The 120000-nt window shown below is 44.1% G+C and overlaps 5 protein-coding genes across 6 annotated transcripts; 2 read left to right on the top strand and 3 right to left on the bottom strand.

The window, feature by feature from the left end:
• Window positions 1-18694: 18694 nt before the first annotated feature.
• On the bottom strand, window positions 18695-62035 carry bckdhb (branched chain keto acid dehydrogenase E1 subunit beta). The gene is made up of 11 exons (XM_084472221.1): window positions 61833-62035; window positions 61359-61436; window positions 60838-60906; window positions 57889-58022; window positions 56297-56452; window positions 55037-55145; window positions 49470-49567; window positions 47705-47815; window positions 30950-31036; window positions 19553-19700; window positions 18695-19131 (listed from the first exon to the last, which is right to left on the bottom strand). Exons 1-10 carry the CDS (start codon window positions 62020-62022, stop codon window positions 19560-19562), a joined length of 1173 nt encoding a protein of 390 aa, XP_084328347.1. The 5' UTR covers window positions 62023-62035; the 3' UTR covers window positions 18695-19131; window positions 19553-19559.
• A 451-nt stretch (window positions 62036-62486) lies between these two features.
• ttk (ttk protein kinase) lies at window positions 62487-71389 on the bottom strand. Of its 2 annotated transcripts, none has more exons than XM_084472306.1 (23): window positions 71340-71389; window positions 70849-70936; window positions 70240-70462; window positions 69996-70102; window positions 69769-69894; window positions 69531-69636; window positions 69359-69440; window positions 69129-69238; window positions 68958-69039; window positions 68632-68737; window positions 68152-68374; window positions 67937-68043; window positions 66801-67161; window positions 66539-66662; window positions 66108-66200; window positions 65565-65722; window positions 65206-65357; window positions 64988-65112; window positions 63887-63961; window positions 63619-63795; window positions 63291-63387; window positions 63090-63172; window positions 62487-62874 (listed from the first exon to the last, which is right to left on the bottom strand). In XM_084472306.1, the coding sequence occupies exons 2-23, from the start codon at window positions 70934-70936 to the stop codon at window positions 62788-62790; spliced, it is 2892 nt and encodes a 963-aa protein (XP_084328432.1). In that variant the 5' UTR covers window positions 71340-71389; the 3' UTR covers window positions 62487-62787. The 2 variants fall into 2 exon arrangements, with proteins under 2 accessions (XP_084328432.1, XP_084328433.1); XM_084472307.1 differs by having other exon boundaries at window positions 68985-69039.
• Window positions 71390-72345: 956 nt separating this feature from the next.
• Window positions 72346-76174, top strand: ebag9 (estrogen receptor binding site associated antigen 9). The gene is made up of 7 exons (XM_084471283.1): window positions 72346-72660; window positions 72910-73004; window positions 73094-73175; window positions 73415-73570; window positions 73806-73916; window positions 74337-74428; window positions 74605-76174. The coding sequence occupies exons 1-7, from the start codon at window positions 72658-72660 to the stop codon at window positions 74720-74722; spliced, it is 657 nt and encodes a 218-aa protein (XP_084327409.1). The 5' UTR covers window positions 72346-72657; the 3' UTR covers window positions 74723-76174.
• Window positions 76175-77958: 1784 nt separating this feature from the next.
• sybu (syntabulin (syntaxin-interacting)) lies at window positions 77959-81788 on the bottom strand (the record flags this gene model as incomplete). The annotated part of the gene is made up of 5 exons (XM_084472403.1): window positions 77959-79126; window positions 79615-79770; window positions 81034-81203; window positions 81292-81389; window positions 81755-81788. The coding sequence occupies 5 exons, from the start codon at window positions 81786-81788 to the stop codon at window positions 77959-77961; spliced, it is 1626 nt and encodes a 541-aa protein (XP_084328529.1).
• Window positions 81789-87564: 5776 nt separating this feature from the next.
• gdf6a (growth differentiation factor 6a) lies at window positions 87565-93297 on the top strand. Its single transcript, XM_084471556.1, has 2 exons — window positions 87565-87971; window positions 91636-93297. Exons 1-2 carry the CDS (start codon window positions 87617-87619, stop codon window positions 92547-92549), a joined length of 1269 nt encoding a protein of 422 aa, XP_084327682.1. The 5' UTR covers window positions 87565-87616; the 3' UTR covers window positions 92550-93297.
• Window positions 93298-120000: the final 26703 nt, after the last annotated feature.

The following is a 120000-nucleotide window of genomic DNA, read 5'->3' as shown; positions in this document are numbered from 1 at the left end:
AATTTCTCCATTGTTCGGCGAAGAGTTTATTTTAGTACTTGCTTTTTTTCCCTTGACATCTCGTCAGGTCGAAGCCTATGACTAAGAGCTACGGTACTGTCTTGGCTTGTTAGGCAGGGCCATGTTTGTTTCGTGATAGTAATTGAGCTTGACGCAGTACGATGAGTAGTGAGTGGTAGTACTAGTAGCTGGTAGAGGTACTGATAGTTGAACTCCTATTGAAGTAGTTTGGTCTGTTGATTTGTCACAAGCATCAATAGTGCACGCATGTACGTACGCCCGCACACACATAAACACGCACGTACGTACGCACACACACACATTGAGGTAGTCGTTGCAGAAGCAGCAGTCGTTACGGTTGCACTCAGCCAACCGCAACGTCAGCACGTTCAAAAGCATTTGAATGTTCCTGATGCTGGACACGGATGTCAGAATGAACTAATAGGAACAACCGGTACAACATCCAACATCATCCTAAAACATCGGGATGTGTGTCTGAAGTTGGACACGGTTGTCAGCGATAAACAAGACGCTGCCGCTACAAAGACAGCCTAATTGTGCGATGAGTCCTCGCCTGTACGGGAGGAAGTGCTCGTGGGCAGGGAGGGAGATGCTGGCCAGCTCAACGCTTTGTGATGCAGCTCCAGGGGCCCCAACACAAGCAGATGGCCAGGGGCCAGGATTGGCAGTACGAAGTCTCATTGCAGACAAGATTAAATCTGGGTAAACAGTGTGTTTCACTTGCTTTCGCTTCATGTTTGGTCCGATCAATCATATTGCTGGAGGTGTCGATCTGTAAGCCATTAATTGGCAAACACAAACCTGGCAAGCAGTTGTAAGCGATAAAGGAGGCATCTTTCAAGGTTTCAAATCAACTGGCTACCTTAGAAATACACTTATTATAACCCTCTTCTGAAAGTGTAATTGACTCAAATATGTTCTCTCCGGTAGAACATCTCAACAAAACAAAAAACAACAAAATTGGAAACAGTGCGTAACCCCGCCCCTAGCCCTGTCTGGTTTTCGACCCAGGCTCTATGAAGGATAGCAGGATTGCTGGATCAGGAGTTGGGCCATGACATAGAAACACTGCTGGATCCCAGATGAATGGTGATGGAGTTGTGCCAGTGAGGGTCCAGAGGCCGAGCTTGACTCCCTGGTACCTGGACCCCTGCCACACAACCACACATCCGTGTTTCATGCTGGGGTTTTTTTCACCACACCATAAAAAAAACAAGGGCCTGCCGGGCCAACGCGCCTCAAGTGACATGGAAGCAGATTCAAATGATCGTATTATTACGGCGGAATGCCGACCGCAGTGCTGAGAGGTTTGGACATGTGCGGTCTCCCGCTGGCTGGGCGTGTTGTTGATAAGAGCGCTGAGCGGTGTTCCCCACGGCGCCGTACCCACAGCCTTCGCCGCCCCCGCCGCCGTTTGATGAATACATATAGATGGACGCTCTCTCACACACACACACACACACACACACACAGACACACACACATATGGGCCCTAAGAGCAGCCGTGGCAAACCTTGGTTCTGATTTACAGAATAAGGTTTGAGCGGTTGGTGGGATTCAGTTGGGGGTCCCAGGCCGTAAGTGGGTTGCAGAATGAGAGCTGAGGGGGTTGTGGGAGGGCCCACAAGGGACTTAAATACATTTTAGTTACGTTTAATTGATTTGATCTTTTTTTTGAGGCATTTCCGATGCAGTTCCGATGCAGCAAAGCTTAAAAAAAATACAAATTATATACAATAAAAAAAAATAATATATATGTATAAGTATTATGGTCTGAAGAGGGTGTGGCTTGCTGTCAGTTGCCAAAAGGGGGATGGGCAGCTATCGCGGGGCACTCTATAAAGGTTTCAAGCCTATATTCCTTTCCGGTATGTTTAATTTGATAATTAGTATGTTTGAAGACTGAAAATGTTCAAATACTGTTTTGAGGAACCAAATACATACAGGGAGTGTTCCTTATCTGTTTTGATATGGTTATGGTCGTGAGAATATTTTTGGTCGGCCTGGGCCGAGGTCATGGCGTGAACAATAACGCTGAACCTTTGTGCACACTCTATGTCCTCTAGGTACTGCTATTGCTATAGGGAAGACAGAAATTCTATGTATTGCATAATGTCTGGCACATTATTGAACATACTTTGAGAGAGTTGTCTTATCTTAATGCGATGTGAACAGAATATGGACCGAGCCGAGAGCAGGAAAGGGCGAGGCTCTCTGGGATGAAGGGGCTGAAGGAAGGGTCGGGCTTGGGAGGGGCGGTGAATGGGACGAAATCAGCTCATCGGCAGACATGGAAATCAATGGAGGGCCACCTGGAGGGTAGGGAGGGAGAGAGGGCGAGGGAGAGAGGAAGAGAGGGAGAGAGAGTGAACGAGAGAGCGAGAGAGGGAGTGGGGAGTGAGAGTGAGAATATTGAACCACATACAGCTGAGTGCACCAGACACTGCCCCTTCAGATCACCCCCCTTCTGTCTGCGGACGCATTGCTCACCGCACCACACACCATACGCATGCATGTACGCACGCACGCCACTCACACACACACATGGGGCCAGACTAATTACACATTACTAGTACAATGTGTGTGCGTGTGTGTGAGAAATAGGAACAGGCTTGTGGTTTACAGATGGCACCCACATCTCTCATGAGAATGTGTCTACAAAAAGCCAACATAAAGGGAGCCAACAAACAAATGGATTTGGTGGGTGGTGCGAGGAGTCGCCCAGAGTACAGTCCTAATAACACAACACTCGTGTTGATTCACCTAACCCCTACATAGGACTACAAATCCCATACGTCTTCATGATACCACACAATGGTGGAGAGACTTGCGTGCAGTCCATTTAAGAGGGCGATGGGCAACAATGCTACAATTGTGGAAATTGTTTTCCAGTCTAGAGTGTCTCCCTGCTCGGCCCAGCTCTGCTCTAGCCCACCTGGCACCAGGAACAGGAATGAGTGGTTTGGATAAGAAAAATGGTTTTGAATAGATGAATGTCTGTTGAAAAATACCACAAATGAGCACAAATGAGCACGACACGTCTGAGTTTCCAGTTTTAGTTTTAAGGACTATTATGGTGATTAATGATGAAGCGTGAGCAGCAGTAGAATGGTGCTACGCGCAACCATTCCTACAACCTCCCCGTGCCAAACACCGTTCAGAGAGGACCCTGGGTTTTAAAGACAAGGTCAGTTTTTTAACGATCGCCACCATTTATCAATTCCATCTCTCACTGCAGCCTGGCTCGGAGAACGCCCCATGACCCGACAAACTGCTTTTAATTTCTGTTGGGAGAACAAAGGCCAAAAGATGGCAAAAAATGAAGAGCAAATGCAGGCAAGCTACTCAGTCCCTCCCAGCACATAAAACCAAAGTGATTCATTTTGCGGTTGATGGGCCAAAAGGAAGCCCCCTCTCTTTCTCTCTCTCACTCTGTGTGACTCTTCCTTTGGTGTCCCAGCTAATCCAACGTGAGAGATCCAGCAAAGGCCTATAACACACCTGAACTGCCAAATGTAATGACCTTGTGTGTCATGTGGGCTGACTGTCTGTGTGCATGCAAGCATTGTCATGCAAGCATTGCACGCATTGCTTGCATTGTGAGATAAGATACTCTTCAGTCTCACTCATACTCACAGTGATAGCAACACCAACAAAATACAAATCAACCCTTGAACAGCATCTGTGTGCATGCATGTCTGTGTGTGGATGCTTGCATGTGGGTGTGTGTGTATGTATGTGGGTTTGCATGCATGTGTGTGTGCGTGTGTGTGTGCATGCATGTGTGTGTGTTTGTGTGTGTGTGTTTGCGCATCCGTGCTTACATGAATGTTTGTGTGCATTTGCGTGTGTACATGCATGTGTACATTGTATGTATGTATGTATGTGTGTGTGTGTGTGTACGTGTACATGCATGTGTATGTATGTACGTGTGTGTGCACGTGTGTGTGTGTGTGTGTGTGTGTGTATAGGGAGATAGACAGCAGGTGGGAGGCATGTGTTCACAACTCAACATTGTGAACTTTGACCTTTGTCCCGGTGTAAATCTGTCTAAAACCATCCACCTTCATGCACAAACAATGAGGGTTAAAGTCGGGTGCATAATCAGTGTGGACATTGGAGTGAAGCAGGCATGTCTGTTTTACGGCATCCAGCCCAGGTGGAACTCATTTCATCCCAAACATATCAGTGTGGAGGAAAGGAAGCAGTGGTCATTTGTCAGCCCAGAATCAATGTGGTTCCAGAGATTTGATCACATCCGCCCAATCAATAGAATATGCAGACCTTGGAGAAAATGTAAAAGCGGAAGCCATCTGAATTGTTTAAGAGAGACAATGTTTTCAGTAAAACATGTTGAAAGATTGTGAAGTTACATGGTCAAATATATCATACAATATATATAGTAAAATATGTTTTCTATAAAAATCTTGGAGCAGGAATGGTGTTCTCTTCTGATTTCATTCACATGCTATCCATATGTTGGATAGCATGTTAGTTCACATTTTGTAAAAACACAGGCTGAAGCAGTTTTACAATCTGCACACAAACCACCAAACCTGCTTATCTTTCTACGTCACATCATTCAGAAAACCAGTCCCCCATTCTCGTTGACCGATGACTCGATGACCGTCTCGAATGGTCATCGAGTTTATAGACGACAAACAAACGAGTTGGCTCTCAATAAACAGCCTTCTCATTCATATTTTCCCTCCATTCAGTATTATGTTAGCCGGCTATTGTGTTCCCTCCATCACTCTCTCTCTCCCTTTCTTTATTTGTTACCGTGGATACATTTTCTTTTTCTTCACGGCTGGCCCTCTGACTTTGATTAGCGCTGTGGAGATCAGGCAGAGGCGACGGATAATCAGCCCAGAGTATTATGACTCTGCTGAGCTTGGCTTAACCACTCACCAGGGCTCTGGACACATCAGGGGACATGTGGCGACCACACACTCTGACCGGGCGGCTCCCAGAGGACTTCTGGTGCTTTCCGCTGGACACAACCTCTTCAGATGTGCTCCCTTAAGCCGGAAGCGCACAGAGTGTGATATTTGGCTCGTATTTGTAGGGTGACCCAAAAAATAAACAGAATCATAACTTGTTTAAAGGAGTGTAGCGCACAGAGAGCAAATGTTGAGGGGATGTATATTTGTTCGCTCGGTGTAGAACTACAGTCTACTAACGATTTTTGGACGCGGAAATTGAACGTTATTTGTGTCTGTCGCGACAGGCTTAACACCTGTAAAAAAAGGATAAAGGATAAAGGATTATCAAAGATTGCCTACCAACCTCAAAGAAGTCTGGACACCTTGAATAACCCCCCCCCCCCCCCCCCCCCTTATTTTTGGGGTAATTTTCCTTGAATGGAATCCATGGCCACACCCCTGTGATCTCATAGCATACAGACCTGCGTCAACCTCTCAGTTCCTGTTATCGCGCTATAGCTCGGAACGTGTCACACACATGTCTGTCCACACACAGTGACTCATCTTTCCGGGGCTCTTTATCTCTAATAGACTGTAAAGCAGGCTCCGGGCAGCCAAGACCCGCTCTCTCTTTTTCCTACACTTCTTTTCCCGTGAGGTAAGTGCTTCCATTAGTGGATCCATTGGATCACTGATCAAAAGCCCCCTCACCCCCTCCCTGAATCCAGTGTGTACAAATCATCTGCAAAACTGGGGTGGGAAAAAAAACAAGTTGACGTGTCACAGTGTCTCGTATCCCTTCCTTCCCTCAAGGATGAGGGAGTGAGGGGAGGGAGGGGAGAGGGGGTTCTGATTGTTGTGGTTCAGCAATCTTATCTGGATCGGCCAGATACCACGCTAGGCCAGTCCATCATGGTCCCCTGACATCAGTGGAATGGAGATTGAAAGTACTGGCAGTAATAACGCAGTAACGGTAATAATAGCCCTTAGCAACTCCTCGAAGGATGGAAAAGAGGCAAGAATTTCTGCGCATCTTCAGCTGGATGTGGGCTTTTGTTAAAAACAACCTAATAGTCCCATTCTGAGGTCCCTCTAAAAATGGCCCATTCGTTTCAATGCAATCAAAATACATACAAAACAATGTGGTAGGGGTTCTATTAGGGTGCTTTGCTGCTTCATCGGATTGCCATCGGTGAGCTGGTGCAGAATAGGGTTTATATGTATTGGGTTTTGTGTGGAGGTGGAGTGGAAGGGAGGACACGACAGCTGGGAGAGAGAAAGGAAAAGTTTGACGGATCATTTGAGAAATGTCTTTTTATCTGGGTTCATTTTATGTCTTTTTATCTGGGTTCATCAATTCAGAACGAGCCAGATAATTAGAATCGTGCATCAACCGAATATGGTGGTAGTTCATTTGATCAATGTGTGATCCTGAATCATCCTCATCGCTGCACATTGACGCCATAAATACGTTTTATATCCCATATGGGTAAATAACTTCCTCTATTTACCGTCTGCGCTTAAACACATAAAGGGGGGCACTTGTCACTCGTCTTTCGTGACGTCATCGGTAAACACCGCACCCCCACTGGCAACGCTGCAGGGTCAAAGGTTGTACGGCCCGGCCGGAGATGGCCACCTATGACGTCTGTTTATCCACATGAGTCACCGCCAGAGGACTTATTATCATGGGAAGAGGAAGAGCCACCGGCCCTTCCCCACCCTCCCCTCTCCCTGTGCACCAGGAAAACATTGTGACGGCAGGTTGAACATAATAACTGTCCTGCCTGCCTTACCTAGGTCCCAGGTTTATTTTTATTCCAATATTGACAATAACACACACTCGGGATAATGCCACGTTTATACCCCGGCTTGACGTATCAAGGGCCAAACACACACACACACAACGATGTATTGGTTCACATACATAAAGCTAAGATCATAGGGTAACATTCTTTGGATCGGATTCCCATAGGGAGAGAAAACCACCGGGTTGTAATTAACGGTCGCGTCCTCATTGACAAATATGTATTCCTTTGCCGCAGCCTCGACCGATGCCGTGGGCCGACCTATGTGTTTAAACGTGAACCCCAAACCCCGTCGCTGCTGTGTTGAACTATAAGTTGTGCTGTTGGCTTTTGTCACGTGTGTGTGAGTGTGTCTTTGTGTGTACAATGCTCTCCATCTGAACCGGGCCCGTTCTGCCTGCTCCACATCTGTTCCCACAAATCCCGCTGTCTGCTTCTCCGGCCTGAGCCTGCCTTTGATGCGGCGCCGATTATCATCTGACCGGAGTAAATATTTTACATAGCAGCTTGGACGACGGATAAACCCTTCCCCCCCCCCCCCCCCGAAAGGCTGAAGTATGTAATTATGTCAATGCCCTTTTGAAGACATATGGCTGTGCGATTCCAAATGCCAGGGAAAGGCTGCTGCAGGTGCTGCAACTAGGGAGCCACACGGTGAGGTGCACACCCGGTGTGGGATGGGGGTGAGACGCCGAGGCGGAGAGAGAGAACACCAAACAGGTTGGTCTTCATGGTGGTGACGGTGAGCGTTATTAGAGCATTGATCTTCGCGGTAGACGTGGAGACGACCGGCAACCAACGCAGAGAGATAGAGCCCTGAGATAAAAAGGTGATGTAGTGGCTTCATTTCTTTGGACCTCTGGGGAGGGGTGGTGCAGAGTGGAGGAGTAGCATCTGAGGGCGGAATGGTATGCGATCTGCCAGGAAGACAGGCCGGTGAATAATAGGCATACAAGATATGAGCGAGTGAGTCAGAATACTCTCAAACTATAATTGGAGGCGGCAATGCCATAGGTCACTTACTTCAACCTTCTTGGAGTGATTAACTACGGACGGCTGATTTGAAGTAGAAGGAGTGCATAAGACGCAACAAACATTAGGATTCAAGCGTATTTTTATGAATCGCTTTTTAATCATACCATACCTTTGAATCACTGTAAACATTCAGATCTATAAATGAGCTTTGCTAGTTTGCTCGTATTGCAGGGATGTTGAAGTCTAAAGATTTTTCTATTTGTTGTTATTGCCCTATCTAACCTTCCTGGAAATATGATTCAGTGTTGCCTGTAGCTGCAATGACAGCGCAATCAGATTGTACTAAAAAGCATCCAAGAATCCAAAACTTAAATTGAATCTCTCCCAATCAATCTGTGTGCTTTACTGCTGGTTTGTTATTCTTCCTTCTCTGGCGTAGTTTCTCCAGATTTTAGAAAATACATAGATTGGATAAACACATTGATTCATTTCTGTGTGGATTGCCAACCCCTTAGAGGCTAACTAAGAAAGGTGTAATTTATTATTTAGAATATTTGCAGTTTGCCAACATTTTCACAGTGTCATCTTCAGTGGCAATGGAGTTCTGGAAGTGTCAGATTATGACCTATCACCTTTTAATTTTCTCCTTATTCTAATAAATGCAAAGCCCCTAGCATCATGCAGGTCGTTCTGTATTCCTTAACAATGATTACACAAGATACAATACTTTACTTGGGTAAGCTTTGAGGCCACCTTAATGCGCTCTTCGTTACTAAGGGTCCATATTCATAATATTGCGTTGATGGTAGTGGTGTGTTTAACAAGCGAATGTGCTTCTCCCCCATGCAATCATCATATCTCGGTTCGGTTGTATTAAGTTGTGTTTACATTACTTCAGGGAGTGCGAATGGGATTACGTAAGGCAAGCCATGAAAAGATACATAACCAGGTGTAGAAGAGATGGAGAGGAAGAGAAGGAGAAGGACTGGAGGGGGAGATGAAGAGGAGGAAGAGGAGAAGGACTGGAGGAGGAGAGGAAGAGGAGGAGAAGGACTGGAGGGGGAGAGGAAGAGGAGGAAGAGGAGAAGGACTGGAGGGGGAGAGGAAGAGGAGGAGAGAAGATAAAGGAATGGAGGAGGAGAGGAAGAGGAGGAGAGGAGATAAATTAATGGAGGAGGAGATGAAGAGGAGGAGAGGAGAAGGACCGGAGGAGGAGAGGAGGAGAATGAGAAGGACTGGAGGAGGAGAGGAAGAGGAGGAGTGGAGAAGGACCGGAGGAGGAGAGGAAGAGGAGGAGAGAAGATAAAGGAATGGAGAAAGGCTTCAGGCGGGGCTGCAGCATTTTGCTCAGCTGTATTTGGGACATGTGTTCAACAGGTTCTGCGTAGATGAGAAAGAGCCTTCAAAGAAGGCAACTCACAGGCGTGAGTGTGAATGTGTGTTTGTTTAATGAGTGTGGTACAAAGACAAATAGGTAAATTCAGCAAAAATCCTGTAAAGGTCACGTAAAATTAGTCCAAAAGATTGCCCTTTGTGATGAAATAGAGTCTGCATGTTGACTTTGACTCACTTTTTAATCAATACCTACTTATTGGTTTAAATGAGTCAACTTTAAGGTGGACTCTGAAATATCTACATTGGCTCTTTATTACACATCCACACATTTTCTCTCTGTTGGAATGATCAATATGTACATTCTTTAATTCCATAAATGTAATATGAGTGGACACTGCACTGGGAATGAGTCAACTCATTCACAGTGATATGGAAATATCTAATATATTTTATCATTGTATTGTTTTACTGATAGTTTCTGTTTGTGTCAATTTGTTTCTGTAACGCCTGAATTTCCTAGCCGGGATAAGCAAAGCCTTATGTTGATTGGTCAATACTGGAGAACCAAGGATTCAAGAAAAGAAGATGGCTGGTCAATACCAAACGGACCGTGTAGTGGTTATGCCCCGTCAGCATCAGCTCCACTATCCACAAATGAAGGGTTGCTTTTGTTGTGTTGAAATGCCATTGTCCTTATATCTTCCTTGATTGCAGAGTATTTACTTTGGCCACTGAATAAGAGCCTGCTTCCCATTCATGGGCCTACAATTTCCAATTGTAATTGTGTAAACTGGGGTATGTTGCTGTTTTACCGTGTGCATCTAAAGATGATATATCTTTTGAAAGACAATAAAGACATGGCAACTCTGAACAATAGTGCCGCACATCTGCCTCACTGTCTTTTTATTGTGGATGATAAAAGGCTATTTTTTACTTTGAAAGAGCACAAAACAGTTCCTTTTGGACACCAGAGCATATGGACAGTGGGGCCTCGGCCATCCCAATATGACCAATTTCCCTCGTTCCACAGAGACTTCCAAACAGACTGTTATCATTGGAGCATTGGAAGTTGGACTACCAAAACGTCCAACTGGCAAACCGTTTTCCACGGAAGAGAATTGGCGGATCGGCTTGCTTAGAAAAACACCTTCTCCAGCCCTTATGGAGCCAGCTCTTTAGTTTTTCGCCGACGCACCGTTGAACTCCTGTTGGACCGCTCTCCATCGATAGGCTCGAAGGGGATGCTGGAGGGAAGTGAAGGCCTGGTAGTGTGTCATGTACGGTATACTGTAAAGGCTTCATTGCCCTTCCCCTAAATATTTGCCTTGAGAATGAGACTGGCCCGGGAATGGCTGCCTGGCCCTGGAGAGTTTGAGGCCGGAGAGAAAGAGAGCGTCCTGCAGGAGTAAATACCAGGAGGGAAGGAGATCAGAGAGGCTGTTCAAGGACCTAATGGCCTGCTTGTTCACACCTATACACCTTGGTAGTGTCAAGGAACGGCTCGGTTGAGGGGCTTCCATAGGAAGGACTCCATGGGACAGACTCCTTTCGAAGAACTCCATGGGAAGGACTCCATGGGAAGGACTCTATGGGAAGGACTCCATGGGAAGGACTCTATGGGAAGGACTGGACTCCATGGGAAGGACTCCATGGGAAGGACTCCATGGGAAGGACTCCATGGGACGGACTCCATGGGAAGGACTCCATGGGAAGGACTGTATGGGAAGGACTCTATGGAGTAAACGTGGGAGAGTAGGAAAAGCGGAAAGCAGGGTCCCCCCACTGTAGCCCCCATCCAGGGATCAGGGCTGAAGTTTTCGAAACAAATAACTGACCTGACCTTTCCTATAGTACCTAGAAAATTATCTAACTCAGAATAACTACCTATATATAGGCAGAATAACTGTCTATCTATATCTATATCCATATCTATATATCTATATCTACATCTACATCTATATATCTATCTATATCTATCAATATACATATAACACTTCTAACTATATATGTGCAGAGATCATTTTCAGTAGCCTAAGTTTATGCAGAGGGAAAATGTCTAAAGCCTTCCCTTACAGTCATGTCCCTAAAATAAATCTTCATCACATAAAAACATGATCAAATCTAAAACTACACCCAATATTATTTTTCAACATAACCACCAATGAGCTCAATCTTCTAAAATGACACATAAATCAGCCTTGTCACAGAAGATTATGAGGAACAAACACTTGTTTGAGCAGCTGTAATTACACACAGTAGACTTCCTTCTCCCCTAAAGCCATGTTTTATGCTCTTGTGAAACCAAGCAAATGCTAACTAGCTACGGTAGCGCGTCTAAGCCAATGGTCCATAAACCTTCTATTAAATTCATTAGCTATATCTGGTGAGAAAAACAAAGCCAATTAAAAGCACAAAAAAATAAAACTGCTCAGGAGAGGCTAAGATGCGAAGCCAATAGGTGACGTCCATCTTCCCAGTAGATTTTATCGCTTGCTACATTCGTCACACAGAAAGTCAGCCTGTGTGTGTGTGTGTGTGTGTCAAGGAGCGTAAAAAGTTCCTTACACTACAATCATTGATTCCTCTATTGTTCTCTCTTGCAGAGTCTCCCAAGCCACACGGCTCTAAGTATGTATTCTGCTGTGCAAATTACAGACTGGATGTCAGTTGGCCTCTGACTGAGGAAAGAATGGCTAAATATACCAAAACAAAAACAAAACTCGGACTGAAATTTAAAATTATAAACATTTAGACATGCTGTCATAGACAACATTTAGCACAGGTGATTGTACAAATGTTAGAGAAAAACATGATTTGATCATGGTTTGTGTCTTACAGGGTAAAACAATGAAATGGCATTGGAAGCAGTGACAGCAGTTCCTGGTTTAGGTCAAGGTTATATTATGTTGTGTTTTGTTTCAAAGCTAAGGTAGGAGGTTTATTATAGTGGCATTTTTTTTTACCATATTTGTTTAAATTCTTTTTGCATCTTGCCATCAATCTATAAATAAAAAAGATCCTGTATCTGTGGCTGTCTGAAGTCTACCCATTTCGTTCAGCACAAATGAAATGGTTGACCTATTGCTAAAGCTGTCACGTGTTCTGGGGAGGGAGGCCTGAAGGGAGGGGATTTTTTCAGTTGGATACGTAAAAAAAATCAAGCTTACTCTGGATGTTCTTCAATTTGCCTACCCTAACTATAGAGGAATAAAAGCATTATTATTCCCACTGTGCTGAACGTGCCCTTTCTACTTCTGCCTGTTAAGCCTGCTTTTGATTTGAAGCGCAGAGGAAGGAAAGTTATGTTTAACAATTTCCACCTCTCAAGCACACACCTTTACAGACAAAAGTCCCTCACTCACTCCCTTTCTTCTACTCTCTCTGTCTCTCTCTCTCTCACACACACACACACACACACACACACACACACACACACACACACACACACACACACACACACACACACACACACACACACACACACACACACACACACACACACACACACACACACAGGATCCTCCCTCCTTGCAGAACTCTGTTCCTTGTGATCCTTTGGCACCACCCATTCAGTCTATGAAATTGAGGGTGTGTTAAGCTTTCACAACTACCTAATTTATTCTAGTTTCTTTAAATAAGATAATAAATGTAGTGAGAAGAACAAAATACGAATAAGGTACAAAATAAGTATAGTATTATTATTATTATAATATATAGTATTATATATAGTAATATATATTATATTATCACTGAAATTACACTTTTTTTTCAGCCAGCTTTGTGGTCACATTTGCATGCAAATTCAGATGGAAACTATGCATAGTTAATCCAAGTAATCTAGAGGAAGTTGTCTTGCTAAAGAACACCTAACTCAAACCAGCAACCCTCCCGGTGCATGCTATTCTACAGAGACTGCCCTCCCAAGTTCAAACGTTTCTCTGCATAATCATTAAATTAATAAATATGATAATAATAACTTGTCACAAAGAGCAAGTAATCCTTGCGTCTGTTCTGAAAAAACTACGTAAGAAAAAGCTTGAATCTACTTGCCCTAAAGCTTGTCTGATCTGGGAGCAATTCACTCAACTGCTGGAATGAAAACGACTAAATGTGCGTTCACAACAAACTCAAAGCGTATGTTTTACTTGCGCTACTTTGTCAAGGTCGCTCGCGTTCGTGCCATTTCAAGCCATCCACGCTGTCTACTTGGCCAGGAGAAAATTTGGATCAAGTCGCATCTTTGCATTGACTTTGTATGTCATCGCGTCGTGCCTTCGCTCAAGGTGTGAACGCAGGGAAAGGCTTTACCTTCTTATGGTAAATGGATGAGCCTCACACTCTGCCTGGATGAGGTGTACTGGGAGGTTTACTTCAAGTTTAGGTTCGAGATCATTCTACGACATAGCTGTTCGACTTTGCTACAGCCAAATGTATTGTGGGAGATATACAGGACCTGGGCCGGAAACAAGAAGGTGTGAGGGGGCGGAGTAACGCAGCGTTCCCTGTTTTGCTAGGGAGATAATCTTCTGCAGAGAAACTCATTCACGCTTGGCAGGAGGTTTCAGAAGACGATTTTAACAAATACATTTCTACAGTGGCCAGTCTACTACACAGGTTTGATTTTAAACCTTGACAGATAGTTTGTCTTCCGACATTGGTGTCCGGAAAATACGATTTAGCTTGTATTATCAGCTTCAGGAAACACTTAGTTGACCAGTGCTGGTCCAGTGTGTGTTTGCTGTTGGCCAAGGCAGGATACGACAATGGGAAGATGATGCTGTCATTTTAGTTATCAGTCCTCTTCTGGATCAGATTAATGTTCAGCCATATCACATTTGTTGTGGTTCTGTTGTCATTGTGTCGTGGCCAGACCGATTCTGTGTAATGCATGGCTACAGATCCCCTCCCAAAGCAAAATGATTGGTCTACACAAATTTGGAGAAAATGTAAATGTAATGTAAATCTAACCTCCAGGAACAGGCCAAACATGAAATGGTGAAGTTCCAACTCATCCTCCCCGATAGGAAACCCATTATCCCTTGGAAGTCTTCAGGGAGCGTGACATTTATCCTATCCATTTGGATTGGCAACACCAAATGGACAGAGATGGAAAATGTTGGACAGAGATGAAGAGCCAACATTTGAACATTGGATGTGCGGTGTTCATACCTTACCGAAAAACCCTCCAACCCACTGACCATCTGCACAGCAGTCCGCAGCACTCACAAACACACGCACACCACACTTATAGTACAATAACTCTGGAAATAACTGGCCTAGTTTTTCAGTATTTTCTAAATAGTGCAGTGAAATGAAAGACTTGTGAAGAAAAAAAACAATATTTGGATAGAAATAACCGCCAGTCTGCTCCAATCCAAACACTTCTGGTAATTAGTAGCTGATGCTCATTAAGGGCTTTTTCTTTGGATGTACACAAGCTAGTGCTGCGGCCACTCAGTCATCCCTAATTGTTAACTCCCTAGTGGAACCTTGTCCAAATATAGCCTGCGATTTGTTTGCCTTGACATTAATATTACTATGATATGCAACTGCAAAATGTTTTTTCTTGTGTGTTTCTGGTGTCAAAGAGCTTTTGGGCCAAAGGCTTTGTAAACACTTGTTCTGAGCCGGGTCCAGTGGAACAGATGGTAAGCATTTGCGTGGTATCCACTTTCACAGAGGCCTTAAGCGCTCGCTCACTCTGAGCCGCGGGACTGATACACTGCCTTTTTTTCGGCGAGAGGAGGCACGACACAGGTGTCAGAGACCGCTGCCCCAGTGGTTCCCCACGGGCCTCACGTGGAGCGCGTTGAGAGGGAGGGGGGGGGGGCTGACAATTAGAGGCAAGAAAACGATTCACGTGCCACACAAATAAGCGCCATGTAGTGTACGTCACGTCACGAGCGAAGTGCCTCTCTGTTTCCGATACGATGTCTTCTCTACAACAAACATTCCCCGTCGTGGTGCCGGCTAATTACCTCCGGTAGCCCACAGGTTTTTTTCCCCTTTTCTTTTTTTATGCCACTTGCCGCACAGCCGACAGTCCCTAGCAACCCCTTTTTTTTCATTGCCAATATCAACCGTCATCGCGAGGTCTAGACCAATTTATATTAAAAAAGCCCAACGATGACAAGGGAAGACAAATGTATAGGCCTATGATCTTTTACTTCTATTTCTGCAATACACACTCGACACCAGAGCCAGAAATAGTCTCTCATTTACCCTGGACTGTTTTCTTTGCTCTTGAACTACAACCCATTAAGTTATCAGAAATGTGAAAATAATAATATTCAACAAAATATATATATCACACACATTTTCACTTGTGGCTTTCTTCAGCAACATTATACTTTTAAAATACTTAAAAAATACAGTGCCTTTCAATTATGCTTGGAGTTTGACTCATGCTGTACTTGGTTTCTGAAAACGCTCAAACGTTAATACGCCTCATGCACTTTTTAAAGACATGTTTCTGTGAAATAAAATCTGAAGAAGTGACCACAAGAAAAGGTCCCAAAGTTCCAGTGTGCTTTTTCAATTGCCAAAAATCGCTTTAACATATTTATTTTTCAGAAGCAGTTATTAAAAAGCGTGCAACTGTTTTCTATTAGTTTTCCCTATTGAATTCTGTCAAACCCCTGGTGCGATAATTTGTGTGGTTTGAGTTGGTATGGGACCAGGAGTATCAATTACTGAATCAAATGGCTTACTGTCTCTCAATGAGACGGAAAGACATTGTGATGTCAAATAAGCGTGTGCTGTCCCACAATCCTATATCAAAATAAGTACAGTTCCTGTGCTTGACCAATAAATCACGCTTTAGGGCCCGAGGTCAGATGATTGGTGTCATTATGATGAGAGCAGTGATTAAAAGTTATCACATTGTGTCTGAGGAACACTTCTGGTCAGGCAAGAGAGTTTAGAGTCCTCCATCAGGCTGCTGCCAATTTTAATGTGGAAATGACTGAAAGAGGCGATTACTGCTAATGAGTAGAGACAAATGAACACAATCAAAAATAAAGAGCTTAGAAAGGATTGGATTCTGAAGAAATGTTTTATTTGAGTCCATACATTTCTTTGCTTTTCCTCCAAACAAACCCATTTTTTATGATTGCAACAAATGCAATTGCAAATTTGAACCTGCAATCTAAAATTGTACCCACCAGAGTAAGGATTATATAGCACCCTAATGGTGAACATAAGGGAAAGTAAAAAAGTTGCCCAAAAGCAAGACGACTAGCCATCTTTATATTATTCCATATTCTTAGGCAGCGTCCAATTCCCAGCTAAATCTAAATGAATTTAATTGCATAAAAAAGGAAAAATACCACTGTCTGCACTGATTTCAGACACACATCTAAACAGCTGCTATCCAGCTCTAATTATGGCTGTGACACATGTGTCAAACAGAAAAACAGACTCAAAAAATAACAAATTAGACCTTTGTGAAAAAGACTGCTGTAGCCCATGGGAAACACATCCTTATTTCCAAAAACATGCTTTAGATTTATTTCTAGAAGTGATTACATCCTTAACAATGTGATTAAGAGTGCAACGCTGCTAGAAACACTACAGCATCCATTCAAATGTGCAGGAAAAACCCATTAGACACAAGCAGTGGTGGAATTCTTGCTAATCTCCGGTGGGCGTTTGACACCCCTCGCCAGACGCCTTACCTTTAGCTCTAACCTACCACCCTGGCTTTCCAGTATCCCCATGTAAATATAGTGTCTAATGACACACTGTCAAGAGCATGGATGCCATTATAGCCTTTCAACCAAACAGAGGTCATCCCTACCACCCCACCCAAAGGAGTGGCTGCCTCACCATCGCGGTCAGAAGGCCCTGCTTTCACTGTGACCAAAATGACAGACAGGGTTTTATCTTTACATTTGGACTGGGGTTTCTGCGGCACGGTACAAGAGAAGCCCATTCGGATGCTTACAATGGATTAGAAGTCGCTCATTGATCGGTGTGGCACTGAGTGCCCGGGGCTATCGGTTTGTTTATCCGCCACCTCTGCCCGGAACACCACCGCCGCAGCCACAAAAGTCGGTCCAAAAAACTGCCCGCCGCCTGCCGACATTGCTGGGAAAACTTCACGAGGTGTTGCACCACCAAAGAGGAAGAGCAGCGTTTCAGCGTTTGATGATTAGCAGACATGACATGGAATGTTTGGCAATGAGATAAGCCACTTTTTTAATATTCCAAGTAAGTTAATCCAGATCATCATTACGAACCAGTTCATTACAAGCCTTCTCCCTGTTGTCAGTTCATACGTTTAATGAAGTGTATTTCTCTGAGTTACAACTGACAGTCAGTAACACAGCAGTTCGACCCGGACACATCCAGATCTACTTATGTTTTGGCTGCCACTCACCAAATTCGATCAGCGATCATTCTCTTTGACTAATGGAGGCTTCATATGAAACTCTGATGAGGTCAAATAGTTTGGATCAGCACTCGGCAGATGACTTTGCAACAAATGCAACAAATTATTTGGAGCAGTTGCTCCAAATAACTCACAAGTAGATTTGACCAGCAATCTTGATCTGTAAACCATATGATTCGTCCAAATAACAAATTATAAGCGCCAAATTTACTCCAGCAATCTCCTCAGAAGATCGTCCAGAAGCTGCCTCAGATAAAGCCCATGGGACATTCCCTGGAGTTCAGACCACGTTCGCCATTTAAGACACACTTTACCCCTCCCTCTTCTCCTCCCACCTCAATCCTTCTTTCACCTCCATTTGTTCTGTACATACGTTGCGGTCCCAATAATATTACATTCCCTGTGATGTTTTGAAAGTCACCCTCACCTTTCTCTTAGGTCTGCTGATTAGGGCCAATCTATAAGAGAAACAATATGATCGTCACAAAAACAACATCAAAAGGGTTATGCTGCCATTGATGGATACATACACCAATGAAAGAAAATGTGTAGTTCAAAAAGGCTCAGGATCCCCACAGAATTAAATGATTAGTTGGGCGCGGTGACTCAAAGCAATCTTCAGATCAATGAGATCCAAAACAAATACATAGTATAATTATACTTTGTATTCATTATAGTCAACGGAGCCGAGAGTGTAACTAAACATAATACTGCAACGTTTAATTATTGCAGAGAGATTCATTTTGTCCTCACAGAGCAACGGACAGCCGATAGGTTGACAACGGCCTGACTTTGGTGGTAGTTCCCAAATACGTTTTTGGCAACATACCAGCCAAATTTCCAGTGAAATGCGAGCTACCCTGTGTGGTGTCCGGTTTGATCCCCATTTTGACAGTTAAATGGAAAGAAAATAAATGGTAATACTTTGTTACATTGCGCAAGACTTAAGATATAGCAAGAAAGCATTTCCGGAAGGGTCGAGGTGGGTAGAGATGCTAAGCAATTTTCTACACAAAAAAAAAAATGAATAGATAAATGTTGAGTAATGGGAAACAAATTACAATTTTCTACATAAAAAAAATATGAATAGATAAATGTTGAGTAATGGGAAACAAATTACCTCCATTAAAGTCATTAATTATCAGTTTAATCTTTGGTAGCAGGAGTGTTTTGGATGCAGAGTCATCAGTTGTGCCAATAAATGGGAGTAATGAAAATAAATTCTGTAGTCAATCCACATTGTTTTATCATGTCCTTTATTATTTCCTAAAAACCATAGTCCCATTGTTTTAGTATGATAGGGTCCACTTCATGTCAAAAGAGTGATTATAAATGTGAAAACAAATAGCAGGAGGAGTAACAGCAAAATAGACCATCTAATCCACACACAAAACCGACATCCAAACATAGTATATAGTGTCCAGAGTTAGTGTAATTATAGGAATTACGGGCAATCATGACGGGACAAAGAAAAATTGGGTCAAGTGTGTTCCCCAAAAGCAAAGGTGCTTTCAGAGAGCCACGGTAACAGTTAACAGGAGGCGCGAGTGCAGGGTTTGGAATCCATCCGCATACGGCTCCTGATTGGATGGTCGACAAAGTGACATTTCCATTGATTGGATAAATGACGAGGGAGGGGTGCTGGTGAGTCCAACTCCTCCAGAAACTTGGAACCCTGGAAGGGGATAGAGGATGAGCGAGTAAAAAAAAAAAAAGTGAATGCTTTGGCGCAGGAGAAAGCAGATGGGGAAGAGAAAGACGTCATGGGTTTTGGTGGAGAAAGATGTTGAGACGGAGAGCAAGGAGAGACGGGGAGCAGGGGGGATGGAGGAGAAGGATGCAGAGTTTAAGAAAGCATCGTTCTTCCTTCACCCTGAATTTCCAATGTGGGGTTTGTAAAAATGCAGTAAGCCCTTTTAAAGGAGATTAAAAACAACAGTGCACTGCTGTGGAGGACGCACAACAGGATATTGTGCTTGCGTCTGTTAACAATAAACACTAGCGTGTGTGACCTCTTTTGAAGCGTCACAGAAAAAATAAAAGGGCACCAACTAAGTTGGCCGTTCTCATGATATGATTCAAAATGTCCTCCTTACCTGCCACTCAGAAGTTGATCATCTTCTTGATGGCTTCAAAGCACTTCCACTTATCCGGAATGTAGAAGGGTTCGAATATATGCGGGAAGGGCGTGTCATAACCACACACCCTGGCGATGGGAGCCTCCAAGTTCAAGAAGCACTCCTCCTACACACACGACATGGACAAAATATGTACACCGTTAGACATTGGCCTATCAGCACAACTACGTTATCAACCTTAAAGGATGAGGACACTGGCACACAGGTACACGCACGCACAAAGAACAAAAAAAATGTATACAAAATTGATTTGGCTGTTAGACAGTGTGCCACTTTCTGGTGTCACATTTCACACCTAGATGAATGACAGCGGTCGAACAATCAACACAGATTCTCCACAGGCCATTAGAAATGCACTTTGCTGACCTTACAGGGAATCCTTTTCTGCATGACCTGTTCATCACCACATTTAGTACATGCACCTCAAAATACATTATCTCAGGCTGCTAGTGCGGAATCAATTTGCCCGGGATGCAAAACAAGCTGTAATGTGTCCACCCCCCACTGACTTTTGCCCTGCTCCCCTGAAACCAAATCAGGACAGAGTGGGAAAACATTCCACATGGGAACCACCCCCGACAGAGTAATCTGAACACCTCTCTCTCTCTCTCTCTCTCTCTCTCTCTCTCTCTCTCTCTCTCTCTCTCTCTCTCTCTCTCTCTCTCTCTCTCTCTCTCTCTCTCTCTCTCTCTCTCTCTCTCTCTCTCTCTCTCTCTCTCTCTCTCTCTCTCTCTCTCTCTCTCTCTCTCTCTCTCTCTCTCTCTCTCTCTCTCTCTCTCTCTCTCATTGTTCTTACTAGCCCGTCTAGCGGGATGATATTCAACCTCTTCCTTTGCATGGCCTAATAAATATGGAAAGCCATATAGATGCCTAGATTCATGAATAGCTATGAGACTTCCCCAGTGTACTGTATGGGCGGGACTTTTTTATTTCTCGGTATGGTTTTTATCACCTAGAATACATCTGCCATGACAAACGGGAAACAGGCGGCTTGATGAGGAGCCTTTTGTGCAGTGATAATTTCATTGCCTGTTAAAAACACAAAAGGCTGGGGGGAGAAAGTGCACGTGCGCGGTGGAGAGAGGGCCTGCAGACGCCTCGTGCCCCTGAACCCTTCCAGAGATGACAGCATGGCAAAGATGGGCTGCAAACGAGAATGACCTTTCCAAAGTTTGACACCCAGTCCTTGGGTCGTTTGCTTGATTAACGATATGAGAAACCAAGATCAACAAAGATATTCTTGATCTGTAAATAGTTTGTGGTTTTGCTTTTTTTAATAACACCCTTGTAAAATGTCGCAAACACTTGTTAATAATGTGGTGGGAGTAATTCAGTCCAACGGTAATGGGTAGAGGCTATCTCCTGCATCTCCAGGGGTGATAATGAAGCAGAAGTACATCACGTTGGAGCCCCAGCGTCCAGACTTATGCAGAGGGGTTGGTTCTTGGAGTGTGCTTTGGGTCAGAGATGCTACCTTCTTGGCAGCAAGGCTCCCAGTTCCTTTGCCAGGGGCCATGGGGCATCTTGATACAGCGAGCTAATGAGGGATGAACCGGGTTAAATAAACATATCGGAAGGTTGGGCCAATGTCTTCATCTCTAAATCTTTGACTTTTCCTCACGGGCCAAATTACCACAGCACAATATACAAGAACAAAAAAAAAATCCCCTGGCAAACTGTGGCAGATCTGGGCATGCACACAGTTTTGAATATATTGAAAAATTGATTTTAAATAGTCTTTTAGTTGAACATGTGCCTAATGTATGTATTAGAATTGTTAAGATTGTTAATATGCATACATGAACTGTGAGAACTCTCAAGCTTTAGTGATATGTGGATGAACATGGTAACATGTCTTATTTGGTCGGAATTCATGCCACTTTGTCACTGTTGCTTAAATAAGACATCATTAAGACGTCATTAAGAAAGCAACACAAGAGGTTTTTGCTATTCCCCGCCAAGTTTATGAACGTTCCACTCTGCTCTAAATGAGGTGCGATCCTTTGTGACACTGAAGTGCCTCTTGTTGATGGCTGCATCCGAGAGAGGATTAAGCTTCTCGGCCACTTCTAGTACAACGCCATGGTGGATGGATCATTTCATATATAGCATTACCCTTTATAACGCTCCTACACAATGGTGGCTCACAACGCTTTTTTTTTTTTACTTGCACTTCAAGGGTGAATGAGCAGCAGGGCAACACTGCAGCCTATAGGCAGCATTACCTACAGATTTGGACATTCCATTTCTTTACATCGCCTAGACATCAAAGTAGGGTAAGACCGTCTCAGTTCCTTAGGACTATGAAGAGTCTTGTGTAGAAGTTAAAAAACAAGAACGTGGTATTTTTTAATCCATGTCTCTACCGGGGGGTACCTGGCGGCATGTTCTGGGAAACCAGATCTCACAAGATACCTAAAACCTTTGAAAATGGACCTAGAGTGAACGTGAACTTTGTGGCCCTGGACCAAGCTGGCTATTGATGTCCCTCAGAGTAGTGAGACGGACAGTAACCCGCACAGCTTCACACCGCAGGAGGGGATGGGCCTGCTCAGGCCTGTGCAGCCAGGATGAAAACAACCCACCTAATCAGGACACAATAAGTAATCCTGCAGAAACAGTTTAGAGTAATATGCATTTGAGAAACAACTAAACAAGTTCATCCTGCAAAAGGCAGCCAACTGGTTTTACGAGAAATATTTAACATTTTAACTAATAAGCAACAACCCAGGACAGGTTCCATCTCCAAGATGTTAATACAGTCTTTCCTTGAATGTGAAGCGCTATTCTCTGCACATTAAGTAAACACTGGACCAGACAGACAGTACTATGGAGTTTGCCCCTTTTGTCTGGATAAGAGCTGTAATCTCCTCTAAATACACTTACTGGAAGTTTGAGAACAGTCTGGTAGACTGCCATCACAGCTGGACAAAGAACCACCACACAACTCAGATTTCATTCAAATCAATGTTTATCGTCTGTAAAGTGCATCATTATATGTAATATACTTGAACGTCTGAATAAAAATATGACAACATGGCTGTTCCAAAAGACCAGCATCCTGCAATGAGGCTGGGTGTATTTAAACACAACCTTGCGGGGGCTTAGAGTGGCAGTGGTAATGTTGTGTCTCCTGTCACGTGTAAATAAGAGTCTGTAAGAGACAGCAACAGATTGGGCGGTGCAACCACAAGCAATGGTAGACATGCGACAATATTGCCTGTTCTACTAGCCAAGAAGGACAATCACAGGTCTACTCAATGAGCTCTCCAAAATGTTGATTCAAGACAGATGGGGTACAAAAAAAGATTATAATTGTGTTTCAGCTTAGATAACGTCACTAAAAATGTACAAAGTATAGTAAAATTGCGAATTGTACATAAAATAACAACCAACTAACAGTCAACTTAATTTAGAGAATACCAGCATGGTGTGGAAGCTAGTTTTGGTCTTTAACTGATTTAGGAACATAACTGCTTTGAGGTACAAAGTTCAACATCTAAGCACCATTGCTACCCACGAGTCAACCATTTGGAGAGAAACTACAGAGTTACTCAAACTAAAAGATATCTCCACCAAGTTAAGCACATCCAATCTAATGGGGACAAGTCACGGGGTATCTGTATACCAGGACGCAGTCTCACAAATCAAACTTAAAATTCATATCTAAAAACTGGCAGACGAGCTGAAACATTTCACTGTCTTTGGCTTTATATCTGTTTCGACCAATCATGTGGCACGTGGGAACTGTAAGTGCACAATTGACACAAACACAAACACAAACTTGGCCAGCACAATTAAACAAAAAAAAGTTGTCTGTAAATGTTTAAAATCAGTTGGCCACTGTAGAATGTATTAAAACTTATTCAACTCCCCTTTGCTCATCCGCGTTGTTTTGTTTCCCTGCAGAAGCTCTGCTATAAACATAGGGCTGGATACTGCTGGATCCCAGATCAACCAGGATCTTAAGATAATAAATTGATATTATAAAAAGATATGCTTCCCAGTACTTATCCAAGGCCGGTTCTACTCTAGGTTGTTTCTAGCTTTTAAGCAAATGCCAGAATGGACCATCTCCAATTGTTAGACATATCAAAAGCCAGCCACCCTGAAACAAATACAATGGAACACTGATTTGTTGTTTAGAAGTACCTCAAGGATCAGTTAATTCTACAGAGGTTCTTATCCTGAAACAACATGGCCTCCATTTGTTTCCTATGAGCAACTCAAATGCTGAATAAGATCAAGTTTTGCCTTCAAAGACATTTTAACAAAAGTTATATATATTTTTATTAAATTATTTTCAATACGGCCATTAAAATAATTCCATGTGGAAATTTATAAGAGAACAATTCAGAATCATTGATACACAAAGGGCAAACTGCTATTGATTTATCCACAACAAAAGACCAGGCGACTCTACGGTTTTATTAAAGGCAGTAGACAATAATGAGTGAATTTGGCCTGGAGCTTCTCAACGATCAACAGGAATGAGGAGGCATAAACCGCAGAATGCTGTTGCTATATAACCCAAAAGACTTATCCCATGTGGAATTGGATACAGGTAGCAGCAGGCTGCAGTATAAACGTGAAGCAGCTTTTAATGAACATGGCCCCTATAAAGGAAGCAACCCCTCGGGGGAAACGGGATATAGCTCTACAGCAGCAGGGCACCAAACCCGCTTGAAACTTTGTTTCTTGGCTCCTCTGCCCTGAGCGAGAGGGCCTTCGTGATGGAAGGGCCAAACGAACAAGCCTTCCTTCTCTGTGGACACCGACAAAGGGACTCCAAGGGAGATTTATGCCTGTTGCCTTTTAAGCGTTTCCAAGAACAGCACCACAGCTCAGTGGTAGGAAGCCGGGTGGTAGTTAGACGGAGCCCGCTTGATTTACATTACACACAAATAAAAAGGAAAGGACCAGGAGAATTCACTGTTCCAGGAGACTCCCGGCAATCTGTGGTAGGTCTACAGCGAATGCCATACTGCATGACTGATTGTAGTATGTAATCTAGGCTGTGGGACTTCAGTGGGAAGATGGCCCACGTACTGCACATCGGCACACATCACAAGGGTATGCTGCCTCTGTGGTTTGTGGCGTGTGTGTGTGCATGCGTGCGTTTAGTGACTGTGTGCACATTAGTAGGCAAATGTGTCTAATGTATGTGTAATGGGAGGGTCCATTACAAGCTCTGATAGGCTTTTAGCTACTTTGCAATTAAAGGAGGCATGGACATAGTCATCACACATTGGCCCGGCACTGCAGGAGCTTCTGTGGACCACACACGATTCCAATGCAACTGTTGGGCTGTTGGGCAACTGTTGTGTTTTCATACACAAGGCAGACTCCAAGTGCTTCACATATAAACATTGTCATAGAATAAAAGAAAATAATAGATAAGTAAAAAAGTAAAATAGGTAGAAAATAAGGGCAAAGTAAAAAAAGAAGAAGCATTTTAGAAAGTGCAATGTATTTAAGATCAACAGTCTCTGATACCCACGTCATACAATTTTCGGGACTTGGCCCGACCAAAAGGAACTTGGTCCTTATCCTGGGAGTCTGACCCAGACACACGTTGTCTCTCCACGACCTAAAGGAACTTGGTCCTTACCCATGTCGGGTCTCCGACCCGGCCTAAAAGAACTTGGTCCTTACCCACGTCGGGACTCCAGCCCGACCTAACGGAACTTGGTCCTTACCCACATCGGGTCTCCGACCCGGCCTAAAGGAACTTGGCCCTTACCCACGTCGGGACTCCGGCCCGACCTAAAGGAACTTGGTCCTTACTCTTTCACATTTGTCAGGACTCCGACCCGACCTAAAGGAACTTGGTCCTTACTCTTTCACATTCGTCGGGACTCCGGCCCGACCTAAAGGAACTTTGTCCTTACTCTTTCACATTCGTCGGGACTCCGACCCGACCTAAAGGAACTTGGTCCTTACTCTTTCACATTTGTCAGGACTCCGACCCGACCTAAAGGAACTTGGTCCTTACCCACGTCGGGACTCCAGCCCGACCTAAAGGAACTTGGTCCTTACTCACGTCGGGACTCCGACCCGACCTAAAGGAACTTGGTCCTTACCCACGTCGGGACTCCGACCCGACTTAAAGGAACTTGGTCCTTACTCACGTCGGGACTCCGACCCGACCTAAAGGAACTTGGTCCTTACCCACGTCGGGACTCCGACCCGACCTAAAGGAACTTGGTCCTTACCCACGTCGGGACTCCGACCCGACCTAAAGGAACACAGATCATGTATCTCTCTGGTAAAAATAGGCAAAGTTAGTAATAAAATAAAAGATAGAAAATAAAGGCAAAGTTAAAAAAGCATTGTAGATTTAAGATTTAGCAGAAAGCTAAAGCAAACAAAAGTCTTCAGTCTCGTTTTAAAAGCTGTCAGAGTTGGGGCAAGTCTTAAATCCTCAGGGAGTTTATTCCAGCTATTTGTTGCATAGTAACTAAATCCTGCTTCCCCATGTTTCGTGTTGACTCTGGGGATAATTAACAGATTGGTCTCAGAAGATCTTAGTGGCCTATAAGGTTTATGTAGTGGAAGCATATCATTTAAATATTTTGGCCCTAAACCATGTAGGGATTTATAGGTTAGCAACATGATTTTAAAATCAATTCTCTGACATACAGGGAGCCAATGTAACGATTTAAGAATTGGTGTAATATGTTGAAATTTGTTGGTCTTTGTTAGAACTCTAGCAGCAGCATTCTGAACAAGCTGTAGTTGCCTTTTTTTTGAGAGACCTGTAAGGAGACCATTGCAGTAATCAAGCTTGCTAGTGATAAAGGCATGTACAAGTTTTTGTAAATCTTTGGTAGACAAGCACTATACCATTCCAAAAGAAACCATGGACGAAGATGGCGGCAGGTAGAGCAGGGTGACTTTTTAACATCCGTCTGGGGACTACAGATGAAAAATAGCCTCTTGGCTAATTCTGGCGCATTTACAGTAATGTTATTAATGTGCACTGTCCCTGTTTTCAAATAAACTTATAAAAAATAAAAATAAAAAAAAACATGAGCCCTTTAAGTCTTGCTACGTTTTTAAGGTGATAATATGCAGATTTTGTAACTGATTTGATGTGACAGTCTAAATGTAAATCTGAATCCATGATAACCCCTAGATTTCTGGCTTTGATCGAGTTTTTCAGGGACAGAGAATGAAGGTGTTGGGTTACTTTAAGCCTTTTGGTTTTAGCACCAAATACAATTATCTCGGTTTTGTCCTCATTTAGTTGAAGGAAATTTCGGCACATCCAGTCTTTGACTTGCTCAATGCACTGGCACAACAGATCTATGGGCTGATAGTCATTTGGTGATAGCGATACATAGATTTACGTGTCATCAGCATAGCAATGATGGTCAATATTGTTATTTTGCATGATTTGCCCTAATGGGAGCATGTAGATAGATAGAATAGAGAGGGTTCTAAGATCAAACCTTGTGGGACTCCACATGTCACGTTTGTTGATTCTGAAACAAAGTTGCCAATGGAAACAAAGTAGTTCCTATTTTGTAGGTAGGACCTAAACCAATTTAAGACTGTGCCTGAAAGCCCCACCTAGTTTTCTAATCTGTCCAAAAGTATTGTATGGTCTACAGTGTCGAATGCAGCACTGAGGTCTAGTAGCATTAGTATTGAGATTTTGCCAGAGTCTGTTAAGACAGATGTTGTTTACAACTTTAATAAGGGCGGTCTCGGTGCTGTGAAGGGGTCGAAATCCAGATTGGAAGGTGTCATAGCAACCAGTTGATGCCAGGAGGTCACTAAGTTGCTGGAGGACAACTTTCTCAATGATTTTACTTATGAAGGGTAGATTTGATATTGGTCTGTAGTTAAGAATAGAGGCATCTCGGCTCCGCTTTTTTAAAAGAGGTTTAATAACTGCAGTTTTTAAGGCTTTTGGGAAATTGCCTGATTGGAGAGAGTTGCTAACTATTTGCAATATGTCTATTGCTAGGCAGTCAAAAACATTCTTAAAGAGGTTGGTAGGTAAAGTATCAAGGCAACAGGTGGATGGCTTTAGTTGTGTCAGTTTCCACAACAGAGTCTATGACATTAAAATGTCATTGCCACGTTACTTTTGCCTGAACTGGTGGTAGTCCAACATTTTTGTTTAAAGTGGAGACATTGATAGCGCGTCTGATGCCGTCAATTTTATCAGTATAAAAAGTTGCAAACTCATTGCATTTCTGCGTGGAATGAAGGTCAGGTGGAATTTGTGTTGGGGGCTTGAAAAAGATTTGTTATTAAGAGACCTAACATTAAGTAGACCCATCCTGATGGTGTCATTGATAGGCTTTAAGGTTGATTTTGGTTTGGAGGGAATAGGTATGAGATTTGTGAGGTTAGCAGTGCGTCTAAGTTTCCCTTTGTTTACTCTCTCCGTGGTTACAGCAGGAATGCAAAAGTTGCCATGTTTTGACATAGGCAACCATGGGTTCAGCAGATTATGCAAAACTTCCTTCATACTGTGTCTACGACTGAACCCAGTGTTATCAGCCTGTAGCAATGACGTGGCAATGGTATCATTGACACAGATGCAAGTTTGATGCCAACATTTTTCAATTTCTTAAATTCATCTGGAAAATCATAAAGGGAGGAGATAGTGGAGCTGGAGATGTTGTTGTGGCTATGGGAGAGATGAGGCTGGCAGTCATCGTCGATGGAGGAGTGCTGGAGGTCATCGTCAATGGGGGAGTGCAGAGGAGGGGCGTGGCCGTTCCTCGCCAAGCCAGCATCTGCGATGGGGGAAGGCATGGTGTCGATGGCGTTGGGCGGGCTGTTCTCTCTTCAAGGTCTGTGGTCTGTCTGCTATCTGTGTGTCAGATAGTGGCACAGTAGATGTGTGGGGGAGGCTGTAGTCTTGCTTCTTCTCAACCTATGCTCTGACTGTGGCCTGTGTGTCAGACCGTGGCAGGGTAGATTTGTGGGAGAGCGAGAAGAGAAGATATATCTAGTTATATCAAAAATATAACTAGATATATGCCTACTTTTGGGATTTGGGAACGGACAAGGCCTGATAGAATTTATTTGAAAGATCTCCATATCTAACAATAGAAAGGGCATGTGTCAAGCTAGTTGACATTTTCTTCCCAAAGTTCCAAGCTGGTTTATACCGTTGTTATTGTAGTTACAAGGATCCGGGCTAAGCACCTTTCTGCAAAAAGCCAGATTATACGCTTGTTCCATCACATTATCAACGCACAACCAACGCCACATCTCTGTTGTTTCCGGGTGAGTCATCGCAGTTCCGAGAGACCTTGCCACCGCTCAGCCATCTGGACACAAGCTCAGACCATGTCATGTTCCCCAGGTAACCAGGCTGCACCAACGTGCATGTGTTTGTATAGGTAGAGAGAGAGAGAGAGATGTGTGTGTGTGTGTGTGTGTGTGTGTGTGTGTGTGTGTGTGTGTGTGTGTGTGTGTGTGTGTGTGTGTGTGTGTGTGTGTGTGTGTGTGTGTGTGTGTGTGTGTAAACCATAAATCGTATCATGGTTCATATAAAGTTTCACATTTGTTTTTTATTGTCTTCAAATACCCTAAAGGCAGGTATTCGCCACAACTATATTTAAACAACTTAAAATCACGTTATTTAAAATGTGAATGTCTTAAAATAAAAAGGTTCCCTGCTTATCTGAAAATACAGAAACAACTGTCCTGACTAATTAGCCATGTAACGCTGTAATGCTGTCACCTTTTCAACACCTCTTTTTAAGGTCTTAAACCAGTACCGTTGTTCCCTGTCGTTGACAGTGATACGTTCCAATTCTTACATTTTTTTTAAAATTGAAAACCATAAAATAGCATAACAGCAACACTGAGCTAGTGCCAGAGTATGAGCTTTTGGTCAATTTATAAGTACATTCACGGTTATAATTGCTGTGGTTATTATGTTATTATGACAGATGTTCCTTCTAGCGTCGTTGCCTGGCTGGACCCCTCCACCCTCCCATGCCTGGTATCCATTAATGCCCATTGGCACATCAGTTATTTAACAGCCCATTGATTTTTACATTCATGGTTTCACACGTAATAAAATTGACTGTTCCACCATAATTGTTGATACACCTGTACGGTCATAATAAAAACTTTTTTTGATTTCGATTGAATAAAAGCTTCATTTCCAATGTTTCACAATATGAGCGTTGTACAAAGGCAATCTGAATTCAGATAGGCCCAGGGCTGGTTAATGCTGTTGGCAACACTGGATTTGAATAAATCTCACGAGCATGATGGAGAAGTGCATTGGTAATTTGCATAAATCCATGGCATTACAGAATTTAGCAGATAAGTTCTTCCAAACCAAAGAATAAGTGGGGCTAATAAATTTGTATGAGTCAAGCAGGCTGTTGCACAGCCATTTTGAGCAAAGCTTGTACTAGTTAGTTTACTGAATTTTTAAACCTTTCACAATATTAAGCAATATAATTATGGTTCAACAAAGTACATTTGATTATTAAAGCACTTCAAATCCGGTAATATTTATTTTATAGGGTAAATTATTACTTTAAATTATACACAATGCCTTAATAATAAAAAAAATATGCATCACCCAACACTTTTAGCACAATGTTCAGATTCCCAATCACAAAGCAAACTTGACTTCACTTCATAAAAGACACCTTCAGTGAGACAAAGTGATATTCTGCCCAGAGTCTGTCGAAAAGGGACACTGCGCATACTTAAACATCCATCGCCAGGCCCCTAGAACTATGCAAACCTCATTAGAGACTCAGAGGGTGGAGGAGCGAGCTCTCTCGTGTTCCCCCTTAATGCAGACCAGGCTTAAGCTCTCCGTTTCACATTTCTGTTACAGTGCGACCCACAACGCATCAAACCTGGTGATCCACACAGTACAGCCGGCATTATATATAGAGCTCCAATAAGGGTATTTCAGCGCACCATGTACGCAGCAGAAACAGGTATCGTCAGGAATCGCCATGACATCTGGGTGTCGGTCAGACTAGGTTAACCTTGCACACTGTATAAGCATGGCCTACTATAGACGTCTGCGTCTTAAGATGTAGGTTATTTCTTCGGTAGCCTCGGGCCGGTCGATGAAAGACAGTGTGATTACGGTTGAACAACCCATTGTAAGCCACCTGGATCGCCCCCTCTCAACTCACTGCCGCCCCTGGGGTGATACTGTAGAGATTTTTAATAAAAGGTGGAGCATCTCTACAACACACACCTAGGGCAAGCAAACCACACCGCTCGACTCACCTGTCAAGAGTGTGACACACCTCAACTCACCTGTCAACAGCCTGACACGCTTGCCTGCATGTCAGGCAAATGCCCACACGCTTCCAAAATACTCGCACACACACATGTACCCACCTGCACTGTGGAGCTGATTTCTGCCGCAAATCCTCCGGTGACGGGCGCCTCGTGACTGATGAGCAAGCGTCCTGTCTTGACCACCGACTGAAAAAGAGCAGGAGACGAATCAGCACAGCCGCCAGGGCTGGTTTCACCCAAACGTTATGGTTGCTCCGGCTTCACCATGAATCACCACAGTTTGACAGAGCCTATACCAACACAGTGCAATGAGTGGTGGTGCAAGTCTTACCTCACCCGTCAATGTTAACAGGTTTTTAATATGTTACTAGATTTCGATTAGTGGTGGATGGATACCTTCAGGGGACTTGGAAAATTCCACATTGCGTTCTCTTACAAAGTGATAATTGCCGCTTGCATTGTTGAGCCAAGGCACACACAGATAATGAAAATATGACCATATAATAGGGGTGTAACGATACACAAAAGTCACGATTCGGTACGTGACTCGGTTTTTAAGTCACGGTTCGGTATGTGTTTCGGTACAGCAGTTTGGATTGGATTGGATTTTGATTTGATTTATGAAATTGTATAAAACAAATGCCTTACACAAATGAAAAGACATGAAATACAATTGAGGATAAAAACACAAAGTCCAGGACTTATTTCCGTTGTGGTCCTCATCACAAAACATCAGGACAAGACACTGACACTTTTTTTTTTTTCCCCCGGTACGTACCGAAATGAAACGTGCATCGAACCGTTAGACCCATACCGAAAAATGTCGGTACGAATACGCGTATTGTTACACCCCTACCATATAATATGAATATTAATGTGTGAGCTGCAGGCACTATTATCATTTCATTTACTCCACCTACAGATCCATACAGCTTTTGAGTTCATATAGACAGGTGTGATGCTTGTGCCTGCGTGCCTGCATGTGTGTGTGCTTTCCTTCGTCAGAATGGGTGTGTATGCAGCACAAGCAGGAAAGGTTCGATTTAGATGACTGAGATGCGGGAGAGGCCAACACAAAAGATGGATCTGGGTTTTCTCTAACCCTGCATTACAACTCAAGGATGCCTCGGCTCCACCCACTACCTCCCACAGCAGGAAAACCAACAGCCTACTATAATCTCGTGCACCCGCCATTGGCCCTCATCCTGAAGCTCGTCAGCTCCCTGGCTTTCTTAATTTCTCCGGCTCTCCCTCCTTGGGTCTCATGTTTTCCTCGCAGCCATTGAACTAATGTGTGCACTTTGGAGGGATTCATGTCAAGTAGAAATGCAAGCTTTGGCCAACTGGTATGAATGTGCATTTCCTGGTTGAGCAAGTGATTAATACATTTCAAGCGTCTGCTTTGAGTAAGGGCCTGAAAAATAATATGGTTAAAGTATGCAAGTGGATTGGAATACCCAGTCTGAATATGGAAAGCGGAAAAGTCTTATTCCTGGTCCAATGTTCTGGAACAAAGATAAGACTTTCCACAGAGGGATTTTTCAATAGACTTTCCTCCATGTAAACACAGGTGGGGAAGAAATCCCCTTAGAACACCTCAAAACCAAACCCAGGATTCCTGCAGCCCAGCACACGGTGCTGCATGCGTTGAATGAGTTAGAAGCCCACCGCTTTACCCGCAACAGAACCACATGGTATCATGGGGCTCATGAAGGGCCCCACACTGATGCTATGGAGGCAGATGTTTACATTGCTGAGGTCCTTGGTTTTGGTTGTGAGGCATGGCCGACTGTGGCAGACCATACTGTGCACGAATGTGGAGTGCAGACCTTAAATGATCTGTTGCTTGATCGGACGCCAGCTGGAAGACACTGGGAGAAAATGCATTTACATGCTATGCCGTTCGGAAGCTACCCTACATGAAAAAGGGGTTCCTAGACCACCAATGGGGGACTGTGAGTTTAGCTGCAGCCGTATTAGCAGAGTCAACAAATCCGGTGAGGGGTGAGCGAGTTGGATGTGCACAAGCCAACGGTGGAATTACACAGTTTGGAGGAATGTGGAAGTTTATAACAACAAGGGCTGGATGACAACACCTGCCAAGCAGAGGGGCGGAGGAGAGCAGGGCGCAGGATGCTGGATCGGGGGGGGGGGGGGGGGGGGTGATATGGCACGTTGCTGTGAAGCTTGCCTCAGCCAGATGACTCACACAGGTTGGACGGATAAACACGGAGCCCCTTCCAAACCCTGTCTCGCCTTGATGCTGACCCCTTGATCATTTGGAAATACGCAAGCACACACACACACACACACACACACACACACACATGCGCGATTGTGAGCACACACACACATACACATTGGGCTTTCCGTAGGCAAACAAAAGTGTGAAACCAGCACTGCCTGTGGCGCCCTAGAAAAGGATCCACGAGGGGGGACACACCGCTCTGCACGCCGCGATGCCAGCGCATTCTTCAGATGCTTTTGACACAAAAGAAGCACGCCACTGTTATTACAAAATCGTGGGATAAAATTTCAGGCCCTGGGGACCGGAGAAGGGGAAAACGACTGCCTAGTAGGTAGCACAAGTGACTGCCATTGGCAAGTACCTCTGGTCGCTGGCAAGTGGCGTGTTGGCCAAGTTAGTCTAAAGTAATGCACTCTCCCGTTACTTAATACGATAATGCGGCTGAAGAAAATGACAAAACCGGCAAAATGCAGTAACGTCTGGAGCGCACGCTGGAGAGCCTCGGTCACGTTGGTGAGGGGTGGGCACTGTAGTTTGAAATGCCAGGCAGAAAGGCAAGAGGAAAAACAATGCCATATCGTCTCTTTAGTATTATTGGTCTATATAATGATATCCTGTGCGGCGACACAATCAGATCTAGCCGACAGAAGCTCAGAACGGGGTCGGAAAGCCGGAGGGATTCAGTTGAATTTATGTTGACAGCTACATGTGCCAGTGATGATTCATCGCATGGCTGAACCTTCCACAGGAACACTGGATAAAACGGCCGCTTTAATCTGTCAATTCTTCCCATTGTCATCATCACAGTGGGGAGGGGTGAAGCTAGAAACGTCTGTGTTCCACCTGCACCCCCCCATTCACAGAAATGGGAGGTTGAAAGCAGCTCCTCCCTGCTGCCAAAACCCTGACATGCACATGATCAACTTTCATATGCGCACCGCTAAATGCAGATTTAGGCCCCCCCCCACACATACAAAGTCTTATTCAAATCGCTGACCGGAGACTCTGACAGCACTGGAACTTGTACATAGCAATTGTGGCCATTTCCCTTTTCGTTCCCCGTCCATTATGCGTTGCTTGGAGAAAAATGGAGAATTAGAATTGTGGCAATCGTCCCGGTCGCCGGAAAAAGACAGGACATTACTGTGAGAAGGTGGTGGAGACACACACGGGGCACCCCATGTGAACAGCCTCTAGCTTAACCAAGGGAGGTGAGGAGGGGAAACACAAGTGCGTTTACATGACACTCAAGAAGGTCAAATTATTGGGTTAGTCCAACTATGATTGGATTATTAAGATGCATGTATACACCTTAGTCGAGCTAAAATCAAATCAAATTTCTCATTTCTGCGCATGCTCGAGATCTTTTCCAGGGGCCGTGAGCCGGAAGTAGAAGGTGACGATAGTCGTGTTGTTGTCTCCGTTGGAAAACGAGCGATTTATTTAAAAAGGTGGCGCAGAAGATGGAGGAAGCTGGTGAATGTAGTTACCCCCTCTAAGAATTGTATCCCCGGCCGCGGGAGCACGCATGGCATGCATCCATTAAAGGTGGAAGCACACAAACACTACGCTTCGATTTCAGGCAATGCTGAATTAAAAGCACATGTTTTTTTAAATGTGGGTCATCAACAAGGTTGTAAAGTAGTAACTTCGGGCACATCTGTCAAAATAAATGTTTTTTTCTCTCAATGTGTTTTCGATCTTAATTCATTCATTGCGCCACGGCCGAACTGATGGGGATATTCTCTGATATTATGAATCTTAAAGAATGCATCGGGTTCTCAGACTCTCTGATACTTCCACAAGTAAACACCTATAGCGGGAGTTATCTCGCCAATGGGGGAGAAGGAATTGGGGGAATGCCGTATATGGACGGGCGGCGGAGGGGCTGCCCCAGCGGGAGAAAGATGTTTTCAGTAGACAGCTGTCAATTCACTTCAAGTCCATGTCATTTCTCAGACGCTCCATTGTTCCGACCTCTCAATATATTATTCCCATTCCCAACAAAATATTCCCATTGGTCCTACAGCCCACTAGTTTGACGTCCCTTTATTTCGAAAAAAAATAAACCCTCCGCTCTGACATCCCATTGTTCCGACTGGCTTTTGGATCACCTATGCGGCGGAGCCCGCATACGACAACAATCCCTTTCTCCTCCATGTCGCGTTTCAATCTGGACTTCAGAGAGTCAAAGCCAAAGTTCCTTTCCCCCAATTCCTTCTCCTCCATGGGTGAGATTACCCCCACTAGGCGTCTTTACTTGTTGTGGAAGAGAGTCGGCGATCCGATGCAGTCTTTAAGATTCAAAATATCAGAGAATATCCCTGGAAGAAGAAAAAAACATTTATTTTGAGGTGACATGGACCCGAAGTGAAGTGACAGCTGTCTACTGAAAAAATCTTTCTCGAATGCCGCCTGAAGTTTGTTGTTGCTGGTGATGTAAAGAGGTCAGCCGTTGTCTCTATTACCACTAGTTGAAATGGGTACAGCACCACCTACCGTACCTATCGAGGGCTTGAGGTGATCAAATGAGAGACTTGCATGTAGTTGAGAAGTGGTTCCAAGATTGTTGTGGTTATTACACAATAGAAATGCATTACTTAACGATACACAATTGGGCTCTTTGCCCCCCTGTTCTCTGCAGCTCCTAATTAGGTGTATTATGGGCATTAAAGTGCTTTAATTGTGGATTAATTGTGCTCAGTCAAAAGCAGAATCAAATCTTGGGGACTGACTAGTCAGTCTCGAGGGGCAAATCTGAGGACTTTACACTTGCTTGACATTGATAAGACTCGACTTTGACTTGGTATTCATGACTCACTGATCACTTGTTGCTTGCTATAATCCAAAGTATTTGCAAAAGTCAAAAGTGAATCTGTCTCCAGTTTGAAAGTATTCTTAAACAATGACCTAACAATGCCAATAACACTCAGGATACAAAACGGAGAAAGCTCACACCTTATTCTAAAATGAGCACTATTTGCCCCGTAGGGTGAACTCTGGTCATTGCAGAGCAGCCCTGTGTGGCAGGAGGCAGAAGGGTTTCTGCCGGTGGTTGGCGGTTATGTGACTGCTGGGTTGGGTCGGGCAGGGCCGGCCCGGGCCAGGCCAGCTTGGGCCACGGTAGCTGTGGCCACTGCTTTACTCCTCATTGTGCTGCAGGGCTGTCATTAGAGCCAGAGCCGTTCTGCCGGCTGCCGCGGGGAAATGTCATGTTTACCGCCATTCCCATACACACCCAGCATAATGAGCAGTGCTCAGCCCCTCCCTCCTCTGTTCACTTTTCTCCAAAATCTCTACTTTCTTCCTTACGAATCCATCCTCCCCCCTCTCTCTACCTCGATCCCTCGCTCCACCACTTCATCCTCCTCATTCTATTTGTGGTTTCCATATCCATATCCATCTTTCCATTCTCCCATGTCCTCCTCCACCTGCAGCCAGCCTTTTATTTCTCCCCTCCACCTCCTCCTCCGCCCCACCCAACCCCTTTCATCGAGCAGACACTCTTCCCCCCCTGCACCTCCCCAGCCCGGACCGCTGGCAGACGGAACAGCTGGCATCCTGGCCTTTAAACACGCTGGGCCTGACCCGGCCTCACAGCACTAGGAGGGCTGCAAGGGACACGGAAACCATTAAAACAGGCCTTCCAGCACACATAAATTCTCACATGTGTTTATTTACGCTAACTTGTACTAACTAACGGCAACTTTCGGTTAGGCGACACCATGGATGGGGGTGCACAAACAAAGTATTGGGTAAAGCCCTGAATGCTATGGTTAGTGGAAGATGTGATTTTCCAAAATTATATAACAGACTTATCACAAGGCCGTAACTCATTCAGAAAAGCACAGTGCAGAGACTTTATAGAAGGATAAAATAAAATGAAGCTGGCTTGGCTCCTAAGCAAGACTGTGGGTTGACTATGGAACAGAAACTCAAGTGCACACACACACATACGTTTTTTATAAATATTATCAGCAGGGGGGAAACTACTCGACTGCTCAAATGAGTGTTGACCTTATGAGAATCCCACAGAAAAGTTCCATTAAAACAATAACTAAATACAACTTAATCTAGCTGCTTATGTTCACACACGAAGCCAAACAGACGCCGACTGAAAGAGACCCTGCGTTTGACCGCCCTTGCGTTGCGCGCTCCCCCCTCCTGTCTCCCACGGTTTGATGCGGTCCGTTGAACCAGGGCAACAGGAAGAGGAGAATCAAGAGGCTGGACCAGTGCAAGGATCATAGTCGCCGAGCACTCACCATAGGCTGACCTCTAACCCTAGATATAACATTGATCTGAGGTTTATATAAAATATTAGCCCTTCCTTTCCACCCAAGCAGCTTCCATTTCCAGTCCCTCTTGTGAGACTTTGTTGTACACGACCCTCTGGAGGAAGCGCCTGATATTCGGCCAGGATTGGTGTGGAAATGGGCCCCTTGATGCGATCCGATAAAGATAGAAGCGAGGGAGCTAGACCGATAAAAACACCATATCCGGTGAGACTACAAACTATCCTTCCTCTCATGCTCTGTACCCCTCACTTTCCATCTGTATCCCCTCGCGTATTCGTTCTACCTATATATATTCTCTCTATATAAAAACTAATAAAAAGAGAGTGAGAGAGTGTGAGGGTGAGAGTGAGTGAGATTAACTCTAGGCGCGTGGCCAGGCCATCTTCTCGAGGAGCAAGGGCGCCGGGGGAGACCTCAGACAGAAATAACAACTCATAAAGAGCCATTAAGGCCAATTCGACTCAATTACACCATGAGACACACTCTACCTTTATGCCCTGCAACCAGACCACAAACTTTTTGCTGGAATGCGCACACACACACACACACACACACACACACACACACACACACACACACACACACACACACACACACACACACACACACACACACACACACACACACACACACACACACACACCTGATAACAGCTTAGTCTGAGTATTTCATGAATAACTGCTTGCATGAGCAGAGACGGAGGCAGCAAAACAATCAAATGCTCTTTATTAAAAAGGTCAGAATCATGTTCTGGTTGGTGTTGATGTTAAATCCCAAAGTGGGAAGTGTCTTTTTGGGAGGGTACAATACAAATCCACCAGCTCAACTTTTTATTAATCTGGTTATTAATTAATTGAATGAAATGCATTGCATTGCATATTAAGGTCAAAGAGTTGACAGAATATGAAAAATGAAGATGGGAGAAAACTTCAAAAAATCCTACCACTGTCTAACTAGAAAGCCATATTTGTCAGTGGCCTTTTGTTTAGAACGTTCAACACCCATCCCCCATTAATTTGTAAGAAATAGCAGTGTAGACCAAAACAACAAGTTGTTTATCTGGAGCGAGAACGACTATAAAAACCAAAAACAATAAATTCGGACCTGTCACCAGAAACCTGGGAACCCGACTCCCATCGTCTCCAAGACTGCTGTTTTAGATCAAAATAACCAAGGTTGACTAAAGTTAAAATTTATCAATTTGTGTGTTTCTCAACAGTTTACAATTACAGGGGGTTGTGCAGCCAAGGGCTTTGTCTTTTCCACTCCAACCAATAACTCAAACATCTTTCTGATAATCACACCCTGTTGGAGAGAGGGGAGCCATGACCATTGAAACAAGCATAATGGCTGGAATATGGTTTGAATAAAAGCCTATCACAGATGTCCAGGTTGCATGGCACAAAGTACCTGCGAAGCCCTGCGTTATTTCATCCTGAACTCCAGTGCACTCTCACCTAAGGTGAATCCATTCAAACGTTCGCTCATAAGGATCAGCGAGGCTAGGTCCGGTACCCACTCCAAGTCCAACCCACTCTTTATTTGTGGGCCCTCAGAGGCCAGCCCTTGGCCGGTGCTGTCCGGCTCCTTTCAAGGTATTGACAGTATGGGTGCGTCTGAGAGTGAGCTTAACATCCTGGATGCCGGGGCGGCCCCTGTGACGCTACAGACACACTGACTGTCAGACCTGGGTCTGCTTTCTGTCTTCAGCGACTGACTCCAACGACCTCAATCTGTCGGGACCCCCAGCCAAAGCTCTTGAAATGCATTGAAAGAAAACATCTGTTGTTGAAAACCTGATGCACAATTCACCAGTACATCCCAGCAGTCCATCAGCCTCCTAGAGTTCTGCCTCATAAAAGAAGCGCGATGCCATAATGTAATTATTAACATCAACTCCACAAGCACTTTCCCCTGCTGTGTCTGGACTACTGAACCAACAGTTTTAACCATCAAAAAGACAAGATAAAACCATTTAGAGGAAAATGTGGATCATTTCCCAGCCTAGTTTACTCAACGTCATCAACCTATATAGGAGGCAAAACAATCCCATGGGGTGAAGAGCCACAGAGATCACGCTGGGTTCTGTGATTTATTGATCGGCTGTCGTGATGCGATGTTGAGTGTGAGCAGCTGATACAGGGTGCCTCTCCAACTGTCCGTGAGTGAGTGTGTGCACAAACCACTTTTGGACAGGGCAAACACATTTCCAACCTGTAGGCCTGTCGACCACGCTAAGCTATTTAACTGCAACTGTCCTGGTCGAACCTCAACAATCTACGCTCACATTCGCTGTGAAAAGTCCCTGCCAATCGGAGACCCTGCCCTTTTCGTCAAGTGCTTGAAGAAGGATTTTAGAAATATCCAGTGTCTTACTATGGAACGTGAGCCCTAGGAGTGGTGTTACTTCTGCTGAGCTAGGATAGCTTAAAAAAAGGATTCTGGATCATAAACATTGAGGCAGATGGGAATTGTTGGCTTGAGGCAGGCCGCTAGATCAAATATCAACGCCCCCGTTTACTTCAAATGGGTCAAATTGACAGCTAAATTGGTGATGTCTGTGGAGGCCTGCTCAAGTATCATGGTTATGTACGGTACCAACGATGATAAGCCACATTTTTTGATGCACCAAACCTTTCACCAGAGACAGCAAGGCAGGGAAAAGAGAAGGAGCGTTCAAAAGGAGAGTGGGGAAATGATAGACCACCAACAAAAAACCAACCATGAGTCATTTTCCATCGATATAACCACCAAAAAGTGCCACAGTACGACAAATCACACAAGTTATGATACACACATTGGCCAAAAGACACAGAGACCCACAAAACCCCCAGTAACCATGTATAATTCCCATAAGACCCTGTCCCTCTGGCTCAATCCAGGGTCAAATACAGACAGGGCACAAGAAGATGAACCGGAGTGCACCTAGACCTATGGCCAACGTACTCATTTTATTTTTGTTCTTTTCTCAACAACTCGGGGACAGTTAGGTCGAGAGAAATGGGAGAATAGGGAGTAGGAGGAGTGGGATTTTGAACAATCACTAGCTGTAGCGCTAGGAGCATTTGAACAATCACTCTGAGCATTTGAACCATCACTAGCTGTAGCGCTAGGAGCATTTGAACAATCACTCGGAGCATTTGAACCATCACTAGCTGTAGCCCTAGGAGTGGCCAGCCCCTTTTACAGCACAGAGGGACCATCTCCAGATCTACTACCGTTGCATTGGTTGAGAGCACAAGCAGGAGTATTAACCTAACATACACAGGTGCATCTCAATGAATTTGAATATTTTGGAAAAGTAAATTAATTTAAATAATTCAAATTTAAAAGTGAAACTCATATTATATAGATACATTTTCCACCAAAAGTGAAATATTACAAACCTTTATTTGTATTATTCTTGATGATTATGGTTTACTGCTCATGAAAACCCAAAATTTAGTATCTCAGAAAAAGTTCAATGTTTTAGACTCAAGGTGTAACACTAATCAGCTAATTACCTCAAAATAACTGCAAAGTTTTCCTGAGCATTTTAGTGGTCTCTCAGTCTGGTTCAGTAGGCTTCACAATCATGGAGAAGACTGACTTGCCAGTTGTGAAGAAGACAGTCATTGACAATACCCTCCACACTAACCATTTAATTATTGAGATGCACCTGTATGTCTTTATGTTAGAAGAAGCAGTACGGTTGGGGATGCAATACAATGTGAAGCTCAGGACATTTACACAACATGCGTAACGCAAGCATAGTCTCCTTTACCTATGGGAAATCCCTAGTGCTTGAGCTTAGCTCAATTTAGCCAGGCATCGTTATTTTGTGGAAACGCAATTGGCTGCATTTAACCCCATTACGGACGTTTTTTTTCAAAAAACATTTACATGTGTCAGATTATAGCTTTTTTCAACCGCCCTAATCTTTTTACTAAACTTCCACCATCCCGCCCGTGAGCAATGTTTGTCAGCCAAGAGTTGCAGGGCAATCATCTGGAGGCCACCTGGTAAAGACCGGGCTTAATTAAAATGGATGGCTCCTTATGAGAATGACAACTTTGAGATTGAACCTTTAAATGAGGGCATGGCAGGATATAGCCATCATTCACACAGCTTTATTGTGACCTTGAATAAACAGGACGCCATTAAAGAAAGATGACAATAAATTATTCTAATTGAAAAGTGATGATGCAGACATAGCGCAAGGGCCAGATTGTGTGTTTGTTTGCTTTTGTTTGAAGTGATCTGAACGTACCGATGTTCAAACCAAGTTCACTCAGAGAAATCTGTTCCATGATTGAAAACAGCATCTTGGAAACCGTCGCCCTAACCATAACCTGATGTGCCATACCTATGCCGTAGCCTCTTGTAAGCATGTTCACACAGGCAACCTTGATCAATAGCACTGGTGCTGAAGCTGGGTTTGAAAGAAGGCTTGCTAAAACACATTTCACTGTGGCCTCCAAGCAACCCAGGGGCTCTGTGGGATTGGTCGCTTTTAATGGCTCAACAGGATTGCAGTTGTAAGGGCTTGTTCGTTCAGGCCCCACAGGCAGAATGTGGGCGCCTTACAAACTGGAAGTCAGTGGAGCCTGCAAGAGTAGCAAGCTCCACCGTTTTCCGGGATCAAAAAAAAAATCATATACCTATTTGGAAAGGGTTTAGTTGTTTCCACTGACTGAACAGAGCACAGAGCAACATGTTAATGTTGTAGGATGGTTAATAGTCTGGCATAATCAGCACATTTTTTCAACTCGTTGTTGAGTTCAGCATTGAGTATGAGAAGAGTGAGTAAAAGGCATTATCAAAAACAGTGGTACCAGAACAGGCTGTGGTCAAACTTGGGCATTGGAAAAAAATATGCTGCAGCAGAAGCTAGACCCATCACACGTTCTGAGAAGGAAAAGAAAGAGAAAACAATACCAAAAGATTTGTTGTGAAAAAATGTCTCCATGTAATGGAGATGAAATGTTTCCATTTGAGGTAAATGCTGAAAGTTAAATCTTTTATTATTATCACAAAACAAGGTTGATTTAAACTATGGCTGGATATGTAACAAATAAAATATTTTATGATTTCACATCAACCATGTTGTCAAGATGGGAATATTTTCCATCCCATCCGTCCATCCATCAGAGCTACCCCTTTAAGAGCCCCAACTGAAGTTTCTCTTCATAGATGACTTCAGAAACATCTGAAACATATTCACTTCTGCCCCAATGACATCTTACTCACTATGTATAATTATGGTAGATAGTATTGAAAACAATAACAACCGCAGCCGTCAAACACGAGAATAGCGCGTTTGACTTGACAGTGAGCAAAAAACACCAGGGGCCGTTCCCCTTTCCTGTCCCCTTTTCCACCTCGGTGCATGGCAAACAAACAGGTCCGCGTGCCGGGTGCAGCGAAGCCAGCTTCCATGTCCGTTGTTTGCCCAGTGTTTGGGCCGATGACAGGCCCTACGGTTTGGAGCCACTTAGTCGGCTTCAGAGAGACATGGAGGAGGGTTAGGAGGGGGGGCTCTGATAAGAGGGCCTTATCGGCCCCGCTGTGGGTTACCAGATCTCAAATAGCTAGGCAGGCACACACACACACACACACACACACACACACACACACACACACACACACACACACACACACACACACACACACACACACACACACACACACACACACACACACACACACACACACACACACACACACACACACACGAAAAAAACTAAAACAACAATGCTGCTGACCAGACGCAGGAGCATCTGTGCCTCGGTTTGCCTCCCTTTTGTTTCCCCCCGTCACGGAGGGTAAATGGCTTCGTGTGCTCGGAGCGAGCGGTGCATGCGCCGTGCCTGACGCACCAGCGGCGCACACTGGGCGTCCTCGGATGACTCCTCCTGCACATGCTTTGGAGTTGAACAGGTTCAGCCAAATTGGCAGCGGCAGCAGCAGCAGCAGCAGGATGACAGAAGCCCGGGCTGCACTGGAGCAAGGGAAACTTCCAAAAGGAGTACGCTAAAGGAAACGTTGATGAACATTCCACAAAAGTCTGATACCTGTAGTGTGAAGTTCAAATCTAGGTCACGTCACCTAGGCCCAAAACTTTGGCAAAGTTGGACAAAGACAAAAAACCCTACCGCAAACCCGACTAGACTTTACTGAACTGAGGGCACGGTGCGCAGCTGCCACTCTTCTTCTGCCAACACCAGCCTGTTGCTATGGCAACGAGCAGCCGCAGCATCACCTCATCTGCTCTGCAGGCCTAACACCAAAGTAGGGCAGGGTTAAGACAACACGGGCAACACTTCACGATTATTCCATTATTATGGACTTTGTCTTATTCAAATAAACCAATGATACCAAAATATCTGCCAAAATGGATACGTGCCAACTATCATTTTTTTAAATTTAACATTTACGTTTTTCTTTGCAATGAGGGCGATCTCTAGCCCTCATTGCGTACTTCCACTCAATTTTCATTTCCCTTCAGTACTAGGTCTGGATTTCTTTTTTTCTGCAGCAAATTATTTGGCTGTCCAATCAGTAAACAGAAGGAGTGGCTGAGAACAATGACGCTGTGGTCATGCGCTAGTTGAGTTGTAGTCAGAAGACCAAACGTTATCGATTGGTTATGGCAGCTCCAGAGTGGCACTGGGCAGATCCAATAGTTTTAAACTCCAACAGACACCCGCCTTCAAGTGAGTTAACGTTTGTCAATGGAGAGTGGCCAGACTCTCTGTGCAAATTAAATTAAGTACGAGAGTCTGGTAGGACCAGGCTAGGTGCTCTCTGGGTGCTCCCACAAATGTATAATCCAGAATAAAGTTGTGGTTTCAAGGCAGGTTGGTAGTGAAATGGATTGCCCTGGGGCCCCTTCAAATCAATGAGCGGCAGTACAGCTGGCCTCTTCACAGAGGCATTATGGGAAATGGCATTTCTAATCATGGCATAAAAACATACAAGTATCTATTCCAGCCCTCCTCGGCCATGTGCCTTATTGAAGTTCGGCACTGGCTGGACACTGAATATGGAAAAACCTGAGTGAATAACAAACGAGGCTCTGACAACTGCACCCTGGACGAAGTCACACTGAGGAGTCACTTTGCGGGGCGGACTCGCGCAAGAATAGCACATGGGTTTGTGTTCAACCAAAGCAAAAAAAAACCCATGCATTTAAATATGCACCAGCCTAAACAGCTAGTCAACGAAGATGTGTTGACTATAAGTGTTCTTGATAACATGGAAATCATCACAGGATTAAATCCGCCACATGTAAACTAGACACAGCAACCCTTACCACAGTGTTTAATCCTAGCAGCCGTTGTGGTGTGGAGGCAATCCAGCCATTCTGTTTATCTCTGAAATGAATGATTCCCACACACACGCCTAAAATGCACTCTTTTTTACCCCTCCACTCTTTTTCTAAATTTTTGCTCTTTTTTTTTTTACTCATCTGTCAACATTACACACTAATTTCGATCGCCAAGACCAAAACATATCCCGATGGGAACAGAACAAAGGAATAAGACTGCAGAGAACTGAATTGGTCATCTCCGAGACTTGGGCCGGTAAGGGGATTAGTCATCCATTAAAGAAATGAAAAACACAAGGCTTATATAGAAACACAACACAAAATACAGACCGTGTACATACGTGCACGGTTGGAAAATGCTTAAAACGTGTGAGTCATAGTGCATGCAGGATTCTAATTGGCGGAGAGGAGCCTGGGTACACATCTCTTTGGTCCATGAACCAATCAACCTATTTTTAAAAAGGCCAGTGCTTGCAAAACGTATTCATTATGGGGAGCCTGGACACCAGGTGCTCCAGGTTGTTTGAATTAAAAATCTGAAATCAATGAGTCACCCAATTTGTTGTCTAGATCTAAAATACACAGGATAAACTGGAAATAAATAAAATCCCATCCATCTCCATCCATTGTAGTTTTAATTAATGCTCATCCGGTTCTTGACCGTTATAATCCCTGTAGGCAGCCTACAAGGATACTATGACCGATCATTTATCCCGCGACAGAGAAATTGATTTTGGTCACAAAACACAAACCCATAAATGAACAAACTAAAAACTAGATAAACAGATACAAGTTGCGTCTTTCCCATAAAATGCAAATAGCATTCCACGCATAGCAGACCTGAAGTGCTTGGTTCTCGTGTGAAGAATAGGGTCGGACCTCATAGCCTGGGAAGACTTGCAGCCACAGCGGTGGGGCGGATGCCAAGACTGCAGGGTGCAGCCCGGCAGCACCCAGTACTTAAGGTACCACGGAACGGGGTGACTGAGGCCATGCTGCTCTCCTCCAGCTCATCTAGGATACACTCGCTGCGGTGCACAGTGCATGTAACATTCTTGTGTCTGTATCGATCATGTGTGCATTTTTCTAAAAGCAGGGTTTGGTGTTTAAATTTTGTTCATTGAGGTCTGAAACCTACTGGCCTCAAGAAAATATTGACTGGCTCTCAGTCAAAGTTGTCTTATCAGCGTCATAAAACCAAAGGCCGGCGAAATTACCACACACTTTGTACTTTTGCTTAGTTTTTAGCACTGGTCCGATCAGGACAAAGTTGGATGTATCTCACGCACACATGTGTGTGAGTGTGAATAATAAACCTCGCCCTCTTGGATACATGCAAGCTCGAATCACAACATAGTTGGGAAAAGGCCAAATCAGACCAAGATTGTTGGCAGGCGCATATTGGCAAACCATTAGAAACAACTTTTGAAAAACTGAAGAAATGACAATAATGGGACCATGTTTGATTTATTATCCTTTCTCTGTAATGGTGTGCATCACTGCAAGAGGCTTTGTCCTTTATTGGAGGGATTAGTGGAATACGGCTTCACAATATTAAATGAAACATTAAATTGTAATGTGATCCCCTTGTTCCCCTTGATCCCCTTGTAATGTGAGCAGTGAGGTTATCACAATAGTGAGAGAAGTTTAGGGTGCTATTCATAGGCCTATCAATATGCAAATGTTAGAGGTTTTGACGTTCTGTGGAGCATATCAAGGAGTTCTTCCCGGTTTTTCTTTTGGACAACTAGTACGACGTGATCCTAGTCACCATAATCCCACAATATTTGATCACCATCACCTCTGAGCCCTTTTAATTTCCCAGATCTCTCCGTACTGTCCTAAAATGTGATATAGAATCTATACTTGTGTGTGTATGAGAGAGTGCCTGTGTGTGTGAGTGCTTGCGTGCGTGCATGCGTGTGTGTGATTTCCCACAACCAAGTGGTAGAATAACAAAAGTGTGTGTGCGCCCAAGTGTGTGGGGCTGATTGATAGCTGGAATTAGCCATATTAGACATAGGGTTTTTTTCAAAATGGGGCCTTAGGTGTTGAACTTGACAAGCTCGGGATGGCAGGCGTGCCCGAAGGAGCACTAAGCCTCTGTGTATAAACACGCCGTCTCAGGGCAGCCCTCTTAAGGGCGGTGCTTCAGCACCAAAGGACAGTTGGTAAAAAACAAAACAAAAATTTGTCTTTGACGGATCTTCCTCGGCTGACTACATGTTGGAAGAGCTCTGTCTGCGCTATGGGCTCCAATAGAGTCCCTGGTAAATTACTACCCTGCTAGAGCAATTTCATCCCTGTGCCGTAAGTGTGGGTTATAAGATTTGCTTGGCAGCAGAAACCCCACAGTGCTCAACAACTGTACCATGGGCTCACCCAGGGAAACATTTAAAGAGCAAATAAATGTGTACAAGGGTATGAAATGAATGAATCTGGCGCATCCGCCAACAGCCGGCTCGCCTGTTAAAGTCTGCCACAGAGCCACAACAAGGCATCGGGTGACATGTTTCGGCGCGAACATGTGAATTGGCAAAACATGTGCATCGTCCGCCACTTGATGAAATGCGTTCCGGCATCAGAAACCCGATCTCTACATTACATTTCTATGACCTTGTTTAACCTGCAGGATTTGGCATCATAAATGTACCCTACTTCTTTCAAATTAATGCAATGAAGGAGCAATTGACCGGCATTGGAAAAAACACACTTCATTCACAAAGCTAGGCCCATGTGGCGTGCCAGGAAGAAACCCTGTTAACCAGCAGGACCCAGGAAGCACAACATTTTTTCGGAGCAAAAAGAGGATGGTTTAAAAAAACATTTGAATGTGAATACTGCGATACGGGCAACAATATGTTTGGATTCAATGATCTCACTTGATCATGAGGTTTTCTTGGCCCACCCCCCTCCCCACCTTGATAAGGAAAAAAAGACTCAAAGACAAGATGCACAGAAGTTGTTCAGTCACTGTGTGTGTGAGTGCATTAGCAGACCTTGCATATGGTCTCCGTGTCCCAGGGCAGGATGGTCTGTAGGTCAATGAGCTCGCAGGACACCCCTAGCTTCTCCTGGGCCATCTGGACCACCTCCCGCATCACGTGGATCTGGAACAGAGTTCATTCACGGAGTGAGTGACGCCGAGGCACCCAGTGTTTCGCTTGCTTACAAACACAACCCAAGCCAACAGCTCATGAAATCAACAGAGAAAAAAATGGTCTTTAAAACGTAGTTATACGCAGGGTGTGATTTGTCCAAAAAACAGAATGGGGGGGGGATGTTTTTTTGGTTTGTAATCATGAAAAAATAGGCAATCAACAGGCCTAATTCTTTTAAGTTAATCGTAAGCCCTATTAGCCTACATTTCAAACAGTTGAACATTCATCTTTAATGCAAACTAAAAAGACATGAAACATTTAAAAAATTTGAAAAATAAATTTCAAAAAAATAAAAAACAAATAGCACCCTGGTTATACCTCTTCTTCGTAGTCATTTTCGCCATTTTATCAGTGCTACTTTGATAATTCTAATAGCGTTGGATTCAAGCTGAAACAGGGTGTTCACATACACTTAAAAAAAAAGTATATAAAAAGGTAAAGTTTCTCCGCATTTTTCTTTATTGGATCAAAATCTCTAATGCCCAATATCATTACCTACTGAGTTGAACATATTTGATCAATAAAGGGCAAATATATCTGATTGAGGGAGAGGTGCAGTAAGTGCCACTGGTGTACGATGTGACCCTCGTGCCACAGAGCTTTAGATGGCACTAAGGGAATCATCAGGTTTATAGAAGCAGTCCTTAACTGCTCCTACGAGATCCAATGGAAAGTCTGTCCCCCACTGTTTTACGTTGAGAATCTATGGCTGATGGAACATACTTTTAATGCCTGATGAGGACCCCTGGGGCGAGGAGCCGCCGGGGGAACACAGACCTAATGGGGGTCCTAATGACCTAAACCAGGATGAACCACGAGTGTGGCTGCCGGTGGGGAGTCCAAATAAACCACTTCAAAGACCTCCAGCCGCGCCGAATGCAGCCAATAAACCGTAGCAGTGGGTCGCGCCAGTGGGCTCTTTCCTCCACATCCCATGAACCCATTGCAGCGACTACCGGGGGCTAAGTGGGAAAGTCTCAGCTGAAACAGGCTAATCAGAAACATCTGCTGGGAGGGTTTGTTGGGTGGGGAATGCTTTCACCGATCTGCTGCGGTAGTCGTTTCTCCCGTCGGTTGCATCTGCGCCGTCAACTGATAGGAGTGGCTCTCTCCTCCCCCTCCCCACACATAATTTACAAGCACCCCGTGCCACTGACATCAGACCTCAAACCCCGGTGCTAGTGCATCATGGTCATTTCAGTCCTGTACCGGGCCTGAATAAGCCTTTAAAAGTGGATAGGCGTACCTTATTCAGAAATACCCCCCCCGCTCGCGCTTTATAGAAACGGCCATACTAAGCTGTGTAATACAATATCAAGGAGTGGGGGAAGAAGGCAGTGGGAGGATAGGAAAGCGAGAGAGGAACAATGGGACAGCGAGCCGGAGGCCTGTGCCGTCTCAAGAGGAGAACATGAAAACGCCTGATTGGCTGTGGTCATGGCCCGTTGGGCTGAAATCCCTGGGCATGGGGCTTGTCATCGTGTTAAGGAGGTAATCCGTGGCTGGATGTCCGGAGCCATTTTAAAATGTCAGCGGGCAGAGCGGGTGGTCCACTCTTTCTCTCTCCCTCTCCACAGACTAATCTGCGGTGTGTGTCCCTTACCTGCGTTCCCCAGGCGACCAGGGTGACATCACTTCCCTCCTGCAGGATCTCTGCCTGCGAGAGCGGGACGGTGTAGTGTTCAACCGGGACCTGTTCCACTTAAAAACAAAAAGAACAGCCGGACAGACAATGACGTGAGGTGATTAATTATCTGTGGTGGGTCAATTCTGTCCAAACGCATACATCATTTGACCGGGCTGTCTGCGTCTGAATTATCCAGGTCCTTAACTGGCGAGATGGGAGCAGATGACAGGAGGGGCTGAAATCATAGAGAGTACTGTGCGGCCTGTTACGGACGCTTTCCCAGCCTTTTTCCAGAGTCATCACTTAGTGGGAGATTGTGCTTTTATCAGCAAAAACCCAACACATGACCTAATGATATCCTTTGCCAAACACAAAACTAACTATAATTAATCCCAACTACAAAACATTGGTGGGATGGAACCGGGTTTGGGGAAAGGACCCACATAAACATGCACATCAATCAAAAAAATGGAGTGCCAGGAAGGTTTAGCTTTGAATCAAAAGTTTTTATAACATTTTACAATCTCTTTGGAATTCTCAATTGAGCACATAAAATAAATTCAGTGAAATGTATTTTAGGGAAATATATTAAGTGACCTCAAAAGTACCAATTAAATAAAAGAATAAACTACCCCTCATAAACTTCACCCATTAATGCAGTAAAACTATTTTATTTTACCTCATCGCAAATGGACAAACTGGAATGTGGTATTTAAAAAAAAAAGAACAATCTTCCAATCTCAGGAAGATGGGGGGGGGGGGGGGGGCCTCTAATGCCGCCTTGCATTTTGACACAGACACCTTCAGGACCATGGTACCATTTCCTACAATAGCAAACATTAACAGTTGGAAATTAGTGCTATATTTTCACAGTGTGGTACGGCCTTGTCAGGCCCTCTGTGGCTGTAGTACACTGGAAAAGAGAGACCATCTCTTTGCTAAATAATGATCTCAAAAAACCCAAAAGAGAGACCTATCCGAGCCATGTGGCCCTGGTACTCCTGCCTATTTAACAGACTCAATAGTTTCCTAAATGCTAGTGTCCAAATTTGACTTTAATACACATACGAATGGCTGTTGTAACAGCTGGAAAAATACACTTTTTGGTATATGAAAACAGAACAGCCTTAAATAGGTCCTGACACAAACATATATCATTTCTTCAGCACTCAAACTGTTCCGACCGATATACACACAGACACACACAACAGCATTACCTAATAATAATAATGCACCTAATAATGCTTGAGAATAACTTTTGCACTAGCACAACAGTCCTACTGGACACATGGCAGAAACAGAATTCCAGGAAAGCGCAAGCAACTTTGAGTGTTAAAGAACTGAACTGAAGAGAAATATGCTGATCTCAAGGCAGAGCGCAGATTTTCCTGAGATGCCAAGTGCAGCAAAAATAAAAATCAACAGACCCCATGACTATCAACATCTGCACACTCTGACCCCTTGTACTCGCTGTGCAACAACCAAATCACGGCGGGAGATAATTATACCGTAAATCATAACGGGTATCGCTGAACAACACATCCGTCCCTCCGGTATCGTCTGGCTCTCATGGAGCCGCTCAACTGTTAAGCTGAATTCAAGTTCTGGAATTTACTCGTCATTAGGGAGATGTCTACGATTGAACTAATGTGGCATTACTCAACACAGCTTGCGATTGTCGAGATTACCCCGTTATCACAAGTGGAAACAATAGCCAGGTGTCGACCCCTCTCGGGGCCTGTAACTTTCCCATCAATCATGTGAAAACAGGAACTATTGAGCAGACGACAATGTGATGGTATGAATCTGGAAGTGAAATAGGGCCTTGAACGTCAAACTAAATGTATGTATTTATTGTGGGCTGATGGGACGCATGAGTGACTTTATTTGATGTGAAGTGTTTTAATTTCGACCGCACGGCAACAAAGCGGCAGCCATGACCGCCTGTTTGTGAAGCCTGAGGGGTATTCCATCCAAGTCGCTAACGTAAGCGCCGCTTAGTTGATTAAGCCCAGTTAGAACTAGAGCCAACTTCCACTTGAGGCTTAAGCCGTTCCATCAACGCAGTTCAGCCGCGCCTTGCTCAAGCCAGGTTCAAGCCAGGCTAACGTTATCCTGGATTACGCGTGTTCACGAGATATGTAACCAGCCCATAACCGTGAATGTCGAATCATGGATCAAATGTCCGAAAAGGACCGAGCGGGATCTTTTCCAGCGGCAAACAGAAGCTGCTTGTGGAGGTCTGTGAGGAGTACAAGCAAATAATAACTCAAAAAGGGAACACCGTAACCATTAATAGAAACAGGGAGGCTGTCTGGCAAAGAAATCACTGATCTGATGAATGCAAGTAGTATTAAGCGTAACATTTTAATTTAATATTGACCATGGATTTGAAAGCAGAGAGATAGTCTGGAGTTAACGTGTTGGACTTGCACACGGTCATCCGGGGTTCAATCCCCACGCAATTAGTAATATAGGAAGGATTACTAGAGAAATCAAATAACTTTTCATGCCATTTATTTTCCATTCCTTTGAATATTCTTAATTAGGGAATTCATAAAATTAATAAAGGGAATTACAAAATGAAGCCAATGCCAAGAATACTATGACATACTCTGGACGCAAACTCGGGTCGCTCGTATCGCAGGGCAAGTGCTAGACTATTCACCCAACTGCTGATTCCTGATCACGCTATAATACATAGATTTGTATAAAAATGTGCCACAGTAACAATAGATAGCAATTAATTTAATTATTTCATTTGCATCATTTAATCTTAGACCCTTAGTGAAAATATACACTGTTTGTACATTTATGACAAAATTGTGAGGACTAGGCTTGGCGGAACCTTCTGATGGTACAATTGTTGCCGATAGATGGATTTCTCTGAAACACCGCTCAAGTTAGCGTGACAGTTAGCCTGCTACTGACCAGGTTAGTTTGGTCGGATAAGTTGCCATGGTTACTTAGCGTAGATTCCCTTAAGTCACGTTAATGGAACGCAAATCTAGCTGAAAGAAGCCAGGCTAGGCGAAATAAGCCCGGCTTTACGCTTAGCTTGTGATGGAATAGCCCTCTGGTGGGGCGACTAACATGTTGTTTATCTAATGGCAGCTTGCAGCGGGTGGATGCAAAAAGACTCACCACGTTCTATTAACAGAACGTTACAATATTAACAATACATTCTCTTAATACAAAGTCAATACAAATCTCAAGCAATTCGGCTCCATAGGGGACCTGTGTAAAACAAGAGTGGACATCACAGTATTTTTCAGTCTATGGCTGCAACATGAGGAAATACTCTGGCTGACAAACACTAATTCACCGCGATAACAGCCACGTCGGTCCACTTTCATATTTCGACAATTTGATGTGGCTCTTATCAAACAGTAAGAATCAGGCCTCATAAATCCTGAATCATAAACCATGTGTGAAAAACAAAAATGTTGCTGGCCAACACGGCAAGAGGATGCCAGCCCCAATAAGCTTGTTACCAGTTTCTGATATAAAAAGTTGGGGTGTGGCATGAAGACCATGCTCCTGTGGGCGACTACTGCTTGCAGAATCTAGGTGTTGATAGTAGGTTCACCTCAACTTAAATGTTGTGCCAAAAAGGTGAATCTGCTATTTCAAAGAACGCCCATCGAAAATGAAACTATGTAGCTTCAAGGGACAGTCTCATACAATGTGAGGTGTAATCTCAACAAAGTTGTGACTCAATAAAAACCAAACAAAAAAGACGGGCGTGAGTAGACATGTTTTTCTGCTCTCTGCGTGTGGATGGACGCGCAAAAGATATCCACTTAAGTGGAAAATGTTTCCACTCCAGCGAAATGTAGACAACGCTTTGTTCAGTATACCTGGCATAGAGAGGGAATAAGAAGAAGGATTGGACTAAGAGGAGGTGTTGGTGGTGGTGGTGGTGATGGGTGGGTGAGAGGTGCACAACCCAGCACTAAACAGTTTACAGTCCATTTGGAGCAGCTGGTACACACTTGTGCTCCTGCTGAACTCTCTCTTGCTGCTGTAGCCAGAAACACTGTTTGTTTGTCTTGCTTCACATCCATTGGAGAAAGTGGGACTTTTGTTTTGAATAAAGCCACCATAGGCAAAAAGATAGCAGACCACAGAGGGAGGTTGGCTGAGGAAGCAGAAGAGGTTAAGATGGAGGGGTTTTATGCCCAATACGTATGTAGCCTGCCAACGCCTCCCCATCAAGGCCACCACCCCTGTCCTGTCCCTGCTGTTTGGATCATGATACTTTATTTGATCATGATAATGTCATTTTGCAAAAAAGGTCTTCATTAAGCAATGCATTCTGTTTTTGTAATCCTTGTTTTGAAAACATTACAAACTATTATTATCATCAACGTAACTACTTTTTTGGGTAAAAAGTAGTGTAACACGTTACTACTGAAGATATGGTAATGAAACTTAGTTCCTTTTTCAGTTGGGCACAATGTTACTTTTCCCAGGGACCGATTTGACAGCGACACTGCCTCAGCTGCGCACTTGCGCAATAGTCGTGGGCGCTCATTCCACACTGAGGCTGGTACTAGCAATAGCATGCAGAGAACAGTCAGTCAAGCGCGGCGGAGCCACCAACGGTAACTTTTGAGGGATGGAGGCAGTGGTGGTTTTAGGCATGGGCAAAGCGGGCAGCCGGTATTATTTTATGTCACATTGGGGGCGGCACAAGCACACGAGCAAAAAAAAAAAATCATCCGCTCTGCGAAGCGGTTTTCAATTATCTATCATATCACTGTGTGGGGAATAGGCATATTGGCGCCCCCTCCGGCTGCAGGCGAGAAGGGGAAAAGGAGAGGGGGCGCAGCAGACAGTTCACCACTGCGTCTCCCAAATGGAACGGACAAGGGGGGGAATGGGGGATCCACTGTTAGCGCGGATTGAAATCCTTATTGAAGCCTGCAGGGTTATGTGATAAACATTATGTGAGGAACGCGATCGCTGAGCTGCCCTGCCCCAACACTGCATGAGACGTTAAACTCAGCTAGAATCACCACCCACAACCATCATCCAAAATGTGATGTCAACAGACCAAAAATAGTCGGAAAGCCTACAGAAACTATAGATAGTTAATGTGACAGCCACATTATTAAAAATAGACTTGGAGCAATGATTTAAAAACTATTTTTTTGGGAGCATGCTTTATGGCACACACCATAGAGCAATAATGGAATTAGTGGGTCAGTCACACCTCGAATTTCTTGCATAAATATAAGTTTATCTTTCACTCATAAACGTATATATGGGGGGGGGGGGTGTAATTCAATGTAGATCCACCACTGGATGGAGGAATTCACATTATTTCAAACTGATTGAAAATAAGCACCATAAAAGTAACGTAAAAGTAACGTAAAAACTTACTTTCCATAGAGGGTAACTAAGTAAAGTAAGGGATTAATTTTTGAAGAAGTAACTCGTAACGAGCAAACACTACTTTTTAAAATTAACTTCCCCAATAACAATTTTTTTTATAATATTGTGGTGCAAAACATTATACTAAACTAAACTAGGCTTACCTGCTGCTCTGTAGAGGATCTTGGGCTCAAAGAATATGCAGGGGTTCTCGTCAGCAATGCATGACAGGAGCAGTCCCTTGGCCTGCACCGGACTGCGAGGCACTACAACCTGTAGCACAAGAGAAGCACATGGTGTTCATTAGCCACACCACTTTGATTGCATCTCTTAATGGATCCTCTCCAATAAATATGGATCCTGTGTGGATGGCTGTGATCTTCTAACCACACAGTTTAGTACTGCCCAATCGGTCCATTTACCAACTCGGGCTGATTCTCAAAATGAGATAAATTTTCAATGCAGTTTTTGACAATTTGCAATCACGGCGTCCTTGACATTATGCTGAAATGAAAAGTGAATAATTAAAATTCGAACAAGATATGCATATGCATATGCGTGTCCCCTGGCAGTCCCTTTATTGTGGACCATTATATTGGCCTGTTTTTTTTTTTATATTCTTTTTAAAAAACATTTATTCAGAGTACACAAATCTCAGCTTAATGACACATACACGCATATCCATACTGAGCATCGGCTGGGCCCAGGGTTTTTGTCTCTATGATTCATGTAAAGACCTTTGCTTCCACATGTTTAAAAACAGAAAGATTAGGAGCATAGCACTTTTAATCATGGCAGGGATATTGCATGGAAAATGGCAGGATCAAGTCTCGTATGACCTATAAAGAAAATGTCTTCTGAATCAAAATCAAACGGTATGTAGTTGCACTGTTTGACTTAAACCAGACCACATTTCTGCAAGATTATTAAGCAATGCATTGTTAATAGATAACATATACACACAATGGATAGCATGCCATTACAGATGTCCACCAGCAGGACATCAGTAATTTTCAAATAAGAATGTTTGACGTCTAAAAGTCTTTGAAATCTGACATAAAACAAAAACATTTTCGGAGGGAAGGCGGTTAAAGCTCATTGCTATATCCCGGCCAACTGAATCACCAGTCCAGCTCTCCAGTCCAACCAGACCTTGCATAATCTCCACCGCCAAAACGAGCCATTTTTTAATCAGCATGAGGTAAATGTGGAACATTCAAGTTGCACAGCAAACCAAATAACAAAACATGGAATATGAACACGTCAAAAACGCCCTTCGAGCCCATCAATATTCAGAACCAAAAAGGTATTCTCTTCTTGGATGTCAATAAACAAAAGCCAACCTCAAAGGGAAATTTGGCAGAGGGGATAAGGGGGCCGGGCAGCGGCTATGGAGACTAGAGTGAAAGCAGAGCGCCGCAGACCTTGATGCCAGGGCAGTGGGCGAAGAAGGCCTCTGGGCTCTGGGAGTGGTACAGCGATCCGTGGCCCACGCAGCCCCATGGTGCTCGGATGGTCAGCCTCCCGCAGTCAAACAGGTCGCCTGAACGGTAGCGGTACTTGGCCGCCTCATTCACGATCTGGTGAATGAAAGGTGGGAGAAAAGGAAAAACGGTGAAATTATTATTTTTTTGCATGCATGATTGCAAAAACTTCCCCTCACTTTAAATATCTGTGATTTAAGAACCATTTATATATGATTGATGTCTCGGATTCTTCCCCTTGCAGGACTTTTATATTCACATATATTTTGAAGGGAGTGTAAAGGTCGCAAATAAGCTAAAAAAGGAATTTAAGGATATGACTGCATATTTCTTTTTAAACTGGCCTAATAAGAGGTACGTCAGAGGAAAGTTGATATTCCTTTCTGGGCAAACAAATTGTCTCTGCTTTACATCTTAAAGCTATTAAAATGCAATTTTCCCTTCAATTGGCTGAAGTGTCTGGGGGTTTTCTTCATGCGACGCCCGATACCTACCCTCTCCAAAAACCTCTCCTGGTGAATTCAGGTAGGCTCACAATGACAAACAGCCGCAACGATATATGTTGAAACGTTTTCCCTTATGGTGTGTATTTTCAGCGTTGCTCCGAGGAGGCATCCATCTTGTGGATAGTCAAGGACAGCGGTGACGCGCAGACATGGCTACCGAACCACCCCCCCCCCCCCCATCTTCGTAGGTCAGCCCATTGACGTCACATTAATCTCCCTCACCAGGTGTTGACGTGGGAACACACACACACACACACACACACACACACACACACACACACACACACACACACACACACACACACACACACACACACACACACACACACACACACACACACACACACACACACACACACACACACACCTGGCTGGAACCAAACCAAATCGAGCCCCCCCTCCTGGCCCCCACCACCCTCCTTCATAGCCAAGCGTTTCTGATTACATTTAATTCTCGTATCCATTGTGCCGAAGCCTAATCTCTTATGGGCGCGTGAACTTGCGATAGAAAATGAGAGGGTGATAACATGTGTTAATTACGCAGGATGCTACTCGGGCAGGTGTTCCTTGGGCTCTGTGTAAACCTGAGGCCGATTCCAGAGACGGGAGATTCGGCACAGTGTGCAGCACAGATAGCAGCGGGCGACCAAGTATGATCACATCTACAGAGGAACAGGGGGCAAGCTGCAACTCCGGATGATGGCCCATTATAGATACTAGATTCTAGATAAGAAAGCCAATGACACATATACATAATATATACACGCATGAACACAGGCACATACCGCAAGCCAACGTCTTCCACCAAACCTTCTAGGGGTCAATTTAATGTAGTTTATTTATTGCATTTTTTTAAATGACTGAAAAATGCTATACATTTGAACAGTTGATTTTCCTTTAAGCATACATTTATTGATACAACACATACAATAGTTCAAAATAGTTATATTGCTGGAAAACAGTGTTCTTGGTTTATTAATAATCAACAGCATATTACTCACACCGTTAATGTGAGACAAAACGTACCTGGTCAAAAGCTGGGTATATGTAGTCTGCAAACTGGATCTCAGCGATGGCTGTCGCCCCAGCGACTGCAGCACCGATGCCAAATCCCACGATGCCTTGTTCACACAAAGGGGTGTTGAACACTCTGTCTTTACCTAGTGGGGAAGCAGAATAAATAAAACATTTACATGGAAATTAATAATCTAGAAAGGACGTTGTTCAATTGGTCAGAATGCCGGCAAAGACGCTAGAAATTCCTAAAATTTGTAGAATTTTCTTTTTTATAGCAAAAACTTAACTTGGAGCAAAGTTTGTCTCTTGGGTACCCGTCATGTATAACAAATATTGGTGACAGTAACTAAGCTAGCAGACACTGTCCTGTCCATGAAATACAGCTTCAAGTTAAAAACCAGAAGTCCAAAAAAGGAATGCAAACCATCAACTTTTAGACTAGGCATTAAAGGTTCTACATCTGACCAACGAAAACATCCTTGCAGCAGTAAAGTATGCAGACACGGTTAAGGTGAATTGTCGGGACTGTAGTTAAAACCAAAACACACAAGTTGTGTCTGCTGAGTGACAGCTTGGCTATGGAAGTGCACTAATTAAAGAGCACACCCTAGGGATCTCTTCTACCAATTTCATAACAGAAAAAAAAACCTGTTTCCATACAGGGATGTTGAATGTAGGTTCAACCGAGGTTGCAACCTGACTTATCTTGGATCCAGCCGTCCAACTATGTTATAACAGAACCTTTGGGGGGAGACGGCAATAGGGCCTTGGCTAGAACCCAGAAACAGAGCGGTTGGAGTTAACGTTTTGTTCCCCGTTTCATTATGGAGGTTTCTACTGAAGAGAAGTGGAAGAAGCATTAGGATTTTATAATGTGGATTGCTATAGTGGTCACTCTACATGGTGTTGCTTTGAAATCTTTACAGATACTTTTTCTACAGTTAACTACAGCCGACTGCGTTTGTGTTTGCCTCTTACCCACTTATAGATCCCCGCCAGCAACATGATTAATGGAAAAAAAATATGAAGCTAAATAAATAGTTTAAAACATTTGTCTGACACATTTGTGATAATTCAGGATCCTTTCACAATACCATGTCAAAAGGATGAGATCTTCAAGATTTGCACCTCCAAAATCTATTACCGACCGAGTTGAGAAATATACCAGCCAAGCAATCGTTCAATTATTATATGACCCTCAATTGTTACCTTCACAATGATTAAATCAACCTGCCATTGGCTGATGGCAGGTGTTCATGTTGGACCCTGTTTGCAACATATGTGTCATATCGCATAACTTGTCCCAACCGATGGGGTTCCCTTATTGAATCCTACTACAGATACACATATCCCTCCTGAGTAACTCTGGTAGAGAGTACCTCTGGTAGAGGTACTCAGGCCACAGACCAGTGTCTGAGGTTGGGTTGACTTTATCACATCAAAAGCAAATGTGGGGTCTTAACCAGGTTGTCGAATCGTTAAATACTTTATACATTAAATACATTAAAAAAACTGATAAGTAAATAAATAACTGAAGTGCCAAGTAGATGACCCCCTTTGTGGTAGTTAAACAAGACTGACGCATACACTGTGACTTAAAACAGAGGAGGAAAAAAAAAACGTCCTATTCCCCACCCTGTAATTTTACAAAGTGCTGCAAGAGGGAGACTCTAAATTTGGTCTAGGAATGTTATTTTTGTTCTTTCGCTTTGTGTAATTGCCAAGAGAGTCCTTTTCAGCTTTTGATGGCGACTTGGCTTCTTAGCGGCAAAACTGTGGCCTTGTGTGCCCTGCTCTGGGACCACACAAATGATTTAACAACCAGTTTGTTTGTTTGGAGGCCCGTGAAAGGTGATCAAACCAAGTGAAGGGTTTGGCCATTCACCATCCCTTTACACAGCATCACTAAGACAACCACGGTGTCTGTATTTCCAAGTATTATGTCATCAATTGTAACAAAAATAAATGAAACAAAAGCAAAGGCATAAGAGGGTTTCCAGTGTGGAATAGCATTCACAAAATCCCTGGTTGTAAAGCGCACTTCACAACAAGACGCTAGATTGCTTATCCAAACACAAGCCAGATCCCGAACGCAACCATAAAACCTATTTGTCATGCTCGGTGACCTTTGCTAGTCTGTGCTGTCTGACACTGGCATTCATATCAGAAAGGGAGGCTAAACATCAATGAGCAGGCGGGCTGGTTGTAGCGTGGGGACACTGCAGAGAATTGTTTTCAGGAGAACAGCACTCAGTGGTAGCCTGCAGCGGAAAAGTCTATATCACAGAGGTTAATGCATCTCTCTTGCCATTCACATGCCGTCCATCTGCTTTCACCCCCCTCCCACCTACCAACGACACTGTAGTGGTACAGTGGTACAACGGCTGGAGGTAGCAGAGGTGTGTACCATTCTTTTCAGTAGTGAGAGGGATGAAAACAGCTTTGCGCTCAACATCATCCACATGGATGAGATGGAAAATAATGATCCCTCAGCGAAGGTCAAAACCTCTGACGTCAATGAAAACAAAAAGGCAAAACCGGATAGTGTTGGTTTTTGCAGCCATTAAAGGAGGGGGGGGAAAAAAGGCCCTCATCATATAGCAATTGACAGGCTTGAGCATTGTCAGCTTTGATAAGTCTGGAGTAAAACAGCCACCATGTTTGCAAGACATTCTAGAAAATGAGAATAGAGATGATGAATACAAACATTAAACAACATTAGTAATCAGCAACATCACAATTCCCTAACAACTCATCAGTAGATATAAAAAGGTATCAATAAATTTGTGCAAAGGAGTTCGGACGAAAAAAGAGGCATTACAGAAAGGTAAGGCGTTAAAAATGGATATACTGCCACCTGGTGTTTAAAACGTTTTACGCAAGACTAGAGCGCAAACGATAGCGTCAACATTTGACTGACATTTCTTGGGAAAAATGGAAGGTAGATCAAGTTCGTACCGTATTTGTCACGCAGACCCACTGTGCAACGGAACACTCCTCCAAAGGCCACATCTTCTCCAAAGATGACTGTGGGAAAGACAGACAACTCATTGTTATACAGAGCTCAATGTCACATGCCTCTCTCCTGTGCTGAGAATACTGTCACTTCAAACCGTGACAGAATCAGGAACTTCCTTGAAGCATTAGTAACGGAATACATGCTCAATTATTAATTATATATAGGCCTTGTAACTCCCGATAATGTTAGTTATTTTGTTAGAAGTAATGTGTTTTTTAGGCAATCATTTGGAAATGAATCGTGAAATGATTTGTCATTATGAGAAGACATAGTTGAGTTGGAACTGTCACATTGTTACTCAACTGAGACATGGCAAAACAAGGTTTTCATTAGCCTAGGTTACATTAGTTTGACATAGATAGTACAGTACTACAACTCTCTTCAGTCCTCAATGTGAGTATCATCAACAAATAATCCCATGATTCATCCTGGTGGGCAAGACCTATTTAATAATTTCTACCTGCTGTAGGATCAGTAGCCAGGGTGTTGTCCAAGGCACTGGTAACCGACTGGAACAGGTTCATCTTCTGGGTTGGGCCTATCAGTGAAAGAAGAGGGCTCAATGTTTTACTTTCTTTTAGACAACACGCATACACAAACAATTCACAAAAGTACACAATTTTGTGTAAACACAATATTACTATGGCAAGCACGAAATACTAAATTACTGTTAATGTAGATTTACATGTATGTAGAAATGTAAGAAACTAAACCATTTGTAAACTTGTACGGTAAGCTCGATTTAGTGACTGTAACCATAGTGCAAGGGAGACAACTACATCACTACCACATAGATGACCACCTTAGTATGTTGTTCATCCAGTATCAGATGAACAAGAAAAACAAGAAATGACATGGTAATGTTCAGGTGGTACAATGATAAACTAGTTTGACTACACATGTAGCCTGTTAGCTGCCCAGCTAGCCACCTCACCGTACTGTGTGGTGACAGGGTCAGGCTGGAAGGTGAAGTGGGCGGCATGTCTCCGCTGGGACTTCACATGCGAGTTACAGGACAACGTCAACAGAGTGGCCCTCAAGTGGTTGTACGATCCACTCTTCACACTTGAAATGTAAAGTTTTGAGTTTGCCCCCCGAAAAATAAACCGTGCAGAGGCCGCCATGTCTGTTGTTATGGTGGACAAGGAAGTACTTTATGTACGTACTCATCCAGCCATCCAATCAGAGCGTGGAGGCGAGGGAGCGTCCTGTGATTGGCCTTCAACGGGGGTGGGAGCAGCAGACTGAATAAGGTACATTTGTAGAGATGACAAAATAATTACATAGTATCAGCGGAGACAATACACCCATCCACAAACAAAACGATCAGCATGACCTAAATTCTGTTGTCCAAGGAGTTTCTTTGGGTGACAATCTTCAATCCTGTTTAGCTTCTTTCAACACTATGTATTTAGCTTTTGAACTGAGAAAAATATGAACGTTTATTGATACATCACAAAATAAAAATAAAACGTAAATGTAGTTTAAACACACACACACTTCAATTTATAAATACTAAACTGAGCATATGTGCACTCAATTTCACTTGAGAAAATGGGGCAATAAAATAAACCAAGACGGACACTGGTGATTTTAAAGAAGCCAAATCTTTATTTGTGTATGTGGTTTCTTATCACAGGACGCAAGAAACCTTTCCGTTATGTATAATTTGAAGAAATAGTGCGGGCTGAATACATTATGGTAAGTTGGAACTATACTTTGCAGCAATGAGGAGGAAGAACGTAAAAAAGTTACATGACATTACTGACTTAGAAAAACAAAACATAAACATAGATGTTAGCAGGCAAACTTGCTAAATATAAAAAAGGTACTGAATTTACAGAGAATGAGCTCAGCAGAAGTTGGTTAAAAAGGTGCACCAAAAAATATCACATCTTCCAAGAAAGTTGGCTGGATGACTTTACACACTCAGACACGTCCAGCCTTCTGCCACTGTTGCACATCTTGGCCAGGTTCTGAGGAAAAAAATTAAGATACTGTTGGCAAGTGCATCTCAAAATCTGTACTACTTTTTACTTTACGGCAGCCATCACTCTGTTTTAAATGTGACAATGTCCGATTGCAACAGTGAGAAAGATACAAATAAGTCTGGCAAAAAAGAAGACAATCGTTAATTACGTTGTGCAAGTCTAAGTGTTCAATGCAAGCTTGTGTCTGTTTGGACACTTACAATAGCAGCTCTGACAATGCTGTTTGGAGAATTAAGGGCTGCCAGGTCCGTCAGGATTCTTCCCAAATCGCTATTCGGAAGTTCTAACAAAATAAACAAACAAAGATTCAAATGGGTTTCATTTGGTACCGACAGTTTTGGCAAGCAGCGTTAAGCAAGCTTCATGTTGATGTCAATTATGCATGTTTGTGAGTCAAGTACTTGTCTCAGGTAACGGCTGGGAATCAAGCTGCAGGTATGTATGCTCCAGAAGCTCCGCAATAGAGATCCGCTCCCTTGGGTTACGAACCAAGCATCTCTGGTAGGCGGGAAACAAACAACATGATTTGTCAACCTCCTCCATGTCACACTTGTACATTATGTATGACCTCATGATCGTGCTGTGATACACAAGGAGTTGAGTGAAAGCTTTCTAAAACATGAATGTGAAACAACATGCATTTGAAAGCATAGTATACTGAATGTCTCTAGAAAAATGGATCTTTTCACACCCTGGGCTCCCAGATGCCATGGATTTGTATCCCATTACCTTCAACACGTCCAGCAGATCCCACTCTGCAATGTCAGGAAATTCAATCTTGTGGGAGGGATCAATGATGGCGTGCAGCTTGGCGATCTGATTGGTTATACTTTGGAAAGGGGTCCGTCTATAGGTCATGCAGTACAGTATGCAGCCAAGTGACCACACATCACCTTTCGGACTGATCTAAAACAGTACAAAAGAAGAAATATGTAAGGTATCCCTCATGGTGAACCTTTCTGAAGAATGTGTTAGCATGTGATATAATATTATGCACCTTAGAGCTGGCTTTCCCGGGTTGGGATGACGTATCTTTAATCGCTTCAGGGGGCATGTAGTTCAGGGTTCCTACCTGTGTTGGGTTAGGATGAAATGAAGGACAAACACAAGCATGATAGCAATTTTCAATATATTGAGACATTAAGGTCAATACAATGTTGAGTTCCAACCCTAGAATGTGCTTCAAGCTCTTACAGGAGCTTGTGTCTTGGCATGTTGCAATTCTTAAACAAAGCCATGATAGAGAACAATGCTGTAAATTGTTGACGTTTTGCATTGTAGGTCCTCTGTTTTGTTTTTTATAATCTTAAGCTTTGCATGTCCTTTTTTGAAAAAAAAAGGAAATGTGTTTGTGATTTGCAGAAGTGGGTCACCTCAATGAGACTTTAATAAATAAAGTAATGCTGCGTTCCAGGGACACTTTTCAACCCGTAAGTTACCGCTTAAAGTCACGACTCACGACTTGGTAGCGTTCCAGGCAAGTCACGACAACAAACCCTTCTGCGGCTCTGTGGGCTATACTACGAACCTCGATCAATGGATTAGCGAGGTTTGTTGTGCTCAAAGCCTGGGTTAGCTGGGACACGAAAGTGGCTCTGTTTTAGAGTCGCTGTATCACCATGGTTTCTAATGCCGCCAACCTAACCTGGTCCAGAGCAGTTGTGTAAAACCACCGCCTACTGACCAATCAATTATCTTGAAAAACAAAGCTCTCACATGTAAGATTATGTGATGTTACAGGGGGAGTTCCACCTATCCAAACATTTTGGCTTTCACAGGTGCATTTAATACTGTTGCAAAAATGCCACTAATATGGACGTTCATACCATAAAACATGTCCTAACAATCTATTTATTTGGTTTTATAGATAGTACCAACAGCGGCCGCCATTGTTGTTTATGTGTGTGTGACGTCAACAGCTGTAACTCGGAGTACATCGATCTGGTACGAGTTCACGGGTAGTGAGTTTGACTTGGCACTTTCACGGGTAGAAGGTTGTGAAAACACGAGTTACGGGTTGCATGGAACGCACCATTAAATGCAGCATTTTAAATAGTCACTGCACTTTACATGCTTGTTTAACAGGATGAAGCATTACTTGAGAGTCCTTCATGATGCTTGTTACATCTGCTTGGAGGCTGTTGGCGATGCCAAAGTCAATCAGCTTCAGAGAGGCATTCACTATGACAAAATTGGCAGGCTTCAAGTCACTGTGGACAATTCCTGCGTGGAAAAGACAAAAACATTCTGGAATGAGTGACATGAATAAATTGTCAACAGCAAAATGTGTGACAACAGGAGCGACGGGAACAGTACCGTGTTTGTGGATGGTGTGGACCGCCTCCAGCATGTTCTTCCAGTAGAACTTCCTCTCCAGCGGGAGGACCGTCTTGCGGTTCCGTAGCCAAGTGTTCAGGTCCAGGTTCCCACACTCCATCAGCATGTAGATGTAGCGGTCGGTTAATTCACTGTGGTGATGTACAACAGGGTTAGGCAATTCAGAAAGTTCACTTTCAACATACATACCTTAAATACAATACAACAGTCCATTGTTGTGTTGATAAAGCATCATAACAGTTACCAACACAGGACCTAGCAGGATGTTATGTAAATTACATAAAGTATCTAGCTGGACTGTGCACAGAGAGGAACTTCAGTTTGGGCCGATGACTCACTAGTCATACAGCTTGATGATCTGGTCACTGAATTGCTGTAGGCGCATCAGATGCTCAATCTCATTCTTGTAGCTCTCCACGGTCTGGGGGTCAGCCTCCTCAAGGTTCACATACTTCACTGCATACAACTGCTTCTTGTTGTCCAGGACCTGGTAAACCTAAAAAATACAATCAATTAATAACTAATAACCTCAATGAGACCAGCCTGGATGAGATATTATAGGACACTATAACTAGGGTACAGTGTCATCTTCTGCAGACACAATATGGATTTGTGGATTTGGGACCACAAGGGGTTTGTCACCATGTGGGGTTCATATCCCCGACATCTGAGCTGGTGATTTGACATACGAGAACAACTACTGATCTTTGCACACTTATGTACAGGGTTATGGTGTGCATTGGATGACGAGTTGCATTGTTGTTGCAGTATCAGAATTGTTAGTGGTAGTACAATAGTAAAATTAAAGTCAGATAGTAAATATTTGAGGTAATCACAATGTGAACAATTTTGTGCAATATCAGATCCTAGACCACCGTTACCTTGCTGGATCCACCTCGGCCAATCATCTTCAGGATGAAGAACTCTTTGCCCTTAATGGTGATGGACTCGTTTGATAAAGCCTTCATTGTACTCTAAAAAAATAACAACCAGTTAGCCAAAATAACTCAAACATAAAAACATGTTCTAAATAATGTAAATACCCTATAGAAACAGCAATGTAGACGGACCATAAAGGGGAACCATCACGCTCACTTTTTTCAGTCTGCAACATCAACTCTATGCATTTACGCAAAATAGTCGTGGAAAAATTGGACCATTGACCTAATTTGGCCAAATACAGGAGCAATGGTCCAACCTTTCTGCAAATTCTTCACAGACATGGAAGTCTGTATGAAGTAGTACTCTCCTTTTTAGAAAATAGCGGGCACCAGTAGTGTGTGGAACAAATTATGGTAGATAGGGGGGTTACCTGTGGGATGTGTGAATATGACACCTGGTTTACAGGGGTGGAGGGGGGCTGGGCCGCACATGCACTCTGCGATGCTGAGAAAGCCACATCAGGTGGGTCCTTCCTCACACTAGGAGTGACAAAGCTGTAGAAGAGAGAACTCATTGAAAGCTTTGCAGAGAAAGCAAGCTAGTTTCGGAGCTAGAAAGCATTATAAACCACCAAGGTTTAATTTAAATCCCAGTGAAGGGAGAGAACTAGGATCCATTTGCATTGCAGTTACCTGTTCGCATAGGGCTCCCTCTTGTTATTGGGAGTCTGCCAGACCATGGGTGGGTTTATTCTGGATGGTATAGGGAGGGCAGGTGTGGGGATAGGGAGGGCGGTTGTGGGGATAGGGAGGGCGGGTGTGGGGATAGGGAGGGCGGGTGTGGGGATGGAGTCCAGCAGTCGAGGTATAGACCCTGATAGACCCTGAGTCTGGAACTGGACCCCACCCGGGGGTTGTTCTTCCTCTTCTTCTTTTGGCACTAGCCTCTTTTCCCCAGCCTTAAGGTTTTGCAGCGCCAACTCAAGAAGCCTAGGTGGCCTGGCGTTTAGTGTCCGGGCTTTCAACAGAATTGATGTTGCTTTTTTGATGTTGCCTGAAAATGGGATGGGAGGAGAGCATGGGAAATAACAAAGGGTTAACGACAAATGCCTCATCTCTGCCACACAATTTTGCGTAATTATCCATCAGTTTTTGAGGCATAAATACCAAACCAATACCATTTATTTTTATGGTATTATTATTTAATATTGAAAGTGAAAGTGAGTTAAAAATGCTATAATCAACCAGTCCAAACACCTGAGAGTTGTCGTATTAAATAGCGGCATATGTAGACTGGAAGTAAAGTCTTCAGAGTTTTCAGAGAACCCCAGGAACCTTCCATTTGGTGTGCCCATTAAGGACATCCCCCTTAGGTAATGTGGACAGTTTTTGATTATAGCTGATAAATTTAGGTCACACGGCAACTTCAAATAACCACTGTTGCAGGTGCTCACCAAGCTATTTATTATAATGAAGGTATATGGGGAAAATACGCTGACGTAAACCTTTCTAAAAGGTGATCAACTCAGAGTTGTCAAAGTTGGTACACGTAAAGAAAACACGCATAAGCAGGTCCCAAAAAAGTAAAGTACTATTTTGGCAACAGGGGGCGCTATAATTGGCAATTAATGGCCCAGGGAATTGAAAGTTGCCGCTTGCTCATCAGCCTTGTTAGCATTAGCATGTTAGCACGCTCTCGGGAATAATGGGCACACAAGGTGGCTCATGCAACCACACCCATTTCTTCAGAAAATGAACATACTGCAACATTTCTAGTTAATTCTGTCACCATTTTATAAAAAAAAAAGATGACAAATGATAAATTGTACCTTGAGAGACTTCGAACTGTGCGTGTGCAATGTGAACAAAGGCAAAGCATTTGCAGTTGGTTCTTGCAACTATGAAATAGTCCTGTGCTTCATCCGAGTCTTCAATCCTTTAGAAAACATAACCATTTTTAGACCATGGATGTAAAAAAAATACATAAATATAGTATCAAATTAATCATAAATGTGATCACAAGATGATTTCTTCTTTCACTCACCCCTTGAGTTCTGCATATCTGACTAATATCTTGGCATAGCTCTCGTTCTTGCTGTACTGTTCAATGGGCAGTCTGGAGAATACTTTAGCATAGCAGTCCTTGAGTTGAGTCAGGAGTGTGCCGTCTGTCTGTGGGTTGCCACTCTTCTCCAGTTTCAGCAAATAATCCCGACAGGATTTAGGAGAATTTGAGTTGACAATCTGATTAAAAGTGAATGTGATGTCTTTCAGAGGGGAGAAAGAAGATGAATGCAATGTTTAGTGACACATTACATGCTTGTTTCTCATTCGACAAATGCCATGTGTACACAAAACCCTGTGATCAACAAAGACTACCGTTTACAGCATGCCAAGTACGTAGAACTTTGGTTATGTTGCTGCATATGATATATCTGAAACATGGCAATGTAACGGTGACCTGTGTAATCCACGTGTTCATGTCTTCTCGTGCGCCATGCTAAGGCATGTTTCTTGTGTGTACCTTCCATTCTTGACACGTTGCCCCCCTCCTGCCTGTGGAGTGAGGTGGTGGAGTCCACCGAGGCTTGTTCCTTCCAACACTGCATCTCTGGACTCACATCAGGGCGCTAGCGACAGACACATGTCATTAAGCAAATTTTGCATAGAATGAATGTATGCAGTGCTTATATTCCAAGTGTATTAGTTTGCAAAGGACAAAATGTTAACCAACACATCTACTTCGACACCCTTAGCTAACTTATACAAGTTTTGAGGAAAATCAAATCATAGCAGTTGGAGAGAACTAGTATAGCAGTCATAAAATAGGTGTGCTGTGCTTTGACTCACTTTGAAGTTCAGGAAATCTCCACCTACTGTCATTTTCTTGGCAGATGTTAGGGTACCCATGGCACTGGAACTCGAAGTTTGCCTGAAACAAAATGAAAATCAAATTTGAATTCAAGACATGTTTTACAAAACCAGTTGATTTATGTGCAAGTAAGACAGATAATAACCCACCTTGACAAGCTGTTTGGGATGAATGCATCACTTTTCATTGAAGACTCCCCATCGCCATCATCACTGGCCAGCTCAGCGATAGGATAAGGAACGATAGGGACTCTCCCTGGCTGATGTACAAAGAATAAGCAAAGAAGGACCTTAGTATTAAACATAATATAGAATACAGAATAAAGTAGAATAAGGTGATCATGTTTATTTTGTTGCACAGAAAACTGTCTCACACTCACCAAGCCAATGGTTCTCTTGCGATGAGAGCCTGACCTCCAGCCAGGATGATGATCATCTGATGATGGGCAGAAATACTCTGTCCTGGGGGCCAGGTAAGAAAATGCATCATAATACAGTGTATTCCAAAAATACTAAGACAAGTGATCTAGATTATTTTAATTTAAACCTTACCCTGAACCCAAATTACTGGACAGTTGATATTCTCCTGTACCATCTGATTTCCTGCCCATTTTTTCATATTCAGAGCCACGTTGTACAGGCTCATTGAAAGTATTCACTGAGGATGTGTCAATATGAAAAATAAACAACATAAGGATATGTTATATCAGATACTGTGTTGATATTTCACTTGTAAGTGGCACAGAAGTCCATTGTAAATTTAAAAAGTGCCAAGCATTCAAAAATGTACCTTGGATGTTTTCTTTATCCACTGTCCTTTTTTGAAGTTTCTTTAGCACAAGAGCCAGCAGGTCTTTGGGTTTTGCATTCACTTCCATAGCTTTCGTCAAAATGTTAATGGCTTTCTTTGTGTTGCCTGGTGATATCAAATGGACAACATGTTTTATTGACCTAGTTTAGATATTCACATGAAAACAAGGTTAATTTTACAGCATGTAAAACATTGTAATACATTACCTTGAGTGTGTTCAAAGTTTGCATAAGCGATATGGACAAAAGCAAAGTTCTGGCTGTGAGATGTTGCCACAATGAAATGGGCTTCCGCTTCATTGACATCTTGAATTCTAACAGAATAAAATGGACACATAAACAAAAATATATATTGGTTGTATCTAATATCTTATTCAGGGCCTTTTCTTTTTTATATTTATCAAGGAAACTAAAGAAAATACACATTAAGATAATCTGTGTGGGTACTTACGCTTCCAGCTCTGCATACCTAACCAGCAATTTTGCATAGCTTTCATTTTGACAGTGCTTTTGCATTGGTAAACTGGAGAACACCCTGGTATGAAAATCCAGCAGTCGGGTCAGATGGTTATGGTCCAAATTAGGGTCACCCTTTTTCTCCAGGTCCACTAGGAATGTCAGGCATGATTCAGGAGAGTTTGAACCAATTATCTGGTTAATATTGTCAGTGTCATCTGGAAGACAAGCGGAAGATGTTCAGGAAAGTGTATTCTACTTAAACACATGGATCCTAACTGAATTATATTCCGCTCCTTAACAGCAACAACAACAATAACAATAGCAGCTAAACCGCTTTCAGTGTCAGCTTGGGGGCCACCATCATATTCACCTTCATTAAGATTGTTCTTTATTTTATCTATTTTTTTCTAAAAAGCATGGCAAGCTGCTGCTTCCATAGAACAGTGCTGTAAGGTCATCACAAATAAATGTATTTTGCCTCTTTACTTGTTTGAAGACTAAGTTACGTATGCAATGGTTTTGGGATCACTGTACATGTTATTTTCTTTCTGTGTCCTCAAGAAAGACCCCAAACGTGCTTTGGGTCCTCCATCATATTCACCTTCGTTAAGATTCTTCTTTAATTTGTCTAGTTTTCGAAAAAACATGGCACGCTGCTGCTCCCGGTCCGTGTGCTCCTCTTCCTCCATCTGAAATTTGAAGGGTGGGTCTGTCATTACATCAGAAACAAACAGTGCAGTCTTGGATTTGGTAAGAGTGAATGACACGTGAATGAAAAAAATAGAGACAACGCATATAGTCGTCTGCAATTGCATTGTTGGTTGCTGGCATGTGGATCATGTCAAGTTTGTAAAGTATTTCCGTGAGTCTATTTTAAGATCAGAACACTATGAGGCAAGTCTTTGGATAAGTAAAACTAGCATCGTGCTAGCGCTAGCTTAGCTAAATTAGCTTCAGAAAACATCTCAAAAACACATTGATATACATTCAACTATTTCAAGATAAACACTTTCTTATGATATATATATTCCATAGGATATAATCTAGACTCAAATTGTATCATCGAAATGTTAATATTGTTGGAAGTCTTACGGTTTGTAACCTCGGCAGAAGATCAGCCTTTTCAAATTTCTGTTTATCCAGTTTTCAAACTTGCCACTTTACTCTGGACCCGCCCTAAACTTCCTCTGATTGGCTTAGTCTCCCTTGACCGGCCCTGCTCTGCTATGGTTGGCTAAGAGAAACGCCGTGACAGTGTCTCATTTCAGTTACTAGTTACATTTCAGTTACTAAACCATGATTTTTTTTTACTACTTACATATTAACTAGGATTCCAATGCTTCCAAGATAGAGCAGAGCTATTTAGCTATTCTCTCTAAAAAAGCTCTGAGGTAGAGGCGGTCTGTGTGACGTTAGTCGCAATGTACGAGCCCTATTCGTTTGTTTGTTGCCGCCAGATATGATCGAGAATTTCTGAATTACATTTTCAAACCACCAGATAATATATTTTATTTTCTCAGACATGATAAAATATAAATCTTACAATATATTTTTATTTTTGTATGTCGGTGGTGTCACCCATGTAAAATGTTCGTTTTATAATGGCCAATGTCGTAATCTGGGGCTACTGATTGTGTGGGTTGGTGTCTGTTATACCCATGGGTTATACCGAGAAACTGCAGAAAAAGTGTCTCCCATTGATGGCCTTCAACACAGGAGAACCGTCCCGTCAGAACGGGACTCCCGGAACAGAAGAAGCGAGGGCGTGACTTTCAGTTACATGGGTTAAGGGGCGAAAGGGAGGTAGTTTCTATAGAAGTATATCCGTTTGCGTCCTGTTACATTTTTTGGCTATTGCCTAGTAACTTTTTTCGTCAAAACCCCAATATTACTCGTGTTATTGTCATTCGTGTCATGTTGTTGTTCTTCTCGTTCAAGCGACAGTAAACTGGCCATTACAGCTCTTAGGAAGAGAAAGACCGGAAATTGCGCTGTGGTACAGTGGGATAACGCCACAATTCAGGATCCTCTCTCAGCCGTGTCTCTCCAGCGGGAAGCCTCAGTGAACACGCTTCTGCTGCACTTCCGTGTTCGGATGCATCACAGCTCAAAGATGGCAGCCACGGGATAGTGGAAGAGAAACTGCAGATTGTAGCTTTATCATGTAATCTCATTGGTTTAAACAGCTGTTCCACACATTGTCGTGATGTGCAACGTTACACCTCAATTATTGTAAACGCGTCATTACATGGAGACAACGCGAGGGATAAAGATAATGGTTTTCTGGCGAGAAAGGCTAGCAAGCTAAGATTAGCTAAATAAATGAACAGTTTTGGTGTCTTAAAGTGCATCTGACACCCACGGAAGAAACAAAAGCATCTCTGCTGGACATTATACTTGGACGTTGTGTATGGTGAGCACATGTGTTGATGTTGTGCATTGATCTTGTCAATGGACACAGCTGTTCAACCATTACATGCACTGTTTATTTAGGTTCATGGTTTAAATAACGCTAAAGGCTTCATCCATATACCTGATTTCACTAAAAGTCTCAATTAACGTTCCCTCAAGATGTCGCCTGTATTGGATTCAAGTTGTGGTAGCGGAGAAAATGCTATCTATCAGTTTGAACCTATTTCTAATGTTTCTCATTGTATTTCAGATTAAGTTCATCATGGCCATCACTCAGTTCCGCCTTTTCAAGATCTGCACATGTATAGCCAGCTTACTCTCCTTCTTCAAAAGGTTGATATGCAGGTAAGCTATATATAACTATAAAATATGATTATTAGTTGTATAGCATCAACTCTGTACATTGAATTGCTTCATTTGTTGTCTTGCTACAGGACTGGAAGGGGACGCAAGCTCAGTGGTGATCAAATAACTCTACCAACTACTGTGGACTTCCCTTCCTCTGGAACGAAACAGGTCTGTACGGTCCGTCAATGTTCTGTTTAGTAACAGTCCTGTACAGAACATCTGTCACTGACTAATCATTAGGACAAAACATATTTTGAATGCATCGAATATTTACCCTAGACAGTGTTTCTATTCCACAGTAATATATTATTTACATATTTTGATATTTTTCAATGTCCATGTTTTCTTTTACTCACTGATTTTGTTAATTCTCCGTAATTCTTTGTTTTTAACTTATCGTGAGGCAGCCAGAGATAGAGGAGTGGAGTTCATGGGATGAAGATGCTCCGACTAGTATCAAGATTGAGGGGGGCAACGGGAATGTTTCTCCATCCACCGAAGATGCAGACAATGAGCCTGACTACTTCAAAGACATGACTCCCACCATCAGGAAAACACAAAAGGTTTGCCAACCAGCTGCCCTTACAATCCCAAATGCTTTCCAGCATTGTGCAGCAACAATTAGCTTAAACTAGACAATTTAAATTGGTACAATTAAATGTTAAGTTTCCCCCCTTATCCACAGAGTTTTAAAGTGTATATGAAGTGTTTCTTCATGTTGATTTGTATAGTGTGTGTGTGTGTGTGCATGGATAGATTATATTTTGAATGTATTGCCCCTCTCTCCAACTCTTCCAGATAGTGCTGAAGAAGAGGGAGCCCTTGAACTACCTGGTGCCAGACGGCTCAGCAGGTTTCTCCAGCAGACTGGCAGCCACGCAGGACATGATGTCCTTCATCCAGCCCTCGGTGAGTGTTGGTCCTGGCAACCTGGCTGGTGATCTAAGTTCTCTCTGTAATAGCTGATACTCTGAAGTGTATTCTATTAAGGGTTCATATACTTTCCTATACAAAAAACTATTTTCTTTGCTGGCTTGTGAAATATTTAGAAATTTTAATATTTTCAAATAAATACAACTGGACTTGACTTGTTTTGTATGAAATCAATCATTATAGCTGAGATCTTTAAATACATTTTATGTATTTAAATATTTCAAGTAGTTAAGTTAGAGCTTCTTATCCATTGGTATTCAACACTCATTTATATTGGATTTGAGCTTGACAATCACAGGAAACCCTAAAACAGATGCTGCTAATTGACTCAAGCTTGACTCAAGCGTCTTTTAATCACCTGAAATACAGTGCGTTCAACAAACATGTATTCACCAGGCTGAGCTGGGGGAGATGGACACCTGGCAGGGGGACGCAAACGCCTGGGAAGATGAGTCTGAGGCTGCTTGGGAGGCAGAAGAGGTTCTCAGGTAATGGACTAATAGATAAAGTATCATCATGCCAACACCTGGTCATTACTAAGCATGTGATTTAAGTAATGACCAGCAGATGGCAGCAGTGGGAAAGAAGAACACAGCACAATGATGCCGGTCCTTTCTGTCCTTTTCCTCCTTTCTGTGTTGCTTTTTCTGCTGCTCTGAAACAGACAACAGAAGATGGCGGAGAGGGAAAAGCGTACCATGGAACAGCAGAGGAAGAAGATTGAAAAAGACGCGCAGCGGATGATGAAGAAGGATCAGAAAATCGCGGTGAAGCTCTCGTAACACTTTGGGAGTGCTCAGTTTTGAGCCGGGGGACGAAGCGCAGCTTGGGGAAAGACACTGAATTTAAATTGTAACTTGCTGTCCCATGCTTATTACATCAAGCAGAATCACTGTCAGGACAGAAGCTCCTGAAAACACCTACAGTCATCCCTATCGCTGCTCTGTCTGTCCACCAGAAGCCATTGGAACCATCCCTGTCATTGTCGTGGAGACAGGAGGTCAATGGTTCACGTTGGTACACCTACTTGCTATTTGTGCCATGGCAATGCTATTTTTATTGTTTTATTTTTGTTGGATCCCCTTTTGTCTGTTTTTTTTTTTTTACAGCAAATTCATTGAGGGTTACAAAGAAAAACTTTAATAAATGATTAGATGACACACTGAGTAGATGCCAATTTCATCCTCATAACTTAAGGAAACTGTTCTACTTATTCAATGGCCCAGATGTAAATAAACTACCTAAAACGCTCATGGAGTCTTGTAATGAAAAGGATCACGTTGTTATTGTTTGCTTTTTGTTATTTATAATTGGTCAAAGGTCACTGTATACCAGTGATGCATTCCTTTTGCTTGCCGTTTATTTAATATTTCTGCTTAAACACATTTTCTAGTTGATTGATATTTAATGTATCTATTTGTAGTGCAGCCTGCAGAAACATGGAATTCAGTATGGACATTTAGGCCAAATTAATTTTTAATTATGAGCACCCTGATAACTTCATGATCAAACGTGCATAATTTAACATTTCCTATGGATTCCTATGGTAATCACATAGCAACTGAACTGCTATCACTAATAAATTTAACAAACTGTCATACAATCTTGCTGTAAGGTTATCACAATGCATTTTCTTTGCCTTTTTACTTATTTTAAGACTTAGAATGGGGTGGGGATCTCTGAACATGTTAATTTGTGTTCTCAAGAAGATCGCAAAAATGCAATTTTCATAATTATTGCCTACAATCTGAAAACCCAAGATCTGACCATGCAATCAATACCCAAGATTAAACAATCTCAAATTGATGCCTCGAGATTTAACAGTTGAACTGTCAAGGGAAATGTACCTGGTCAGTTGTCTGAATAATGGTCTGAATGTGGAGTCTTGAGTTAAAAATGTAAACAATGTTATTACAATACCTTTGAAGATATGTCCTCCAAAGATATGAATAAAAGTAATTTGTTAAAATTAGGCCTTGGAAGTAATGTTGTGCTTGTATGTAGGGCAATAGGTTATGTCTATCTTTACTTAAGTACTGCCCTGCTTCTGTAAAAAAGATAGTTTCATGAAAAACGAAATGGGATTAAGGTCTTTATTTGGACAATTCCATTCTTCTTCCAAAACCAATCACCATGGAAAACTGCATGTTTTATAAATTATTAACGATTATAAGTCTAACCATAGGACATGATTAAGGAGAGTAAAGAATCACACTAATAATACTTGGCTATACACTAACTACTAAAGGCTGCATATATTGCAAACTGCCGTTTCTAGAGGTCAACTCAGGACAATCATGTTTTCCATTTAACTTGACATAAACATAGGCTTAAAGTGCAGGCTCCTGCACTGCCGTCCCAACCATCTGTTATAGAGGGCACTCTAGCTTGACAAGGACTGTTCATGTGCAGTTCAGTTTAAATAGAAGGACCAACAGTGGTTGATGACCGCTAATCCTGTAGCAGCGACCCCCGATCAGTTGAACATCAAAAACAAATTCTACCGTCAAAGACATAAGCCCTAAAATGCATGTTTGTTTCATTTCAAACAAAATAAAATTATGAAAAAAAATAAATAATGTGACATTGCATCACCTCACCTTTCTGAGTTAGCAAACCTTTTATTTGAACGGTGTGTGTGTTGAATGTGTTTCTGAGCACAACTTTTTGCATCCTTGTCAAAGTCCTGTAAAACATTAACTTCTGATGTGCATCCAGCTGGTGACTTAGACCATTTGTGAATCCCCTCTACATTCCATCAACCTTTTTATAAACTACACTGCAGAGATTACATCTGCCTGGGTTGATAAGTCTGTTACGTCATGGTAACGCAACCCAAGAGATTGGGTTGCGTTACCCCCTTGACAGGGGACCAAGTCCTACTCCTGTCCAGGCAAAATTAACCCAAATGATTAACCCAATGGCAGTGGATTTGAATGCAAATACTATACATTGATTCAGCCATTCCTTATGGGTGGCTAGACGTTGCAAAAATACAAGGGCACTAGTGCGGACCTAGTTCTGTTCCCAACCCCCACCCCCCCTCTCGCTTAAGGATCTGGAACACAGTTTGACATAACCAGAGAGGTTCCAGTAAAGTGGAAGACATGCACTCAAGTCTGCAAGGTAGCCCCAGGGACATGGATGGAAAGGGATGCGTGACAAATCGGTTACGTAACCTGCACAGTCATAAGAATTCTGTTCGGGGCACTCAGTATGCAGAGGATATGTTGTTATTAATTCATGTGAATGAAGACATGTATAGACCAGGAGGTTGAGATTATAGCTGCTGCTGCTTACATAAGTCTCAAGTACTTTTACTCTCAAGTACGATTGCTTTCAGTTGGAGCTGAGGCAAATTGAAATAGAAAAAAAAACAAATACATGGATGCGGTTATCATGCTTTAATAATAATAAATACACAAGGACATAGGTGTCAGTATTGCACATCGCTCAGGCACATTACCAGTGTCAGTTGCTTTTAAGGGAACATATTTCCAATACACCATGAAGTGTACAAAGCCCACCTCCACAGGAGAAAACGACGATCACACAACTAACAGTGATTTCACATTAAAGCTTTGGCTGAAGGTTTAAGGTTTATTTTAGAGCAATATAACAAAAATCAAATCATCCAATGGAAATGCTATTAAACATTCATCGCCACCTCCTAAAGCTTATACATCATAGCACTTTGGGGATCAATTAAATAGCTTAATACAAGGAAAAACATTGGACATCAATACCATCTACCCTGATGATTCATATTTATACATTTAAATTACACAAACAAAGACAAATGAGATGCTTTAAACACCACCCATTATAAATACCCTATGTGTGATAAGTGTGCCTCAATCAGGCAATAGTGCAATGTTACAGTGGTGGAACATAACTGCATGATCAAAAATCTAATGAGAAATCAAAACATGGATGATGTAGCAGAATTGCTGAAGTGCTTTAGTAGAATGTTGGGTGTGTGCATGCGGTCGGGAGGAGCCAAAGAGACATCTGGTCTCTAAGCGACATGGCGGAGCGAGTGCAATCCCATAATGCAACAGCCCCGGATCAGGGCAGCGATGTTGTACACCGGAGCACTTCCGTCCACACCGTGTCGCGAGTAGAGCCATGCCACTGTTGGCAGCACGGGGGCCGCCACGGCCACCAGATCAACCAGAAAGCTTTTGCTCCAGTAACGCTTAACTTCCGTGCCCAGCTTAGGCGCCTCCCTAGGGCCCCCCTCGCAGACATCGAAGTCCAGCTCCTCCATGAACCTGTGACCATCTGCAGGCTCCGCGGCGGAGCACATCCCGGAATCAGTCCAGCTTTCGGGGCTCTCTGTGGGGACAGGGCTTGGTGTGCAGTCCGTCAAGTCGGGGGTGGTGGTGGCATGGGCAGGTAAGGGAAAAGGGGTGAGAAGGTCTGCATCTCCTTGTCGGCTGACAGAGGCATCTCCAACCATTCCTCCATGCAGCTTTAGGAGCTGATGGAGCAGAGCCTGGAGGTCTTGAGACGCAGGTGTCATCTCCGTCTGCATTTCCTTGTTCTCAGCCTTGGGAGGCTTCGTTGAACTGGATGTTCTCACGTCAGCAACGGAGAAGGGATTCTTCGGAACGGCTGTGGATGCATTTGATTTATCCACCAGCTTATCTTCCTCCAGCAGAGTGGACACGCCGGGACCCTCCCCGGGCCTCAACTTGCAGCCAATGTCCTGATTGAAATCCACAGCGGTGGACATCAAGACCCGCTCCAAAATGTCCTCTCTGTTGGCCATCTCATCGTTCAGCAGCAGCCCACTGTCGGCCATTTGTTCAGCCGCCTGGTCTCCCAATGCCTCCCCAACTGCTTCTTCAAGCTTGGCCTTCCCGTCTCCACCAGGCATGTCACACAGGAAGTCCATGCTCTGGTCGTCCATAAGGTTGGATCCGCTCTGGGCTAGCTCCATACTCTGCAGCAGGGACTCCAGTTTCCGGTTCTGGATGTTGATGTCGATGAAGTACTTCTGGATCCCCTTGTCCTTCTCCATGAGGCTGCTCTTCATGGTCTCAACCACCTGACGCAGTTGCCTGATCTCTTTGCGGGCCTCCTTCAGGGACAGCTGCGCCTCCACGCGGTGGCACTCCTCCTCAATCCAGTCCTCCCGCATCCTTCCCAGTTGGGATTTCAGCTCATCTACGTCAGCCTCTCTAAAAATGCATTGTAAACACACCAATAGAGTATACACAACATTCCTAAAGGAATCCTCATGGTAAGGATCAGTCATATGGTTAAAGCTGCTGTATGCAAGATCTGAGAGTAGTAAAGGGTGCAACATTTTAAAACTTAACCAAAACACACGCCTCTGACAGGCAACATGGATTCCAAAAAAACAATAATTTGTCACAAATGAGCCGGTGGTCGTCAAGAATCTAAATTGGCTCATACAGAGGTAGGCGCAGTGAACCAGAGACTCAAAGTATTTCAATCACAAATAGAGGACAGATGGCTAGGCCATTTCAAACAAAACTACACTATAATAACTTAAATCTTACCTACTTAAAATCTTACCTTCAGCAAAATGCATAGGTTGTCAATTAATGACACTCTATGATGACAGGTCTTATCCGTAGGGAAATCCTATACAACATGAAGTAAATAATTACGGCTACTGGCTGAAGTATTTGAACTAACCCACCTGTCATGAATGATGGTCTCTGACTCCATTAGCTTGGTCTTCAGGTGTCTGATGTTGACCTCCTTCTGCTGTAGAGGAGTGAGGTACTGCTCGGGGTGAGGGGCCATGATGCCATGGTTGTCTCCACAGGAGTGGTAGCGACCCAGTTTCACCCGCCTGGTGCAAGAACCAACATATATCAGATTGGCAAAATAACAATGTGTAACTAAATTGGATTGTGCTGTTCAGAAGGAATGTGTTAATTAGTTGTGTTGGATGTGAACCATATGCTCCACGTTTGCTACACCTTAGCTTGTTGCAAGCTTTCACCCCTAATCCAAATTAAAAAGCATAGCCCTGACTGACTCTGCATGGCCACATTTGTTTCAAAACCAAACATAACTTATACACACTACAGAGAACACATGGTCACTTTACTCTTTAGGGTACAACGATACAATGATACAGTCACAGCAGAAAAATCCCAATAGTGTTAATTTGGCTCACAATGTAAACATCCAACATGCATTCACTGCAGATTCCATAAAAAGCCAAGTGAGTTAACGCTTCAAAGAAATGAACAGTGGACTGATGAAGGGATTATTTTTGTCTATTGAGGGGCGGGGTGGATTTGGCTGACATGCTAAAGAAAGGAGCAAGCCTCTTTCCCTTCACCATTTCATCACAGCAACCTTGCAAAATGTGGTGCCTGTGGCGAGTGTTCTACATCCACACCAGAAATAGCTCAACCTTTCAGAACACGGCTCATGAGGAACACGACACTGAGTGCGACAAATGAGACTATAGGAGATATAGTCCAAAAAGGGATGAGAGGGAAACATGTTGCAATTCTGTCAACGGTTGGATTATATAAAACAGTGCTGTCAAATTGACTATTCAGTCACAATTGTGACCACATTACAGGATGATCTCCGAGAGGGGAATTCAAGGCTGAAAAACATTGGCTAGAAACGCAACGAGTTCAGTTCCATTAGCCATCCACTGAAATATTTATAATCCTTTCTACTCCCATCTCGCAAAAAAAAAAAAGATAAAGTAAAAAACAATTACCACAAGTACACATTTAAAATTACAAAACAGTCACTTGGGTCAACAACCGGGGACAAAACCCAGACATTTGTCCCATTAATCCTGACTGCACACGCATCGCTGATATAATCCCAGTCAGATGTGATCAGGGGATGTGGGGAAACCATACTAATCCCCAACATCCACGCACACTACCCCCGTCGGCTTGTGCTGCACAGCGCCCACGCAAAATATGCTTTACTTTAGAGGCTAGAGCACAAAGAAGAAGGCTTGGGATTAAAACAAAAAATAAACAATGACATCATGTCACTTAAGGCCCTGTCTGACATAACAACCTCTTGCCTTCCATTTTCAGTATAACCGTTGAGTCATGACGGCGTGTGTGAGCACCTGGGGACGGGGCTGAAGTTGCTGCTGCTGCTGCTTGTGGTGGTGGAGGCGCAGGCCCTGGTCGGTGTCCGGTATGGGGCGAAGAGCTCAGAATCCTGATTGGCTATGGAGCTTCCTGTCGGCTTAAACGCTGGGAGTGGCCTTATGCGAGTGGTCCGACTTGATGAGGAAGACATGGAAAATAAACCGGATACCCAGATACGCTAGAATGCCATGCCATAGCAGCTAGTACGTAGTGGGGAGGACCTAGTCAGATACATACCTGCGAGGAGTCTTCTTCCCAGCCAGGCTCGGGATCCCGCTCGCCTTCTTCAGGCTGCGTGCACTGCTGGAGGAGCTGAAGTCTGCCTCGCTCCCTGCAGGGGTGAAAGGCAGACCTCGTGAGCACATCGTCAACAACCCAGCTCGCCAGGACCTTTTTTTTTTAAACAAAGCCTGGACATGGTGGTAGACTCTGGATGTCTTTACATCCAAACATTTGCACTGTTCAAAATAATCATCAAGCGGGAAGGTGCATCTCATCTTTGGCATTTAAGGAGCAACTTTTCAGGAGTATAATTTTCATAGCTCATGCAAGTGGCTAGTTTCATGTCAAGTTTGCCTCACCTTGCAGCCAAAGGACCCTTAGCATTCATTTATAATTGATGGAATATATCAAATATCAAGTAAAGACCTGCTTAGAACACAGCTGCACAAGCATCAATGCAAAGACAGAACTTACCTGAATAGCACCTTTTGTCATTAGATAAAACCATAGTGCTGGTGAGTGTGCGAAACAGAACAGTGAAAAGATAACCAATCCTCAATACTTTGTGATTAAACTGAACTGCTCTCAAGGTTAGCTTTCACAGAAGTAAACTCCCGGTAATCAGCCTAATTGGCTAAGCCCTGAACATTTTCCTCAACCAATCAGGTTACTTCAGATGGTTGCTGATATATAAGGAATATAATATTTGTTTAAGTGTCAGGTATAGCATCTTGTTTTTTCATGACAGTGTAGTTTCATCTGCTATCTTCCGATATTCCAAGTAATTGCATTTTGAAAATTAAATATTGACTCAAAATGGTTGGACAAAGCACAGATATAGAGATACAAACTCAATTTCATCACAATATTGCTTTACCTTCCCTAGAATGTGTCGACACGTGTGAAATAAACAGCTGTTATTGTATGGATTTGTGGGAAGTATTAGGAAATAGCTTATATGCAACCGATGGTGCACATAAATAACGTCAACCTCAGCATTAAAAATAAAATCTAATTAAACAGATCATAAAAAAGAAAATAACCAAAATTAAGCAAAACAATTCCACAACACACACTCCCATGGTAAACAAACACAAAACACATCCCAAACCCTCCATCCGTTCCTTCACCTTTGGCTGCCGTGGCGACGGGCCTCTGATGGCGCTGGTGGCGGGTAGACCCGGCTCGCTCGGCGCTCCGCTCCGCCATCAGCCTTACCCTCTTCACGCCGGGCTGGCGCTGGCGGGCCGGCGGGGGAGACCCAGAGGGCCCTTGCTCTGAGCCTGGCGGGGTTTTAGAGGGGGGTACACGTACAGGGGTCTGATATTGAGTAGTGGGGCAGCCGCTGTCATCGATTGTACACAGGCACACAGACAGTGATAGCTGAGAATAGGCACGGCAAGGAAGGCCCACGCAGACAGCAAACTGGGCGTCTATGGATGGGTCGATGGGTCGCCATCTGCAGCGGATGTCACCGTGGTGGTCACACTGCGTGACATGAGTGCATTTGTCTGTTTGTGAAACGCAGGAGGCCAATATTATCTGCTGCCTTTACGGTCTTAAACAGAAAGGTCTGCTTGCATAACGTGCTTGCACTTCTGTATTTTCCTTCTGAGTTTAGTACGGGTAGGAAAGTGCCAGTATACTATATGACATGGAGATGAAGTGTATAGTGTCGATGTGGACTGTAGAGAGACCTTTGTGTCAACATGGTTATCTGGTGTTGAAAAGGGGCTGGATGTGGATGGAGGTCTCACCGGAGCAAAAGCTGTTGGTGCTTATGGTTCTTTTGGAGCGGTCGGAGCTCAGGTCGCAGTCCTTCCCCTCCTCCTCGGAGGTGGGGGACTCCGACACAGGGGACCCGTGATCCTTGGGCCGGAAGGGATGGAGGACCAAGCGGGGTATACGACTCCGGGGACTTCCTTTCTCTGGTGACTTCTTTTCCTGTTGAAAACATTAATAACAACAACAAAATATGCAACATGAGCCTGGTTTAGAGAACAATCGGGTTGAGGAATAATTTGAATAGAATGAGGACTTTTTGCTAAGCAATTCAGAATCAGAAATCAATTCAATACATTGAATCAGACTTAACATAAACACACCTCATATTCCTGGAAGGGTCCCATTGTGGTTCAAACAGCGTGGTTCCTAGGGATTGAACACACAACCATTATGATTATGCTAATGATGAGTGCCTGTACTTCTCTGTGAACATGCATTGCTCAGGCTTGGCGGTGGAGTCATGAACAGGCTGGACTAAATGGAGTCTGAGATCCATGGCGCCACATACTGCGCGGCCATGCAGTCGCCTGGCACAGATGGCACGATCACTCGTCCAACAATGACCGCACCGCAGTGAACGCATCCTGTGACGTGTGCACCCTGCACGGGAACGACAAGTGAACTCATTGTGCTTCCATCTCAGCTCCCGGCCGGTGGCGTTCCTGGCCATTCTGGCACCCTAGTCGAGATCTCCATGGCTTTAATGGTTTCTGTACAAGTGCTCCGCTTCCTTTAACGTGTTGTAAACGACGCCTCTCAGCATTCAAGGTACCCCCCCCCCCCCCCCTCCCCCCCCCTAATCGCATACACAACCCCCACGGCCGGTATGATGTCATCTGCAAACCTGACCCATCACTTCTGAACGTTTTGGTGATTGTTTTACATACTCTTTCGTATTTTGTATTCCTGTGCCTTGGTTACGCTCCTTTAAAGATCCTTCAAAGACCCCAAAGCAAAGAAGACATGCTAATGGATGGAAAGGATTTGACTCCCTGGCAGCTTAAATATTATAATAAATATAAATATTTCAGCTGGGAAGCTTCTGAAAGATGACACAGGTACAGGAATACAGGAATCAGATAATGCTTGCTAATAACCCCTCAACCAGCCCAGATTAAAGGCATTGCGCCTCACTGCCTGTCCTACGGTCTGCATTTTCGTAGATAAGGCGACCATCAGACGTATTCTCGTGGCTGTTCTTGTATTGCTGCCTGGCACACTAGCCCACCAGATTATGCACAGCCAGTACTGAACACCCCAAACCATGCCCTAGCAACCAACTTAGCAACAAGAGGACAGCAGAAACTGACTCAACAACTCAAAGGGGGGGGTTCAGGGCCAGTCATTTGCACACGGTGTGGTATTATCCTTAAAAGGTTATTTTTAATTTTATAAATACATCAGCGGAGGTTGATGGTATCAAGCGGTTTAAATTTACATATATTTGGAGCCAATAGGGCTGAGAATAAGAGACTAACACATAAGAGATAGGAATACTAACTTTTCCTGAATCGAGATATGCATTTTTCTTCTAGATACTGAACGAAACATGCCAATGTATGCTAGTATTAATGTTGTTTTTATTACACTGTCTACAGCGGGAAACTTCTGCCTCCAGGGCAGCGATGGGCGATGCCCCTTGGTCCGGGCTAAAGCTGATGAAGAAGGATTACGTAATCCATGTGGTCTTTTAGGTAGACTATCCGCTTGACTCCAGTCAATGTTGATTGGATACCCACTGAGTCACAGCCTTAGCTTAATCCTGGTTGCATTAGCTGCAATTCACGAAGATTCACACTTTGCTCGGGTTTAGGAGCTAAACAGGGCACAAAGTGCAAATCCCTTTGGGGATTTGGAATGCACATACTTACATACTTACTAAATGTATTAATCTGGAAGGGAATACATCTATTTTTGAATGGCCAACCACTTGCATACCGTATTGTTATTGTTTACACTTCACATTACATGTTAAGTTACATGTTACATATGTGTCCTGTACAATGTAACGACACAGGTCGATACTGTGTAATAAAGGATGTAGCTACATGTTACAGCATGCACTTAATAGGTTGTAACGTTATGGATCAGCATGTAAATACACTGTGTGGTTAATGTTTGGGGTTATGCTTTTCCATAACGTTATTATATTACATGTTTTTACAGGTTGTTACATTGCTTATGACATGTGTAATTACACTGTAACATTGACACTAATATAAATTGGTAAGTATAGGAACGTCATCACATTAGTGATCTTTGATGAACATAAAATCTTCCTTAAAAAAATGGTAAAACTAAAATCCCTAATCCCTACATTATCTCAGTAACTTCCTATATGTGTTGCTCCATACTGTAAAACATGCTCGTTGGTCCTTTCAGTCCAATGTTAAATGATTGGCATGTGCTATACATAGCCCAACAGTGGGTGCTGTCCAGCGACCGGTGGTGCTGAAAGCACATATGTTCAAACTTCATCTGCACCCGCCCCGCCTGGGAGTCTATTTTAACTGCGCCACGTTGGAAACACAGATCTTAATAGCAATCTCTGTTTCAACGTTATATGCCATATTAAATGGTTTCATTGCAGGGTAATATTTGGCTTTTACTGATGAAAAACAACAACAACCATAACATCAACCACAACAACAACAACAACAACAACAACAACAACAACAACAACACACAACCCGATAGAATAAGATGTGTATTGGATTCGATAAGACAAACAAACAGATAGATATATAAAATCAAACGATTGTCATTTAAATCAAAATCTTGCCTGGGTGTTGGTCGAAAATCCCACGCGAGTCTTAAGGGATGCGCGCATTGATCAGGGATGAATCGCCGAGACCGACACATGCACCCACACCCACACACTGCTCGGTGTATTGATGTCGAGCTGAAGCTGGTGTGTGCAGGCAGTACAAGAGCAGGACAGCCAGAACAGACCTATGACGGCGCACGACGAGCGACGTGGGGATGACTACCACCACCACCACCACCACCACCCCAAGACGGTTACATAACACAGACATGGTTAACCCTCGCCTCTCCTCTCCCCTCTCCGCCTCCAAAGCGAGATGACAAATTCTGAAACCAGGGCGTCAAAAGACCTTACTCATGGCCAGGGATTGCGTCATTGGTCATATGTGTGTGTAGGCACCGACCGTCATGACTGTTTCAATCTAAACGTGTCCATGCAGGGTTCATCATGAAAAAATCACGATGTTTGATGTCTCTGTCTAAAAGCAGCAAAGGACATCTTGCTGACATCAGTTATATGGGCCGATGGTTATGAAATTATAGGTGGCTGCCTGACGCTACTAGGAAGCTACGGCACGCGTAGGCCTACAAATAACAGAAACATAGGCTAAAATCCCAGTGAGCGCAATATCTAGGCTCACATGATACAAGTCCATTATTTTACATTTTAGTGTTCAAGATCTCAAGCAAAGACTGCAGCCTAAATGAGTAGAATTCAAAAAACTTCGGAGCGCCGCTGATCCTTCATTGTGTTGTGTTGGCCCACCACTGCCCTCTGGTGGAATTATATTCACAATGTCATGCAATGACATATGACAATGGGTCGTTTATTTCCCCGGCCCAGTCTTTGTACATGTAGCCTAAAATACAGCATAATGACTTTGACTTTACAAATGACTTTACAAATGTGATTCAAAACGATAGGCCTACACTTCACTTGAAGGCTGAAGATAGTGATAGTTTGCTCATAAATGACAATGCTGCATCATTGCAACAGTTAAAGTAACGTTAAAACGTGTAACTACAACTATTCACCACTAGAGGTCTGTAGAGACCATGAAAAACATTGTGGCTCTTTTCGCAACCAATTGTCCATAGTTAGGACATGCCCCGTACCATATTCGCTTGTCTGATTGGCCTCGCCCTTGTTCTAAAAATCACCTGGCTGCTAATTTTTCCCAATAGACAGAATTGCGACAAGGTTTTTGTTTTTTTTAACAAAACAACTTGCTCCGTTTTGGTGAATACTTTTCCATAGTAGCTGGAGTAGGCTAAGTGTATAGGCCTACTATACATATGCTATTCTTCCTGGCTTTTGTTAAGATCAGGATGGTTACATTCATTCAAGTGTAGGCTACTGACCGGTGCCGACCTGAACATGTTATTTCGGGGACTATCATTGCAATCCGTATCCGGCGGTGTTAGCCTATATTAAAAGATCTGGGAAGTAGTAGATGATTATATTTATTTACACATGTTTAGAATAGCCTCGTCCATTCTTAACGGCCGTGTAGGTCCGGTCGGTTTGCATCGGTCCTGCCGGCAGCTCCTGGTCCGGTGGGCGTGTTCCCCTCGACTCGATCAGCCAGCGACTCAGTCGATGCTCTTGCGCGAAGTCTGCAGAGCGCCAGCACACTTTTCAAGTGAGACGAGAGGCGCAAAAAAGTGAAGCAGAGCTCCGTCTGGACCGACCGCGCCGCGCGACTCTCCCGGTTACGCGGGTTACTCAAAGACTTGTTGGACTTGAGAGTTTTTCTCCTCAAATTCTTTGGGACGTTACCAACCATGGACGCATCTCGAGTGGTGACGGTTTACTTGCTCTTCGTTTTCCTCTGGAATATACCATGTTTTCAGTCCGCGGCTGTTATTTCTCCTTCCACGCAGAGGAGGAACAAGGGAGGCAGAGCGCCCCATCCTGAAGCGGAGAGATCATCCAAGTTGTTACTGCGAGAGATGTTCTCCTCTTCTCCCGTCACGGATCATCTCCGTGAAGACTTGAAGTACGCCGTGGTGCCCCACGACTATATGATTTCCATATACAGGACCTATTCCGCCGCGGAGAAACTGGGACTAAACGCCAGCTTCTTCCTCTCCTCTAAATCTGCCAACACCATCACAAGTTTTGTGGACCGTGGAGCAGGTTGGTTTGATTCAATGGTCCGATTTCATCACAAGCGTTATTTGTGCATGTTATGTATTGTTTTGGTGTAGGCCCATTGTAACCGAGGAGTCTGCACAGTAGGATTCATGTTTTTTCTAAATCGCCCATGTCATTAGTTATGATATACAATATTTGTTAAAACCAAAGAAATACACAACATAATTGAGAATTAATAACACAAGTAGGCCTTTACGCCAAACAGGAGTCAGTCTACACGTTTATATCTCTTCGAATACATCAATTAGATGGAGGCCTATTTATTCAAAATGAAGAAATTCATCCGAAATAAAATCTATAATGCACCTAAATGCTAAGATGCAAACATATTTACAAGAAATTTGTCATTATGAATTAAAAACGACGGTCGGTCCAGATAGCCTGCTCTTTATTGAACCGTTGAAGCGCGTAAACTTTGCTCAGCATTATGTTATATTATATTTCAATTGACCCTCGAGTAACACGACAGTAAAACCCTAATTGAGCCTTTCTCTGAGTGAGTTATAAATCACCGTCCCTCTACACCATAAATAAGGCCGAAAAACATTTCCTCATCCAGATAAACCAACTGAACATTTAAAACAGTTTGTATCTTTTCAATATTTTGCACAATGGCCTATTACCCAGCTTTACTGAAGAAATTATCAAATTAATAAAAGGTAGTAATGCCACATTGTCTGGTTAAATCCCCCTTTGAACCCAGTGCGGCGGACCACGTTGACACACACAGTGGGTGGGGTGGTGTGAGGAGCAGGTGTTTGGGTCAGTTAAATGTGTAACCAAGTGATGGGACTGAACAGAGTAAGCAAACACAATCAAATAAACAGAAACCGAGCCAACAAACAGGGAAATAACACCCCGAGTTAATCTTTGGACAAATTAACGCTAAATAAAGGCAATCTTTCTTTGCGTCCACTTCTATTAAAAACCCCAACACTGGGCTTTGGGGAAAGTTTGTTAAACGACGTGATAGAAAACCAGCGAATTTCTCCTGGGATTTGGATTTCATGCGTCCCCGGCTTTGACCCCTTGATGGTCCCTGCGAGGTTTGCTGGGCATCGAACCGCTGATTGGAGTATATTTTAACTCTATGATGATCTAATGGAGAGTTCATGTCATAACATATCAACCAGTATCTTTCTCCTATAATGGCCCAGCTCCGCCGATGACACCCTCAAAACGTCAAGTAAAAAAACGAACGAAAGAGTACTTCCTTCGCTGTGAAGTGGTTGGGTTTGAACGGCGCGCCTCCCCGTGCGACCGCCACTTTAATTGCGGAACACAATATTTGTCTTCCGTTCTTTTTTTTTGCTCCTTGGTTTCGTTTGGGATTTCATCACATTTTAAAGTGTTGCATTACAGTAACCATGCAGAATGACCGTCGACGGAGAGAGGCCAGCTTGACCTATGTATGAAGAGAAGGCATTGGCCCGTATATTTTAGTAGCCTATAGTTACCCACCTTTTACGCACCAGCTTGCAATGGGCGCGGATTGATTTTAGGTGGGAACATTTTTGTTTATGAAAATAACATTACTAAGAGAAGTCGCGTGTCCAAAATGATGGAAAAAAACAACAACAACCCAATTTGAAAGGAAATTCAACACGATGATGGTCGTTGGCGTCCAAAGCTACCCCCCCTCTCTCTCTCCCTCTCATTCACCCTCTCATTCACCCTCTCTCTCTATCTCTCTCTCTCTCTCTCTCTCTCTCTCTCTCTCACACACACACACACACACACACACACACACACACACACACACACACACACACACACACACACACACACACACACATACTCTATATGCTGATGTCGCCTACACACAAACACGTGCGCGCTATCCTCTCTCTCTCTCGCCTTCTCTCTCTCTCTCTCTCTCTCTCTCTCTCTCTCTCACACACACACACACACACACACACACACACACACACACACACACACACACACACGCACGCACGCACGCACGCACGCACGCACACGCGCGCGCGCACGCACACACACACACACACACACACACACACACACACACACACACACACACACACACACATATATATATATATATATATATATATATATATATATATAGGCATAACACATTTATAACACATTGAGGTTTCTGTTTAAACACTCTGTAGATTGTATCTGAGCAAAACACATATTTAGGTCATAGGATACAGAAAACAACCTATATACCTAAATAAAGTTTTGCTCTCTAAATTTAGCTCCAAACGTTAATTGTTACAAATATATGAGGATTTATAATGATATATACATAATGATCATCACAGTTTTAAGTTTAATACATTTAATACATATATAGTCTTGAATTGTTTGACCAGTTTTATGCAACTCCAAATGAAATGTTTGTAATTTGGAACATAATGACATGTCAACATCTCCGTTGATAGATTTACGTCGCAGTTTAACGCAGAGTCAAATTATCCGATTAGAATATATATATATATATATATATATATATATATATATATATATATATATATATATATATATATGTAGGCTGTAAAGGTCTATGTATTCTTAACTAATTGAACTCGGAAAAAAGCTTTAACCACCGTGTGTGTAGTTCAGAAAAATCAGGAACGGCCGGATCTCAAGCACACTCGATGAAACATTTAAAGGCCCTCGGGGTATTTACAATAATAAGGCATTAATGGTGTAGTTGTGCTGTTCTTTTGACTCGGCGCTAGTTATCGTTATGAATGTCCCCCGTGTTTGTTCAACAACTTGTTTTAAAACGTGTTCCAACAAAAATCGAGACATATTCTAGTAGGACTAATCTGGATTTAAGTACGTCCCAATAATTTAGCATGGCTAATACATATTAAATTGAATTGTGAAATTATATAATAAAAATCATAGAGTGAAATTAACTTGTGGCATGAACAAATGTTTCGACTCAGATTGTTATTAGAGCAAACACTGAATAAAATCCAATGATTAGACTCTTTCGTTTTTTTTAAGAATAGGTATAGGCTATAGGCTAATTGAAAACAGGTTTAGTAGCCTATACCAATAAGGTGAGTCCTATAATTTGAACGTCTTTAAGTTGGCTGAACAAGAATCTTGACACAAACTTCTTATAAACTTATTCTGCCATTTAAAGGGGTAGGCTATAATTCAGATTGTCAAATAAAAAAAAATCAGTAGGCCTATAGGCCTATTGAAAATATTCCTAGCTGTCAATGCGGGGTATTTTACGCTGAAAGTAGCCTACGCCTGCTGTAAGGGTTTAATGTCATTGGATTTGCTTGATTACATTGAATAAGAATAATAGTAGCTTAGATTATGTCCGGCTTCTCATGGATTTAATAAAGCGAATCATTTAAGGTCTGGTTCCGGAAAGAAAGATAAATTAATAGGCCTATCGGCCCAGTTATCCGACTTCCAAATACATAACGACGTCCACCATGCACAGGCGTTCTATTTTATTATGTTAAATATGCTTCCATTTGATCAAGCAGTTAAGCGTTAACTATGTGGCATAATCCAAATATAAGATGTGATCGGGCCTTGGTAAATCTCGCCCTCTCATGTGGGAATGCCCCCCCCCCCCCCCTCCCCGCTGAGCACTGTACACTCTAAGTGAATCTGACTGCAATTATTTCTCTCTTTTATCCTGCAGACGATCCTTTGCACTCTCCTCTGCGACGACAACGCTATCTGTTTGATGTCTCGGCTCTTTCAGACAAAGAGGAGCTCGTCGGAGCGGAGTTGAGGATATTTAGAAAAGCGTCCGCGGAAGTCCAGGTCCCAGCGACGGGCCTCTACGACCTCCAGCTGTACCCGTGTCGCTCGGACAGACCCCTGCACTCCAGATCACTGGATCCGCTGGATTCCAGAAAACCGGGATGGGAGGTTATGGACGTGTGGGACATGTTTAAAGGCCATCCGCGTTCCGCCGCGGGGAAGCCATCGCCGCTTTGTTTCCAGCTCAAGGTCACCCTCGGTCGGTCCGACACGGAGGTGGACCTTAGGCAGCTTGGCCTGGACCGAACCGCCCGCCACCAGCAGGAGAAGTCCATCCTGGTGGTCTACACCAGGTCCAAGAAGAGGGAAAATCTTTTCAATGAAATGAAAGAGAAAATCAAGTCGCGGGCCTCGGGCAAGGAGGAGGAGGAGGAGGAGGAGGAGGAGGACAGGGGCCTCCAGTTAAAAGCCCGCCGCAGACGGAGGACTGCTTTGAATAACCGCCACGGGAAGAGACACGGGAAGAAGTCGAAATCAAGATGCAGCAAAAAGGCGCTGCACGTTAATTTCAAGGAGCTCGGCTGGGACGACTGGATCATTGCACCCCTAGATTACGAAGCGTACCACTGCGAGGGGGTGTGCGATTTCCCCCTGAGGTCGCACCTGGAGCCGACCAACCACGCCATCATTCAGACCCTCATGAACTCCATGGACCCCAACAGCACGCCGCCTAGCTGCTGCGTCCCGACCAAGCTCAGTCCGATAAGCATCCTGTACATCGACTCGGGCAACAACGTGGTGTATAAGCAGTACGAGGACATGGTGGTGGAGCAGTGTGGCTGCAGGTAGCTCTGGTGGGGTCAGAGGTAAACATCGGTGGAAGATGGCCCCACGTTAAATGGCGGTAAAATATATATTTTTAAGTCGGCAAGCATGCGCGTTTCCCCACACACAAGTACAGAAAAAAAGCTCACCACGAGGCGATTGTTATATAAAACACAAAAGGGATAGGCCTACAAGGCGCCGTTTGCTATTTATTCAGACTGATCACAATCATTGGAATGACACGGAATGACACGACACGTCCCGACACATTATCAACTCGGGGAAAAAAAAAGAAACCATCAACAAATGTGCTAGTTTCCCAAATGCCCCCCAGACATGGATTTAACGAGGTAGGCATATACAAAGAGTGATCGTAAGTATAGGAAGAGGGACAGAAGGAACAGAAAAGTGAGCCAGGATCAGAAGGACATGGGAACCCGTAGGAGCCTCTCGCCAAGGTTGCGTGAGGTCCAACAATGGCTGAACGATGCACCTGTTCGTGCCTTCGGTGCCAGAAGAAACCGGGGCTGGCCTGTTTGTTGCAGCTCTCTCAGTCGACCCAGCGATGGCTGTAACTGCCACGGCCCAGCTGGGGACTGTCCCGCTCGCCCGATGTGCCCTAAACCGGCTGGCCCCGAAGGGCCCAGCTCCACATTCTACTGGACACACACACGTTGGTCTGACTCTGAGGAAGAGAAATAGCGCAGAATGCCTTGAAGAGATTCCCCCCCCCCCCCCCTATAGGGATTTATTATGAGCTGTCCATCCCCAGGTTCCCAATCAACGCCAGGCCCTTTCTGAGGCCTACACAGACGACCGTTAGTCTCGACATAACGGACACAAACCATGATGTGCCTACATTAAAGTGGAAGGGTTGTTGTGAAGACAAAGTACTGGGTGCACCACGGCTGCCTTTAGACGTTCCTGAGACAAACACTTGCTCAGAGTCGGTTTCTATACTAAATGCACTTCCACATCTAACTGCGTTAAAGTCACGCGGTTGTTCCTTTGAAAAGAATGGCCAAAAGAAAGACTCGAGAGGAGATGATATTTAAATGCACATTAGCTTTTAATGCACTGCTGTTCATTGTTTTGAGCTGTAAATATTTGTATAGTGAAAAAAAACTTTACCAAGTGCAACTAATGAAGAAATGAGAAACGTTTCTTTGTAAATATATAGATGCACTCAAATTGTTAAAATGTCTATTCTATAATTATTTTATTATTTGTGGTGTACAGAGTTCCCTGATAATCGTATATGTCTTACATTAATAAGAGTAATTTAAGGTGTATTCAATATTTTTTTTGCAGAGGGTGGAAATACCATTATTAATGTCTACCTCATAATCGCATAGAGGATCTGAGTTTTGAGGTGCATTCACCTAAAGTGTAAAGAGTTTTTTCAATGCTATATAAAAAAAATAATCATATATATTCCTATATTATTGGATAACATTTCACCCCATTACTGTACAAATAAAGTCCAATTGAAAGAGCAAATCCACCCTCCTTGTTCTTCCGATCTTAAGCTCCACCCTCCTTTCTTCTAGCATCCAATGGGCTGTGAGCCTCATGACTGAAAATACACGTGGTTTACAGACACAAAAACATCCGTGTGTGGTTGGTTGGCTATTAGTTATGGATCGGATTTATTCAAGACCCTGGCCAGTTTCGATACAATGAAAAATAACATTGTAATATTGTCTTTCAATACTGAAATCAGATGTGAAGAATGTTATCTTTCATCAATGTATTTGTGGTGAGAAAGAAGTAATGACTATTTGCTGTTCTTTTGTTTTTTTTAGTTACTATGACTGTTAATAACAAGATATGAGATTCTATTTGTACATTGATCGTTTGTGTTCCAGTCCTATATCTGCATATTAAACAGTCTTTAAAAAATAATCAAAGTCATCAATCTAACTGACTTACATGTTCTTAAGTTGCATTTCTTAACCTCATGGATCTTCCAATGGGTAGCCTATCTTGTGCTATTTAGCTAGTACAATATATTTATCCAGAAAGAGTTTTCAAACTTTTTACATCATTCAAATGACAGTATATAATCCCCAGTGTGTCTGCAGGGTCTGTTGCCTTATGCTATGAAAGCAAAATATTCGATACCCGTCTTAGACTATTTACTCTCCAATCGCAGACAATGAATGTCATTGTTCAGTGAACGTCTGGTTCAGAACCTTTCAAAAAAAGCTATGTAAACATATGGTGACCATCCAAGCAAAAGGAAATACAAGGACTGTCACTGATATGTTACTGAATCCATGAACCACAGCTATTTCCCAATGAATTAGCCAGCCTGGGTCAAGTTTACTTAACACTTTAATGTTTCCCAATCTGTGTATGAAAAAAAAGGAACGTTTGAAAGCAGGGATTGCTTCCATATAGGCTATCGACCTTGGCCTGGAAACAATTAGGAAATAGCTTTGAAATGTTATATGTTGTCCAGGCCCTTGTACAGTATCATGTCACTCCCCACATGTTTGCTAGGGGAAGTGGAGGATGCTAAGTGCACTCTTTAGCAGTCATGCAAATGGCTGACACAACAACCATCCCCCTGAGTATAACCAAATGGCCCTTCAGGCCATGTCTATGTGGCGGATGGAGGGGCATCACCAGGAAGCTATGCGCGGCTGCTACTAGCGATGCCCTTTCCTCTCCCCGATCTCTGTAAGTGCTGGGGGTTTTGTCAAAGAAAAAGCCAGCTGTACAAAATCATTGTGGATGCTTTGGTGATTATCCCAAATATAAATTACTAATAAACTACTTGTGCAGCCTTTGAAGGAGAACTGCAAAATCCATGATTCTGTTTCATCTATTAGCCTGTATTAACGCAATGGGGGGGGGGGGGGGGGGGGGGAGAACAGAGATATGAAAAGTACCACCAGGTGACTTTACGGAGTAAACGTTTGATTTATATTTATTTGACAAGCTCCTGGGTCTGTTGGGCACTGAAATGAGCGGAAGACTGAATATGGGGAAACAGTTAAATGGTGATGAAAGGGAATGGAATGCTTTGTTTACCCCCAGCACAATCCCTCACTTTTACATTGAACCCCTCTCTAAACTCCTTCTTCATATGAACCACGTTGTCGTCTATCTGCTGCGGGCTCATTCAGGGAGGGAGGGAGCGAGCGAGAGAGGCTCCGTGTTTATTTGAAACTCCATCCTAATGTTTTAGTTTATTCAAGGCAGAAATTGGCAAAGAAGCCGGGCCTTTTCATCAGAAATGCGGAGAATGTGTAACACAAATACAGTCTTGACACCTCACATCTGTGCATAGATGCTCTCCTCGTAAGAGATCCGCGATGCATGTGCAGAGGCATCATGAGCGAAGATCTACTAGGTGTTGGTCAGAGTGGAACGCCTGGGATTGGCTCCAAGACTTGGGGCCACGTTGTGTTCCCCGTGTTTAACCCCTGCATTATCAGTGATGTCGTTATCGACAGGAAGGAGATAAATCAAACAGATCCTTTGGACGGTGAAGATTCCAGATCGTGCAGAAGAATGTATTAAGGGCACTGAGTCGTGGTATGAGATAATGCACATGGAATTTCTCACGCTTGGACTTGGATTGCAGCTGAAAGTTCAAATGTCTGTGAGAGAGAGAGAGAGAGAGAGAGAGAGAGAGAGAGAGAGAGAGAGAGAGGGAGAGAGAGAGAATGACGAGAGGGTGAGCAATAGAGCAAGAGGTACCATGTGAATCATTCCTGTGTAGACCAATATCAGAACCTTTTTGCTATAATTCTGACTTCTTACGTTTCATTAACATGCATTTCGGCCCCCCCCTGTTTACATTTTGAAGGGTGCTTCTTTGGGCAAAGAGCATCATCTACCTCCCCACACATCCTGAGGTATGTAGGACTGCGCATTGCATGTGCATGTGTGGTGTGCCTATGTGTCAGAGGCCAGAAGGGCAGCAGCAGTCTGCCCAGATGGAGAGGTGAGTGGTGCAGAGGAGCAGCAGATGCCTGGACTGACCCCTACTGCCGCCTCCCATTGAACCACGGGCCCTGCACAAAGGCAGGGGCGGATCTCAACACTAAATACACTCGCTTGTGCCTCAAAGCCAGAGGTCACACCGCTCTCTGCAATTCTTCTTCCTGTTCCCCAGAAGCAGTTGGACACGAAAGGGAAGGAGAGGGTGGTGGGGGGGAATCAATGGAGACGTAGATGATTTCAGAACTCTCTTTTGTTTCTGCCACTCTGCAAACAGAAAGCAAGACATCAAAAAAACAACATAATGATATTTCTGTAATTGGATTACTGGAGGGAAGCGCATGACAAAGAGATGGTGGTTGCCCTTGGCAGCTGCTCTTTAACTAGAGAATGGACAACAAACCAGGAAGCAACAGCACAAGCATAACAAAGGATTAGGGTGTTCCCTCTAATGGGGCATCTGCCCATCTCTTATGTCACTTCAGACCCGCGAAGGGCAGCTATACCTCTGGCGTTTTAAGGGCCGAGGACCACCTAATTGACCCAGACATAAAAAGGACCCAAAACCAATCATCAGACCATAAGGTAGCCAGGGAGAGATAGCAGAGACTCACTTCAAATCGCCGTAGATAACCTGCTAATTGCATTGCACTCCACAACCTTTTAGGGGTGAGGAGAAACCCAAGGCAGGGTGTCTTCATTCATTACTTCTTCTGCTCTACTTCACAGCTTCAAAACGCTAGAGCTTTAGAAGCCTCAACCTCACTGGTAGCGCGGTTAGATAAGTGATCAAAAAGTGTTCTTTTTCCCCCCCCGTTCAGGTCTGGGTAGGCTCCAGAGACGAGGGCTTTGAAAGCCATCAGAACCTCCGACACCAGAGAGAGAGGGAGAGAGTAAATCAAGCCGAGTTTGGTTGATTGATCTGCATGGAGTACCTGTCCAGCCAAACCTCTTCTCTCTCTGTTTATTTTCTAGAGGAATGTCTGCGGCTGACCTTTGACCCCCCCTCATCCACGTACAAGCCCTGGTCTATGTTACAGATGCTGACCTGCGTCCCACAGCGTTCCCAATTCACAAGTACACCCTAGTAGCACCCGCCGCTCCACAGTGCCGCTCCACAGCGGCACTCTACACACTCACACGGCGGGGAAGGGTGGGGGGGGGGGAGTTCCCTTTTTCTCTTTGTGTGCTCCTCCTTTTGTAGTCCCTCTCTTTTTGTGAGGAGGCATGTGTGCGTCTGAGTGTCCGCGTGTCAGCGTGTTTGCGTGCAAGTCTGAATGAGCTCCAGCCAAGAGCAAATATACTCTGTTTAACTGTGACAATGTGGATGTTTGGGAGCATGTCAAGGACAGGACCTCCCTGCCAATTCAGGTCCAGGAGGGGGGGCTTGTTTCGAGAAAGTGGAGACACAGTCATTGGCCAATGTGTTGGGGTGGAAAGGTGGAAGGTTGCTGAGGGTGGGGGTGATGGGGTCAGCCAGTCTGGACACAGATTAAGCTGGAGAAGACAAGTATCTATCTATCTATCTATCTATCTATCTATCTATCTATCTATCTATCTATCTATCTATCACCTACAGGTGGTGGTTGGGAGAGAGACGGATGGTGGGGCGGAGAGTTGGGTGGCGGATGGGAGAGAGAGGGGTGGTGGGTGGGAGAGAGAGGGGTGGTGGGTAGGAGAGATATGTGTGGGGGGGGATAGAGAGGGGTGGTGGGTAGGAGAGAGATGGTTGGTGGGGGGAGAGTCAGTGGCGGGTGGGAGAGATGGGTGATGGGGTTGGGGTGGGGGTGTCAGTGGGCAGAAAGCCTTGATAGACAACTACACAACTCAACAGAGGGAAGAGCTTTCACTTAAAAATGGTGCCTGGCCTATCTCAAAAGGTCAGAGCACAGAACACTAACACACTACATTAATCATGGGAGGCTACGGATTACCTGTCTAGCGTTTCAGCCGTGCCGTACAGTTAACCTCAATTATGCTTGATTACGAGGTGTGGAAGATGCAGAGCTCCGGCCTGGCTCACAGAAGGCATCAATAATGCAGCTCTTAGATTAGATGTACCTGCCTGTCAACACACAGAATGGATTGTGGGAAACGGTGGTCAGCGGCAGGACAAACGTTCGCTTCCCTCTAACTTTCTGCTTCACCATCAAGGGGAAGACAATATCCTTTTTGAATTCAGCACCTTTATTTTGTGAGCACACATGCCCACTGACTCACTGATCCACACATTGACACACATGCACACAGACCCCACCCACAGAAAGAAACATATGTACACCCACACACACACACACACACACACACACACACACACACACACACACGCACGCACGCACACACACACACACACACACACACACACACACACACACACACACACACACACACACACACACACACTTCTTGGTTTACCAAAGACAGTAAAGTGTTTCATGCTGCTCCTCACCCTACTGGTAATTACCCCATTAGCCTGGCGGTGGAGGAACCATTACAGATGTTTTATGACAGGCTTTTCATTTAGTCCTTTCGATGAGGGACAGATTTATGGCGCGCTTACTCATTCAGGGATGCAACTTCCCCCCAATATTCCCTTAGACACATCACACACACACACACACACACACACACACACACACACACACACAAACAGGCCTACCCAGGCACACACACACACACACACACACACACACACACACACACCCACACACACACACACACACACACGCACCCCCACACACACACACACACACACACACACACACACACACACACACACACACACACACACACACACAAACACTAAAAGCTAGCTATCTTAACTGTGGTGGCAGCCGTTTGTGCGATAAATAAATGCTGCAGTATGGACCTCACCCTCAGGGTGTCCCCTTCTCAGCCCTTTTACCTAACAGCAGCGGTGATGGTGGCTGGTGGTTGGCTTGGTTCGGTTGGTGGTGGCTCACCGGGGTGGGGGGGGGGGGGGATGGGGAGCTGGGGGAAGACCTCCTCAAAGACACACTACCCCACCCCAACCACCAACTGCCCCCACCTACACCACTCTATACCAACCACCTCCCCTTCCTTTCTGTGGGAAGCCAGCAGGCCAGGAGTCAAAGTGAGCCTGACACTTTCTCACCAAAAGTTATTCTACTGAGTGTAACCATCATGGAGGGGGCAGGGGAAATAGGAGTCCGCTGTTCCGGACGGATCTGCTGTAGCCGGTGGCGCTGACGTGTTTCATGTGCCTGACGTCTCTCATGCGGCGAGCTCGGCTTTCCGCAGTGCCGTGTTTTGGTGCGGTTCCTCTCTACCCACACCGGGACCAAGCTGCAAGTCAAACGCTAAGTTCAGTAGCTTTCATGCCTAGAAAGATATTGGTAGTAAATTGGTGCGCGAACAGGCAGCGTAATTAGAGGGGTTGTGTACTGCAGCTCCGTCATAACTCCTGGCTTCACTTACCAAGGTTAACAATAGAGACACTATAACGCAGCTCGAGAAGACGCTCAGAAGCTGGACATAATTCACCGCAGATGACACGACGGAGGCAGATGTCCGGAAATCCCCCCCACTGTTTATCAGACGTCATTTTTCCTTGTTCAGGGCTCTAAAGTACACAGACTTAGGAAACCTGTCAGGTACAAGTCTTTTAACAAACAAGGTCAGTAGAGGAGGACTCGATATTAATCATTTACCAGAAAGACACAAAGACAGTGGAAGAGACAGGAGAACCCAGAGTGACCCTGCACTCACACAGCATTGTAGCGTCTGATACACAGGTAGATGACAGACAGACAGACAGACAGACAGACAGACAGACAGACACACACACACACACACACACACACACACACACACACTTCACCATTCAATCTTGTCAGTCTGCTGTTTGCTTTAATATTGATCTATCTTGAAGCTTACCCCCAACAGGGATGCCCTTTGTTTTTCCAGTTTCAAATTTGTTCCCATTCAGGTTTATTGGAAACACCATGGCTTTGAATTATTTTCATGGCCGTATTTTTGCCTTTTATCAGGAAACCCAAGCAGGCTTCAAAACAAAGCACATCGACGTGGAGTTAAATGAATTATGAATTGCTGGCCATGTCTGAGGTTAGTTTCTGTCAATTCCACTCATTTGCCATCCTTTATTCACGGAAGCGTGCGTTCCACGCTGCTGGAACCAAAGCTGGGAGTCAGTTTGTTGACCAAACCAAACTTTTGCTGGAATATTTCAGGATTCTTTCTTGGGGCTTTTCAAATTTCTCTCTCTCTCTCTCACACACACACACACACACACACACACACACACACACACACACAACCCGTGAGCTCTAACACACAATATTTCTGTTTGCTGTAGTCTGACCTCTTTGTGAACTGTGGTTAAGTGAAAGGCACTTTCAGCCAGGGGACTCCGATGGCGGTAACCATATGCCTTTCAACTGATACAAAGGTGGGGGAGGAAAGGGAGGAGGAAGGGGGGTGGGAGGGTGCAGGGGTGTGTGTGTGTGGGGGGGGGAGGGGTGTGAGATCGTTGCATGCTAGGATGAAAAGGAAAGTGCCTTGTGGTCTCTTTTTTGTGTTGGCAAAGTGGTGGTGGTTCACGGGTTATAGGACTGGGGTGGAGGGTGGGGATGGACAGGGGTGGGGGGCGGGGATGAGGCTAGGGGGGTTGAAGGTGGTGTGCTTTGGCCGGCGTTGCTGTTGAACTCGGGTGGGGGGGCGGGGGGGGGGGGGGGTGGAGGTAGAGGGACGTCCGGCTGACTGACTGTTTAAGATGGAACCCTCTCATGGATGAGTGCGATGGGTAAACAGCATTCCTGTTCCTCTTTGTTTGAACCACTTTCTATCTTCGTCTCACTCTTTGCTTTTCTCGTTTCGTTTCTTTTTGACCATGTTTGGGCACCCTTTGTTTTTCTGTCTGTGTACCTGTGACCCGTGACAGAGGTCACATGCAGTTTCAAGCCTGTGTTTGGTGTCTGGCACCCAAGGCTCAATTCTGATAACCGATTGAGCAATATCATCTGTGCTTTTTACGGTTTTACGGTTCTCGCTGGTTATTCGTTGCCTGTCTGTCCGTGGTTCCATCTATCCATTTGTCCGTCTGCCAGTGGAGCATGTGTTGGCTTAGTTGTTACGTTGACTATAGCCGCAAAGAGACTCCCACATGAGAGAAGACTTGAACCGATCTCATGCATGTTAGGAGTTGCTGCTCTTTGTGCTTCAGTTACAGAAACATTTGTGTGCATTCATTTGTTCCCCAGACTGTTTCTTGAAGGTGATGAGTGGCACTTTAAACATTTACAGGTATACCTCAATTTAAGAGTTAGGGCGGGGGGGGGGGGGTTGAAAGGTTTGCACCCCAATGTACAGGTACCTGAAGGCATCCCTGGACAAGATGCCCTGAGCCCTACCGGATGAATAATGGCATGTAGCTTAAAAAATAAATTACTGTAAGTAACTTTGCATAAAGGCTTCTGCTAAATGACTTTGCTTGCTCACTGATTTTTTTTTTGCTCCACAAAGTTCATTCTTCAAACAATAAATCATTGATATTCGAACATGGCATAGTGCAGCCTGTAATCTCTACAAGTCTTGGGTCAAACTTGAAATGTTAAAAGAAAAGACCCATCGGTGCATGAGTTATTGCTCAATACATCATTATATTTCAGGACACATGGATCATTGAAATCCAAAACCCCTTTTCGTTACACATCCCTTGCTTGGAAACACTTACACTCTGCCATACGTTGTGGTTACATGCTGTTTTTGTTTACCATAGTGGAGATTCAATTTAACGGACACGGAAATTGAGCTAGATCACAACCATACAGTGTGCCAAAGTGTCCCTGAGCAGGGTTATACTTTATTCTGTAATTTGTGTATCTAAAATAATGTTATATTATTAGGTTATTTTTATAATTTTATAATTCTGAATATAGCACAAAATAGCTTTCCAAGACACTAATGAAGCACAGATGTCTTATCAATAAAGAACAAACAAAAAACAAAAGAACTATGCCCGGTACTTTGTTCATTCATACACACACACACACACACACACACACACACACACACACACACACACACACACACACACACACACACACACACACACACACACACACACACACACACACACACACACACAGACATATGCATCCATGGCATCTTAAAATGATTTGCTGCCCTGCAGTCTGTAATTCCTTTCTGTATGGTTACACATAGATATACGGAGCCTCTGTGTTTAGTGGGAGGGGAGGACAGACGGAAAAGGGGGCTTGTTACAGAAGCAGCATTAATCTATTCCTCTCCGAGCCCTTTGAAAAGTGGCGGCGGCTATGACAGGCTAAATGCCTCCAGAGATGTCACATTTCCACAAATTCTAAAAAAGACTCTTGCGAGCAGTCATCCTTTCATGTTTGATCGTTAGCTTGCAGATCCTATGATAAACATACCGGGGTGGGGCGGGGTGTGGGTTGGGAGAGGGGATGGAAGGGGAGGTCGGGTGGGGGTGTGGTAGGGGGGCGGTGGGGGTCTCGGGATGGGAATGCACTCCACCGCTATACCCCGGGCCTGCTCTGCTCCGCCGGCTCTGCCACGGGATCCAGATGCCGGTGCAAACGACCTCTTCTGACGACTTCAGAGACGTTTAGATCTCTGAAGAAAAAGGTCTGAATTAAGAAATGGAGCTTTTCTCTTGGGGGGGGGGGGGGGGGGGGGGGGGGGGGGGGAAAGGAACAAACGTCCAGGATAGCAGGGACAATGTTCTGAATCACATTAATTTGGACCATACTCTCCCATCTCCCAATCCCCTCTCCACTTGTTGCCTCTCAAAATACCTCCCTCTCCCTCCGCTTTCCTCTCCCCTCCACCACCACCACCACCACCAGCCCTCTCGGACAGACACTGAACAGATGCTGCCGAGCTGCGGCAGAGCAAACCATTAGCTGTGTGGCATGTAACTTATCACAATGGTACTGAAGTAATATACACATCTAAAGTTTTCTAAAGCATAGGTGCTTGATTGATCTCACATCTCCTTTTGTCTTCTTTTTTCCTTTTTTTGGTTCTTGTTATTATATAACTTTTCCTTTAGCATTTGCTTTTGATAAAATCGGAACGGAAGACACTGTTGAATGCTATCCATGCTGCTTATATATCAATATTGAAATGCTTCAACCGAGCTATGTATCTTGATCTGTTTCTGACAGTTTCCGTTCCCTTCTTTCTTTTGTCTTTTTATCTTTGTCTTTCTCCACTACTTTTCTTCAAGCCCCGGTCCTCTCGTCCTCCATCCAAACACCACCACCACTCTACATTCTACTCCAGTTCTCATCTCCTTTCTCACTCTCAATATTGTTACGGTGCAATCAAATTGTTGCATGGAAACCGGAGCATTTCCAGCTGAAATGCAAAAAAACTACCAAAAAAAACCCCTGCCGTAACCCAAATGTAAACTGAAGAAAGAAGAAAGACATGGAAAAGAGCCAACTTCCCTCCGAAACAAAACCCTAAAGATGCCTGAGAAGGCCTGGAACGCCTTCTCATTCCATAAAGTCCTCTTAACAAGGATGTATAAATGGGTAGAGTTTCATGTGATAGCTCTACTTAAATGACTGAGTACATGTGCAGTAGCTAAGAAACGGCCATGGTGTGTAACCGACTGAAGGCTCTCAAGAATCAACTGTCCGTCTGCAAAAAATATAATATATATAAAATATGGACTCGCTAAAGCAAGGCTCGCTGACACAGGTAGGTCGCACTGTCGCTGGGCAGCTCTGAAAAGATCTGGGCTCCATCACTACATTGAGTGCTCTCTGCATGGAATTCATCACATTTTTGGCTTGTTGATTGGCACACACACACACACACACACACACACACACACACACACACACACACACACACACACACACACACACACACACACACATTTAATATACATTTCAGTCTGTATGAACTGGAACATATATTAATTTAGTCTCTAGAAATATCTGCAGTAACCCCAAGGAGCAAACGGATACAGAAGATGAGTGAATCCAAGAATTGTTCATAATTCTGTTGTTTTTCCTTTGCATTCATCTGTTTGTGGGTTCAAACCAGCCGTGCAGTTATGTTCCCAGTCTGCACTTTTTTAAAATCGACACATGGCTTATACATGTATCTTCAAAGAAAGATAGAAAGAACCAAAGAATAAAGGAACAAAAGAAAGAAAGAAACAATAGAAAGACGAGAGACATGAACAAAACGACGAACTAAACTGCAGAATGCTGATGCTCTGAGTGGCTCACCCTCTGGGGCGGACGAGGGCTCAGTGTTCTCATGGTCTGGGGACGGCTGCGCTCACCGATTAAGAGGAGGAGGAGGAGGAGGAGCAGGAGGAGCAGGAGGAGGAGAAGAAGAAGGATGGTGTTCTCTGGGCCAAACCAACTCCTCACCTTGATTTTCTCCCCCCCTCCCCACCCTGATGCTGCAGAGTGCCCCCCCCCCCTCTGACTGGCACTGCTCTTTTACAATCAGGTGTGTGTGTGTGTGTGTGTGTGTGTGTGTGTGTGGAGTTTGGGTTTGCAAGGATTGTAGGAGGTACTGTATGTGAGTGATTTTGGGATGATGTGGGACACTAAAGGTGAAGGAGGGGTAGATGTAGTCAGAGGCAAAAAAGGGATCTTAAGGGTTTGTGTGGGTTTGCTTGTTTCTGTGTTTTAGCTGACGTTTACAGGATAATGATCTGCTGATCTTTAACCCAGCTGCCACCTGGCCGGCCAGTCAGCAGGAACCAACCCCACATATTCAACCAATGAAACACAGAGATCCATGACTCAATCAACAGTTAAACACACAATAATATTCAAACATCATCACAGCATAATTTTAAGTGATCTCCTTTGCATCATGAGGAAATGAGAGGCATGATAACAATAAAAATATCCATAATAATATAGATCAGCCATGGCCACTTGGCAGGGAATAGGTTTCACTAAATTCCTGGACTTTAATTGAACTTGAGTGCGTCTGTTCACAGTCAACTTACTTTTTTTCTTGTTTAGTCTGGCCACTGCATTCTACCAGACGATGTTGAAACCTCATCATTTTAACAGCACATTTTAAAGTAATGGAGGAAATCTCAAGGGTTTGTTTGAAATTGAGGAGTTTAAAGTTGAGCAGAATGAATAGAACGGCACATCTTAATGTGTGTCAATGACCCTCCTCCACTCGTACCATCTAATCGCTGGAAATACAGTTGTTTCTGTTGGATTGTGCTCGTGGAAGCTAACACTATACGTGTGTTTATGTCTGGGCGCTTTTTGTGTATTTGCTATGGATGCTTCTTTAGACATCTGTTCAGAATAAGCTCACATGCAACACAGATGGAACCAGGGTAGAGTTTTCCACATTTATAATTCAGCATTTTATTTCCCTTTTCCAAACAATGCAATTTATCAGTATCACCGTCAAAACTGTTGCTTATAAAAAAAACATTAGTAAAGGCTATTCGGGATGCATAACATAGTGTTCCCAGTGTAGCAATATAAGAGAGAGAGCTTGTTGTGGTGGTGGAGTGATTTGGTGATTTATTGCTCTTATATACTACTGTGTGGATTTAACTTGTCTCAGAGCAGTGAATAGAGGACCTGCTGCCCCCATTTGCCGCCTCACACAGTCCTGCATTGTTGCCATCCTCCAATCAGACGGGGGGCTCTGTGTGATGTCACTAGAGGTGGGTAACACCTCCGGAGCAGCAGTGAGGTTTGTGGAGGGGGGGTTGGTTGTGGGGGGTGTGGGTGCTGTGTGGAGGGGAGGGGCTCGGGGCTTTGGGCCGGGGTCTAGGGGTGGAGGGGTCGAGGGGATGTGTGTGCCGTAGTGGTGGTCTCCACTGCTTAACCAGACACTAGGCTGAATAAATAAACCCGGAAACATTAAAAGCCCTTTTCCCCTTCACCTTTGAACTTGTGCATTAGATTGTGTAAACATACACTGAGACAGTTTAGACACAGCTTGTCCTGACACTGTGCTACACACGCCTGAAAGCTCCTCCTCCTCCGCCTCTCTCCTCCCTCTTCCTCATCCTCATCCTCCTCCCACCTCCCTCTTTCTTGTTCTCCCCACACTGCCTCCTCCTGCTTCTTCTTCTCCTCCTCCTCCCACCTTCCCCCTTTCTACTCCTCCTGTTCCCCCTGCTCCTCCTGCTCCTCCTCCCACCTCCTCCTCCTCTTCTTCCTTCTCCTCCCTCCTCTTCCCACCCCCCTCCTCCTCCTCCGCCTCCTCTCACCTCCTCCTCCTTTTTCTCATGCCTGAACAGTTTCTCGTGCAAGGGTGCAAAGGGTGAAAATGAAAAAGCATAAGCACAGACATACATTACAGTAACAGGTAACCACAGTAGCTTCAATGCTTTGTCGTATGTGAACCTCACAACATACAAATAAGGTTCACATACGAATTAGCTGGTTTCCCTCAGTCTCTCTCTTTCTCTCTCTCTTGCTCTCTTTCTATATCTCTCTATCACTCTCTCTCTCTCTCTCTCTCTCTCTCTCTCTCTCTCTCTCTCTCTCTCTCTCTCTGGTTGATGGTTGTAAATGAACCCATTTTCATGGTGCCATATTTTGAATAGTGAGGGGATGAAGTTACTGTTGTGTACTTCTAAAGAGCTACCTGGGTGGGCAAAATGATAAGGACTGCCCACATGGCAACAGTCAACACACAGACACACACACACACACACACGCACACACACACACACACACACACACACACACACACACACACACACACACACACACACACAGACATGCACACACACACACACACACACACACACACACACACACACACACACACACACACACACACACACACACATATCATTCAAACCACAGCATTGTGCATTTTGTTATGCATCTGTGCATACAGGGCATGCCCGGAAACATATACATTACCAACTGCACTTCTTTACCACACCATACGAATATCTTCAAAATCAACAAAACGTCCCTTAAACTAGCTGTAGGCAACAACTATAAACTGTAGAGAATACATCCCACGGAAAGAAACTTTCAGATAATAGACAGATAGGTAAACAGGGTGAACTAGAAGAAGCACATAACAACAGCTAGTTAACCAGTAGGATGAATAGTATTACAAATAGCCTCATTAATGTGCTATGAAGCTAATGATGCAGTCATCCGGTCTGATGTTTTCACCATTTAACCTCTCCACAAATGACATGTTCAAGCATGCCTCTATGCCCTCTGTATGTGTGTGTGTGTGTGGGTGTGTGTGTGCATATGTGTGCGAGTGTTTGCACATGTGTGTATTTGTGTGTGTGTGTGTGTGTGTGTGTGTGTAAGGTATATGGGTACATGTGACTCAGCATCATGCATCGTGCATATGACCTGTGTGTTACTCCAGTTCACTTTGGTTACACACTCCTCCTGTATGATTCTTTGTAACGTGGTGTAGTTTCACCCCAAGGCTCACAGCAGGGGACCCACACGCTGCTTCCTGTGCAGCATACCTCCGCTCTCCACATCCTAATTAATGTGAAGGCCGTGCCCAAGATCCCTATAAAATCATACAGGACTCTACCAATTTCCTTCTAGCTCGCTTGCTACATGTGCTTCTTGTTCTTCGGCATAAAAGTTTCCTTCCCCCGTATCCCCGGGAAGATTTACTCCCTGCACCGCCCATCCTCACCGGTTCTACCCTTCCCTCTCCATTTTGTTTCCATTGCGTTTGCTTGCTTCAAAACAATCCCTTTTTCCCTCTGTGGTGTGCTTCGAGCTTCATAATTATATAATTATTCTTACTTTGGGGAGGGAATATTTGTTGTGTGTTTGTGTGTTTATGTGTGAGAAGTAAGGACTGTGAGGACTGACTGGCTGTGCTATGATATTTTTACTAATGGTAAGGCCGGCTGAGAAATATTGTGATGTTAGTTCTTTTTATAGATACATTTTTACATTTTTGTTATTTTCAAATCTCACGCAAACATCTATCGTCTGATAAATGGGTAAAAAGGGTGTATCTTTTTGCGATTCATTCTGTGAGTTTCCAACAGTTTACAAAAGGTCAAACCCGAGTCAAATGTGAAAATGGTTTCACGGGAAAATGAATGCAGACTGATTTTACACACAACTGCCCCCAACACTCAGAAGTACTAACGCAACTTTCCGTCTGATACATAACAGATCCCTTCAACAACCCATGATCGAGTGCACAAACACACACACACACACACACACACACACACACACACACACACACACACACACACACACACACACACACACACACACACACACACACACACACATTCGCTCATGCAAATACACACACACACACACACACACACACACACACACACACACACAAAGACACCCCCCTCGCAAATACACACACACAAACACATACATACACTCCCACATGCATTTGAACCACCACATTCTGTATGTATGTATGTATTGTTACTTGCAACAATATACAGTTTCCAGTGATTCAATAACGCAACCTGAATTCACGTGATAAACAAAAATAGAACAATGACGATTTCACCGTTGATCACAGAAGCCATGTTTGAAAATCACTCACGATTCCATTTATGTGGACTGTGTGTCGCCATTGTACAGCTGTTGTGACTGATGTTGTCGTTGATATAGCGATCCATAGGCGAGGTTCTCGCCTATGGGCTCCAGCCCTGTTACTGGAGACAGGTCACAGTGCTGGGGGGGGGAATTTGTTTGAGTTCTCAGCTCTCGGATGGCTAGTCTGTGATCGCTCCTCGGGGACCCATTCAATCCCCCCCCTCCCCCATATATTCTGTAATTAACTTCAACTGATGACTTGATGCCACATTTTACTGTTCCTCTATGGGGGAGGGGAGAAAACACACACACACACACACACACACACACACACACACACACACACACACACACACACACACACACACACACACACACACACAGATACATCTAGAATATACATACAAACACACACACACATACCCATACACACTCACACACACAAGCCCCCCCGCACACACACACACACACACACACACACACACACACACACACACACACACACACACACACACACACACACACACACACACACACCTAAAAGCAGAATGACCCCAGCCCTTTCACCCCCCTCTCCCCTCCCTCCCAGTCCCTATTCTGTCTTCTCTCTCTCTTGGGGTGTCCCTTGACTGCCCAGGACAGTTTTATTGGCCCTCCTTCCAGCGACCAACAGGAAAGGGAGAAGGGGGGGAGGTGGGTGAGGGGTGAGGGGTGAGGGGAGGGTGTGGCGGGTGTGGTGTGGTGAAGCGTGGGTCTCAAGCCGTCTCGGCCGTGGCAGCGAGGAAACAAGAAGGTGAAGTTTTTTTTTCTCCCCTCTTCACCCAGAGATTGATGACTACAGCTTAAGGAAGGATTGATAAACAACTGTTGGGGAGCGGGGGGATGGGAAGGGGGGGGGAGGGGGGTCAGGGCCAGTGTGGCTGGGGTCGGCAAACACGAGAGGGTCGGGTGGGGGGGGGGACGAGATGATGTGGGATGATGCAAAGACTTCTGCTGATTCACCACTTGTAGTTGCTGTGTACGTGTTTTGCTTTGGTTCTCCTGCCTGATATATATCCTCTGTTCCATGATATATGGGTCCCAATAGAGAGCGTCCATGAACGACACGAGGCCCGGGGTCGTTGATGTGCGCGAGACAGACATTTCTGGGCAAACCGCTCAGAGTCAATATGAAGTCAAAGAGCCACCATTGTCTTTCACCTGGAGAATGTGGACTCCTGAAGGGATACATTCCCTCTCCTCTCCTCCACACCGTCCACAAACACTACCTCCTCCTATCAATCACTATCACAGTGAGTTTACATGACACTCAAGAAAATTGAATTATTGGGTTAGTCCAACTATGATTGGATTATTAAGATGCATGTATACACCTTAGTCAAGCTAAAATCTAATTGAATTGGGTTTCTCGTAGTCGGATTAAGACCGCGCATGCATTCAGTACAGGTGGAAGGTGTATCGAAATTAACCTTGATTACCATGACCATGATTAAGCTAGAACCTTTTGCGTCAGGTCCGCCAAACATGATGGGACTGCTGGACCCAGAGTCCGGCTGATTCGCAGATCGATGGGAAACACTAAGCCAAGGTGGGGTGCGTGGCTGGGGGGTGTGATGGGAAAGTTCCTGGAGAACTCGCTGAGCTCTACCACTAGTTTTTGTGTTGTTGCTCTGGGTCACAGAGGAACCCCCCCGGACCCTGATGGCGTAACAGACCGCCGTAGGAGGTGCTGCTGGCCCACATGAACAAGGCCCCCCAGCCCCCCCCCATGGGGCTAAAGGTAAGGGAGCTGACAGCGGGCTCAGGGAGGGAGGCTGGGGTAGGGCTCCCTCCCTGTGATTACCCGGTGATACCCGGTGATTTGGTGACAAGGCAGGGTGCTGCATGACAGCTGGATGGAGATCTCTAATTTGTGTCCTCCGCTACGAGACGCATTATGACACACTGATGACAGTGTCGCTGAATGAATCAAGTTGTAGTGTGTGTGTGTGTGTGTGTGTGTGTGTGTGTGTGTGTGTGTGTGTGCATGTTGTCAAGTATAGCAAGACACAGGCCTATACAAAACCACTCTGATATCCTGGGTGCACCATTGGATGTGCAAAAAGCTTCTACTCTCTACTACTGAATGAACACCAACCGAAACAGTGGCGAGAGGTGCAAGAGGTTGAGTATTGCTGGTGTACTTGTATAAACTGATATTATCAATGGGTACAGAGTAGCAAACTTTTTAAAGCTAAGGTAAGCAACTTGCCAACCAGCCAGAGTAAGCTCGTTTTTAGGGCAAACTAAGACTAGTTTGCTAGCTTTCACATTAAAGGATAGCCTTTTATCAATTTTATTCATTGATTATTGTCTGGATGTAAAGATAATTTCATGAAAGGACTACAAAGGCTCTTCTTAAATAAATTGGCTACCCTAGCTTTATGTTGTAGCTTTAAGTGTCCCTTTTTTGCTGGTATACTACAGCTTTTTGTAGTTAGCAATTGAATGGCACCAATGGTTTAGATTTAGCTTCTAGAATCGAACCCCAATGCTTACTAATATTATAATTTTATTAAATCGTCTTTTAGCATTTTGTGATCCTGAATAATGGTATACAGCCCCCAACCTTGGACCCCTCTTATACTGTGTGCACAACTAGGCTATTTTATTGAATATTTCATGCATCTCGCAAAGATGTCAGAAGCAGATGTTTGGAAAGGGGTCCGTATTTATCACTCTTTACCACCTGTGGCTTGGGGCTACACTGCTTTTTATTTCTTTCCTTGGGAATTCTGCGCAGGAGGAGGAACGTGGTCCAAGTGTCCTTGGAATAGGGTCACAATACCTGGTATGTTCAGGAAGGAAGTCATGGAGGCAAGGCTGGCGGAATGCACAGGCTTCCCCACCCCCCTGCTTCCCCACCCCCCCACCTACCACCAACCACCACCACCACCACCACCCCCCCTTCCCCTCTACATCCCCCACCAACTCCACCACCGATACACCACCACCCCTCCCCCTCTACAGCCCCCACCAACCCCACCACCAATACACCACCACCACCTTCCCTTCCCCTCTACAGCCACTACCAACCCCACCACTAGACCCCACCAACCCCACCTCCACTACGTATACATCGTCTCTGTCGCTACCTCTCTCTCTCTCTCTCTCTCTCTCTCTCTCTCTCTGGTACTGAGAAAGAATGTCTTGGGTGGTAGATTCTATGATTTGTGTATATGTGCTGTGTAAATCTGCACCCGTGTATGTGTGTGTATGTAATGTGGATGCTGAGGAATGGTAAGTCCCTACCCCCCCCCCCCTCTCAGACCTACCCTCCACCCCCCACATCCCCAGGCTGTCTCTCATCACTGTTGACCCCCCAGGAAGCTTTAGATGTCCGTCTGGCTTCATAACTCTCTTATCAAGCTAATCTGAGAGAGAGAGAGAGCAAGAGAAAGAGAGAGAGAGAGGAGGGGGGATGGGGGGGGGGGGTAAATGTGTAAAAGGAGCACCGTGGTCCCCAGAATCCAGTTTCATTCATTCTCTATGAATGCATGAATGGATGAATACCTGCAAGGCAGACTGGTTAAGTGTTCTTAAACGGCCATGCCCTGCCCCTCAACATTTCAACATTTTGTGTTATGTGTTGGGGCGGGTATGTTTAAGTGTGTGAATCTGTGAATCTGTGAGGGTGTGTTTAAGTGTTTGTGTGTGTGTGTGTCTGTGTGTTCAAGTGTTTGTTAGTTTCTGAATGTGTGTGTGTTGACGTGTGTTCGTCTGAACGTATGTGTGTGTTAAAGTGCATGAATGTGTGTGTGTGTGTCCTCCTGCTGCCATACTTGCCCCCCCTTGCCCCCCCTGCGGGCGGCTCTGCTGGAGTATGATTGATCTGGGCAGTGGTAGTGGTCACATCCTGAACCGGACTTGATTTTCTCCCCTGCCGAACACAGACCTGGTGTGTATCATAGGCTCACTGTCATGTTTGTATGTTTTTAGAGATCACTGCAGAAAGGTAATGGAAGACAGGGAGGCGGGATTTAGTCTGAGAAGGCTGAAATCAGATCTCTCTCACTCTCTCTCTCTCTCTCCCTCTCTCTCTCTCTCTCTCTCTCTCTCTCTCTCTCTCTCTCTCTCTCTCTCTCTCTCTCTCTCTCTCTCTCCCTAAGCATAAATCTCTTAACGGATGCAGTTACTCATGACATGTGCTAATTGATCCATAGAAGTCATAGCACTCATAGCACTCTGTGACTCAACCAGACCATGTATACAACATGTTGGGCAGACACACACACACATGCGCGCAAACACACACACACACACACACACACACACACACACACACACACACACACACACACACACACACACACACACACACACACACACACACATTCAGGTCTTACTCAGGTAATCTATGTTCCTCAGCCTTCCTGCCCTGGCTGTAATTTACTAGAGTAGTTTCCTGTGTCGCACACTTATAAAAGAATAACTGGCTGTTCTTCCATCCAGTGTGATGTGATGACAACTGCACCATAATAAGCAGCTTCTCTTCATGTAATTCATGACACAAGGTGTAATTTAGGATGTTCAGGGTTGACAGGGACCTTAATAAACTTTCCAAACTCTCTGCTCCCCCCCCCCTCCTTCCCCAACATCCTTTATACCTGACTCATGATATTCACCTTTGACCTTGTATCCCCAGCAAAGGATGCTTACCGTTTCCGATGGCTAGCTCTCTGAGACCTAGGTGGTGTAGGCTGACATATGTTGTGTATGAGTCTGTTTATGTTGAATGTGTAGCCAGAAACGTGGACCTGGTTATGTCTTGTTATAGGGAGCCTGTTGTGATGAACTCCCTTCTCTTCAGATCTGTCCGTCAGTTTCAAAGCTCCCCGCCACCCCCACCCGCCACTGTTTTTGGGCGGGTCGGCCCATTACAGCCCCGGAGGCGGCTTTTCCTGGATACGACAGAACTAGAATGTAATCGTCCTTCCCTTTTATTAGCTACAGGTAATTTCTGTTCGGGCAGTGTCTCGTCTCTCGGGTATGGTCCCGCTCCTGTTCTCTCTCTCTCTCTCTCTCTCTCTCTCTCTCTCTCTCTCTCTCTCTCTCTCTCTCTCTCTCTCTCTCTCTCTTTTGCCTTCCTACAAAGTCAGTTTTTTTTTTTTTTTTTTTTAAATATAGGTGTCTCTTGGATTGTGTCTGAATGGCGGAGTCAATCTGTGGGCAAGGCGGAGCGACACGCCGCCACTTGCGGCCCATTATCCTGCTCTTGTACGATTACATCTTCAAACCTGTATCCATGCCCACGCAGGCCCCGACACAATGGGCTCGCGCTCTCATTGTCGCAGTCTCCCTCACTCACTCGCCCAGGCGTGATTCATATGTGACGGAGTCAAGGTGCATGCCCGTGCCCTTTCCAACCCGGGTGACGCCTACCTCGGTGGATTCCATTACCGAACCCGACTATTAGCATGGAACAGTCCAGCGTGCCTATCAGAAGACCTTGATTATCCCCCGCCGGAGGACACGTTGAAGCACGTCGACCATGAGTACCTTACTTAATTCAAGTCTCACACATCATTTGTGTCTTCCAGTTCTGAAATCTTTCCATCACCCTTCAAAATTCCACATTGACCTTTAACCCTGATTTACAGCCCTGTATGGCAGCAAAAGGAAACAATCTTTACTTCCATTAGCTCCTTATCGTCCACACCTTTGAATTTAGACTTTTTCTAATGTTTATTTCCAGCTGAGTTGAGTTTCCATGATAAAACATTATCGTCATCCGTTCGCTTAAATGGATCACAAATAGAAAAGACAGATCATTTAGAGATAGAAGAAGAAGAAGAAACATTGAATGGTTTTTCTTTTGCAAGCCAAAGCAAGAAAAGGCCTGGGAGAGTATCCATATCGTCTGGTCTCTCAACTCTTGATCCTGCCTCACTTTTACTATTTAGTAATTTAGCAGATACTCTCATCCAGAGCATTCCTAGATGCAAGCCGAGGACATCGGGAATCGAACTCAGATCCTTTTTGGTGGGAAATCCTTGGTCATGACGACACTAGCCTGCCATATGTCTATCATTTCATTGCCTCTTTTCTTCCTCTGTGCCATTCCTCATCATGTTAAAAATCGACAGTAGATCTGGCCAAAAAAACTGATATCATTACGTGGTTTAATAAATGATAACATCAATTCAATATATAAAAGTACATGTCGGGTTCGATTTGAAACGTTTTCGGTCAGCTGTCATTTCTCCAAGGTGCCGACTGCAACCGAGCCAAACCACAAAACCCACACAAGGAAGAAGCAGTTAAAGCCCAGATGCTGGGCAGACTACAAGTATTGGTAACCTATTCACTCTAGTGTGAACGTTTTGGACAGAAAGTGGTTGAAACATAATGGTTATTCACAACCTGCTCTGAGTTAAAATGTAACTCTTAAAAACATGAATAACTATACCGTGTTATTCATGTAAAAAACGGTACGAGAACAAAGATTAAAGCTTAAATGATCACCTGCTTGTACGAGTGACATTAAGGTCACCGCCATTCTAGACAAGTAGACCCCATCGTTTCAGACGCCCACACATTGAAGACCATGACACACAAACGACTACACAGTACAGTGTACCTCCAGCCCATTTCAACCTTTTTTGAGACCATTTCTTTATTTAGCTTTTGCTTCAACATGTTTTCATGTTTTATTGGCTAGTCCAGCATTTTCACCAACACAATCAAATCAGGATGATGTCTCTGAGCTTGTGCCCCCATGTGCCCTACGACACATTAGTCTGTGTCTACAGAGCTCATGCCCACATCCTTTAACATCAGGAGTGCCCTCCTTGCCTTATCCAATAGGCTCTGTTCGTACTGTCTTAAAACAATACCATGTAGTTGTTGACCATCGGTGGTTGAACAAACACACGCAGTGCTAGTTTCCCTGCATAGCATCACTTTTGAATCGTGAATTGTGGGGAGGATTCTCCACACCGGTCGGACTGGGGAATAACAGAGTGATCAGGAATAACGGGATTTGCGTCGTCTGCCATATGTTTCTCATGAAGTGAAATCTGGAGGAATGCTGGGCTTTGGTGAGAAGTTGCTGTGATTTGTGAGGTGTGTGTGGTGGAGAGAGGTTTTGGGGGGGATAGGGGGGGTGATGGTGCAGAAGGATAGTGCAGGAACAGAGACTTGCCTCTTTCCGCAGAGCATAACTGGGACGCTCCCCAGTTGCATACCTATGGTGGGTCCTCCCTCGTTTGATTTCACACACACACACACACACACACACACACACACACACGCACACGCACACGCACACACGCACACACACACACACACACACACACACACACACACACACACACACACATACACATACGTTGTATGCATGATGCATGCCGCACACACACACACACACACATAAACACACACACGCACATACGTTGTACGCATGAATGCCGCACACATGCACGCACACACACACACACACACACACACACACACACACACAGGTTCACTTGCTCAAGAATAGATAGACACACACACATACACGCACCACACAGTTACACTCACACAAACACACATGCTCAGGCACCTACGCATATACATGCTTACGTACAGATTCACACACTTATCTGCACCATATGCAATGGCACCTACACACACAAATAAATGCAAATAAACACACATGCTCTCGTATACCTGGAAACATGCATACAAACATGCTAAGGGACCTACACACACACACACACACACACACACACACACACACACACACACACAGAATGACTGTATGTGTGAGCGCCTGCGTTGCACATGGTTCCGTCGACTAAAGTGTATGTAAAGTGTACGGCTGAAGACATGTGTGTTTCCCAGGCATCGTGGCCAAGCCCCGTCCCAACAGTGCAGCCCCTGACACATGGGTCCCAGCCCAGGCTTGAGCTCATATAGGATGAGGCAATGCAGGTCCCCAGGAAGGTTGCAAAAAGCAGACCGCTGTAGTCATAGTGAGAGGCTATTATCTGACTTTATCTCTCTCTCTCTCTCTCTCTCTCTCTCTCTCTCTCTCTCTCATGGCACGGTGTGCCTGTCTGTCTCTCTGCCTCTCACACACTTCCGACACTCTGAGTTCTCCTCTCTTATCGTCGGTTTTATTGTATTTCATTATAATTTATTGAGTTTATACCTTTCTTTGTATTTCATGGAGAAGGGTTATATACTTTTATTCATTATACTTTTATTCCTGTGTTTTTTTTGGCTTCATTTACAAATTGAGTAACCAAGATCTGTCAGCAGACATTTATGTTGTCTGTTGTAATATCATCTGCAGATTAAGCTGTGCCTCATAAACAATGCCATTGTGATAGCTGCAATACACTGTCTGTGATTATGCTTAATAATACAGAAAGGTTCCCTTTATGCATCGTTTATATAGTATAGGCCTACTATAGAGTTTATAGAACAGAGGTCATGTTTTCTGTCAATCTTGAATCTCAAAGCAAGGGAATAGACTTCACTGAGAGTCCAGCACGGAAACAATAATAACCAACAACAACGGAGGGGGGAACTTAAAAGAACACAGGTAGAATCATTCATTATCACACTGGATAGCAAACTTAGCCTCGTGAGACCATCCTGATCTCGCAAGCTCCATTGTATTTTACTCGCAGATCAGTCTGGTAACCTGCGATGGAGAAAATTTGGAGCCACTTGCCAAACAAACAGCCAATCAGCGTTGGCTTTGAGGCGGGTTTAGGTGTGACGCAACGGGAAGCAACTGTTCAGTCTAAACAACATGGCGGCTTCCACGGATGAGATGAGCATAGCTATCGTGCAAGTTTTATCAAATATCCTTTATCACCTTATCCTTATCCTACATCACCAACATAGGTGATAGGTGGCGATAGACAGATAGGTGTGGTAGACAGATGGTTTATCCGATCAGCTAACCAGTATTTTCGCTCCTTCCCAAAAGTTCTCCAACAGAAGGTAGCAAACTGCCCATTGAGAATGAGACAGGGAAAAGAGCCCATTATCGTTGTTAAATTAGAGTCTTACATTTGACTTACACAAATAATTTCTTCAAAAAAAGATAGAATACCCAACTTCAGATAGATACTCATGATATTCGTCTCCATTATCTCTGAATGTTACACACTTTGAGTTTAGATTTGTAAAGACAGGTCAATTGATGCAGTTTTTTCATCAGTCTGCAAGACGACTAGGAGATACAACTACTTATCTCATTGGAACACATAATATGTGTGTGTTTGTGTATGTGTGTGTGTCCAAATGTCCATGTATTTGTAATTGTGTCTGAATGTGTGCATATGCCCTATTCATCATCACTGTATTATATTCTCATAGTCTTGTTGGACAATGAATGGAGTCTGCTTGGACTGCAGCTCCCCTCCTCTATCAGCCCTGCAGACTCTCTCCCAGCAGAGAGCGTAGCCAAAAGGAGACAGTATAAGACTGATCTATAAGGGCCAGGAAGATAGAATATCAGAGTCTGGGTGATTATGTTGGTCTCCACTCATATTTTGGTGTGGGCTTGTGTGTGTGTGTGTGTGTGTGTGTGTGTGTGTGTGTGTGTGTGTTGGCATGTATGTCTGTCTGTGTATGTGTAGGCATTTTCTGTGTGTAAGTATGCTTCTGTGTTTCTGTGTGTGTGTGTTTGTGGGTATGTGTGCAATTGTGTGTCTGGTGTGTGTGACTGTGTACGTGTGTGTCTGTGTCTGTGTATGCAAATCTGCACATGCGTGTCTGTGTGTGCGTGTGTATGTGTGTGTGTGTGTGTGTGTGTGTGTGTGTGTGTGTGTGTGTGTGTGCATGTCTGTGCATGTGTGTCTGTGTCTGTGTCTGCGTATCTGTCTGTACGGGTGTGTGTGTGTGTGTGTGTGTGTGTGTGTGTGTGTGAGTGTGTGATTTTCTGTGTCTGTGTGTGTGTGTTTGTGTCTGTGTATGCGTGTCTGTGTCTGAGTCTGCGCGTCTGTGAGTGCGTGTCTGTGTGTGTGGTTGTGTGTGTGAGTGTGTGTGTGTGTATCCCTGAGCCCAGCCTTCACTTAAGAAGCCACGGTGGGGGAATCTCAGCCTGGATTACATCACACAAGCCGTTAGTAATTCCTCAACAGCTACAACACAGGCACGGTTTCTGCACCGCTCTCTGCAGTCTGGCCAGGAAGGGCGGGGCTCAAGCAGAATGAATTATATCTCAACCCCCACCCCCCATCCCATTTACTCACACACTTTGGCCTCGGACATCATTCCTTGTCTTTACTAATTATGCACTGAGATAAATACGGCCGCTCTGACGGTTCACCAGAAACAGAGAAATTCAGACTGTAACGGATAATATTGGGTCCCAGGGGTCCGCTATGGAGCTACAGTCCCCTCTTACCAGATATTCTGACAGGTACCTATAATACGGTCCCAATATTACTGGCAGAACTCCCTATGCTGGAAACCTTCCCTTTCCCTATTCCCTATCTGTACCTATACTTTTTTCTTTCTAGAGACGGAGGAGGGAAGGGAGGGTTAGGGGCTCTTGGGGCTCAGAGGGGCCCTTTAGGTTTACGTATTACTGTATGTATTACTGTATGTACTCCTCAGTGGCCCCTGGAGAAGCAGGGGCTCTGCTGTGAATCAGAGCGTCCCTCCCTGTAAGCTCCTTGTCTTATTAAAGCACCTAGTGGATGTATTAAGGAACTATAAATCATCTTTTGTAATATTGAAGGGGGGGAATAGGTAGGTCTGGCTCTGAGTCTGCTGTATGTGTGTGTGTGTGTGTGTGTGTGTGTGTGTGTGTGTGTGTGTGTGTGTGTGTGTGTGTGTGTGTGTGTGTGTGTCTGCATGTGTGCGTGATGTGTGTGTGTGCATGTGTGTGCGTGTGTGTGAGACATAGGGGGTGGGGTAAGCCGGAGAATGCAATAGGGCTCAGGGGACCCCAAATA

Source organism: Micromesistius poutassou (assembly GCF_964030765.1).
Source record: "Micromesistius poutassou genome assembly, chromosome: 8".
NCBI lineage: Eukaryota > Metazoa > Chordata > Actinopteri > Gadiformes > Gadidae > Micromesistius > Micromesistius poutassou.
This window is presented reverse-complemented; position numbering and strand designations above follow the sequence as displayed.

Bases quoted from the DNA above. Each gene is read 5' to 3' on its own strand.
- bckdhb (XM_084472221.1), bottom strand. From the start codon at position 62,022: ATGGCGGCCTCTGCACGGTTTATTTTTCGGGGGGCAAACTCAAAACTT. The intron at 60,907-61,358 runs GTAGAAATTATT...TCTTTCCCACAG, and splicing joins GGCTACTGATCCTACAGCAG to TCATCTTTGGAGAAGATGTG. The intron at 56,453-57,888 runs GTACGTTTTGTC...TTCATTCACCAG, and splicing joins TATACCCAGCTTTTGACCAG to ATCGTGAATGAGGCGGCCAA.
- ebag9 (XM_084471283.1), top strand. The intron at 73,917-74,336 runs GTGAGTGTTGGT...TGTATTCACCAG, and splicing joins TGTCCTTCATCCAGCCCTCG to GCTGAGCTGGGGGAGATGGA. The intron at 74,429-74,604 runs GTAATGGACTAA...GCTCTGAAACAG, and splicing joins GAGGCAGAAGAGGTTCTCAG to ACAACAGAAGATGGCGGAGA.
- ttk (XM_084472306.1), bottom strand. From the start codon at position 70,936: ATGGAGGAAGAGGAGCACACGGACCGGGAGCAGCAGCGTGCCATGTTT. The intron at 69,637-69,768 runs GTACATTTTTGA...ACACATCCTCAG, and splicing joins GGATAAAGAAAACATCCAAG to TGAATACTTTCAATGAGCCT. The intron at 68,375-68,631 runs GTACACACAAGA...CCCCTCTGAAAG, and splicing joins CAACGTGTCAAGAATGGAAG to ACATCACATTCACTTTTAAT.
- gdf6a (XM_084471556.1), top strand. From the start codon at position 87,617: ATGGACGCATCTCGAGTGGTGACGGTTTACTTGCTCTTCGTTTTCCTC. The intron at 87,972-91,635 runs GTTGGTTTGATT...TTTATCCTGCAG, and splicing joins TTTTGTGGACCGTGGAGCAG to ACGATCCTTTGCACTCTCCT.